The 121,896-nt window shown below is 44.2% G+C and overlaps 1 protein-coding gene across 1 annotated transcript; it reads right to left on the minus strand.

Annotated features, from left to right (window-relative positions):
- Positions 1-6,573: 6,573 nt before the first annotated feature.
- Positions 6,574-121,665, minus strand: WNK2 (WNK lysine deficient protein kinase 2; the record flags this gene model as incomplete). The annotated part of the gene is made up of 28 exons (XM_082487508.1): positions 120,943-121,665; positions 77,135-77,307; positions 75,901-76,121; positions 71,637-71,794; positions 60,991-61,079; positions 59,971-60,190; positions 56,885-57,173; positions 53,527-53,723; positions 50,656-50,808; positions 46,420-46,611; positions 44,762-45,301; positions 41,656-41,964; positions 38,754-38,803; positions 36,085-36,250; positions 35,888-36,004; positions 35,557-35,724; positions 35,277-35,322; positions 33,974-34,090; positions 31,951-32,987; positions 30,473-30,545; positions 28,867-28,922; positions 28,104-28,789; positions 26,676-26,890; positions 24,867-25,085; positions 23,811-23,909; positions 18,087-18,131; positions 16,278-16,531; positions 6,574-6,921 (listed from the first exon to the last, which is right to left on the minus strand). Exons 1-28 carry the CDS (start codon positions 121,627-121,629, stop codon positions 6,574-6,576), a joined length of 6,924 nt encoding a protein of 2,307 aa, XP_082343634.1. The 5' UTR covers positions 121,630-121,665.
- Between the last annotated feature and the right edge of the window lie 231 nt (positions 121,666-121,896).

Raw genomic sequence — 121,896 nt, forward strand, 5'->3', positions numbered from 1 at the left:
CGGGAGGAGGGTGCTGAGAGCACAGCACGAGGCCGAAGCAGCAGCAGCACAGGATGCCACCACACATCCCCTGCATCCCATGGTACGTGCCCCACCGGTACCCATCGGCTCACAGTGACATGCACCAAAGCCCTTCGCTCTACGGCACAGAAACATGCATGCTGCTATTGGATCTGTAAGCATCTATGGGTTTTACGTAGCATACAGTTTCTGCTAGATGCTTTCAGGAAAAAAATAAAAGCAGTGAGTCTTTTAGAACAGCAGGGAGGGCAAGGGACATAGGGGAAAAGCGCACTGCGCAGACGTTGTCTGTGTTGGGCATAGCTCCTGGTGGGTCTCCACGTGGCAGGCTTTGCTTTTATTAAATGCCGTCCCAACTGTATTTCTTGCTCTGCCTGCTCCTAGGAAGAATCGCTTTCAAAGGATGTAAAATCATGTCTTGATCGCGATTCCTCCCTGAGCTTCTGATCAACGTCACTTCTGCAGATCCACCTGAATCCACCACTGTTCTCAACATCTGCTTGCTGTCGATAACCAGCATGTGACACAGGAGTTCATCCAGGAGAACAAAACAAGGCAAAATTAGTGATCTCCAGGTAGTAGGGAAAAGCCTCAAGACAGCAATGGGCCTGACCCCTGGTTACACCACCCATCAGCCAAAACCAGAGCAAGCTCTCCTGGTGCAAACCCTCGCAGATGCTTAGCCCACATCCCATGGACAACCTCTTGACTTCTTATTCTGAAGTCCATCTGAACTTTCAAAGACTGAAAGGGCAACAGCACTGAAGAGATCAGTGAACTCTGGTATACGCAAAATTCTCTCTGTGCTGGGGAGAACTATGGGAACAGGGCGGTGATTGCACACCTTGTAGCTGCTGACTAACAGCGAGAATGGTATTAGATACAGCCTATGTAGCCTGATAAACAAAAACTGAATGTGCAGGAAGTTTTTACCTTACTCGCAAAGTAATTAAGAAACCCAACAACACATGAGTAAATACTTATTTTTTTGAGTGTTTCATGTCACACCTAAAGAACACCCATTTGAGAAGGACTGGCAGCTAGTTATTTCTTTAAGCTTCCTAGGTTTTTACAAGGTGTCAAAGCCCTGAATATCCCAGAAAAACTACACCAGACACAAAAAAGTCCCCAGAAGAGTGGCTCGAGTGGCTCTCAGCATGCCTGTCCTGTCCCTTGAAGCTCCTCAAGAGCAACGGTGCTGTAGCCACACTCAGTGCTGCCCCAATAATGACAGGCAAAGTATGGGGATCCGCTCCTTTCCAAGGGAAAAAAAAAACACCCTAACTTTTCCTTCTGCCTTGTTAATGTGCAAATACAACTCCACACTAAATATACGCCGCGCATCCATCCAGTGGCACTACATCACAAGAAATTAATCCAAGCTTCCCTTGCTCACCAGAATTTGAAAACCCAAGAACTAGTCACAAGGATTTCAACTGTTAAAACAGATACTTTTATGAAAATAGTAGGTCGTCTTTCTAGGCATAGCTTCTCTGCGCTTACCAAGCAAAATCTAAAGCTTAATGAGGCTTTGCTTGAAAGGCTGAAAGCTTGGATTACACAGCCTCTAAACTTTTCAGATGAAAGTTATTTCAAGGGAGAAGCTTTACAGTCAAATATAGATCCAAGCGTATATAGCAACAACCCTGATAGTACACTACAAATATAACTCTGAAAAAAAAAAAAAAGCAGAAAGGACCAAATAATTTACAAAGGTTGCTGCCTCCCGCTATAAGCTTGACTTTCAGATGAATCAGTTACAAGTTATCTACCGACACGGCTGGCGTCAGCATCACAGTACATCCGAATCCCTCTGAGCAACAAATTCCTTCATAATGCAGAGTTTGTAACCTGACAGCTCCTAAAATCCATTTCATTATGTTGCACACTTCTGGAGCTTATTTGCATTGATAAAAGAGCCAGCGCGGTCAGGGCTGAAGCATCACCTTCCCGCTGCATCTGCAGGGACGGCTCCACAAACACACCTACCTGAGAAAGCAAATATCGCCTTAGTCAAAAGTCACCCACACGTGGAAGTCACCACACAATTCCCATCTGATCGACGGTTCATTTCAGGAGTATATAGACAGGAAAATAATTACATTTACCAGGTTACTTCAGAAGAAACAGCACAAGGCTCAGCACACCAGACAGCTCGCCCAAATACTCAACTGAAGGCTGCCCAAGCGCCAGCCAACCACAGCCCAACACCACAAATCAAAGCAATCCTCCTCAAGGATTCAATCAATAATAAACAACCAGAGCAAGAAACTCCACATGATTACGGTTTCGCTCTTTTATAAAGTCAATCCCGGAGCAAGACATTCATCCATCTGTGACAACAAAGAGCACCTGAACTCCCTGCTCGTATAGTCTGCCCACATTCAGCAACCATACTCCTCTCCAGCACTGCCATCCTTCTCCACAAACATCACCAGAAATAGGGGACTGAGAAGGGCAGAGGAGGAACCGGAGAAGGCAGGGAAACCTTACTAAGGTACTAAACACAGTCACGAACTATTCCATTCGTGACTTCTGTCTCCAAGCCAATGCCTTCAACAGCATCGATGGAAAACTCAAGTGGGGGCTAGTTGGCAGCAAGGCAGAAAACTAGGTAGGTTTTTGCCACGTTAGCTAACATCAGAGACGTTAATCTTACTCAAAAAGACTTGAGCCCTTTGCTTAATTGGGGGGGGGGGGTCACAGGGAAGGCAGTGCTGAGGGCAAATCATTTCAGAAGGGAGACTTCCGATTACAACTCTCCAAAGCCAACTTCCAAAGAATGTAGGAGGACGGATGGTTTTCCTACTCAAACATGCGCTAACTGAACGATACCGACACAGGCCCACCAAGCGCTAAGTCCACAGGGCTTGCTTGGAAAAATTATGTACCTTTTCGGAATTGAAAATAGTGCACTGGGATGACAAAAAAAAAAAAAAAGCTTGAAGGGAAAGAGCAACTATTGACAAAGCCAAGTTAACCCAATAACTGATTCAAAAGTATTAGTGGTTTCCTTCCACAAATACCAAATGGCAAAACCTGCAACTTGATTAAGAAGGTCATTTCAGAAATACTGCCGTTTAGCATGAGCGCGGCCTATACCCAAACACAAATATCTCTGGTAGGAGCAAAGAGATCGCCACATGTGGCCTATTCAATACTCAATACCAACGTCAAATATTTTAGAGAAAAGTAAAGAAGTTATACAGTAGACAGCAAAAGAGAAGCACTTTGGAGATCAGTGTAAAGTAATAGTTAAGTAATATTTCCTCTTTAAAGTTGTGGAATGAAGACCATAGTTATACAGGCAAAGAAACTGCAAGGGACAATTTTACATCATTCTTTTGGATTAAATCCGTGTCAAGGAAGGTTGAATCAGGATTTGCAGAAGACCCTTAAACTGTCCCAACGTTTCTCCCTGCCATCTCCAGCTCCCTGCTGTGCATCCCTGCGGCGCCGGTGGCAGCAGGTCTCCTCCCCGCCCAGCCCCGCTCCAAGCAAGCCAGGGATGCGGTGGGAAAATGGGATGTGCTTACAGATTTAGGTACTCCATCATGGTGTACGGCAATTGCAAAGCCAAATTAATGGCATATGGGCAAACTTAATTTGGCATTTCTGAACTACTGGGCGCATGACTTGGCAGTTTAAAACATTCTTTCAATATTTGTATTAAGCTTCTGTAACTTCCAAGAGATTGAAAACTGGGGGATCTGCGAACTCGCCGGTCAAAACCTCGTATTTTAAGCGGAGGATCCGTACTGAGTTCACACATGTCTTTGCAGAGCAGTGCTGGGAACGCTGGGAGATAGCAGAGAGAGGGGCCACGGCTGCTGGCCCCCAGCCGGCGAGGAATTCTGCCCAGCAGGGTTTGCCCCCTGTTCGCTGCACATCAAAGCGATATTCAGAGTCAGGAATAAAATCAGTTCAGTTCTGGGATTTGCAGAGGAATGCCTTTTTGGGTCCAGACCCCCACACCTCCGATGGTGCAGCCGCCGGACCGGGACCGGGGGGACGTCCCGGGGCACCGGCTTTCAAACGCAAGGCAGCACAGACAGCAAAGCCGCGGGGCTCAGAGGCGCAGGAACACAGCAGCAGAAGAATCCAACCTCTTCCTGCACCTCCTTCCCTAATTTCCCCTGCAGCCTACAGCAACGACAGCCACCCCCAAGAGGCTGCTTGCACTGGGGCCGAATTTCATATCTTCGCTTCCTCACATTCAAACGATGCCAGGAACAAGTTAAAAGGGCTTCCCTAGGAGAGGCAGAGTCCACGCGCCTCTTTCATCACTTCCCAAACTCTAGTGTCCTAGGGCGTGCCACCAGCAGCACCGCAGGTACCATCTGCTTACGGGAACCCACGTAACGTTCCAGCCCGCCCTGCGCTGCAGCAGCGTAACCCCAGAAATACCGCAGCCGGCAGGGGATTTCAAGCAACGTAAGCTGCGAGGTGACACCATGCCACTTCCGGAGCACCACCGCATCACTTCTACAGCTGCCCAGAGGTGGGCACGTGTCAGTTAATGGGCAGAACCTGAGAAGGAGCGGAGGCATCGCATCTGCTCCTTCTACCCGAGCCAAGGGGTAAGAGTCCGGAAAAAAAAAAAAAAAGTAGAGTTACCCGGAACAGCTGGGAATGGACACAACTCTACGTTTTAGGAAAACACCGGGTTTTTCACACAATTTTCAAGCACAAAATGTTTATTTTTCTTCTTTTTAATCTATACAATTTCTCGGGGGTTTTAGTGCCACTGACTTTGTCAGTATACAAGGGATGGACTATACAACAGGCAATAGCGACATAAACTGTAAGATTCAGTGCAAGCCGAAGGAAAACTGGTGTGAGAACATATTTTCCATGTTTGCTCATGAAGCATACAGACATGAATCTAAAAAACCCAAACAAATTAAAGATACATGTTACAGAGAACAGAAATCTCTTACTACAGTAAGTATTTTGCCCAGGCAGAAGACTCTGCATAATTGTCTATAAAATTCAATTCTAACTGAATTGATGGAATAATATATTCAAAGGGTACAAACAAAATAATTTAGACAGATATAATGCTCAAAGTACAATAGAACTATACAATTCACAGCTTGGCAGCACAAGACATCTCTGCCCTTCAGCAGACAGTATAAATTGTCATCGCAGTAGAGATACAGAGCAACGTGCCTTCAGGCGTGAGCGCGGGGTTCGGGACCTGAGCCTGCAACGCCCTCCCTTCCTCCCTTCGCGCTTTCGAGGGAAAGGAGACTTACCATCAGCAAATCAGTTTTAGCGGTTGTCTTGTGCCTTTAGACCGAGAGGTGGTGCAGGCGGAGACTCTACGCACAGTAAAATGGGCAAAAAAGCAACTTTCGCACAGGAGAGAGGTGCCCGTGCCACCTAGAGTGCAAACTTAATTACGGCTTAAAAAAAGAAAATCAAATAAAAATTCCAAACGAAAGGCGGTGAGGCTCCAAAACTGATGCGAAACAGATATGAAAAAGAATAGCTTCACGTTTTTATTCTGGTTTAGCGGGAATACTGCTAGCACATCAGTGGCAAAACACCATTCTTAACCTCGGTGGGCGGACCGAAGCCAGAACACGCGCAAGTGCTGTACTTACAGGTAACCCGGAGACGTGCTCTCCTACAATCGAGGTTTCAGTTAGATTTTTTTTTTTTTTTTTTGCTTATGAAACATGCATGAGTTTGTAATTTAACTAAATGAAAAAAGCCTAGCAGGGGAAAGAAAATGTTACCCAATTTTCTGCTGATCCTGAAGAAAACAGTATTTGCCTGCCTGTTAGAGAAATAAGTTGCCGTCTACAACAACTTTACCAAAGACTGGGGAAGAGAATGAATTGCACTGCCCGAAGCTATTACCTGTCTTTATATACAACTTACTTGGATCGCTCTGTAAATGCTCCTATTTTAAAATGTGCATTTCACTACTCCTTGTACAAAGACAAACAACTTTTTGATCGGCATCTCAAACAAACCTCACCTCACAATTATTATTATTATATTTTTTTAAAAAAAAGCTTCAGAAGCAAAAATTCAACCCATGAATTAAAATAAAAGCATTTACAGCAGAACGAAACCGATGAAGAACGCCAACTGTAAACCTTCAAGGTCTTCGCAAATAAAAAAGAACTTCAACTCACAAGCAGAATATAAATAAAATACACCTTTCAAATAATTTTACATCTCTTTCCAGCTGGAACTGAAAAGCTGAAATTCAAGGCACTGTACTCCTGCAGGGGTTAGTACAATTTTCTAGTCATCAATTCAAGTACAATCGACTTTAAGGATCGCCAAATGTAAAACATCGGAACACAACAGAATAAAGTGTCTGCAGCAATAAAATAGAAGCAAATATTGCCAGAACAAACGGACTTATCTTTTGTGAAACCCTTTCACAGTGATCGCTGGATGCAGTGTATGGCTGTGTACGCTGGCGGGGCTGGCCCGCGCCCCCACCTCCCCTCCAACACTGGTGGCATCTACAGACCAACCCCGCCACGCGCCGACGCCGAGCCCATCGGTACCCGCAGTAAAGCAGCCCAGCTACGTCATCCGCAGGCGGGGGCCCGGCGGCTCGGCAGCGGGGGGCTGCAGCGGCCCCGGGTACATCTGCAAGCAGGTTGTGCCCAGGGGTGAGAACCGTGCGACGCCGGGACCTCCTGCCATGCCGGGCTGCGCCGCCGGCCCCGACCACTGCACACCGTAAGCGGGCGTAGGGAGAACTCCGCCGTACTGACAAAGAGGCATCACATAAGGTGTCACCGTGCCAGAGCGGAGCCCTGGCATAGGCACTGGCAGGGATGGTGAGGCTCCAGGAGCTAACGCAGCGGGCATGGGGCAAGACGCTGGAAGAACGCACTTTTTCCCCAATCCCGTTCTTACCGAATTAACCTACAAAAAGAAAAATACAGAAAGCGTTGCTATTAAGCTCCTCTTTGCCCACCTGCCACGGGCAGCGCTGGTGTGCTGAGACACATGTGTCTGTGCCGGGACCGCGGCCGTGTCGCTCCCCCAGCCGTGTCCATGCCGATCCCCGTCACCGACAGCATCCCTGCCCCGCATCCGCCGCCGGGCGCTGCAAGCACAGGGATGGCAGGGCGTCCTTGGAAGCTTAAGGGGTGGGGTTTTCTTTTTTCTTTTCTTTTTTTTTTTTTTTTCCCCCTTTTTTGTTTTTTAAAGAAAAAAAAATATGGGAATTAATAGGAAAGGTTGGTACAGGGAGGAGGGGAAAACTGTCTGAATATAACTGTACTATTTAAGGAGGCAGGAAACATTGCTGAACAGGGGAGAGCTGAACGACAAACAAAAAGCCGTGAAAAACCTCAAAAGTCCAAAGTAACCCAAGTATCTTTTATGCTCGGTTTTATGCATAAAAGTAACTAAATTAAACTAAATGCAGAATTAAACCAAATCATTAAAAAAAACCCCAAATCTTCAAAAAAAACCAAAGAAACCCACCCCAAAACCCAACAACCAAATTTGCAGGAAAAAACCCCAAATCTTGCAGAAAACCCCAACCAAGTCCTGCAAAAAAAGCCCAAAACAAGTCCTGCAAAAAAAGCCCAAAACAAGTCCTGCAAAAAAAGCCCAAAACAAGTCCTGCAAAAAAAGCCCAAAACAAGTCCTGCAAAAAAAACCCCAAACCAAAACAAATCTTGCAAAAATAAAAACAAAACAAAACCCCAACCCCAATTCTTGCAAAACCCCCTGCCTGCCCCCCAAATCTTGCAAAAAGAAAAACAACCCCAAAACCAAAACCAAACCCCAAATCTTGAAGAAAAAACCCCAAATCTTGGGAAAAACCCAAATTGTTACAGTCCTCCCCAGAACAGGTTGTAAAAATTCTTGCATGTATTTCTGTAAAACTTTGTTTGCAGTGGGTCATTCGGCCTCTCTGAACTAAAGGTAGTGAAAAACGGAAAAAGATTTTCCTCGGCAGATAAAAACCCGGCATTGGTGGCATCAGGCGAGGTAAACCAGCAAGGACACAGCGGGAGCTGCTGGAACCAATTCTGGCTATTTTTCTAAAATTCTATTAACATCCACTTCAATTATTCAGGTTTTGCACGCGAGGGGTAGAGCTAGAGCTCTCCTTCCTAAACGCTGAGATGGCAGAGCTTCCCAAATTATATGCTCCATCACGCGCAGTGCCACGGAACCAATCGTTATCCAAAACGCTGCCCGCTCTCTCTGCGGATGGGGTCTGCAGCCTCTCCTTACATTTTTTCATTTCACAGAATTTACAACTCCCTGCTGTGATTCCCACCAAGCCAGCACCTATTCACGGCATATTATTTAAATCTGGGAATCTCCCGTTAATTTGATATTTCACATTAAATTGATAAAACTGGTATGAAGGTGAAATTTCAGTGGAAAAAAAATGAATATAAGAGCGTGTAGAATGCTTACTCTGTGTTTCTGATTTTACTCTCTCTTCTCTATTCAAAATAAAAATGGCAATGTCTCTCTGGGATTGACTGCTTTGGGACATTAACCTGTGCTCCAAAGCCAATTTTACAAAAATACAGAAATATCTGATATCCTTCTTCACTTCACTGTCTCCAGTTCTAATCTGAAACCTGAATCTGATGGTGAACACCAAACTAAGAAATAGCTGCTTTGGTATAATGAATTGAACAACATTAATGTATAAAAATCCGCCAAATTAACAGCAGAAACCAAAGAACAACGAGAGGAACTAAGGACGTATTTTTAAGACCTGAAGGCTTCTTTAACCCATTATTAGACCCATGTTTTAATATCCTTAAAACGATGGTTTCCACCAAACTCGACAACTGTGAGTGGATGAGCTAACCAAGATCCGTAATTTCTTCTACAAGCAGTAGATTATACAGTAGCATTGAAAACGTGAGGTGACGTATTTTAGCAAGTGGTCCGATTTAAAAATTCCAACTTGAGAAAGGTTATTTTTAGTTCTTTTAAAATGCCAAGAAACCTACCTCTACGTTATTCGTGCTTCTTGACTTTTTTGTTCCCAGCTAAATTACGCAGTAAAGCAGCAGCTGTATTCAGGGCTATGTATGTGCAACTGGGAATAATGATACATCATGCTCCAAACCCAAACGTTACACCTACTTATTAAAACCTGTTAATGCCATGACAAAAGCCCGTTTGTGATTTAAGGTTGCTTCCTCTACCTCCGCCGCACGCTTCAAGGGAGCAAAACACAGACTTGAAGGGACAACAAGACATCTAGGCTCTTGCGCCTTCTCCTGGATGGAAGTGTCTCAGTCAAAGCCATTTTTTAACCATCATCTTTTAACGAGCTGTAACAACCCAGCACCAATGGAGGCTGAAACAACCCATTTTGTGCCAGCTGAAACATCAAAACCAACCAGAACGGTCCTCAAAACAGCACAAGGAGCTATGGGTTTCCCAGCTCTAGGAAAGCCATGAGACTACAAGTCACTTTGTTCATAAAATTCAAAGGACACTCAGGCAGCGATGGACAAGGTGTACACCTACACTAGGGTCAAAGTCACAGCTGTAAACAGAACTAGCTCGGCATTTCAATCAATCAGGCTGGTATTTTAAGGGAGGTCCACCCAAGGAAGCCCCTGAGATGCACGGCATGGCCAGGAGCCTTGTCAACGGTAAGGGTATTTCAGCCCTGAGCCCAAGCCCTACACTTGGGGGTGTTGGGGGAGTGCTGAAGCTCCCAAGCAAATCTGTGAGCCGGTAAGCTCTCCCATCACTCACGAGCTGGCCAATTCGGTGCTGAAAGGACACATTTATTATCTGCAGGTCCCTGATTGCCCAGGTGACCTCTCCTCTTAGCTATAACCTTGTCATTTTTGCCAGTTTGTTTGAAAGGTGGCAGTTCTGGCACAAGCCCTCGATTCCAAAACGTGGATCAACTACAGTCCATCAGACCCTAGCGGTGACAAGGCTTCAGCTTCCAGGCCATCTTCTGGGCTTTGGTATTCTACCCACAGCTTGATGATATGGGCACAAATAGTTTCTTTTATACTGATGTTGTCTTAGGAATTGAAAACTAGTGGTACAACGTCAGACTCCTGTATCCAGCTGAAGCAACCAACGTTTAGAGATCACGGAAAAAAACCAAAAGATCTTTATAACCATAGTCTGCAGCCATGTAGGAGAAGTGTTTGGGGCTTACTTAAAATACTCTAATCCTGCTGCAGGAGCGTAAAGCAGAAGTGGTCTTTTCCCTTCCTAATCCAACTTTAGACGATGTAACACTAGCAACGAGGAATGAGATCGAGTAGATGACCTAGCCAACCACAGATGGCATGACTTCATTTTAATATTACAACATTAATTTACTTCTCTTTGTTCTGCTGCCTGTCTAGAGCCTAGTAAAGTCAGCTGCCCTGGCCTTAAGCTGGGTGATAAGGTAGACATCATCTCAAACTTAATGAATTTAACAAATGGACTGCAAAATTTACGTCTGTCATCACCATGTCTGTCTGCTAAGATATTTAGTAGGGTTTTATTATTATTTTTTTTTGGAAGCAAGACTGGGTTGACATCTGAAAATGTATCCTATATTATATGGGAAGGAAGTAAAATTCCCCCTTTCTCATTCCCCCTGCATCTCAATTGGCCTCCTCTATAGAAGCAGTGTACTTACTGAACAAACACCTATGGCCGCATCTTAGCATGCTGCCTTCGTACCTCCGCTCGCCAAACTCTCCCTGCCCTCATAAACCTCTGCCCCGAGGGCTTGTACAAGTCCCTGTGGGGTAAGAGCCACCTCTCGCTCTTGCTTCCCCAAATGCCTGCCTTTTGCTGCCAGTCTTTCCCGTTCCCCCAAATAATCACACACACTCGTTTAGAAAACAAGAATAAGAGATACACAATGAAGAACGTACACAAAAACATACGTAAAAATGAAACAAACCCCACTGGACCAAGGCTATGACAGTTCAGAAGAAAATAAATCTGTTCTTTGGACTTCTGTTTTTAATTCTCTGCCTTGCCATCATGCTTTACCAAGCAAGCTCTAAAGTGCCACATTAGCAATATTCATAGCTACAGTACCGTGAAAGTATATAGCTAATAGTTGTGTTTGACTTCTTATAGACATTATAAACACTTCTGTTTTTACATTAGAACAGATGAAACGGGGTAATTCTGCTGTGAAGGCTGACTGTAACTATCACAACCCGTTCTAAAAATTCAGGATTTAGATTATTTCTCTCCCAGCTACGTTTTGAAGGCTGCATTATCAGCATTCCTATTTTACTTCCTGTACGGTCCAACCACCACTGAAACAAAACCATCTAAATCACAAGACAGGGTTAGAGCTGGCTGCCAACACAAGCAGGTCAAAGATGGTAATACATCTTTTTTTATCACCCTTTTCCAGTTTGCTGAAAACCCAAAGTGATTAGGTACTACTGAAGATTTGTGCTTGGGCTCCTCCAGGTTCCTGGAAAGCTGTTCAGACCGAGAAGGTGGTTTTGAATAGCTTCGAGCACAGATCCATCCTAGTTTTTATTATTCTTCCAATCCAACGGAGACGGAAGACAGTAAAAGGTGTCAATAGTCCTTCCGCTCCATTTTCGCGTCTGTGGCTATCTCCAGAAAGCCCGCTTCCCAGGCAGCCAGCTCATTAAAATCAAGATGTACCAAATGCAAACAGATGTGCGGCTATTACTGACGGCGTCCAAGCCCCAGCACACATCACCGACTGACACAGACCTGCACGCTTCACAGAAACAACCGTATTATGGACTTGGAACATGTCCGTGGACTTGGAACTTGTTTACAGCTTTTTGGGGGCAACAGTTTGGTTTTTTTTCTTTAAAACCCACAGAGCTAGGTAAGAGTACGAATAACAGAAAACATATTTTTGGCAAGCCCTTTTATTCCCAGGCATCTTCAAATAATACCTTTAACTACACAATAGTCAGTACTCTTTACACACAAGTCAGCTCGTGTTCCTAGGCTTATTCCTTGACTGGTGGTAACCACAATCACCTGTGAAAAAGGATTATTTCATCACACCTTCAACACGGATGAGCACGAGACAAATAACGATTATCAGGCAGTTTGACTTCAGTTCTTCCTAGCATATCCTATTACACCTGTATTTCCACGTTTAAATAAAACATTTGAAAAGGAACATTTCAGTGCTCTTGTGACACAACTGGATGCCTGAAGGTTCCTCCCCAAACTTCTGATATGCACCAACCAGGAGCTGCAGCCAAACCACCAGGTAACTTCCACAGAAACAAAGCAGAATTTAGTCTTCCTTTGCGTCCCAATTATTTTACTGCTTTCTACACGTCTGATGATGAAGAGGAAGAAAATAAAATGACTAACTCTTATTAAACACACCACCAGTTTCTCTTCTGGGTTGATTTCCAACCTTAAAGAGTAGCCTTCACTTAGTTTAAAAAAAAAAAAAAAAAAAAAAAAAGGGTACCAATAATATATTGTATTCACACAGCAAACAGTTTGCTGACAGTGGTAGAAACACATCAAGAAAAAAAGGTGACTCAGAAAGCTAGTCCTCTGTTTCCAGGGTGAAAGAGAAGACTTTCGGCCCTACAACTACCCTGCGTATTAATAACAGTGGGTGGACAGTAAGAGAAAATAATACATTAAATAAATAAAATAACTCTGCCCCTAACCAATAAGGATTTGTTGCAATTTTCCTTTGGTCTAAAATACTGAAAAACAATGAATACAGAGTAGAGTGGGTCCATTTGGTTTGACGCCTTCTTTGTCACACCTGGTAGAGCAGAAGCCCCAGAGTTTCACCCCAGGAGGATGCTCATCGCCTACCTGGCCCTCTGTGTCACCTACAAGAGCTCTGTGTGGTGCCAATTCCAGGGGACCTATAACCAGCAGAGCATCATGGGACAACTCGTATCACTCCCACTCCCGTTTAAAAACTCTTCAAGGAGACATCTTTCTGCCCAGTAATCTCCAGAGAAAATTTAGAAGTGAAGGTACCAAAACTGCCTCGCTCCTTTCCGACCATTGCACAGGACCAGCACTAGCTGCTCCTAGAACAAAACACCCAGTATGAAAACATGAGACAACCTGCCCTAACAGTTTCCTGCTAGTTTGTTCCAGGAAAAAAAAAAAAAAAAAAAAGGGATAAGAATCACCACATTTCCAATTTATCTAGCCTTTATTTCCAACATAAAACCTTATTATAACTTTCTCTGATGGGCTGGAAATCTGTTGAGCGCTCCTTACTCATTTTTTGCAAAGGCATTTTTGTATTTGATCAAAGATATGATGAAAAGATGGTGTTAACAGATGGACTGAAGTACAGCCTGAGCTTTATATGCTCCCTGTTATTATGCTATTTTTTCCATTCTTTATGTGATTTCCCGAGTTCTTTTTGCCTTTTCAATACCATTTTAAAAGGTGGGCTCAATGGTGATTCGGTGCAGGTACAGCATCTCCCCACGTAACTCATGGCTCCAAGAACTGATGTTATGGGTCCTTTCACACAATTTCCTTCCTCCTCCTTTGGCTATTTTCCTCCCAACATCACGAAGCCCTCTCCTCCCTTAACTTCAATTTCCCCTTTAGGGTGAATTTCAAAAAGGTACGATCAGCAGAACGATGCTCAACTCCCAAAACAGCCCTTGTGCTGTTGTAAGAGTCTTAAGTCATATCCACTGCCCTGTTTTCTGTCACCTCTGGCACGCAGTGCCATCTTTGTGGCAAAAATACCCCAACAACCACCATGCTAGGAAGATTTACCATCTACCTTTGCATCTCTTCTGCAGCCCACACTACAAGGACTTGACAAGCAATGTGCCCTTGTGGCCAAGAGGGCCAATGGCCTCCTGGGGTGCATTAAAAAGAGTGTGGCCAGCGGGTCGTGGGAGGTCACCCTCCCCCTCTGCTCCGCCCTGGTGAGGCCACATCTGGAGCACTGCGTCCAGCTGTGGGCTCCCCAGTTCAAGAAGGACAGGGAACTGCTGGAGAGAGTCCAGCAGAGGCTACGAGGATGGTCAGGGGACTGGAGCATCTCTCTGCTGAGGAAAGGCTGAGAGCCCTGGGGCTGTGCAGGCTGGAGAAGAGAAGGCTGAGAGGGCATCTCCTCAGTGCTTAATCAATATCTAAAGGGTGGATGGCAAGAGGATGGGGTCAGACTCTTTCCACTGGTGCCCAGTGATGGGATAAGGGGCAATGGGCACAAACTGGAACACAGGAAACTCTGCCTCAACATAAGGGAAATCTTCTTTCCTGTGAGGGTGGCAGAACACTGGCACAGGCTGCCCAGAGAGGCTGTGGAGTCTCCTTCTCTGGAGATCTTCAAAATCCACCTGGACACCGTCCTGTCCAACCTGCTCTGGGTGACCCTGCTCTGGCAGGCGGATTGAACTAGATGATCTCCAGAGGTCTCTTCTAACCCCTACCAGTCTGTGACTCTGTGACTTTATGGACAAAACCACCCAGGGCGAGCTGTCACGGGGCTCGCAAGGTCTCCAACTGACTGCCGCTCTTCCAAGCAACAAGGAATGATGTGAAGAGCAATGAATCCCAACTTCTCTGGTAAATTTTCTTTAAAATACTTCAAACAGCCTTGTTAATTCCCTGGAACAACTGCCATGTTCTAGAAAGATATTAACGCTCTAAAAATCAGTGTATTAAGACAGGGACATTCCTGTTCCTCTCACAGGGATATTCTGTAGTCTCCGCAGGCTTTGAAACAGAGACACCAAGAACGCAGAAAGTAAAATTAACCCTAAATTGATGCTAATGAGTGATTTAAATAAGCAAATTAACCCTCTCTTTTCTAGAGTTAGAAGTGGGCATAACACCCCCATTGAGTATTTCAATCTGCTGCAGGAGTCTCAGGGAAAAGACATCAAGCTGCAAAAAGCACATCAAAAGAGTAAGAAATGACTTAACAGAACAAAATCTGTGTCCTCACCATCAGCTTTCTCGAAGTCTTCCATTTGTGATTACTAGTACCTCCTTTGACTTATTTTGGGAGAACTAATAGGGTCTTAAGTAGATGTCGCTGTTACTCCACAACAGGTTTATACTGGTTAAGCCATCACCAACGCAGAAGGATTATTTACTCTCTGGTTTTTGATCATTTACTGCAACCAAGAATTGACGTAAAATTGTTTAAGAAATTTGCACAACTGCTTTTCCCTGTGAAGTCAGTGACCCTACTAACTCCAAAACCAGCAGGTACCAAAGCAGACGTGTTAGCACCGTTCCTGCTTTGGCACGTCTCACCTCATGAACAACTACAGAGCTACCACTGCTGCATACAAATTTCTTTTCTCCTTCAATGTGCCAAAAAGACAATGGTTTACTACCCAGATCCAGTTATCTTGTTAAGAGATTACAAAGCAGTCTCTCACTGGTTTTGTTTTCACTAATTCTTTGCTTTTAAAATTAATTTGTTTTCCTCTACTTCTGCTCAATTTCCAGTCCTCCCCCCAAAAAATGAATCCAGCAAAAATTATTAGTCAAAGAACCCTCAAATCATGAGAAGTAGGAAGAGGTCTGGAAACCCAGACCAGGGTGGGACAGAATGGTGAACTGGGATCGTGGATACATCTTCATTCATTTTTGTGCCTCCCTCCACATCGTCACTCAGCCATGAAAACGAGCACTGAACACAGACACAAAAGCACATCACAATGTTGGTTTTTTTTTTTTCCCCTGCTACTGAAAATAAGAGGGGATGAATGGGGACGCTTCTAATTTCCACTTTGTTGTAGTTTACTCTCACAGCCTTTCTGAAGGTGGTATTTTCATGAGGCAGAGAGCCTCAAGGACGCCCAGTACAAGAACAAGGGGCAGAAACACATCCAACTGTCCCCTATCTCAGCGCAGTACTCGCTCCGGTTCCACTAAAACAATGGCTCGCTACCACCAAGCCACCAGCCCAGCCTCTGTTCTGCCTAAGGAAGATTAATATTAAGCATCAAAAAGAAGAAAACTTTAGGAATAGTTAAAACTTAATTTGAGCATAACCTATGGTTAGCGGTATGAGTATTGCTGTATATTGCTGTTAATAAGCAGTTTGCAATTTAAAAATATATTTTTTTATAGATCTATTGCAGCCCATATACCCCTCAAGATTATTCCAAAAGGCAATTTAAAAAAAAAAAACAAACAAACTGGTTTAGTACTTAATGAAAAGAATGGACATTTATAGGAAGCATCTATCTGAAGTAATTTTAGTCTATGTCCTCCTCCAAATCTGAGTTCTGCAAAGGCTTTCAGACACATAGCAAAAGGTACTTTCTTCAAGGAGTGCCACTTACTCCACATGTCTCATTCTGCGTTTGCATGGGATTAGCCTTTGGCTCCATGTCTTGCCTTTTTTGGTTCTGCTTCAGTTGGTTTAAAGAAGGTTTTGTCTGTGCAGCTCCAACAGTTTTGCTTGTCCACTGGTCAACCAGCTTGTGAAGATCGTCTGTGAACGTCCCTTTCTTGTTGTTACTGTTGTTGGCCTGAACCTGCAGGGTTGATTGCGGGAGGGGCTCAGGACACGTTACGAGACTGTTTGTCGAGGATCCTGGAAAATCACACACAAAGAAAGTTGACGATGGCATCTCTGCTTCACCACTTCGCCACTCAAACAGTTCCTCATCTACTGCAATTCAAACGGTGGCTTTTTGCACTTCTAACCCTCCCCCTCCTTTCTACAGAACACCTTTGCTTAAAGAAATGGTCCAAGAGCGTTCATATTTTCTATCACATTATGTTACCTCAGCCACTAGCTGCTGCACCCACAACTTCTCTCTAGGGAAAATTAATGACTCGGAGAGAAGAAATGAACGCAGCCCCAGTAACACTGATGTCCTAAGGCTGACAAAGCCTCTTCTACGAGAGAGTGGGAGGCAGGATGTATTACTTGCTAAAACTGCGTGCATTTAAAAAACGAATTTACCATTTATTTTACCGGTATAAGTTTACAGTCCTCCTGGAAAAACATAATTGTCATTAGGTTACAAGTAGGGTTGTGGCTACTATGCCTTAAAGGCTCCAGGAACCCACAATCTCTCTCAGTGATGTTAGGACCATTTACTCTGCCATCTGAGTATTTTCTGGGGGAAAAAAAGCCCATCAGGACCATGAATGTACAGAAGAAAGAGGAGAGAGGAGGACATAGGGGCGGTGTGAGTTTTTGAGACAAAGATAAAGATGCAGAACTTTTAGTATAGATAAAAGCAGACAGGAAGGATATTGACAGAGATTTAATTTTATACGTTCACTTTTTTCTAGAAGAGCTAGGGAAAAAAAAAAAAAGCATGATCTGTCCTTTTTATGTGTTGGTAACTACAAGTCTGACACAGCAAGATCAGCAGGAACAGCAACTGAAGGCGCCTGAATTTGACCTAAGCAGAAAATAGAAAGTGACTTTTCAGCTAACACATTTGATATAGCTCAAGATTTGAAATAAAGACCATCTCTCCAAGCAAAAAGTTCATAGAACTGTAGTAAAATTATGATATAAGCAAACATGAACATTCAGTCTTCTTTTTTCTGTTAATCAGTTACCAGCCAATGAAACCGAGTAAACTAATTAGTCCTACGGTTATATAAAATACGTTAATAACCTTTAAATGATCATGCATTCAACCTGCAACATAACTCCTAAGTGAATACTGCTCATTTCCTTTTCCTTTGCTTGGGGGAAAGGGACCAGTGAGAAAAATAAGTATTTTGACAGGAAAGCTCTTCAATTAGTGTTTAATATTTCATGCAGCCCAACAGGAGCGAGATCGTTTTAAGCTATAAATTCCTCCAGCAGAGAACTGCAGTCATATAAAGGTGTGTATTTCAGAAAGACAAACACTGAATCCAGTTTTCTCGCCGCATGCGTGCACAGTCTCACACACAAAGAATACCACAACTGTCTTGCAGCATGCGTGGTTCCCAAGACATCACAGCACATGCATTATTATGAAAGTACCACAATTTATACAGTCTAATTTCATATCAGTGCATCAGCTCTATTTATTAAACAACTAGCTTTTAGTAAAAATCAATAATTAAAAAAAAACAAAAAAGCAAAAAACATCCCATGCCATGAAGGAAATACTGAGAAACAAAAATGGGATAGTTACTACTACTGTGATCTTTGCCTAGACATAGTCGTTTCAAGGTGGACCCTACAAGGTAAAACAATACAAGACATACAGAATTAGGTAAGACTAAACACAACAAATCTGACGGACAAGCTTCTGTACTTTTAAGCAATCAGAAAGTAGTTATTATGCAAGAAAGGACAGACAAAGTCAGCAGTTCAGGTGAGTAAAGGAAGTCTAAATAACTGGACAGCTCAAACCTTTCTTAATGTGCAGCCATTCAGAAGCTTTGGAAAGTACAATAGCATGCCAAAAGCAAGGTTTCATGACTTAAAGGTGCATTTGTTTGGGTTTTTTGGTTTGGGTTTGTTTTTTTTTGTGGGTTTTTTTTTTTTGTGGTTTTTTTTTTTTTCCCCCTCCAAATTGCCTTGGCTTCCTAGTAGGACGTTTTGATTCCTACTCTATTTATGCAGGAAATGATGTCAATTCAGTTTGTGATAGGAGGCCAAAAATGCTTTCAGGAACAAGTCAAGCTAGTCTGGCTGCAAAGACAAACTGTAAAACAACCCCAAAAGTCCTGTTTTACAAGTCCAAAAAGATACATTGTTCTGCAGGTCTGAGGCCAATTGTTTCCAAATACTTTATTAGTAGGATTTGTGTCTAAACGTGAGATTCTGAACTTCAATTGAAAGTAATCGTGAATGAGTTTCCCTTATGCCTTGTCCAAGTGCAGAAAAGTAATCCAGCAGAGTAGCTGAGTTTTCATTTAACCAAACTGCGTGGTTTTTTTTCTTTATCATCTTGTTACATCCTTCATCGTGATTTTACATATTCTGTTGGCTAGTCAGAGTGCCAGAAGCGTACCGGGAACTTGACTGTCAGATCTTGCCAGACATAAGCACCGTTTCTATTTGAGTGCCGAATTTCCTGAAAGGTATTTTGGACTTTGGTAAGAAGAATATCGTCATGGTATGGGAGGAGATGAGCATCTGACATGGGGCATGGCAAGTTTATTGTGAAGAAGCACTTGAAAACATGAGCAAAATCAGAGAGTGGGGCAAAAAGCAAGATACAGGATGGATGGACTTTTTCTCTACAGCAAACTGGTGTTGAGTTTTTATGTTACTGTGCTGGAAATACAGCTTTAAACTCAGAGATTGCCGGTCCGGGCTGACACAGGCTCTGAATGAGTCTTCAAAGGAGAAAGGAGTGACGTCAGTCAGAGACTGAGGAAGAGAAAGTAAAGAAAAGGAGGAAAAAGAGGGAGAAGAAATGTTTGTGTTTTGATGTGGGTGGCATGAGGAGGAACAGAAGGATCGCTTTGAAAAATTTTCTTATTTCATATAGTTTAACGAGGTTTCTATTCCAGGAAACTCAGAAGGACACGACTACAGCAATGCCTTACGCAAGCATGACCGAGTGTAGTTTCTCATCTCAAAGCCTAGATAACGAAATACAGGTCACATTCACAACTCAACAATCTGCGTTGTAGTTTTAAATTTTTTTTCCCCTCTCTTTTCCCTCTGATACGCCTTACCTTGCCTATTTCTTAAAGTTCGCTAGCAACTCCCATCACAGAAACATCAGTGGCAGTGATACTAGAATGCCGTTTTCTTCACTACCCTGCATGTAGCAATAGGTAATATTTGGCACAATATGTATGCAAATGGAAAGCAACTGCCTGCGAAAAATAAAAGCAGGCAGCTGACTACAGTACGTGCTCAAACGCGTGTTAAAAAAGTTTAATCACCAACCCCTCCGCTTCCTGAAAAGCCACAAGTTTCTAGGCACCTCGGGTGCCAAATCAAACCCGGGGCCCCCCACACGTAGGGGGAAGCGCCAGAGACCAGCGATGCTCGACAGATTCACAACACACCCGTGTGAGCGGAGCCAACGTTAAGGAAAATACTACAGGAGAGTCGGTCACCAAAAAGAGAGGTATTTCTTCCAAGCTCTATGGCTCCAGCGTGTTGCTTGGGAGATGAGAAACATTTAGATAATGTTAGCGGTGATATTGCCTGAAGCAGGGACTGACAATTGTCAGCTACAATTGGTTTTAAATTCAAATTCAATTAAAAAAAAAATGTACTTGCTAAACCTAATTCACTGGATTAATTGTATTACTTCTAAAATCAAGGTGTTTAATAGCTGTAAAGTTAAGGAGATGAATCATAATTAAGATTTAATCTAAGCCTGCAAAAGTTCAGCAGAGTGTTTTACCCCCGATTCGAGATTTCTTATCTGAGAAATTAAGTAGCTATTTTATCATACAAGACAGAAAAAATCCACTGTCCCATATTTGCACTCTAACAGCTGCCAAAAAGCTTGAGAGCTAAAATAAAATTGAAATGGCAATAAATTTTTAGACCATTTCCATAATCACATATGCACATACAATATATTAATTACTGGAGACCTGACAGAAATTGCTTTACACAAGATTACAAGTCTAAACCAAATGGAGCTTTTGAAAACTCCACTCGCAATCAGCACAAACTCTTCCCTAAGACGCCCTGGTAATTTAACCCAGGGAAGGAGCTCAGGCTAAAATTATGCTGAAGCCCATCAAAAATATTTTATTCCATGAAAAGGGCAAAGGAAAAGTCCCCATTGGACACAGGGAACAGATCAAAAAGCTGTTCTGGCAGAACACTGTGAAAGTGTTCAAGTTTGGTGGATCTTGTAACCGGGCAAGATATTTGGTAAAACTATCTTTAATGTTATCTGAACATTTCTTCTTAAAAGCGTGCTGCTAATTTTTCTGCTACTACAGCCCGGGCCTCACACTGGAGTATCCGACCTCCCCAAAGGGCTGTTTTTCCTTAATCAAATGTATAGATTCAGGGCATTTCTGAAAATCATAGAATCACAGAATGGTTTAGGTTGGAAGGGACCCTGAAGATCACCCAGTTCCAACCCCCCTGCCAGGGGCAGGGACACCTCCCACCAGCCCAGGTTGCTCCAAGCCCCGTCCAACCTGGCCTTGAACACCTCCAGGGATGGGGCAGCCACAGCTCCTCTGGGCAACCTGCGCCAGGGGCTCACCACCCTCAGAGGGAAAAATTTCTTCCTGATAACTAATCTAAATCTCCCCTCTTCCAGTTCGAAAGCGTTCCCCCTCATCCTATGTCTCCTGTCCCTGATCAAGAGTCCCTCCTCAGCTTTCCTGGAGCCCCCTTTCAGGACTGGAAGGGGCTCTAAGGTCTCCCCGGAGCCTTCTCTTCTCCAGGCTGAACACCCCCATGCTGAACCCCCCCCAACTCTCCCAGCCTGTCCTCATAGGAGAGGGGCTCTCAGCCCTCTGAAGGCAAATCCCTGCAAATCCAGCACAACTTTTCCCAACAGCTCTGAAACAAACAAAAAATCCCTGGGACACCTCATCTTGGGGAACATCCCCGGGACCCCGACCTGCCGGCCACACCGCCGAGCTGCCTGCGCCGGACACCCCCATCCCAGCCCCGGCACTCGCCTCCATGCTGGGTCAACCTACATCCCTTCCAGAGGGGAAGGAGCATGAGCTAGCTGGCATTCCCATCACCATCTAGTGCTATTTTTCCCAAGGCGCGTGGTCACGGCTGCTCAAGGCTTGATGGAGCCACCGGCCGTACGTCCTTCCAGCAGCAGTCCCAGCCCCAGCGGCATCTGGGGAACAATGCGATGGGGCCGCATGCAGCCCCATCTTCACCCCTTCACATACACACTACCAACCTGTTGGACTCACTGGAGAAATAAGCTAAAACAAGCTCCAATCCCAGCAAAACCTACCGGTAATTCAGCTGTGGAAAACTGCCCAGTAACACAAGCGACAGAGTATTCGAAACTAAGCTGTACCCTCTGAGCAGCGGTGTTTTTGGATGGATGTGTCAGGGTTAAGTGCCCAAAACGCAGTCCATCTCCTCGTATGACTCAGAAACGGGGGAGTGCAAACCTCCTCCCCGAATGCTGCGCCCAGAAGAACCCGAGAAGAGAGCATATGGGCTGAGAACAGAAAGCAATTAGTCGTGCTGAGTTATTTAAGCATCGGGAAACTTCACGATTTGAAGGATTTACGTATTTCCCTTGGTTTCATTCACAATATCCATGCACCCAAATGTTTTTAATATGCTGGTTTTTAATTGCCATCTCCCAGTCTTTTTTGCATCCTACTGAATAGTAATTCCGTGAAAGATTAATGAAACGACTTCTGGGAATTACACGTGCAGAGGAAGAAACTACTATGTCTGTTACAACACCGAATGGGAAAATTTGTGAACTGAGAATTCCCCTCAGGTTCTCAGAAAAAAATATCTCCGAATGCAAAACTGTCTTGTGACTTCAATAGTTGTTAAAAACTTGCATGATAATAAATCCAGTATGCCGAGCAGTACACACCAGTTTTTCAAGAACCTGACTGCTTGGACTTTTAGGGAGCTCAAACAAAAAAAAATTTTAAAGAAATCAAGATTATTTAAAAAAATAGTTTATTCATAAAATCGGGAGGAGTGTGTTTGAGTGGTCTCGTGCCTTTGATCTGTACCACTTGGATAACGATCAGCAATGTAGAACTCCAATGGGAGATCTGATATTGATGCAAATGAACAGTTCGTTAACCAAACATTTTCTCAAGAACATCATTAGCCTTTCTAACGTTATATGTAAGTGGCCTATAGTACCTGTTCAGCACAACATATCTTTATTGCACAAGCAAAATCTGTTTGCCTAAAAAGCAGCATGTATGATTGGGAAAAAGGTCTTAATTTTTTAATTAAGTAGCTTGATATCATTTGGTTGAATTGCCAATTACTTTAGAAGTCATACAAATGGGGTACAAATAGCAGGTGCACAATTATTCGAAGCAAAAAATACTGGATCCTACCAATCCATTTCATAGTATCATCTGAAAATCTGATATCGCTTTTTACTTATTTATGCTTTGATGAACTGCTAATTGACTTCATCTCTGAGGTCACATAAGGTCATAAGAAAATAAACTGAGTAAAGTGCTTCAGCCAGATCAGCTTACACAAAAAAAGTTGACAGTACTCCCCCTTGGAGTAACCAGATCTTCCTGCTGCTTAGGAGTACATCAAAAATCGCTCGCTTAAAGTAATTAAAGGGAACGCATGGGGAAGAGCCCACCGCGAAAACAGATTTTGAAAGAACTAGCTGGAGCACTATTGTCTCAGCATTTCCACATGCAAAGAGCGGGGAAAAAAAATTAAAGAAAACAGAGTGGATATAAACAGTACTGTATATCGTGTTAATACAGCCCTTGTATGGAAGTTATACCCTTCAGTGACCTTCTAGTATTGTATCAGCTTGCTACATGCATGTCTTCATAGTCCAAACATGTGTGAAAGAGACCATTCGTCTACAGAAGGATGGATTTCTTTTTGTTGTCGCTGGAACCGGGACAGCAGACATGTATATTTGCCACATTGCAAATAAAATTACTTCAACATAAATCACATAAAGTACAAAAGCTTTGATAAGTCCAGGATAAAATTTACCATAAGGCTCTATAATAAATGATGAGATCTTCCACACATGCTTTTGGTGCCCAGGCACGAGCCAAAAGCAGTGCAAAAAAAGCTTTCATATGAAAAATTAATATAAATAAGGCGTGTTCATGATGATTACTTAAAAGAAAGATTAAAAGAAAGAAAAGATGGTTCAGAAAAAGGGGCATCCTGCCAAACATATTAGAGATATCAAATATGGAATTGGAAAAAGGGGGTAAAAGAAAGATGGACTGTGATAAAATACAAAAGAACAAATACAAACAGATGGACAAAGACACAGGTCCACTGAGGAATCTGGTACGAGGTTTGCTACTAGATTTATAGGTCACTCTCTCAGACGTTTGGTGGAAAACCGTCCAGCCTGCAAATGAATATAAAGGGAAGAAAACAAAGACACTTATAAAGTACAAGTAGCTGTGATCAGATGTCCTATACCATCAGTCAAATCAGCTTTGTTAGTTAAACATCCACATCTCCATTTTAACTTTGCCAAAGAGGAGTAAGTTAATTGACCATACACAAGGGATGCAATAACAGCAGAAGAGAACAGATAGATATTTTGTAGATTAGTTTGGCAGGATGTGCAATGAGAGGAAGGTATTTTAATCATCATTATAACTTCCAATATGCATGGCAACAAGATCAGTCAAAGCCTACGGAGGTGTGCAATACACAGAAGTATCAGAGGTCGGGACGGGGGAACACAGCCAATCGACAGTCATTTAGCTGGGACTCCAAAATCATGCACAAAGTTAACCCCTTAGGTAAAGGAAACGTAACTTGGTTCTCTGGGTTTGGTTTTTCTTTTTTTTCCCCCCCCCTTTTCTTCCCCCACCCCCGCCGCCCTCACACTCAAGACGGTTAAGTAATTTAAAATGAGGAACTCTGGGTCTACCAGTATCAAGGGGCTAAAAAAAAAAAAAAAAAGCCCCAAATGAACCAAAGGAAACAATCTCCTATCCTTCTGTATCTTTTTTGTTTGCCTTTCTTTTTACTCAGAAATCTGTAAGGCAGACTCCAGAAAAGGTGTCAGTATAAAGCCACCGCTGGCAGAAAGAAAAGGTATTTCCTTCCTAAAAATTAGCACGCCTTCTCGAGTGTTTACTCTCAATGCTTGGTAAGATACTTTACTTTTGCTCTTCTGACAATACTGCAACAATCTTTTTAAAGGTAAGCCAGTAATTTGGATTGCCAAAGGTTCCTGTTCCTATATGACTAGAAGGGAAATCCACTCCTAAAAAGTTCAAGCATAAGGGAAGGGAACTAATTTTAGCATGTGCTGGAAGACATGCCCAACAGCCAGGAGGAAAAAAATCACCTTGGCCAGAGCTTGCGTTCGCGTCTCCTCCTTCGGGGCCTAAGCCGGAGCAGATGTCAGAAGACAAAGAGGCTTTGACAGAGCACGGCTGCTGCGTCTGAACAGCCTTCCCGAAGGTGGCCGAGGCAGGGGAGGTGGCTGCTGCTGCTGCTTCAGGAGATCCAGGCTGAGGTTTAGTTGCTTCTTTGTGGGGTGAGTCTTTAGAGTCTGAAAGATTACCTGAAAGAGCAAACAAACAAAACACATGCAACAGCAAATCCACGTTCTCCATGAAGCTTATGGAGTAGGTTTGATTTTTAGTTTCTTTTCTGCTTTTTCCAGAAAGGCCGGAGCCAGGAGCTCACACGGAGCACTGCTGAAATGAAGCGAGAGATGCGGAAGAGCCTCAGCAGGGGGATGAACGTGCGGAACGACTGCGTAGAACATAGAATCATAAAATCATTATGGCTGGAAAAGACCTTTAAGATCAAGTCCAACTGCTATCTAACTCTATCAGGCCCACTTCTAAACCATGTCCCTGAGCACCATAACTAGACGGCTTTTAAATACATCCAAGGATGGCGATTCAAACACTTTCCTGGGCAGCCTGTGCCAGTCTTCAATAACCCTTTCAGTGTAGAAGTTTTAGAAGGGGGAAAAAAAAAAAAAAAAAAAAAAAAAAAAAAGGAGAATTGGAGCATTTATGCAGAAATAAGCCTTAATTCCTTGGAACTGATATGAGCCAAGATCCACCAGTGGAGACAGATGTGAGTTTTGTGAATAGACAGAGGGGAAAATGGCAAGAGAGAACCTAAGAACAAAGTGGAAAATGAAAGGACCGAGGATAACGGACATTCAGAGCATCTTCTCACAAGGAAAGGGAGTAAAACCTACATGTGTCAGCCGAGCAGCAGCTACAGAGGTATAAAGCACTGAACTTTGCTCCAGTTCCCATAGGCAAGAACACTGAGATTCAAGATGGATCACAGAACATCCTGCCTCTGAGTATCTTTGCTTGTCCTATCTCACTTGAAATCCTTAATTAAAAGCAAAAACCTCCAAAACACTCTCTCTATAATTAAGATTGATGTAAAAAATTTAAAGTGGACCTATGGTGCCGTGAATTTGAAAACAAGAGCTACTGGGTTTGAAATACAGGGTTAATACTGGAAGTGCTGCTGCTCCTCTAAACAACAGCATGAACTAAAAGCTGAAGAAAAAATATTCATATTCTATACTATGTTTCCCGAAGGAATAGTTACTGGGGTATATCAACATTTCCCAGTTGAATTATATCTTTTTACTTTCCAAAGAGAGAATGACTCAAGACTGTACTACTGTTCGAAAAATCTCAAACTACTTCAGATGGTCAAAGTATCCATCACAATTTTTACCTCCCATCCTTTGGGGGAGCAAATGCAATCCAATCTTATTTATATGGCATCTTGTAGGAAAAAAATAACAACAACAAGACACAGCGCATAATCAATAGAGGATAACAGCACCTAAGAAGTGAATACAAACATCAATAAATTGCATTTGGAGAAAGGATGAGAAAATGTAGCCAGGCTGTATTCCAAATTAAAGTGGAATGTTGTTTCTCTGCCAAGCAGTGTAACTGATGCAGAGAAGGTGTGCATGGTTCAGCAGCTGCAATGAGCCTGTCCCAAAGGAAGCCCCGCTTCAAACCCAGTCCGCAGTACGCAAACTTGAGTCACAGTATTAAAAACAATACAAATTCAGCGCCTCTCCTGCAGTCCATGCAATTACACAGCAGAACCACAACTGACACAAACAACAGGCATATGGAAAGCAACCTAGTGTACCTACTTGTGCCTGATGTTCCACTCCTGAGCTGCTGGACCAGAGGGTTTAATAGTTTTCCACCTTTCAATTTATTTTTGCTGGTTCTTCGGCGACGGCCGCTTGGTGGGGCGGAGTGAAGGAACCCCAGGTTGGGAGGAAGGGGCTTCCCTAACCGAATATACAGTGCCTCTATCTCATTCTTCTGCTGAGTCTGAAGTTCAGCAATTTCTTTCATATGCCTAAACATAAAAAAAGTAAATAAAGAACTCTGCTAGCGACATATTTGATAAAGCACCACATCTTGACAGCATAATTAGTTATAAAAAAAGAAACAAAACAGTCTTTGGTTATAAAACAATCAACTGTTCATCCAAAAGTATGTGAAGTTATAACAATTTACAGGGCAAATGTGATGACTACCTTCTCAAATATTCATTTGTAAGACAGAATTCAACATCCTCAGTAAACGCAACCGATTCTGACACGAGATCTGACAGGAACTCCAACCTGTTCCAGAATTTCTCTCCTCAAACCAGTGGCTTCAAAAAAGCTAAGTCTCAAGGCATGTACATCAGTTTGGAGGATTTCAACACGAAGGCGGCCAAAAGTGCTTCCCATAAAAATGCCATTAGCACATGAGCCATTACCTTATTTATAATGCAGATTTCATGATGCCATAAAGTCAGTTTAAAGGTTTTGTATTACCATTTTAAAAAGATGCATCATCTGTATCCAGTAAAACCATTATACCTTAAGGTAAAGTTGAACAGTTTGGTTATACTGGCATCTAATGCTAGTTTTTACCTGTCACCTGCCAGAAAAGAAAGGAAATGTTCACATTTAAAGAAGCTAGCTCTCAGGACTGGCAGCACCACAGAGTCCTGCCAGGCTCACCCAGCCTCCCACCGAGACTGGATCGACGACTTGAGATCCGACGGGCGGCAGAGCGAGGGTCTTATGTACCTAACAGATACTCGGTTATCTACTGTAAAAGCGAGTCTGGGAATAGCAATGGGTCTGTAGACCCGACAGTCTCAATCACCCCTGCAGAGAAGGGCACGAAGAGCACTCTACGGCAGCTGTCTACACAAGCATCCAGATTATTTTTATGCCGCCTTAAGTTGGGTCCACACGGGAACCTCCTATCAGGTACGTCACGAGTGCTCTTGTTTGCTACCATACCAACATAGCTTTTCAGTAAGGAAACTGGACATCGCAGCAGAAGTGTTTTGGCGTTTAAAAAAAGTTATTATTGAATTATTCCTCTAAAGGGAATTGACAAATAGAGTGATGCATAAAAGGATGCAGTATGACATTTGGGGGAAGGTCCTAGGGATTTGCCCAGAACCAGTTTCCTCATTACAGCTACGAAAACCACACATTGGCTCCTCAATATGCAGAGACACTGCCTTAACACAAGCTTCCCTAGCATTGTTTGCAAACCCGACATACTTCTCTCTCAGGTTCTGCAATTCCTTCTTCATATCTGCGTCTTCAAATTCCGAGTCGTTGTCGCTGCTCATGTACGATGACTGCGAGTGGAAAGAAGTTATGTTGATGGTAGGAATTTTTGTTCCTTGCCCGTTGGGTGAATCGAGGCCTGGCGAGCTAGCTTTGCCAGATCTTTGCAGAAAAGCAGCTGCTTTTTTAATTAAGTCAGTGGCTGCACTACTGCTCGGGGGGGAGAGTTGGGCAGCGGCAGCCGGCTGCCGATGGAAAGGCTCGTCGGCAGAATCACTCGAACCCTGGTCGCAGAGGACATCGACAGAAGAGGCTGTCTGCACCCGTCGGACAGCTGTCTTCAGGTCAGGGCTGGAAGGTAGCTCATCCAAATAGACGTCTGGGGGTGCTGAGAACCTTAAGCAGTGCGGCGCTGTTAAAGTTAATTCATCCTGCGTGCTGATTACTGAAAACCTGCCAATAGTTTTGGCTGGTGTACCGCTATCATGAGTTTCAGCCTGTTTTCCATAGGAACCAGAGTCTAGAGAGTCATCCCTTTGAAGGTTATTTATCACCCCATCTGCTGTAGATATCTGCGTTACATTATCTGTGTGTGCAGACGAAGTCATAGGCTTTGCCTTCTCGCTCCTTTTAGAGGTTTCCATCTGTTTAGCTATGCCTGATGATGTAGGTGCAGCCTGGAGAAAATAACGGAGATTAATTTTGAAAGTAACTGTAACGATCAAGTATAAAACTGCTCCTAGTTTCTGGTTACCTGAAGGAGGCCTTTTGTTGCAGCAGCAGGAGCTGAAGTGATGCTTGCAGCCGAACCTGTTTTACAAGTCGGAAAAAAAAAAAATTAAAATCTTCATTTCTGGAATGCTTTAGTATAATAAAAGCCAACCTGTTTACTGCGATAAAATGAAGGTTGATAAACTGTAGCACTGAAGAATATTTTAAGTATCCAATCTTTAATACAGGATCTATAATGCAGGAGGCAATATCAATGACAATATAAAATATCTTGCAGGTAGGCACTCTCTTTAATCTAGTGATTTGGGGAATTCAAATAATAGGAGTGTGGAATTTCATTAGTCAGTTGAAAAATTTTTAAGGAGAAAACCAGAAGAGTGAAATCTGAAGAGCGCATTGGGCCTCCAGTACTAGGGTGTTCTTGATGTCTCGAAAAAGTAATTGTCTCGCCCACTCGTGCATATGAAATGCTGCAGTTGACCACAGATAGACTGGTATTTCACATCTTTCATTTGACAGATACTGACACCAACAATTAAAAGTGCCTGAAATGAAGTTAAACACACATTGCTGAAAATTGGGAATTATCAGCTCAAAAGATGGCTGCTCAACCACAGAAGCAAGCGAGAAGCAAAATATTAGTGGCAGTAATCAAGACGTGATTATTTCACAACCTGGATGCTGGTTTTGAAGTTAAACCAATAAATGCAAGCTTTTCGGAAAGCTGCTTTCTTATGGCACATTGCACGGAGCGAACATAAGGCAAAAATCTGTCACTTCAGAGTTCTGAAATGGTGAAATCCATCACTGCTTGATGGCATCTAAGACATTAATTTCAGTACACAGTGCTACATTCCACTTGCATACCCTCTTCTTTGTCTGGGCGAGACAGATGAATGCGGGCTACCCAACCCTTTCCCCTCTCACACTGACCTAAAAAGCAGTGGACAATCTACATCCACCAGGTCAAGAACGCTCTACGCTGTCGCACAAACCTGGTAGCCGGCTTTGCCACGACAATCTCAAAAACAATGTATATAAGCCCTCCCCAACCCCACCCAGGACAGCAGGAGCAGTTTTGGGTTCCTCAGCCCTTAAAACTGCCCATGACTGGCAAGACAGGTATAATGGAGCTTGATAAATACCCAGTTTCTTACTGTGGCTCCTACTGTGTTATGATACAAAGTGGTGATGTATCTGAAAAGAAAAGAAGTACTCTACACTAGTTCCCCTCACCAAGGAGCTACCCTCAACCATGTTATTTTTGTCAACACGTGTTTTCTGAAACCCAGGAAATCTGAGGGACTTTCTGTTTGGACTTTTTAAAGGGCACTGGAAACGTATTACTGGGAACGTAGTCTTCCATGTGAACACCCTACACCTACACCACAGACATGTATTACGTATTAAGGGTTTCAAATAAACACGCCCGTGAGGTGGTTTCTTTCTAGGAAGCTTGACAGAAGTGAGATGTTTAATATTAATATTACAAATAGGATCAGAAATGGCCTGTGCTGGGCAGTGCCCTGCAGTTAGCCAGCAGGGTGAGCAGCAAGGGGATACCGGAGCAGAGGACCACGCACTAAGACGGCTGCATCAATACTGGTCATCACCGAAAGGAGCATTACCTTTTCTGCTTGCTGACCCACCTCTTGCTTCTGAGGAATGAGCACCGATGCCGGTGATCTCCGACTTTTCAAGCTTTCAGTAAAAAGAAAAAAGAAAAACAATTTCAGTCTCGCGCACAGAGCAGAAAGGCAATGTGTTCTCCTTCCGTCTGTGCCCTCACACTATTGTCACACATTAGAACTATTTTATAGCGTCTGTGGAGGTGGCCTTCTAGCTTTTCCTTCAACTCCTGCATTTTTTTCCTCCTTTGGAATTAAAAAAGCAGTGGCAGTGTCACAGGGTGTACCTCTGTGCAGCCTAAGTTACTAAACAGCAGGCACTGCATCGTATATACCAGTTTGGTTTTTTTTTTTCTGGTTTGCTTTTCCAGCCAGACTGTACATTCTTCACCTGTATGTCTGTCTCCAGAAACTCTATGTCTCCCTTTTCTTATTGGCAAAGATTTTAACAGGACAAATTCAAATTACTGGAGAGACATAACACCTTTCATAGAGTGAGAATTTCATCTGCTGCAGAAAGTCATTTATCATTTTAAACATATGCTCTAAAGAGTTAGTCAGGTGCAGCTGTCTCTCCTGTAACATACAGCATCTTTCAAGCAGTTGACACAGTTCACCCAGCTGACACTACACGGAACAGCCTCATCCTTGCTAGCGGTGATGTAATCCCCTTCGGAAATGATACTTTTCAAGACATACACTGATCTTCTAGCAGAAAGTGCTGAAATCTGTTGGATTTTGTAAACTCATGACTTTATCTGAAAGAATGCAGCACAGGTGCACAACTGAGCCACTGAGTAAATAATGACCCAGACCACCTCCTCCAGCTTTCCTTAGATGCTTCCCAGCGAAGTCTTGCTCTGCCAAGTTGAGGGGAAGACAAAAGAAATCATTACTGAAAGCAGAGCAAGCTTCTACCTGTGGAGCGTCTTCCTTCAGCTGCAGCACTTGAACAAAGCAAAGGCTCCTGAAGTGTTTATTTCATTCAGACTGACTTGGAAGGCAGGCATTATAATCACTGCCATTAATTTATATATAAAAGAAAAAAATTCCTATAGAAGCATGATCACCTTCCTCAGAACTGGAATGACTATACCACTCGTGTTTTACATTCTTGAACTACAAAAAAAATTATCACATTTCTGCTTGCTTTAGAAACAGGACGCAAGAGGAATTAAGATATTAGTCCTCTTGGAAACCCAAAGGAAAAATTTGGCTTTTGCTAACAAGCGTTTAGGTAAAATGAGTCAGAACACATGTGACAAAGTAAAAAATTTAAGACAACTTCACACTGGAAAGTAGTCAACAGACAAAAGGTGATATACCCAGGAGCAGAAACATAAAATATCTGGAGAAGCAACAAATCTATACACGTCTACAATCTATACCACAGGCTCGTTGGTTCTGAGCTCTGCTCTGGTGCTGCCGTCAACAGCCCGGTCTGGGGGTGTAAAGGGCAGAGTCGTTGCCGGACTCACCCGCGTTGGGTAGGGGCAGATCTCGGATGGTACCGGTGGCACTGACGGGGCCTCAGCAGCAGCTTTCGCCTCCAGGCCAGTATCTGCAGCGTTATGGCCAGGTTCTCTCAAATCCGACGCCAGCGTGGGAACTTGATCTTCGGGAAAAGGCGGCAAGTTAAATTCACTGTCGCCTGGCCCGCCGGAGGTGTCCGGCGTCCCTGCTGATGCCGAAGAAGTAGGAACGTACTCCTGGTAAAGCAAATTGCGCAGTTTCTCGTCAAGGCTTTTTATCGTGTTGTCAACGAAGTCCACCCGGGGGGGTCCCTCTCCGTCGGACTCGGCGGTGCCAGGCTGCTGCTGCTGCAGCAGGCTCATCCCCACGCCGGCGCAGGCAGCGGGCTGTGCCTGGGGCAGCACGGCCTGCGGCTGGGACACGGCCACGGCCGCCTGCGTCGGGCTCTGGAGCTGAGAGCCCGCCAGACCCAGAGCGTCGGCCGCAGGGAAGGCTTGGCTGACGAAGGAGAGCTGTGCCCCGCCAGCCTGGCCGGCCTCCGGCAGGAGGGGGACCTGCGCCGCAGGCTGCCGTTCCAAAACCACGGCCTCCGGCAGCACAGGGAGCGAGCACAGATCTGCCGGGACGGACTTGTGCGGCCCCACACTGCAACAGGCTATCTCCACGTCAGGGACACAGGTGCCCTCCTCGGCCTGCGGCTGGAGGTGCGGGGGAGCCGGGGCGGCATCGGAAGGCTCCTCCAGCAAGGTGGTGCGGGGGGCAGGAGCAGGCATGGCTGCCTTCCGCGGGGAATACGGACCCCCGTTAGCAGCCACCGGCTCCAGGACATTTGGGGCAGATGTGGGGAGCACCGGAGCTGGAAACTCGGCCTGGCTCGGTAAGGTGGCGGAAGATGCAGTGGCAGACACTTGTGCCAAAGAGGGAGAGGCTGTGATGGGGCTGTCACACACCCCTGCTTGTAGGGGAGGCTGCTGGCTGGCTAAGAGACCAGGCGGATCCGTCACCCCAGAGCCCACCTGCTGATCATCCGACTGCTCCAGGTCTAGAAAGAACACAAACATCATGTTCACTTTCTAATGAGCCACCCAGAATGAAAGTCACATTGAAACCTCCCAGCTAGCTGCAGTGGTAACCACACCTAGCCATAACGCATTAGTGCTTCCTCTCAGGAAACAACTGTTACATGAGTCAAATTAGAACTTAACATTGCAGGCTATGCAAAAAAATTTCACTGAAAAGACACTGCTTATTAGAACAGTGGAGTTCTGTGGAGCACTGTGTCCAATTGTGGGCTCCCCAGTTCAAGAAGGACAGGGAACTGCTGGAGAGAGTCCAGCAGAGGCTACGAGGATGGTCAGGGGACTGGACCGTCTCTCTGCTGAGGAAAGGCTGAGAGCCCTGGGGCTGTTCAGCCTGGAGAGGAGAAGGCTGAGAGTGCATCTCCTCAGTGCTTAATCAATATCTAAAGGGCGGGTGGCAAGAGGATGGGGTCAGACTCTTTCCACTGGTGCCCAGTGATGGGACAAGGGGCAACGGGCACAAACTGGAACACAGGAAACTCCATCTCAAAATGAGGAAAAACTTCTTCACTGTGGATACTGGAAGAGGCTGCCCAGCGAGGCTGTGGATTCTCCTTCTCTAAAGATTTTCAAAACCCACCTGGACGTGATCCTGTCCAACCTGCTGTAGGTGACCCTGCTCTGGCAGGGGGTTGGACTGGATGATCTCCAGAGGTCCCTTCCAACCCCTACCAGCCTGTGATGCTGTAACAGCAGTGACCAGAACTTCAACTACATGACAACATAAGGCAGAGTTAAAATACTGAGACTTCCCTGAAACTCAAATAAACATTCCTCATTTGGTTCAACACCAGGAACACACTGAAAATGCATGACTGACTTAAAGTTCATCATTTTCTTCCTCTGACTAAACAAAGTGAAACAATCATAACTAAGTCAGGTGAGACTAAAAGAGAGATGACACAGCAGCTACAGAGCAGAAGACATTTTCTATAAAGTTTGTAAATACCTGGCCCTTCAGACTGCTGCGTACTCTGAGGTACTGGCGGAGAAAACTCTGGTGCATCAGTAGTGGGGTTTTCCACAACAGGACAAATAATAAACCACCTTTTTCCAGTATGCAAAACTAGAGATGACAAGAAAATAAAAAGTAAGCACAATAAGTTTCCATTCATTCCAGATCACCTGTCAAAACCTCGTCTTAATTTCCATGTTTAGAAAGGAAATCCGAATTTTTACGGTATTATCCAAGATTAAATCACTGTCTCCTAGTTTGATTCTCATCCCTTCTGGAAGGGAGACGGCAATGCCTCCCAATTCTGCCACGGATTTCAAGTTATTTGAAAATTTATTTTCAAGCGTTCGTACATTTAGAAGGGTAATAGTTATGTACGTGAAAGTTTTATTAACGGTACTGAGGACAGTTTGCTCACAATGAAAAATTTCTTAATTTTGTAAAATTAAGGCTTAACTTTTTCCATGTGGGAAGTTTTCTAGCTAATACATCCTTCCACATCTTATCTCAAAGCCTGGCATATGTAAATGGCAAACCAGAACTATACATGCTTGGTAACTTTCATTAGTAGAAATATAAATGTTATGTTAAAAAAGGTGTACTGAGAAAATTACATGACATTTACAGGCAAAAAAGAAACCAGATCTTTTGAGCAGCAAGTCCAGTTTGGAGGATTCCCAGTTTCTGCACTTGTCAACTAAGTTCTAAATGATCCTCCTTCCCCTGTGAGCATGGAGCGGATACACAAACGGTAACAAGAATTTTGGAAATGATGCTTCCTTCAGCAGAGGTTTCATTTTTTCCCCACCAGCGTGCACTTAGAGAATCAAGGGCCGTTTCCCTTCCCATTCCATTTGCCTGTAAAACCCGTAAGAACCGATTGTGTTCAGAGGGCCAGGATCCCCCCTGTAACACCAAAGTAGCTGCAAACTTCTGGGTTAGAAATTTCAATTAAATCACCAACGCAAACGCAATCTTTTAGCTTTCTCTTGCAAACGTAGTAGTTGATGTGAAACGATTAGGCTTGCCCATACCTTCTTGACGTTTCCACCGCCAATTATCAGCGTGTGTAATTCAGGGCTTCCCTAAACGTCCCCAGATGTTAGACATGATCATCCAGGTTCGCCCTGCCACCTTCCAGGCTGCTGACAGCAGGGACCACTCTTATACCCATATTTCTAGATAGATCTCCAACCACCAGTAACTAGTGGATCTCTTCCTCAATCTAGAAACTTCTGCATAAACTCATCACTGCCTTAAAGCTGGAGATTAAGTTTGTATTCAAAGGCACATTTACCATTTTGTTGATACACGGGTGTCTTCATCTGAGACTGCCGCTTCTCCTGTGGGAAAAAAACCAAAACAATTGAAGAACTAGCTGTCTCCTATCAATGCAAGAGCAGCATCATTCCAAGGAGCGCACATATTGTAAGCCTTAATGAAGTAAAAGCATTATTTCTCTAGCTAAGAAACTGGTTGGTTTTTTTTTTTTTAACACGGGATGTAAAACTGATTTACGGCAGCTGGCTGTTAAGAAAAGGGAATCAAACCAGAAATCTTTATTTAACATTTCTTACCTCATTCATTTCCAGTCTATCAGTATCTTGTTGGGGACTCGTCCCCTGATCAGAACTTCGTTCTCCCTCTGTATCTTCACTGAGCATATCTTCTGCTTTATCGATAATATCTTTCATTTGTTCGATAAACGTCTCTTTTTCACTCTGCAGTATGAATTCATTCTCCACCTATAAGGCCACATCAAAATGAAGAGGAAAATAGTAACATTTCGATTAATACCCCATTCCACGGCTACCAGAAAGCTGGGTCAACAAGCACACCTGAGAATAAGTTGGCCAAAGCAACTTGGAGCATTCAGAGGCTGCGGGCAGCCGCATCACCCAGCCTTACCATGTAAGTAGCAATTTCCTCTGGCGCGTCCCCGTCCAAATCAAACTTAAAAGTCACCATTTTGTGGTTGTGTGTTTCAAGCTGGCATTCCACCATCTTATCCCCCGTGTTACAAACCTGCAGGCAAAGGTTGACACGAGTCATTTCTGGCAAAGCCAAAGGAATCCTACAGTTACCCTCAAAGAGGTTGTACTTGCATTTAATATGGTCAGTTTTGGTCTGCTGGACTTCTCCTGGCGTGAACGGGCGCGGGTAGATTTCTTATGTTTCTTTGCAGACTTTCCTTCTTGTTTTCCACTTCCTATTGCTCCTTCAAAGCTGTCACTCATCTCCTTACCCGAAGCAACATCTGGACTCATGTAGCTTTGTCAGCGAAAGGAAGAAAAACCCCAAAATAAAACCACTGTCACATATACATAGGTAAGATACACAACAGAGACTGCAAAAAAACCCAATAATAAAACTACACATCTGCACTCTTTTGGCCCAAACTGAGCTAGCTACTGAAAGATGCTCAGTGAGGGAAGGGAACTACTCCAGGCCAGGCTTGTACCGGGGCTACCACACCTACTAAGAAATGATCTAGTAACATTTCTGCCAATAGCATAGGGCTATTGGCAGAATAAGTCCCATCACTTAATACATCACTCAATCCCCCCCTAATCCCTTCAGTTCAGGGAGGGGTGGTAAGGGTCCGATTTTTCACCACTAGTTCCGATTTTTCTAAGGTCCAGTTTCCTCAATTCCTGCCTGTCTGTGCTCACAGCAGGAGGTCTAAACAGGGTCAGTTGATGTTTGTTGAAGGGGAAGGAAAAGAGCGAGAAGTTGGTACAGCATCCCATAAGAGACTGCCTCTCCTCTCTCCGCAGTTCTCAAGGATCAGAAAGAAGTTTTTATGCCACAGTATCCCAGATGACCAGCTAGCAACAGTATATTATTTTTAGCAGCCAAAACAGTAGCTGCTAACAACCTTGTTGTAATATGCCATGTACAGAAAACGTCGACATGCAAGTAATTTGCAGGAAATTTCCAGAGGTTTGTAAAAACCATGTCAGGAAGGAACCATTGTAAGGCCATCTGGCCCATTTATTACCCCAAGGTATGATCAGCTCCGTCCTCGCAGAGGTTTGTGTAAACTAATCTTACGAAGCTCCTGTGAGATTTCATAGCCTTCCTGCACAATTTATTCCTGTGTTCATTGAGCCATACAACAATAAAAGAATTTAAGTCTGACCTATGGATTCCCTTTCTTAAATTTACTTCTTGTTCTGCCCTTGTAGCACAGAACAGCTTATTCCTCCTCCTTTTGCAGCTACCTCGTACGTGTAACTCCTACGTTAGCAAAGTGTTTTGCACATAGGACATACTCCAGACCGCATCTTTGCTGCAATAGCCAACCATTTGCTTCACGGGCTGTTGCCTTCCACTCTACCAACGCCCAACCCAGCTCCAGCGCCGAGTTGCCCATGCACCTGCTAACGAGAGATCTGCCTCTACGGCTAGGAGATCGCGTGCTGACGCAGACTCTCCGTGCTGCTGCAGTCACGACAGCCAGCTTTCCACACATAATTCTGGAACAGGCAAATTACAAGTCAAAAGACGACTAAAAATTCGATGCGCCTTTCTGCAACAGACTAGGTAGATAAAATGAGTTCATTTTGTCTAACTTAGCGCCAGAACTAACCTACAGTCAGGAAAAATTAGATTTCACTTTCCACCCGAAATTTAAAAGTGGCAAATTCTTGGGAAAAAAGGTTCCATTTTAAAGGCTGTGGGGTTGCGTTGGCATGTGCCAGGCTAACTTTTTTGGTGGGGTAGAATGAAAACAGTCAGAGAGAAGTGTCTTCAGAGTTCAAAAACTTATCTCATTTGGGAAAAGAAAAGAGTCACTAAAATCCTAACCCCAAAGACTATAATCAATAATCAGAAGCTGGTGCTGGCCCCTGCGATAGGCACGGCTTACGAACACACACTGCTGGTGTCTACCTTCTCCGTACCAGAGGCTGAAAAACCCGGGTTGCCGCTGGTGCCGCAGCAGGAGCAGCCGATGCCTGGGGGAGGGGACTGCTGCCCCCAAAGCCACAGCCACTGCCCCCAGCCAGCCCCTCTGCAGCCCAGCAGTGAGCCTTCCTCTCCAGGGCTCTTCCTCACTCCTTCCCCTTCTGCTTTTGAGTACAGGAACAGGCAGGCGAGGGCTGGCAGGAATTGAAATTTGCTTTTGTTTCTGAGGAGTGCTGAGCTGGCTCGGGGTGCGGGGGTGGGGGGTTATTCATCGTTCCTTCTGTCATTAGCATTACTGGGCTTGAGTGCGGCTTCATGTGCAGCAAACCCGCAGAAGGGGTTTGGGGCCACCTGTTCCAGCTCTTGGAATGATACCTTTGGGTGCCCCAAGACACCACTCCCACCAATACACCATTCCCCGTAACACAGCTAAGCAAAGATCGTTACGGAAGGTGACACAGGCGTACCCGTTCATTCCCAAAGAGGGAATACATCATATTCCCAACTATACTAGCGTAGCATGTTTCTATACAGATTCGACAGCATCACAACCAGAGGCTGTACTGCTTCAGTTATCTTAAAAAGAGAAGTTACACGCTAAAAATGAAAGCTGTCGTACGTACATCAAGGCAGCACCCAAACTACAGAATTTTAAGAGTTGGAGGGGCCCAAAATAGGCAGGTTGCACACAGAACATGTGTGGCTTTCTCCCTAGATGTGCTCCTTTCCATCTTCTCCCCATCAGCTCCTACTACTCTTCTCAGCCCAGCCAAAGGGCAGGCATTTGGCCCAGCCTTGTAAAGAGAAAGGAAAAACAGCCTCCAGAAAGAAAACATTTCTTATGCCAAAGAGATTATAATAATACCTTTCACAGCTCTGTGACAGAGTTTGAAGTTTGTCCTGTACTGCCTGCTCCTAAAAATGTAAGAAAAAGTCATTTAAGTAAATGCATTGTATTGGCAGATGAAAAACACCTTTAAGAAAGGTTTTGCTGTTGAGACACCAGTAATCCTAAACCACTCTGTTTAACCAATTCTTGGCACTCGGAATTAAAATAAATGTCCCATTTTACCCTCCCAACACTACTTCTGTCCAAAGCACCAGTATGTGTGCACAAGCACTTTTTAAGACAGAGCCGCTGATCTGCTAGTTCCCTTCTGCTGCTTCTAAAGCAGAAGAGGTGGTGAAAGAAACCAGTTCTCACCACAATGGATAAACTCAATTGCAGGACAAATCCACATCAGCACCTACCTACTTTTTTTTTTTTTTAATGGATATAACATATAAGCTAATTTGCTTCATTGCTTTGTATAGTTTCCTGAAATACGTTAAGTATATTCACGGCATTTGGCATATTGTGAACATTTCTGAGGAACTTGCAAATAAAAGATGAAAATCCATCAATTAAAAACACCGCCCTCACATTGTGTCCTCTTGCTCTCTACACAGCAGAAATTTTCCCCCCAAAAACTTCCCTTTTCACCGGTTGCAATGCTAGGACAGACATCGATAGCGTGACTTTCGCATCAGGTGGACCCCGTTTTCACAGAATTTGTGATGGCGATGCCGTTGGCCCTGCTGTAACAAACTTACCACATACGTACACAGACACACACACCTCTGCGTGTATATAACTGTGCGCGTATATACACGCTAACCGAATATATTCATAAATATATATAATTTTATATATATTTATATATATATTTACAAACTTATGTCTATAACATCCTTCTATAGACACACAGATAGAAATAAGCCCCTCGGCTGTCATCGCTACATCTTAAGCTCACAGCAGTTGGCAGACTGGAGGTAAAAGCTTAGCGGTTAACCAGTCCACCCCACTCATTGCCACACAAACGCCATGCCAAGCTTGGCTGCAGTTTCAGTAAAACCGCCAAATTAATGAACAGTGAGAACACAGACATAATGTATCTGAATTTTAGTAACGCACTCGATCAAGTGCCTTACAAAATCTCATTTGCCTGACTGGTTTGGGTGTGGGCGCTGCCGCACACTGAAACAAAAGATAAGAGATAAAAATGGTATGGCAGAGTAGCAACAAAATGCAGCGTTTCGAATATATACAGATATGAAACTCCTCTTACACCCAAGAAAACCTTAGCAATATATGTCATAAAATCAGCGTGGGGAGCACGTTGATCAATTTGACAACACTGGATTGATTTCTTAAATGGAAAGAGAGAAGGGAGTTAACTCACAGATGAAATATGAGAACCAAGTTAGCAAAACAGGGGTTAAATGTTCTGAGGGATATGATAAGGTGACAGGACAGACATGTGCCTCAGCGGGCAGGGATTTCTCGGGTAATATAGGACAACTTGTATCCCCCATATCACACTGCACAATAACAATGGGGTTTATTCCTCTTTCCAGAATCCCTAACGGGACAGACCCTGCATTGAAGGCTGTAGCTCTGGCATCAGCACCGACCCTGACACAAGCTGTGCACACGGAAAAAAGGCAACTGGAGAAGAAATGCCTTCAGTAAGAGACGTGCTCGACACAACCAGGCTTTACTGGGGGATTCTGCTAGTGAAGCACTATAGATGGGTTCTACCGCTTCTGCTGCATCTAACCTACAGGATACAGAAATTCACCAGGAACCGTCCTACATCCCACCATGAGTATTCATTTGACAAGAATCAGAATGCCACTAGGACAGGCAAAATGAGGAACTAGACTCTAGTTTTAGCGTCAGGAGCATCCTTACTGAACATCTTCTGGAGGAGTTGTTAAGCTGTGCCTCTAACGAATCTCCCAGGCTGTACTGTGTAGTCCAGGCATGCGGCGAGTGCATGGAAGCATAAGTAAAACCAAAAGAGATTTAGTCTGAAAAGATGGAAACTGTTACTTTGGGAGGAAAGGTAGGTCAGAATAGAGGGCCTCAAGAGGAATAATTCTGAAAGCAGAGTTGCTGAGGGACATTTCCATTCAGGAGTGGAGAACAAATTAGACTTCTTTACTGAAATGCAGTACAAATGCCCAAACCTTCGTTTTGTTTTGCTTATGGATATCTGTTAAAGAGTTGAAGAGGAGGAAATGTTCTATGACATTCTGCCAAGACTGAAGGTTGAACAATTATGGGAGTGGAAAGAAAAGTCAAAATAGCAGACAGGAGGAGCTGACAGTTTTATAAAGAAAACCAATAAAACGTATCTTGCTTATGTGTCCACTGAGAATTGGGAATGCCCACGAATATCTGAAGAAACAAAAATCCCAGGGCTAGACTAGAATTCGGGCAATACAGGAGGATACAACGCTAAATGAAATGGGAATAAGGCTCAAGGTGAGGAGCATGAAGAGCTTTTACATAGCGAAGAATCTGATAATGAAGCAGTTTCTTAAGGCAAATGATGGTTTGTTGCACAAGTGCTTGAGACAGTGAAAACAAGACTGGACAAAACACAGATGAAACTCTACAGAACAGCTTCCTACTGACCCACAACACTTAAAGGAAGTAATTTCTAGCTCTGTGTTTGTGCTCAGCTACGGACAAAGAGGAACTTGGTCCTGCTGCCTCGTTACTTCAAGGAGACATTTCACAAGGTACTATGTGCAGTCTCCAGCTTCATTGGAAATAGCCAATTATTTGCTGACTCAGCATTGCTAGCATCTAGGACAAGCGGCTCTAAATGGTGAGGGGGAATAATCTCCCTTGTGAAATAAGCCCATTATTTCACAAGGGAGTCGGTAAGAAGGTTAAGCGTGCAGCTGGTGAGCTACTTCAGAGGAAACGGCTCTACCTCTTGAGATGTCTCCGTGCCTGCCTGGAGAGCCGAGCAGGGAGCTGGGAGCTGCTGACCCAGTGGCTGAGAAAGATCGGGCTGAAGCTGCAGCAGAGCAGAAGGCTGAAGAGGCAGACAGTGATCTATGGGGACAGGTGGACTAGCCGTGGCAAGGCTGCCATGAACCTGGGAAACGCCTTCTGGAGCGCCGCGGGGAGGCAACAGCTCAGGCTGCAACTGCAAAGGCGGTGACATGACTATCGAAGGTTGCACGGGCAGCACCTGGGCTCCAGTTTCCAAAGCGTACTGAGTGTGTCCAGTCATCTGCTGCAACACAACAGACAGCTATTAAAACAAACCTCTACTTAGGCCGCCGGTGACTTACACGACAAGGTACTAAAGCCACCAGAGTCCACGGAGAAAGGATTAAGACGTGGTGCTGAGGGACATGGGTTAGTGGTGGGTTTGGCAGCGTTAGGTTGATGGCTGGACTTGATCTTAAAGGTGCCTTCCAACCTAAACGATTCATGGAACAATAGAATGGTTTGGGTTGGAAGGGACCTTGAAGATCATCCAGTCCCACCCCCCTGCCCTGGGCAGGGACACCTCCCACCAGCCCAGGTTGCTCCAAGCCCCGTCCAACCTGGCCTTGAACACCTCCAGGGATGGGGCAGCCACAGCTTCCCTGGGCATTTTGTTCCAGATTCTATGATTATAACTCTGTGGTGAGACTGCATTTGTGTGGTCTCTGCTTGGAAAGGTAACTCCTTAAGGGTTTAAACTTCCTTTGAAATGACCAAATAAAAATCTAAGGATTCCTCCTATGTAATTATAACAATGCATGTATTGCTCAGGCGCTATTTAATTTGTAGAAACCAAGCCATATTTTGCTAAGAAATTAAAATTTTAGATTATGAATTCTTTGTCCTGACTAGTTTGCTCTGCTTTCAACGAGCCTACCACAACATCCATGCAAAGACCTATAATCTAAATTAGGATTTTTTTTGTATACCAGTAGCTGGTATAGACCACACAATCAACTCTTTTTTTACTGCGTATATACCAGTGTCTCACAGAACACGTTGTTTTCCATTTAGTTTAATCATTGAAGACATAACTCTTGCCAAGGCCCAATCCTGCAAGCGCTTCCTCGCGTTACGCACCCAGAGGAAGTTTCATTTATCTCAGTGGATTTCTTCAGCGCATTAAAATAACTGGTGTACGTAAGCGCTTTGTGGGAACTGGACTGATGTGATTATATGCCAACTACCTCAGAGACTATGCTGTTATCCTGCATAACAGTTCTTTCGAGTTGTACATTTAAGAACAGAACGTTCTCCTTTTAGGTACATCACATATTTTTCCAAGGGGACTGAGCTTGTGGGAAGAGGAAAAAGGAAAGAAAGGAAAATGTGGAAGAAAAAAAGGCTTTTTAGTACTAGGTAAAACTCTGCCTAATTTTTACTTATTTAAAGTATCAACACCTAGAGACTTAAGACTATTTGGAGAATACATTAAAAAAAAATAAATCAAAACTTGGATGAGAACTAGGCCATACAATTTCATTACAGCATGCTCTCTGCAGATTCTGGATACTCGCAGAAATTATTATTCCGTGTTTTAATGCGGATAAAAATAAAGATGCAGTATGCTTCACAACACGACAGTTGCACGACTGCCTAAGTAGAGGTTGTTAGAATAGCAACTGCTGTGTAAATTGCAGAAGAGCAGTGAATTTATTTATTTATTTTAAATCGCATATAACTTGAATGATTCACAAAATATTTCAACGTACAATTTACCTGGGCAAAACTAAACTCAGAGGTGCTAAACACCAACTGCCAAAACAGCACTGCATTAGAAAACCTTTCTTTACAGAAATACCTCTCTACTGAAAGTACTTGAAAACACAGAACAACGTATTTTTGAATATTCCTCTGCACTTGTCCATTTTGTTTGGAATTGCTATACTTTATCCTAAAAATATTACCTAAAAATATTACTATGCAATTCTTCCATAGGTATTTGATAGGTAACAACTGCATCTGGATGGTTTGGCAATACCGGTTCTCTAGTTTTTATTTGATAGGTAATTACTGCATCTGGATGGTTTGGCAATACTGGTTCTCTAGTTTTGGTGTTTGCCATGCTTGCTGTGCGTAACAGGCCCAATTCCTTCTAAAGCCATTGCAAACACTACGGATAATGAGCTCACAGTAACTGTCTCGGGCTCCGTGTTGCCTACATTTTCGCAAACAGTAATTCTCTAAAATATATGTCTGAAGAGAGAAATTTCAAAATGATGTACTACTTTGAAGATGCCATGATATGGCAGGTTGAAATGGGATGTTATGAATTTTAATCAATATGTTACGCCAAAGTGCTCTAGTAGAACACAGATTTTTCAAGAACGCTATTATTAACAGATTTAGTGCTCTCTCCTGCTTGGGTCAGACTGCATTTCACGTTGTCATATCACAGATGTGGCAATAGAAGTATTTACAGACTCTGTCAACAAGTCCTGAACAAGTTCTCTTGTAAACAGGGCTAATATTAGAAGCTCCATTTGATGCTTCATTTCTTTGATAAGGAAGAAAGGGTCTGCAGCTAGAATTTGTTCTTGTCTGATAGACCTCTTCCATGCAGTATTCTGGAGTCATTATCAAACGGCCTTTTCCCTTTACTGTTTTAAAGCAGTTCTACACCAAAACAAGTCTACCGCTTCAGGGGCATGCAACAGCCTGCAGTGAAGGCATCTTGCAAGGCTCTTGGCTGCGCTTCTCCCACCCCAAGAGAATGACAACTCACGTTTCTCTCATATTTGAGATGGGAGAAGGAAGAGGAAATTCCAAAAGTGCTCTTGGCTGCTCACTTTGCAGCCCCTACATCCTCGATATTCACTTCCCCCTGGACTGAAGACCTCCAGACCTCCCCTGCTCCACCTGCCTGCGCAGCTCTAGCAACCACCTCCAGGACCGAGGTGGAGAAGTTAACAAAGCATCTAAAAGAGCACGGAAAAAACCAAACAAACCAAAAACCTCCCCGCTGCCTGTTTACACTGGAGCGAGCCCCGGGAACGCCCTGAGTTCCAGGATGGACACAGCCCCCCCGCCCAGCGGATTACCTGGTGACCAGCCCCAGGCGCAGACAGAGCCTGTTCTGCCGGATGAATGACGCTTGGCTGAAGCGACTGAGGAGGTGGAGGTTGCGGCGGCTGGGACACTGCTTGCGTGCCCTGCGTGTGATGGGGAGAGGGCGCTTCGCTCTGAAGGAGCTGCTGGAAGGTGGTCTGGTACATCTGCTGCTGGGGCAGCGGGGGCACCCCGGGGTGCGGTGGCAGCGCTGGCACTCCCGGCGGAGCCACGGCAAGCAAGGGGATCGTAGCAGCCGACATATTTGGCACTATCGTTTGGCAGGGCAAGACCAAAGAAGCCACGGTGGTGTGAGGAAGATTGACTGCCTGCATGGGGAGGGCAGGGGAGTTGGGCGCCATGGGCAGAGCGGGGTTCATGGGGAGGCTGGGCAAAATCACGGCTGGAGCGAAATACTGCGAAGGAGCAGGGATGGGGGGCACGTTCGCAGCAGGTATATCAGAGAGGTTTGGAGGAAGGCTGTCAAGTCCTGCCAGAGGAGTAATTGCAGGAATGACAGGAAACTGAGGAATCTGAAAAAAAGTATAATACCACATAAATTGCAAGCGCTTTTCACTGATGGTACAAAGTAGTTTCATTTGCCATACAAGTATGCAAAAATCACCTGTGCCGCGATGATAATTATGTCTGTTTGTTAATCACTTCCATTCATTTCCTGAGGTTTGTAAACACAGTAGTAAAAACCAATTTATGCTTAAATCATTAGCAAAAGAGAAAAAAAAAATATCCATTTCGGGGGGACGTTTTAATACCTTAGAAGCTTAAAACTATTTCTAACGCTAGCTTGAAGCCTTCAAGCAACACACTAATTAAAAGTCGCTTTCGTTTTAATGGAAATGCAAAGAAATCGGACCAGACAAGATGCAAAACTCTTCCATGCAAAATTCAGTAAGACAATTTAAAACCCTTGTCTTTCACCAGGCTGGCTGCGACCCAGGCAGCACGGAAGATCCCATAAAAGGGTTTTTACGCTTAAAACCTCCCAGTGACGTAGCAGACCATAACTACCCTGTCATCGCGGGAGCAGCTTGCTTCTTCCCTTCAGTGCAAGCTGCTTCACCTCGCGGTGGCTGTCACTGGCAAACACGCTAAATAACACCACCAAAACCTTCCCGGCCAAGGAAAGGGTCCATCCCTGCGACTGGAAACAGAAAGAGGGCTGGGAGATGGGGAGGGGGGCACGGAGGTGGTGAGGAAAGTGGTGAAGCTGGGAGCTCAGAAACAGGGGAAAAAAAAAATAAATTAAAAAAATGGGCAACTTCTCATGCTCTGAAGCCTGGGATGGGGAAGAGAGTATGCCAGAGGGGAAGGTGCAAAAACAATGAAAAATTAAAAAAAAAAAAAAATTGCAGTTATTGCAATTTGGTAATGCCACTAACTGGATTCTCTAGGCATGACACAGGATTACTCACAAAGGAGGTTTTTGCTTCACCAAACAGAAACAAATAGTAAAGAAAAACACAGGAATTAGGAAAAAAGCTATATTCTTACGGACTAATTAAATTGGCATGCAGTCAAAATAGCCACACACAAAAAAAAAACCAAACCCAACCCTGCAAGTCATGTCAATTATTAGCTGGAAAGCTTTACTCAAACAGATGTATTCACACACAGTTTTCAGAGATGTTACCTGTGAAGGGGCCACCGGCGGCAGCTGCGGCACCGTTGATATCTGAAGGGGTTTTAGAGGTGTACTGCTGGCAGCCACCTGAGAGGTCTGGGGCTGGTACTGGGGCAATAGATGGGCCGCAGGCTGGATTGGGCAAACTGGCTGGCTGGCAAGCACCTGCTGCAGAGAGGCTTGCTGGGATATGGGTTGCTGCTGGGAGAGAAAAGAGGAATTAAAAAAAAAAACCAAAACAAAACCAAAAACAAAACTCCAGAAAACCAGGGTTATAGCCTGTATGTTAAGAAAGAAGCCGTTCACTGGACGCAGGCGCCCATTTCTCACTGCGCACCGCGAACAGGACTGTCGCTCGGAGCGGGGACAGTTTCTAGAAGAGAAGGGTGCTCCGAATTTAAACACTGTACAAGAGCCTATGTTTAAAACACATTTAAATGCAAGGTATGTTACCTGAAGAGACAAGTTCTAACCATCTTGGAAAAGGTTATCTGTAATGACTCAGACTCTTTAAATCCCAGAGATGGTTCTAGTTGGCCCTCTAAAATCCCCACCTACTAATTTCAAAGATTCCTACTATGCAGATTATACCCAGCTAATCTTGGCATTCAAAAGCTGACTACAGAACATAGCCGGCATTGAAATATACAACACTTATTATCTGAGACATGAATAAAACACAGTAATTATAGTAACAGCTGGATCCCGGTTATTTCTGAGGGGCTGTAGTAACAACGTGGCAGCCAAAAAAGCCATTTTCCCCTTCCAGGGAAAACAGTGCTCCACCGGCCTGCCAGATGTCATACAATAGAACAGAAATAAAAAGCAGCATTAAAGCTGAAAATAATCAGTATCAACCATAATATTTTGCTCAGTTGCTTTTTCAGTGGAAGGATTTTTCAACCAGTTGTTAGATATCAATACAATAAAACAGTAGAAGATGTCTCAAGGAAGCAAGATGCCGTTCACCTTGAAAGAGCTAAAATTCAAGCATGACTGGTAAGCTCCCAATATGGGGAACAAAAGAACATTTGGTCACTGGTATCGAGTGTCCGGGGATGAATGCACCGAATGCCACAAGCAGTGCAAGACATGCTGGAGACAGTACTGGATAACTGCACAGCATCAGCTCAGCTCCTGCAGTGTTTATTAGAATCATAGAATGGTTTGGGCTGGAAGGGACCTTGAAGATCACCTAGTTCCAACCTCCTGCCCTGGGCAGGGACACCTCCCACCAGCCCAGGTTGCTCCAAGCCCCGTCCAACCTGGCCTTGAACACCTCCAGGGATGGGGCAGCCACAGCTTCTTGGGGCAACCTGCACCAGGGGCTCACCACCCTCACAGGAGAGAATTTCTTCCTAATATCTAATATAAATCTCCCCTCTCCCAGTTTGAAGCCATTCCTCCTCGTCCTATCACTACATGCCCTTGTAAAAAGTCCCTCTCCAGCCTTCTTGTAGGCCCCCTTTAGATACCAGAAGGGGGTCTAGGGTCTCCCTGGGGCCTTCTCTTCTCCAGGCTGAACACCGTCAACTCTCCCAGCCTGCCCTCACAGCAGAGGTACTCCAGCACCTCTGGACCTCAGGACAGCCTTAGTCCTGCCTGAGTATTCATCTTGCCACATTAAAAAAAACACAAAACAGAACAACAACATGGCTCTGTACTGCAGTTTCTGCCGTTCCAGGTTTTGGGAAAGCAAGTGGATTTACCCAGTTAAAATCCCAGACTCAAGGGAATGGCAGCACCAGCGCTGGCCTGGCACTGGTGATGAGACAGAGCAAATTGGTGGAGATGGAGCCCAGCGCCAGCTCTGCAACATGGGTAACTCCTGCCGGACCCAACCTGGCCTCAGGACCAGGACGCTCACATGGTGCTGGGCTGGAGCTAATAAACCCAAAAAGCACCCAAAGCCAGCTCAGGCCTTTTGCCATCGCTGGCTGGGTTAATCCCCAGCTCAGACAGGCTCCCAGATAACTGGGGATTGAGCACGCCGATGAGGGTTGCTCAACCCACCTTCCACTCGAGAGGACACTGCCTTAAAAGCAGAAAAAATGCACTCCCGGAACTAGAGAAGCTTCCTAAAGCCTCCATTTCAAATCCAGCTTGTGTTTTACAACATGCTTGTGGATTGGGTGAGGCACAGGGAAGGGAAAACATCCAGATGAATGATGCTAACTTTGCCTCATTATAACCTTAACATTATAAATGCACAGATACCCAAATTGGGGGATGGGGGGGTGGGTGGGAATAAAATAATGAGGAGATGCAACATTGATTCTATGTGTCAGAGCCATCAGCGTATATTCTGGAAGGCTGGAGCATCTCTCCTGGGAGGACAGGCTGAGAGAGTTGGGGGCGTTCAGCCTGGAGAAGAGAAGGCCCCAGGGAGACCCTAGAGCCCCTTCCTGTATCTGAAGGGGCCTCCAAGAAAGCTGGAGAGGGACTTTTTACAAGGGCATGTAGTGATAGGATGAGGGGGAATGGCTTCAAACTGGAAGAGGGGAGATTTAGATTAGATATCAGGAAGAAATTCTCTCTTGTGAGGGTGGTGAGCCCCTGGCCCAGGCTGCCCAGAGAAACTGTGGCTGCCCCATCCCTGGAGGTGTTCAAGGCCGGGTTGGACAGGGCCTGGAACAACCTGGGCTGGTGGGAGGTGTCCCTGCCCGGGGCAGGAGGGTGGGACTGGATGATCTTCAAGGTCCCTTCCAACCCAAACCATTCCACGATTCTATGATTCTTACAAGATCAATACATTTAATTTTCTTCGGCAGATGAATTTTCTCACCGTGATTTCCCATTTTGTTGTTGACTTGCCCTACCACTCATCTACAAAAGACAGCAGAACTCCACTGCTCATGGCATCGTGCTGGTAGACTCCAGGAACAACAGACCTACTTCTGCCTCTGAGGCACAGAGGTGCTCTGGGAAGTTCTGGACAGAAACTTTATCATTTTACCTATTTCTGTAATGATAATAATACTGTAAAAAGTCAGTTTTTTATTGTGCTTCCTAGCAAGATTAGAAAACAAAGACAGACTAGTTATTAAATCCTTTTAACATCAGGGATAGAATTATTTTAAGAGACAGCAACACTATGAGGAAGAGGCTTGTGAAAGAAATGGAGGAAGTTGGGAAAATACGCTATTCCAACCCAGCGTTTACTCACTGGAGACAATAAACAAGACTTTGAACTGTCAGCATAAAGCTCCAGATGCCACTGGAGAGATCTGTGAGGTCCTAAATTTGCATAAGTGTAAAATTTTTGGCTGAGAGAACCATTAGAATATCCCTGCCCATTAGAAAAAAAAACATGACATATGACAAAACTTCACATAAGCATATGTTTTTCAAGGAGACCAAATTACATTGTTCCTACGCTGATGCTTTCAGAAGATTAGGGCATGTTAAAAAAAAAATAAAAAGCAACTTGTGAGATAAATGTTGGTAGCTAAAAAGGTTTGGAGAGGTGCAATACATGCCAGTCACAAAGTAGACAGACACTCCCAGACCTGTCAAAAGTTTCTACCGAGGGAAGCCGAGCTTTCGGTAGAATCACAAGAATGAGCCCCAAATTACCCCACTGCACAGGTCTGGGGCTCATTGCCCCCCAGCTGACAGCACCTCTGCACGAGGAGGCGACCTCAACTGCTCCAGAGGTGTTTTGTAAATACCCTTAAGGAACATGGGGTTTGGGGGGAATTCGTAATTCAAAATGCACAAAGAATTGCTATTTGGAGACAATTCAGAGATACAGACTCTTCTCCTGGAAGATAAAGCTACTGGCTGGATGCCTACACTGAACCGTACTTCACATGCGCGCACAACTCAAAACACAGCACCGCTGAGGATTCAAAGACAACCGACACCAGGCAACAGAGCCTCCTTCTAACCGTTTAGAAAGGAGGTGCCAAATAACAACAACACAAAATTAATAAAAACCTCTTTGATTTCTAAGGACCAAGACAGTACATTGAAATCAGTGCAAGGCTTCAAGCTAATGCTGACAAGACACAACATGAGACATCTTAACCTACATCAAGATGCTCTAAGGTACCACATGATTGTCACCAACCCGTTACTCTTCCATCCCTTAAACCCAACACCCTTTGCCCCATCCCGAAGTCTCCCAAGTGGCAGTTCCATAGTGTCAAACCCCTCAGACTTGCTGCAGGTAAGGGCTGGAGCAGAGCACGGGCAAGGAATAGGAGGAGAAAAAGCGTTTTTCGGCAGCAGCCGTGTTCTCACCTGCTGGCCAGCCAGCACCGGCTGCGGCTGCCCCAGCTGCAAGGAAGCGACGGTGGTGGGCTGGACAACGGGGAACGGCATCGCTGGCTCCTGGTAGTGCTGGGGCCGCTGGGCCACCACGGCGGGTGCAGCCTGCACGGTGGGGAGACCAGCCTGCAGGAGGGAGAGCACGGCTTTAGAGAAGAGCAACCCTCACCTCGAGAGCATCAGCAACGGCTCACCAAGAACGTAACTGCAAGGGAATAGTCTACCGGGCACTCGGTTCAACACAGGGCCGGGGGGGGGGATGAAAAATCATCTGCAAGGAAAGTCACTTAATCTAAACACATGGAAAAAAAGTCAGCAAATTAAAAATAAGACAACCAAACTGCATTGCATTTCTTTCTGAAAGCAAGTGTGCCAGCCAGTAAAACTGCTGAAAGCACACACACAGTGAGAATACACCAACAGCAACAACAAGCCGTTAACTGGGTAAGAAATTTATCTTCATGAAGATTCTATAATTTCACAAAGAATCTTTATCTTCCAAAAAAGCCGGGAATGCACTTGACATGGATGCCAACAAAGTGAACACAGGTATCAGAAAGAAATTAAAACCACAGTGGAAGTGGAAGAAAAAATAATTAAAAGAAATTCAGATAAGGTTTGTAAACAACAGCAGTTCTCTAAAACTTCAGCTCAAAGCAGATTACTTAAAAATAAACAGTATGGCAAACTGAGGCTCATAAGCCTAAAAAAACCCACCCTACTATAGCTCCAGTTATGTGCCTATTATTTTGGTGAATAATCTCCCAGATAAATACAATGATTTTTTTTTTTCCCTTGGAAAATGGAAGGTTTTGAGTCAGACTTGTTCCCTGTGTTTGTTGAGAATTTATTTCAAACCTTGAAACTTTTTACCTAAGTTATCACAGGAAGAAAAAAAATAAATACAGAAACCCCATCAGAAAATCAAAGGCTAGGAGAAATATTTTGCTCATGAATAAGATCTTGCCAAATCCTCAATCACAAAAAAAGCAAAATACATTGAGGGTAAAATTACTGGAACCTATCAATGGAAAGAACGAGTCTGCTCTAGAAGAGTATGCTGCACAGCTCAGTTTAATAAAAGATTTTCTGCTCAAGATGTGCCTGCTGAGGGTTATATTTGGAGATGTCAAGGCAGTGCTTCAGGTGAAGAAGAAACGAGGAAGGATGCATCCCAGGAGACGTGCGCACCTAGGAAAGGTGGTTTCCATAGCAGAAGGAGCTGGAGACAGATGCCAAGGATGGTTTGTTTTTTTGGTGTTTTGTTTTTTTTTTTTTGTTTTGTTTTGTTTTTTTTTTTTTTCCCCCCTTCAGGTGAATGGAGTCATGTTTCAATGCATTCACGAAGTTTGGAAAATATAAGGTTAAACCAGGGATAACGATGCACTTCCTAAGTACGTAGGGTAAATCTGGATCAAGCAGGAAAAAACCAAACATCGGTCCTGCATTTTTTTTGTTCTTCTCTTGATTCAAATAGGATGAAACACACAAAAAATAATTAACCTACCACCATCATGACTATCATTTTTAGTAGGCAGGTTGCTTCCACTGCTGGGGGTGGCTGCAGTCACCAGCTTGCTCTCCACCGGTGGTGTTTTGCCAGTGCGTGTTTTACAACAGGACTGGGACCAGGACCATCCAGGCACACTGGCTTGGCCACCATCATGGGGCAGAGGGCAGAACATTTCCTGCAACTCTTGCAGATCTCCCAGGAGAACTGGTCTTTTGGCTAATTACGTATTGTAAAGATTCACGTAACGGAGGCAGGTCTAAACTTCTGCCCCATGAGTCGACTACCTGGGGAGCGAGGACTTCCACCATGCCATCAAGACTTCTGACACGTTTTGATGTTGGCCAGACTGGAATAAACAGGCTAGGCATGGCTGAGGAGGCTGGTGAGGAACCATTAGCTCTGTAGGGTACGTAGAGGTCCCTAATGGCACCAGAGGTGATGCACCTGCTGCCTCTTCTCTAGTCTGCAGATATGTGTTTTCCTCTCCAGGTTCTTGGGGATGCGACACTGTTTGGAGTCAAAGCCACGATGGGGTCACTGTGGCGGTAAAAAGTAACATAAGCACTACTGGCGCTGCCTGCCGTGTGTAATGGGCAAAGGCTGGAAGTGGAACATAGTGCTGGCACAGCTTCTGAAGGACACGTGCTCATGTTGTGCCTCTCACTGGAAGCACCTGAAGATTTCCGATCACTCGCATGTGTTTATTCTTGCACCAGTAGCTCCATTAATTGCTTCTGGTCAAGGTCATAACAGCATGAAAACAGGAGCAAGCGTGAACGTCTGTCTGGGCTACCAGTGCCTGCTTCTGGACCCTCAGTAATGGACGAATGTCGCCAACTCTGTGCAAGGTTCAATCCAAACCCAGTGCCAGAAAGGCAGTGACTGGATGTGTGACCTTGGTCACAACAGGAAGAAACATCAGACCCAGAAGGCTCTTGAACAAATGAAGGAACAACACTGTGTGGCTACACTGACAGCGAACAAAACCAAACCAAACAGTTCTCAACTACGTGTACGAGGTTAAAACTAATAATTGCAAAGCTATTAATGTAGTTCAGTGACAACGGATTGAAAAGAAGCTTTTTTACTGAAAGCATGACAGCTGCCAGTGAAGCCGGCATTCTTCAGAACGGCAAATATAGCTAGCCAGACACCAAGCGCACATTTCGGATCGACTAGAAATGTATTACTAAGCAAGCCACCATCAACAGAGCTGAGTGCGGAACATGTGTAGCCAGCCCTGGAATCCACACCTACTGAAAGCAAGAGTATAAATGAGTCATTACGTACGATCTAGGACACAAAAGGACTTCGAAAAGCTTCAGACTTACTCCTGAGGGCTGCTGGTAGTGCCCCAGCTGCTGAAGACCATGGGGCACGGCCTGGCTCTCGCTCAGGGGTGGGCTGTACACCCGCTGGATAGCGGGAGGTATGGGATCAGGCAGGGACGAGTAGATGACACTTTGCTGGCTGCTTTGGGAGTCTGAATATACAGTGGACCCCTGGCCGCTGTCAAACGTGCTGTCGGCTGAAAGAACAACATTTTTTGATTAAAAGCCCAACGCCTCCAAACGTTTAAGTAATGATTTTAGAGCAAGGTCAACACTGGTTTACGTAATTAGCATTTTTACTACCCAGGACCTTTCCATTGTATAAATAAATTATACAACACAAATGTTATTTTCCACAAAAGGCACATACTGCTGCTCTTAAGCCAAAAGCCATCCCCATAGATTTCTGTGCATGATGATATTTTAAGCACATTGATATTTCCTTTAAAGGGCACAAGGTTGACATTAAGAATTGCAGACATTTATAGATTTTGTAGGATGAAAGGAAAGGAAACCCCAACTGTAATGTTCACAGCAGATCATGGAATTTTTTTAGAGTTGCATCTCCTGGGGATGCACTGACTTTAACACATTTTTTATTAGTAGCGCTGAAAATTACAAAATTCTTTTTTGTACGCTTTTAGTTCAGCAAACCATACCCTACGTGAGTACATAGCAATACCTCAAGATGAAAAACAGATAACAAAATAACCTGCAGGTTCGCAGCAATTTAGGAGCATCCTTCTCTGTCGGAGTTTCCCATGCAGAGTGTTTGTCCAGCTAAGCTGCAGAACTGCACAGCTACTGGGCAAGCACCGTGTCTGTTCTCAAACGGAAATAAATCTTATCTGTACCATTGAGTATTACCAATTTAAAAATGTCTTTTCACGTCTTTCGAAGCCTGTAGAGGTGCTTCCTGAGCACAAGCTATTGTTTTCTTCATTTGAGAAATAAAATTAGATAATCAAGACTGTAGCTGTAAGTATCCAAAAGACAAATAGCTTGTAACAGAGATTTAGAACTCAAAACTGTAAGAAAACTGTAACACAGGTATAAAAAAAATGGCTTAAATTACAGCTAAGTTTAAATGCTATTTCTTTCTCTGACATTTTCCATCTTCTCTTTTTTCCATATTCCAAATAAGGTTTTACTTATTTGGATTTTAGATAATAAAATTATTTTTTAATAGCACCAGAGATGACAATTCTCCTCAATATTCACAAACTATTCTCCCAACTGTTTTGTTCACGAAATTAAACTCCCCCCTATATTTATTCCACTCATTTCTAAAAAGAGTCAACATGGCCCTGCTCTAAGGCGGCAGGGATTTCTGCTGCATACACACTTCCATTTTATTACAAACAACTATTTAAGATCTCAAAGGAAAAAAAAATGATGGTAGAGTGCTAAAGTAAAAGCTGTGAGTCAGTCTGAAATTTTTATAGAGCAACATGCGTTACACACATTAAGTTATTAATTTACATTTTCGCATCTGACCTCAGATTATTCTATTAATCGGTAGAACAGTAATTTATAGAGGTCTTAGGCCTAATATAACTAAGAAAACATCCAGACATCTGATAGTGAATGGTCAAAGAATACCAAGTATTGGTTAGAATTTGAGAAGGAGTAGGAAATAAACTGGGGGGGGTTATATTTAGCATAAAATTCTGCCAACTCATGTCCAACAGAAGCACAGGAAGCACGAGTAGCCTCATTGTACCACTGGAAACAAAAAGAGCCATAATTACGGTGTTTCTCAAAGGAATTAGATGGCATGAATTAAGTATATGATCAAAAAAAAATAAATCAATTTAGCTTCAGCAAAAAAGCTTTGTAAATACTGCAATATTTTGAGATTTATGCAAATATGGCCATTTCTCATATCTTGTAAAGGTTTGTTTTCTTGCAGAGGCAAGCTTGGTTATTTTAGTATTCAAAGCAGACCTCTGTATAGCAATTTATACAATACCTGAATTAAAGCAGCAGCTGTCTCTTTGCTAAAGATAATGCATCTTTAATTTAAATGTGCTTACATAAAAGTCCAGAACAGTAAAACAGAAACATTATGATAATAGTTTAGTAGCAAAATACGTACATCAGATTTTATCAGAAAAAATGGCTAGAAAAAAAAAAAAAGAACTCTCATAAAATTTCAAATCTTCCAAGCTAAAGATATCTGGCAACATTTCCTTCAAGATGTTTAAAAGTATAAATAGATTAAGATTTCAATACCAGAGCTTCACTTGTTAACAAAGGCTGATTTTAGCAGAGATGGGGACAAGTTACTTTAGGGAAATAAAAACACTAGTTCTTCATGCCTTGCTGCTCGCTGGCGATGAGTCTGGTGCTCAGAAATAAAATGAAGGGAGGACAAGCTCTGCAAGCAAAGCCGGGGAGTTTCTTATTCAGAGATAGACCAAAATCAGTGCTGGTAATTAAAACAGGAGATGTAAATCCATCTGTCTTGAAATAGCCCAGTGATGAGACTTGAATCGGCCCCAGCTGAATGTGAAGAGTTGGCAGATCATCAGCTTCTAGCTACCAGGGCCTGGATGAGAGAGAGCAACCACCTACTCTGACCTGCCCTAAAGAAGATCAAACCACCTCTGTGCCTCCAGGCCAGGAGCTCAGGACAAATTAGAGAGCCTGGAGGATCAGGGAGCGCACCTGCGTCATGACCTAAGGACCCCAATAATAATTACAGCATCAGCCCACAAGGTCTGGTGCTTCCAACATGCATGACCACACCACAGTTGCTATTTTCCCACAAAACAGAGAAATCTTGAATTATATCACATAACATTCAGAGATGGATTTTATTTTTTTTTTTTCTGCTGTAGACCTTTGCACAGCTTCACAAAAAACTTCATACAAGCCATCAAGAGTAACTCGCAAAACACAAGAAACAGCAGCGCTTTGGTGTCAGCAAGGTCTGCTTTCAAATAAACCTCTCTCCACATTGCCAACATAATTTTAAAAAGCCACCAGTTGCTTTGACCAGTCTGGTGCCAATTCAACTTCTGCAGGCTCCAAAATTGTGTTTCACACAAACTTAGTGTTGACCCCACCATCTGGCATGGAAAACATGTATTTTTTTTGTGTCTAGCAGCAGGTCTCCTTGCTTTTCTATTTACAAATATATTATGTTTTTTGCACTTACTGCTACTGAAGGAGGAGCTATCTCTATATAATATAGTTTTTCTTGAAGCTTCATTTCTTTCAAAAACAACACACCTGTCCGAGACGCTTGTGTTCTTTGAGCTACTGTGCAAAAACCTGCAGAGCTCACCGTCGAGCTTGGATTATCATTGACTTTTACCCTTGGACTTTCACACGAAACCAAAACGAGACTTACACGCAACAGATGTGACGCTGGTGGGCAGGTTTTGTTGAAAGGGATGCTGGTCCGCCTCAGGCTCCTCCGACTCCGACAGGACATGGTGACCAGTGTGGGACAGGTAGGTGACCTGGACCTGCTGTGCATGTGGCGTCTTCAACTTCTCCAGACACTCAGAGTCCCGACGTTCCTCTGACTGCATCCTAGGCCAAATTCTCTCTCTTCTCCATAGTATTAATGCTACTCTGTCACGTATTGACTTCGCAACTATCTTGAGATCATTTTCATGAAAAAATCCAGAGTCAATCTACGGAGGAGGCACAAACTTAGCAAGATCATGTGCGCGCAGATGGGCACACACACGTGTGCACACCCACGTGTTACTCAAATCTCTTTGCTGACAGAGAAATAATGTGAATTACATATTTATTCCTCACAAAAACAAGAACTCAAGAGCTTGATGGGTTTTTTTGAATAAACATTCTATCCCTAGTGTACTTTAAAACAACAATATGAGTGTACTTTAAAACAACAATATGAGTGTACTTTAAAACAACAATATGTCATTTCTAAGACCTGAATATATATTGGGTCAATTTATTCACCAGTTAACATCCATTGAGAAGAAAGTTTAGCTGCAGATGGGTTCCTTTTTTTTTTTTTTTTTGAAGGGCTAACAGAACACTCAAAAGAGGAAAGAAACATCTTTGAAAAATGCTCTTTGAACAATGCAACAGGAATAAAATATACTACCCCTAAATCAGAATTTATCGCCTTAACCTTTCCAGTATACGCAGTTTCCCAAATTGCTGTGGTTGATACCAGAGCAAGTCATGAAGGGAAAAGATGTTAACAGAATTTCATCTCAAATTAACTTCTCTTAAATGGTGAAGTCAGTACTGATTGACTTTTATAAAGAAAAAGCCTATCATTGAGTCAAACCCACTGTTCACATTTGACTGCAAAAGGGGACCGGGCCTGCTCAGAATTCGACTGCCCACCAGATAAAACGGAAATTCATCTTTGCGCTGCTTGTTTGCTGGCATGGTCTCCTACAGCTCAGGGTAGGAATTTTAGTATAATGATGACCTACCAGAGATTTGGCTGCTCTCCTTACATTCTTAACATGCACATTCCACAGATTTGTAGAGGCAATCTAGAGGTTTCCCTTCTTTGCTCTTACCCAAACATGAGACAGTTTTACAGCTTAGATTTTCGTTGTTTAAAATTAAATAGGTGCAAAGCAGCTTAAAATGCAGCTACAGATGGGTATTTTCCACTGCCTGTGCCCTCAGACTTTACTGACGTTCCTGAAGCGATGATCCAGCAAATGCTAACGAGAGAAGAACTTGAGAGAACCACCACACAGGTCCTGAGAACCTTGTAGGGTATTAACTAACATGCCCAGTAGATTCTTCCTGACGAAGCTTAATGAGAAGGCACTGAAAAGCTGCCACATTAACAATTTTTTTTCTAAAAACTCTTCTTATTGCCTCATCTCTATATAAAAACAGTTAAAGTTTAATGAAGACACACTATTTTACAGTACCCACTGGTTGTGAAACGTAACTTAGGTGGCAAACCCACCAGAACGTTTCAAGTTCCTTGTGCCCACATTGTTTGGAGGGGCTGGAACACCTGACTACTGAAAACCCATCAATAATGATAAATAATTCGCCATACTCCCAAGGTCTCTTCCACACTAACTGATGAAAGCACATGGCTTTGGTGTTCCACAATCCATAAAGGCTAGAAAAAGGCATTTAGGAATGAATGTCCCCCTTTCGCTCCCACCCCACCCCCCAGCAGCCTCAAGTGTGAAAGCATTTCATATGTAGTCACTAGGGTAACTGTTACTGTAAAACACAGGTTTTAAAATAATTTGGGCAAGGGAACAGTATCACAGTAGTTTGGGATTGATCTTTTTAAGTATACTTTTTATGAGAATTATTTCCTCTTCAAAACAACATATCACAACTATAGGCCAAGTAACCGACAGAACTTCAAAGCTTCAAATATTGCCATAGATATTTAAGTGCAAAACATAACAAAAAGTTGCTCTGGTGGAGTTACTTGCTAATGAGCTGAGTTCCATAACAATACATTGCTCAAAAAATATTGGACCTACTGCAAACTAACGGCAAGAAGACAGAGGAGCCTGAATTTCTCCCACTAAATTTGGAGTATGTGGTGATGAGTCCAAGCTTAGTAAGGCATCATTGCCAAAATGTTCTCCCAAGCAGAACAGGAGTGGTGATGACAACATCATTAAATGGGATCCCTTGGGATTCAGGATATAATAGGAACATTTCTGCAAGCACGAGAAAATTCAAACCCTTGACTAAGTGCTTACTGATTCTATGTTTCCATGACCTCAGAAAACCTAAACAACTGCAGTAGAGGCATCATTAAAACATGAGTTCAAGGACTATAGTGTTCCAGTTTCACTATATAAAGTTTTTCTAACAAAACCCCACAAGTTATGAAGATACAAAAATCCACCAAGTTAAATTTATCTGTCAAAAAATCCAAAGCTTATTCCTAACTCTGCGCAGTGGGTTTGAATCTAGATTCCTATTTCTGTTTGGTGATAGAGTGGCTGACCACAGACTTTCCTCATCTACGTCCCTCCTAAGTAACGCTGATTAAAAAAAAAAAAGATGGAAAGAAGTGTTTTGAAGAATTCAGTGCAGAATATTTTGTGATTGAACTTTAGAACTCTTCTAATTTATTTCAAGCTGCTGGCTGAAGCTAAAGAGATTCCAAACAAATTTAAAGACATTCAACAGCTAACAGAAATTGGCGAAAGATTTTTCAAGATATAAAAGTAGAAGAGATGCTGCCCTCTGTGGTCCCCCAAGCGATGTAAAATACCATCTGTTTTCATACTTGGCAAAGAATATTTTTCAGTTATTAGTTCTTCCCCATTTACCCCTTTCTTGTAGCATCCATTCTAAAAAAAATCTATGCAAACTGCGTAAATTAGACACCTGGAACGGTTTAAATGGCAGTTACTTTACCAGACTGGTTCCTGCTCTCCTTTGAGATTTATGCACTACTTTATACATATATATATACGCGTTATTGTCAGAAGTTTATTTTACCATTTCTTGTGCAACATCATCAGGAGTTTCCTTCTCCAGATCAAAAGTAAACTCAATGGCTCCATTATCTTTGGGTTTTCCTTTCAGTTTCTTAGGATCTTCTACCCAGAGTCTTAAGGCAATAGAGGATTTCCTACCATGGTCTTCTTCTGCAAGTTCCACTCTTACCCCAGTATCTTCAGCAAAAAAGGCATGGCTTAATAAATCTTTAATTTCATATCTGCAATGGATATAAAGGATATTCAAATACTGCAAGTCTCAAGCATTTTCAAATTAGTTTGTGACAAAAAAACTGCTTTTAAAGGTGAAAATATTTACAGTGTTTGGTGTTCATAACAAATTTGTGTTCTTAGCAAAAAGGCATAGCATTTCCAGTGTTACTGAGGACTGCTGAAAAAAGGACGTTTCCTAAAAGCTTCAGCAATATTCATACACCCTAAGTACGTACAGAAAGGCAGATTAGAGCTTTGCTCAACTTTTCTTGAGTGTCTGAGCTAAACAAGTACTAAAAAAAGGTTCCCTCCGGGTAGCCAGTTGAGGTCCCTAAAAAACTGTATTTGTGAAAGTTATGAAATACAGAACAGTAGACACACTCATCTTGGAGAGCCCAGTATAAGATTGGGTTTTAAAAACAAAGCTGGAAACAAGGCACAATTTGTCTCCGTATCCTGAGGCTAACGAGCCAGTGGAATCTGTTCTAACAGCTTGCGGTGAATCTACCATGTCGCAGTCGTGGTCGACCCTCACCACGCTCGATGCTCAAGGCAGAACCTCCTGAGCGAGATTTTAAGGACAGCTATGCCAGAATGTGCTAGAATACGCTAGCTCACATGTCCCCAACAATGCTTTCAGGCCTTATTCTTTGAAGCTGAGAGGTTGACCGACACGACGACGGCATTTATTCAATTATCCTGACATCATATGGCAGATAAATCCAGAGGCCAGAACAAAACATACCGACAGCTTTGCAATCCCTGCATGCTCATTATTGAACACAAAACTTGATTATTTGAAACAAACCTTTCTTCTTTATTTTTGCAAATGCACTCTCCAATTATCTCCTTAATTTCAGGATCAGTAACTTTCTCAAAGCTTGCTGGCTTTATACCCTGAAAGGATAAATAAAAAACAATTTAGTTTGGAAAAGAATTGCATTATATCTCTTAATTAAGGACATTTTGCCTACATTTTACAGTCAATTAAACCCTTGGAGTAAATAATACTTTAAAGTTGTTAGTCTTAATGCAAAATTGAATTGAAGATTTAGGGCTACCATATTTCTAAGTACCATTGGCACTTGAAAATAAGCGCACTAGTTTGTACGTGAACTCAGCCGTGCACAGAGCAAACGTCCCCTTTTCTTTACTAACCTCTGCAAACCTTACCTTTATACCCTGTGGACTCTGCAGTCGAAACTCAAGAAACAGCCAACTTTAAATTTTCAAAATAACTCTTCTCTGAAATAATTTCTTTTACGTTTTTTGCCTTAACTCAAAACACTAAAGGAATAAAGACAAATAATGTTTTTCTGCAGTTTCAAGAATGAGTCAAAAATACCTTGGAATAGTCCATATTCCCGTTTCCTACCCATCTTTTGCTTTTCTATGTCTCCAACACTCTCCAAAACCCTCGTTCCCTCAAAAAAAAAACCCAAAACACAACCCCAAAACTAAGCAGGGGAGCAGGAGAATATGCCCAACAGCTCCATGTTGCTCTTGCATTTCCCCAGCGCATTGTTAGAACATCATCAGGAACAAACGGCAGAGCAGGTGTAACCTATAAATCAAGTTAAATTTCTGTCAAATGTTAACATTCGGACTGGGAATAGCGTTCAGTTCTAGATTTGGAAGAGCTATACCTACGAGCATGGCCCTTCAAGGAGAAAACCCGACTGATTCATTGCAGAAGAAAACTCAAGAGAAGCAGAACACGCTTCTCCACATAGGGAGCTCCGGATCGACATGGGTGCAATTGGAAGAGTTTGCATTTCTTTCAGGTTAAGTGGGGTTGTTTTAAAAAGATGGAGAGGATTTAGAAGAAACACACATGCGCTCTTCTCCGGCAGTCATAGATCACCCCTCCCTACTTTCTAAAATTTCAGGACCAAGATCTTAACTCAGCATGACCAACAGAAAGAGACTGTAGGAGAAGTAGTACACAAGTTCTCAGGCTAAACAACAGTTTCTATATGTCATCTTTCTGTACACATAGTCAAAATATACCATGAAAATCATTACTGGGAACACCGGGGCAGGTCACACACACGTGGCATGGTGCATTTTCCAAGCCCAGGCTGACAATTTCTTCCGCAGACAGGAAAAAAGGGATGTCCCATTAGGCAGTCATTTCCAGCAAGGCCACCCTACCGCTCTCCTTGCCAAACGATGTAAGAGCAACTAACAGACACCCAACATCTGCAACACGGGTAACTCATTCCATTCACTTTGACAGAAGATTTCCTGCCCATACTTTTCATGTATATACTCAGCTACGGACGACAAGAGTGGTAACGCAAGAAATTATCCTTTTCATTTGTGATGTTCAGCTTAAACAACAAATTGATTCCTTTTTAAAAAGAACACATAACAACTCTACCTACTAAAATAAGATACGGATGAAAATTTGACAAAATTAATTAGGGAAGAGATTCTGCAGTTAAACCCTGTTACTTGAGGACCAAAGTATTTCCAATGAAGCCAATAAGCAGAATGAAAAGGAAACATGATTTCCTTTATCTAAAAAACCCAGAATCTGATTAAGAACATAACTGAATGGGGTTTGGACATTTAACTCCATTGAAATCCTTTTAAAGTTTCACCCAGAAAGAACAGTAACTAATGGATCATGCAGCAGCAGATAAGGAGGCCTGAAGTCCTGAAGAGCGGACTTTTGGCTCACCTGATGCTTCCTTGGATTAAAAAAAAAAAAAGAAAACAACAGGTATTTCAGAAAGTGTCTGCAAATACTTCACTGAATTTAATGTTGAATAAAGTTTATGGATGATCTTCAGTGAGGACTGGCACCTATCTGAGAATTTCTGAACATTCCAGCATCAGACTGTACTTTTGTCTTTTTATTAACATTCCGTTGCCATTCAAGCCTCAGCTTTGACTTTAAACTGGGATTTATTTATTTATTTCAGGTCAACCACTCCCCTTTTTGTTTTAAATCTCGAAAGTGAAATATGTAATTCATAAATTTTGAAAAAAATAATAGTAATTTAAAAAAGACAGAACAGTCATACAAAGACTCAGCTTCCCAGTTTTGCCTAGGCAGAGAGCTGCTGCGATCCAAACCCACCAGTCTTGCGGGAACGAAACAAAATAATCCGCACACGTGGCTGGCTGGCTGTGACCCACTAAAAAGAATTATTTGCTTAAGCAAACCTAAATCTTACTTATGAGATGAGGGTTCAAATTTTGTGTATTAGAAAAATGTGTCAAAACGATGGGGAGCGTCCAGCCGACTAAAGCCCAGGCTTGCTCACAACAAGCGAAAGCACACCATAGCGTGTCAAGAGCATTTAAGAGAGCTCCAATACCTGAATTAGAAAGCAAAGAAAACGAAGTACCAAAAGACATTTTCAGCATGAATCCTATGTTCTCTAATAAACCCTAAAGCTACAGGAGCCTGCCACGTTCTCAGATGGATGGGGAGGAGTTTGAAGAAATCTTTAGTAATTCACAATGGAACTCAATAGAACAAATCTCTCTGTTTTTGGACACTCCGGTTTGCTATAGGAAACCACTGATTTCCCTCTTAGTGCCGCTTATTAGGATGAACGGGTAATAAGGACGATCCTCTCTAACGTTTACTGAAAAATATCCCACAAACGTGCATCGGTATCAATTTAACTGGGGGGATAAAAAAAAAAAAGCAACCCACAAACCCACCCCCCAAAAACACCAAAAAAACCCCAAACAAAGCAACAGAGGCAACGTTTACCATACTACCCGAAGAGCTTTCAGCTACCCAGAGGATATATCTACGCACTCAAGGGAACCTGCCAATTGTTTTGCATAATTGCAGAGCGCTTCACGGGCATCTTAACACAAACCGAACATACGAGAGACACAAACAGCACAAGGCACATCACGATATCTCTCGATTTAATTTTCTGTTCCAGAATTCACAAACAATCTTCATTTACCTGGTTCGACTGGAATTCTGACCTGATTGGGATGGAGCAGGGCAGGACATGTTGGGCATCTAGGAATTAGGTTTGCCTGTGAGTGTTTTTTTTTGACAGATCCCCGATGACCGACCCCTATATTTGACTATACAAATTGCTTCCACAAAAAAACAAAAAAAATTTTTAAAAATATAGAAATATAACAGCTCCTCCAAACACCATTTTCCTTTCGACATCTTTTGAAGGAACACTGACTCCTCTCTGAATATCTATTGTATTAATCTACTGAACAGCTAAGCTACGAATAGATGACCAAACCAAACAAGGACAAAATATGCACAGTGAAGTACTGAACAAAACTGCTTTATCGAAGTGTTTTCTCAATGCCCATATGCTTCTGCTCCTTACTCTTCATTAAAACCTCCAAAATCTCATTGTAACGCTGCAAAGCCCCCCTACAGCACTCTCCCTGCTGCCTACGAGCCTCCTGACAACGGAGGGGGGGTTTATGCAAAACGCAGGTTTCTATTTGCAATCAAAGGACTCATCTCATTCATTTATACAAAAGCCATCTGTTTTTCCTGAGCACTCCCTAGGAAACACGGCACCAAAATTCAAAGTATATTAGCTAAGGAATTATCCGTGGCAGTTTGAAAACTGTACAGCCATCTCGTAAACAAAAGTAAATTGAACGCCACTGCGCCTGAAACGTGGGGATAACTGGTTGATACAAGGTGCATAGGGATATTTTCACGGAAATTCTTTAAATACGGATATATCCATACATAAAAAATACAGGGAAGCAAAATGAGAAAATTTTTAAAAAAATTCTCTGCCTTGAACAGGATGATTTACTTTGAATCCCTCACCACCACTTAGTCTGCTCACCCTCTTTCTGAAGCGATTAGATTTGAAATACATTGCACTCGAGCGCGTGATGGTTGAGTCTAGAGTCCGGCACAGGTAGGATATTAAAATTTTAACCTTTACGTTGGGGGGGGGGGGGGGGGGGGGGAGGTGAAGCTTGTTTTTCAGTGGTGTAAAAGTCGCCGCTTGTCCTTCTTCCATCAGCAGAGCACACTTTTGAAAGAGTGACACGTGATGCTTTCTAAGATGCACGGCATAGAGCAGACAAGTCAACATTAAGTCTGACCCATGTCAGCCAGGACTTTTTCTGAAGGCCTTCCTTTCACCGAGGAGGTGCTCCCCTTAGTCTAGATACACTCTACTTTGGCCTCAAACTCCACCCTGAAGGTAGTCTCTAGACTTGTACAGTTCTTAGGAAAGGAAAAGGCCTTCTTCCGAAAAAGCTGGAACCACGTTCCAACAGAAATTCCGCCCTACACCACGCTCGCCGAAGTCAATAAAGTGGAGGGGAAGTTCTCAGCTTTGTCAGGATTTTGTTCCATGACATTCAGCAGTGAGATCGCTGTACGCAATTATAAACTCCTCTCTATTTCACTCCAAAATAGTACTTAATCCTAATGCTAATCTAAGAAGATTATCTGTGGATCTAAGAAGATATCTGAAACACACAAAAAGTCAATGCAATGACATTCATCACATTATTGGTCTGTTGTTGCTGTGCTACAGCTACAGAATTTATTCCATCTGTATGGGCAATATAGAATATGGCCTGCGAATGCCAAGAAAACATTCAATAGATTTTATATAAAAGAAACAGTATGAAAACTTAAAACACAAACCCGAACACTATAAACATGTGGGTTGTTTTAAAGCACAGGTTTGTTCTGCTCAACCCAAGGAGGTCCCCATAAAGCCCCGGCAGATACAGCTGGCCTGCTCTGCAGTCTGCAGTGCATCAGTCAGAAAACATTGGACTGGAGCTGCATGGGAAGGTCACGGACTCCGATGTTTCATCACTAAATATGCCTATTGTCTACATCAACATCACTTGGCAGTGATTAAACACACACACACAAAAAAAAAAAAAAAAACCAACTAAGAAAAGCCATCAAGTTAGGCATGAAAAATGAGATTATGGCATCAGAGCGAAGGTCACTGCAAATATGCTGACCAGGAAATCACTTCAAAGTTAACTGCAGTAAATGCGGCTTGGACCTGTCACTGGAAAAATATGTATTTTCAATTTATGTTACATATCCACTTTTTTTATGTTTACACTCCGTAATTCAGGCTGAAAGGGGAGAGAGAGGTGACAAGTCATAACAAGCATGTCTCATCTGGCAAAGAAATGAGCCCCTCTGTACATTTGGGAAACAACTGCCATTTTATCCCGGACTATTCTATGCATACAGTTACACATAAGTAAAAACAAGAGTGGAAAACTAAAGAAGCAATTAAGCCACGAGAGTAATGTCAGGCAGAATTAAAGGTCAGAGAAATAAATAAGTATAATAATCACGCATAATGATTCAGACATGCATAAAGTGTAATATCTTAAAACAAAATCATGATGTCTCGGAAAGATAATGTTTCTATTTTCAATACCAATAAGGACTACCGATGCACGTGATGAACAGCTAAGATTTATTAGCACCTCTGCCAGTTGCCACCACGACACTGAGCCCAAGGCAGGAAAAGTGAATTATTTTATATTTTAAAAATAAAAGCACTGGGAAACTAGATGCAGCCATCCCATTTTTACATTACATTGACCCTCAACTTAAAACACTAAAAATAGTGTTTACATTTCTGGTGCAATAAAAGAGTTTCACCAAAAATTAAGTAAATTTCTCCCCGACACACTGAAGTAGGTGACAGCATTCAGGAGCGGTGCACCATTGAGAAGGTCAGGGCCACCTTCTGCTCCAGGGAGAACCCCAAACCTCATCTAACGCTGGGGAGGAACCAGTGTGATTCAGCCTCTTGGGTTTAGTCTACGCCCCGTTTCTATATTCTATTTCAGTCTAGTACAACCCAACGCTAGCAATAGCTGCTACACGGCCAACCCTAACTGGTCGCAAAAAGTGACTTTGAAGTTTTTTTTTGTCGGTGAGTCGTCACCGCCCCAGTTGCCGGGGCAGACCCCGCCGTTAGGGGATGGCTCAGGACCAGGCGGAGGGACCCCCCACCCTCAATGCCCCTAACACCTCCACAGCAGCGTCCTCCCTCAGCCGGGTGCTGGCTGGGCGACTCACGCGGGTCAAAGCGGGGTCCCTTGCTGTCGTCAGCTCTTCCGCGGATGCAGCTCCTCTAGAGAAGCTGTTGTGCCCATGAGAGAGGTTCCTTCTGGGATCCCCCCCCCAGGGCACCCGCTGCTCCTCTGGCACCCTCACCAAGAGGTCCACCCCCTGCTCCTCCTCCTGTCTGACAGTTCATGCAGCTCATGGCATGCGACAGGGCTTTTTCCCCTCTCCACCAGGAGCTGGTTAACCCTTTCCTTGGAACAACAGTAAGGCCAATTTTTCCATCTAAGGAATCCCGACTCCTTTGCTCCCACCGCTACTGCCCAGAGTCCAGCAGAAAATAGCAGTAAACATACCTTCTGTGTCTGGACCTGATGCTTTCTGGGACAGCTTTTCCTGCTAGACAGCTCTGTTTCAAAAATATCCCTTACGAGTAATTACTGCTTCTCTGCTATTGTTCTTCATGAGGAGAGGGACTTGGGGCTGTTGGTGGATGAGAAGCTCAACATGAACCAGCACTGTGCACTCACAGCCCAGAAAGCCACCCACATCCTGGGCTGCATCCCCAGCAGCATGGCCAGCAGGGCGAGGGGGGGGATTCTGCCCCTCTCCTCTGCTCTGGAGAGACCCCACCTGGAATATTACGTCCAGCTCTGGAGCCCTCAACAGAAGATGGACATGAACCTGTTGGAGCAGGTCCAGACAAGGGCCATGAAAATGATCCAAGGGCTGGAGCCCCTCTGCTGTAAGGACAGGCTGAGGGAGTTGGGGGTGTTCAGCCTGGAGAAGAGAAGGCTCCGGGGAGACCTTAGAGCCCCTTCCAGTATCTGAAGGGGGCCTACAAGAAAGCTGGAGAAGGACTTTTTACAGGGGCATTCAGTGATAGGACGAGGGGGAATGGTTTCAAACTGGAATAGGGGGAAGTGGTGAGCCCCTGTCCCAGGCTGCCCCAAGAAGCTGTGGCTGCTCCATCCCTGGAGGTGTTCAAGGCCAGGTTGGACGGGGCTTGGAGCAACCTGGACTGGTGGGAGGTGTCCCAGCCCAGGGCAGGGGGGTTGGAATGAGATGATCTTCAAGGTCCCTTCCAACCTAAACCATTCAATGATTCTATGATCCTATAAGCATATGTATCTAAAGTTGCCAGTGTAAGAACAGTTTTACAAAGTTATAATAGTTTACCATATAGTCCTCAACTATGTAAAGGTTATTGCCACAGAAAATTAGTTGGCCCAGGCTTTCATCAGTGTTTAAAAAAATAACTACTTAAGTCTGTAAATTGAAATATAACATCTAATTAGGAATCCTTCGATTAATCATTATTCTTTGCCATCTTGGATATTGCTTTCACAAACGAGGCTTAGGAGTCTTACAAAGTCTTAATTGCCAATGTTCCAGATGGCTAAGAGCTGTACACAGAGTTTCTCTGGGTGTGTGGAGCAATGGAAGACTTCTATACTATTTATGGCTTGAACTGCCCAGGTCGACGCAACATCAGCTAGCCGTGATGGCAGCTCCACAGACAAATGAGGCACGCTGCTCACGCAATGCTTGTCCAAGACAGCGGGTAAGACACCCCACACTACTCATGAAAGCCATTCAGTAGTGAGGGTTACAAGACCTGCATCACGTTCAGGAGACAAGGCCTCAGAGCCTAAAATTAGGAGACTCCTCTTGTCACCATACAAAGCTTTAGAGCCCAAGGAGATGCCTCCTAAGCTACCTACAAAGACGGCTTTTAGAGCACATCCGAAGGACTATATAGCTGAATGAAGCCAACGAGCCATTGTGCCAAAGAAATGAACTTTTCCTTGCAGGGGAGGAGTGAGTGGAATAACAATGTGATAAAGCACCGTGGAATAATGATGTGGAACAAGCGGCCACCCTCATAAGGATTCAGGCCAGCAGCTCCACTGAGCCATCAAACCAATTTTGCTCCTTCGAGAAGCCGTAGCACACGTTCCAGCCAGCCCCTGGCGCAGAGAGTGTCAGCCAGCAGCACGTCAACCAGCAGAGCCATCTCTGCACACATTCCCTGCCCTATGGCGCCACGGGGAGCTGCTCCAGCCATTGGGATGAAACTAACTGTGCTGCCGAGCAGCTGCTGATGCCCTTTTATTTTACTTATTTCTGAGCAGCTATGGGTTGAAAGCAACACTCTAAGAAGAGTTACACTACCAGTAATCAGGGTTGCAGTCCCTTGGGAAAGATTCAGCTTTACCAAGCTACAAATGTCAGCTCACAACAGTTTACGCAAAACTGTTAAAAATGTAAAAATGGGATAAAGCTGCTTTGCCTCTCCAGACGTGTCCTCCTGCTTTCAGAAAGTCATGGCATCGCTCTCATTTCCAGCAGGGACATCCTCCTGTGTCTGGTGACACTGTCTTCAACTTTTAAACACGGACTCCCGAATCATTTGCACCCTCCCTCTTCCCCCAAGTTAGCATCAGCATGGCAGGTACCATAGCAATCTACAACAAGAGCACCGACTCCCTGGCATCCCGATCTTCAGTGGTGGGAAGAGGGCTGGAGCCCTTCTCCTATGAGGACAGGCTGAAAGAGTTGGGGGTGTTCAGTCTGGAGAAGGCTCCGGGGAGACCTTAGAGCCCCTTCCAGTCCCTAAAGGGGCTCCAGGAAAGCTGGGGAGGGACTCCTGATCAGGGTGGGGAGCCATAGGATGAGGGCGAACGGTTTTAAACTGAAAGAGGGGAGATTTAGACTAGATACAAGGAAAACATTTTTTACTGTGAGGGTGGTGAGCCCCTGGCACAGGTTGCCCAGAGAAGCTGTGGCTGCCCCATCCCTGGAGGTGTTCAAGGCCGGGTTGGACAGGGCTTGGAGCAACCTGGGCTGGTGGGAGGTGTCCCTGCCCAGGGCAGGGGGTTGGAATGAGATGGTCTTTAAGGTCCCTTCCAACCCAAACCATTCTATTAGTTGATGATTGAACAATACAAACTGTACTTATAAAAATTAAATTGCACAGAAACCCATCATACCTGGCACATGCGTGCGTTTGGGTGCCTGCTGAAACCATCTCTACATCCAGTGTGAGAGAGTAGCATACAGCAAATCAGAAAATGCAATTTTGACCTCGCGCAAGTGTTTGCTGACTGCAGGATTTCCCAGAACCAGATTCGTACTTGCCTGATTTACTAAACCTCTTGCAGAAGTCAAGTAGTCTCAAGTACCTTTGAAAATCAACCAAAGTTATTCCTAAGTTCCATTTGGGAAGATTTTTGCTCATAACAAGCAATTGGATAAGAGGAATACAAACTAATTTTGGGACCACACTTTTGGAGACCAAGAGGTGGATCCACTCAGTATGTCGACTGTGTAAGCCTAACTACTCTTTCTACCTTAAAGGCCAAAGAAATAAAAGCAACTTTATCCATAGCTAATCTCTGCAAGCTTTATTGCCGCTTCCTGCTGAGGATGACCCTCTTCACATCCCGAGCGTGCAGACCACATCTTTTGGTGACACACAAGGGCCAAACCACCCAGCTCACTACCGCCTTTTTTAGCAACCAGATGGGAAGAAGCATCTTTGACGAACCTGTCTGTTTAACATAATCTATTCTGGAAAAAAAAAAACCAAACCAACCCTCCTGTAACTCTTGATTTCACTTAACCAGGTAGAAACAGAGCATAATCACAGCTGCCAAAGCCTTTGGCAAGTCTCGTTTCTCTGCAGTCAGTGATTTGCAATCTGCTAGCATCTTACAGACTCCGGAGTTTTTTCAGGCATTTGCAGTCCAGCTCATGCACACAAATACATTGGGTATTTTATTCAGTATAGAGATTTTAAGATTGGCTTCTCCTCCAGCCGAAACTCACCTGAAAATGCAGCAAACCCATTTCCACGGTTCCTGGCTGGGGATTACCAGATCCTCCAAGAGTTCCAAAATGCAGCTCATCTGGCCGACTCCAAAACTAAACATTGCTATCTCTTCCCTTTTATGTCTTCAGATAATTTGTTACACATACAGAGAGAATCTGTGCTGGAAATCTGAATCAAACACCCTCCACCATACAAATAAGCCTTTAGGCTGCAACCTAAAAGTTAGTCCTTTTAGGTTTGTGGGAAACCTGATCGAGTCTGAGTGGTCCCCATTTAGGAGGCAAGACTAGAGTGATGATTTTTCCCTGCTCATTCTTCCCAAGTTTTATGTATTTTTGGCTGACGGAGACACAACTAGCAACAAAGATTACCGAAAATATTTTATGCAGCTGCAGTACAGTCAACCACAATGCAACCGCAGAACTACAAGCTTACAAACCAACCTGCAAGAGGTTTGCTCAACCCAGAGCTCAGATACCTCAACTTCTACACCACACTACACAGTTGACAGGGCTGATGCCTCATCGAAATATGTTTTTAAACATTCAAATCTCAAAATCCCAATACAAATGAAGGAGGTTTTACTCACACAGGTTACTTTCCGGTAAATTTGAGCAGCATTCTGGCATTCTGAGTAAGGGTATTCTGAGGTAGCCATTTCCAACATGCACATTCCAAAAGCATAGACATCCACAGATTCATCGTAGTGTTCCTCATACATTTCTGGGGCCATAAATTCTGGTGTACCTATACAGACACGCACAAAAAGAATGTACATTATTTATAAAATCTAAATAGCTTTAACCACTACCTTTTTCACCTATAAGAAGCGTGCGCATTATAGCATGCAAGCGTCTTTCAAAAGTAACTAGAATAAGCTCAAGCATCCTCCAGGGAAGAAACCCAAAGGCAACACACACACATACCCATGGCTCACTGGTAATAGTACAAGGGGCAAGAGGGAGAAAGAAAAAAAAAGCTAAAATTTCAAAAATTAACAAGAGCATGAGCAAGGGCACGTTGCCTGGCCACACTGGAAGTCATGAAATGGTTTATTTTTCTGGGTGGAGAGAGGGATGTGTACAGGCTTGTGGAGGCGAAAACGAGAGAAGAAACGAGAACCTTCACTCTTGTTTTTATCAATGCAAATTTGCATTATTTTTCTCCTCCAGGGACACATAGCAACCAGCAGACAGACAGCACTTTGAAAGCACGTAGTATCTCAAATCACCTACAAAGTCACGCAGAAAACATTAAACATAATTCTGTCACTGGTTTAGTGGGACAAATCAATGAGGCTACTCACAGAAGAAGGTCCTACTCAACAGGGATCAGGGTGTCAGAGATCCGATGCAACGGGGTAAATATTAAGTGAAGCACTGTACTTACTGCTGCATAATGGGAAATTACAGCTTTATAACAAGCGGCGACTTACAACGCCTGCAACATTTGCACAGCAAACTGCTCTGAAAAACGTGGTCTTACAAAGCAAAAGGAAAAAAAAAACCAACACTTTGGTAATTTATTCCAGGAACTGTACCTCGTAACGTCATTTATGCTTAGGAGTTAAGATTAATTTATTTCCTTTTTACACTTAGAAAAGATGGAGGAAGAGAGATCAATGCAGTCGAGTGTTGCAGGAGAGGACCACTGAGCAGCGGGATGCCAAAAGGAGGGCGAGAGGTCTTGGCCCACGTGAAGGACCTGGGCAAACTCTGCCCGTCCAGCCCAGCGGCATCGCCCGCGGCACCCAAACTGCCCCCAGAGCCTTGTGGCAGCCTGGTGGGTCCCTTCGTTTTTTGTTATGACCTCTCTACATCAGCAGCAGAGACACAACTGTAATTCAAGGGTGACGATTCTGCCCCTCTGCTCCGCTCTGGGGAGACCCCACTTGGAATATTGCGTCCAGCTCTGGAGCCCTCAACATAAGATGGACATGGACCTGTTGGAGCGGGTCCAGAGGAGGGCCATGAAGATGCTCCGAGAGCTGGAGCCCTTCTGCTGTGAGGACAGGCTGAGAGAGTTGGGGGTGTTCAGTCTGGAGAAGAGAAGGCTCTGCAGAGAGCTTAGAGCTCTTTTTTACTGTGAGGGTGGTGAGACAGTGGCCCAGGTTGCCCAGGGAAGCTGTGGGCTGCCCCATCTCTGGAAGCATTCAAGGTCAGGTTGGATGAGGCTTTGAGCAACCTGATCTAGTTGAAGATGTCCCTGCTCATGGCAGGGGGTTGGACTAGATGGCCTTTAAAGGTGCCTGCCAACCCAAACTATACTATCATTCTATGATTCTAAAGTAACATATACCAGGAAAAAGCAGTTCTCGTGTACGTTTGGGGATTTGATGTAAGATTTTGTTTTTTTAATGGCAACATAAACCACACCTCCCAAAATTAGGGTCTGTCAGTAAAAACTCTGCTTCTGCATGTTTTCTGAAGTAGATTGGCCCTACCTCACAAAACAACCTCAGCACAACCATTTCTGTAAAACTCATCTTGCAAAACATTCATGCTCGATTTCTCCCCTTCTTTATGTTCCTTCCATCTCAAAGACGCTCCTTCCTTCAGCCTCTGTAAATCAGCTGGACCCGTGTCATGACACCTTAACTTAGCGCCTGCTCTTAGGGTCCTTTCCCCGGCTGTCCCACGGGCGGTGGCTGCAGCTCCGAAACAGTTAACCACTGCCACAGAGGACATTTTTTGGAGCTGCTACCTTGTTTGAGAAGGAACAAGACTCAGAGGCAGGAGGGAATCTCATGAATTATGGAGCATTTAAAGCAAATCCAAAAAAGTGATGGCGACAGTCTAAGAAGCAAATTAAATTCTTGTCATTTTCCTGCTATTATGGAATGGTGTCATTTTCCCCCATCTGTTGGGGGAGGGAGGGAATACATACAACACAACCAAAGCGGACCACCAAAACGTAAATCCGCTCGGCACCTATCCAACTCCTCTTGGCAGCAGGAGTTTTGCCCTGCCTCGGCTCCCTGCAGAGATACACCGCAAGGTCAGACGAGCATCAGCGACGGCACAAACGCAGCAAGGGAAAAACTGGACCTCTGCCACACTGACTTCATTCCGTTCAAGCCAATGTAAAATTGCAGCTACTAATAATTCCTTTAAAGCTACTACATCTACGGAGGGGGTAGAATTACTCATCTCACCAGTGTTCCCAAGTTCCTCCTAATGCTTTCCTTGGAGCAGAACTACTCACGAAAAAGAGAAGTTCAGTTATATTGCCAAAATGAATGCAGACACCTTGCCAGCGACCTGCAGCCTTTCTCAGTATTGAATTTCTTTTAGACACAAGTTTGCTTTGACTGTGTTGTGGTAACAACTGATTTTAGAAAAACTTGTGCCAGTATGACTGATATTATTCCATTATGTTGCATGGACAATTATTATACTGCAAAAAAAAAAAAAAATTATGTGAAGAAATACTGACCCTCAACAGAAAAAAAACACCAATTATTTGAAAGTGAAAACTAGAGACACTTAAGAGATATAAAGCAACATGATTTCACTAAAACCAGCAAGGTTAAGCAGACTCACAGTAGCCAAGCACATATCCAAAATTTCTATCATTTTGACTTCAATGATACCGGGCTCCCTAAGCATTAAGGTCAATACTTTTGTACAAATAATTGTAAAGAATTATCATCTCTGGAAATCTGAGATGCTAAAATAATTACTTAAGCAACTACTGCTTGAAAGATAGGATGCTGTTTTCCTATATAGTAAGGGTACAGTGGTTGTCACTATCAGTTTGCTAACTCTAATTACCTAGAATCTAATTTCCATTTATATTGTAAGCTGAAATATGACTACATGCGTGACAACTTCCCCCACTTTCAGCATCATTTCTCAGGAATCTGCAGCTTCCCAGAACCATCATCTACAGATCTGAACAAGGGAGGTTTGCTAGGGAAGCTTGGGTAAAAGCACAAAACGTTTGAGAATTCAGGAAAACATTACATTTACACAGAAAACATTAGATGTGACTTTCTCAAGAAAACTATGACCTTCGACAGTCATTCAGAAAACATCCCCCCACAGTTCAAGCAAACCCAAGTTCTAACACCCCTCGTGCGGGCACCACCTAAGGGCATCAGCTATTGCGTATCCTAGTGGAAATTTCTCTTAATTTGGTACCTCCTGATTATTAATAAATTGCAGATGTCGTTTCAGCAGAACTCGAGGCAGGGACGAGCTCTGCAGTTGCCTGCAGAAGCAGCCTGTTCTGCTGATGCCCCAGTAAACGGGGATAAGGTGGTTCCAGCCCTGCCACCGCTCTGCCAAGGAGAGAAGCCCGGCTCCGCAGGGCACTACAGCCTCTCCCTTCAGCAAAAGTAACTGCCCCTTATCCCAGCATCACTGCAAGCAGGAGCCTTCCCGGCAGCTTTCCCAGGCTTTTGCAGCACACCCTTGTCAGGGAGAGAGCAGGGCATCTTTTCCCTGCCCTCTCCTCCCTCTTTCTCCACCCTCCCCCCCCCACCAGCAGGCACTGAGCCTGTTCTCAGCTGCTGAGAACCCTTGCTGCTCCTTTCAAAGGAGAGAGGAGAAGGATTTGTGGCTACCACATCATATTTCAATTAAAAAAACAAAAACAAAAAAACAACAACCCAACAAAAAGAGCATTTTACCATTGTGATACAGAAAGAAGGAGAAGAGGCAGTCATGATACCTTTTCCTAGCAATTGAGATTTTTACAGTGGTATAAAGGGAACAGTCACAAAACCACTTCAATCGCTACTACCAACCTACGAGTGAAAAAACCACAAATGCAAAAATGTGAAAGAGAAATATTAAAAAAAGACCACCACCATACCAACAGAAAGAAGCCAAGGAGAACAGGAGGATTACCTATTACACTTTTGGCAAATGAAGCTCTCTTGAGGGTTGCCAGACCCAAGTCTCCTATTTTCACAGATCCAGTTGGTCCAGTAATAAAAATATTGTCACATTTTAAGTCTCTGTGAATGATGGGTGGAGTTCTTGTGTGCAAGAAAAGAAGACCCTTCAGGATTTGCCGGCACCAACTACGCAGGACTTTTGGTTTCATCACTTTAAATCTCTTCAGATACCTAGAGCACAAACATACACAAGAAGTGGGTATAAAGAAAACGAAGTGTTATTAGAGATTCTAGGGGCTTTAACAGCTGAAACTCCATTCTGGATAAAAGCCCCTTATTAGATGCCATAATAGCAGCTCAGAAATATCACAAAATTGAAAGAAATAGATCTTTTCAAAGGAGGAATTAGAGCATTCATTTTTAGGGAGGAAGATAATAAGCATTTTTGGTGCAAATACAACCAAATATTTGCAAGTCTAATAGTACAGCAATTCTCTTCATGCAGAGAACAGCTTTAGAATGTGTTTCATATATTCAAATCGGAAGAATACTGAAGTTTAATTTTAACCGCAAGACTTTGACCTCCATACCATGCATCTGCATTTTTTCCATTTACCTAAAACACTGATTGGGAGGGTACATTTTTGGAAAAAAAAAAAAAAAAAAAAAAGAGTAAAAACTGCTAATGCATTGGCAGAGTAGCACACTGGATATATGCAGTGATGAGTACTGCTCCCATTGGGGCTGAAAATCTGTTCCAGAATTCATGCCAACTGTTTTATATCAACCTTAACAAGATTGTCAGTACCAAAAGCTATTAATTATTATTGTTTAGCAGATAACCTAGAGCACCTTCTGCTTCAAAAAGACATTCTACCATTCAAGTGTTACTCTATCTGAATTTCCTAACAAAACATGCAAACACGAGCACAAAAACAATCGCAAAAACACATCCTGAGAAATGAAAACGTCACAGGCAGAAGATGAAACACACCAGAGAGCCGCTTCTAGTTGCATAACTGAAACAGGAGAGCAGGGAAAGAGAGATGGAGGCCAAAATTCTTCCTGTCAAATCAATGCAGTTCAAATGCAGGGACAAATGACAGACACCAGAGAACAGCTCCATTTTTTTTTTTTTTTCTTTCTTTTATCCGGAGGTGCCTTTTTTCAGCATAGGAAAGTAGGATTTTTCTAAAAATTTCCATCGCTATTCTTAGCCTCCTCACCAGGAGCGCAGTACTTACGTCTTTAGCGTTCCAGAGGTCATCAATTCGGTAACCAGCACAATGCATCTTTTGCCTTTTACACAGGATTCCCAGAAGTCATAAAATCTCACAATGTTTGGATGCTGTAGACCTTTCAACATTTCTGCTTCCTCTTTAAATCTCTGCCTCTCTACTTTTGTGAGCTTTCTGTCCTATAAGCCAAAAGAAGACATTATTAATAGCGACAAAAGTCAAATAAAGGCGCTGCATTGCTAAAGGTATTCAGAGTTTTAGATTTGTTTGCTTGTATCAAGAGCAATTATAAAATCTTTTATGTAAGAGATGAGCAGCGTGTATGAACTAGGGCACTCGCCTTGAATCCAGTGTCAAGAAGACAAAGACTCGCCTCCGAACAAAGAGATGTCTGTGCTACGCTCTGCTACACGACAGCGTTAATATTTCAGGCAACATAAACACACCCGTGGCTTGATGGATCACCACACAGCTATTTACTTCTTGGTTTGGTTTCGCGAGGCTTGTTATCCGAGAGATTAACACCCACAGGATTTCACCTCCCAGTACGATGCTCATCACCTCTAAGGTCCTGCTGCCTTTCGAGCTGTGACCGCTCACCACCTCCCACAGCAGCTCCTGCGAAGTTATGGTGGTGACCACCAGGTGAGGAACCCCACTGGGCTGGACCGCCCTTCCCGTTTCTCCAGGGACAAATTAAAACAATACCACCTCAAAACACCAAACACATTAATTTTCCTATTTGTTTGCTGTTCTGCCGAATTCCACAGACCTTTCTTTACAGTTGACAACGGAAGGATTTAAAGCTGTCCTTTGGCCTTTTCTGTAGGCCGCACATTGGCCACGTGGCAGTAGTTATTCTTTTAGATTAGAAACGTGAGGAACGTCATGTTCTACTACTCTGGTTTTCCTAGGGAAATTTAGGATCGTTTATCATAACCCCCAGGCTGTGAAGGGACCCTGTGAGGAAGATGCAGAGCCCGTCTTCTCCTCCTCCCCACCGGCCAGCAGAAGCCTATTGGGCTGCCTGGACCTCGTTAGCAACATGGAGACCCCATCAACGAGCAGCTCAGACGCACACTCTGGCCTCTTTAGACAACGTAAAAGAGCAAAATGGGAGTTTCACCGAGGACCACACCATCGCTGCTTGGTTTGCCTCTCCTGGACGGCTGGTGGGGCTGGGAGCACTTCCCTCCGCTGCCCTAGAAACGAAGCTTTTTCCTTCTTTAGAAGGCACAATTGTGTAACTGTTCTTACTTACAGAAGCAAAGGCTCGCAAAGCACCGAGATTAATTAGTTCATATTTTAACCTCAGACATTTTCCTTTTCTCGGTTCACTGCAGCGTGTTTATAAGAGCATATACGTAGTGAATTAAATTGGCACCCAGCTGATTTGTAACCAAGGTGCAGAGGGATGAGGCCCCCGCCGCTTTGACAGCCTGCCCTCATCCGCGATCACAAAGGACTCGATACGGGAATGGGAATTTCCGCAGCTGCAAACAAGTCAGCTTTACACAGAGGCTTCACAAGAGGAAAACCCGGGCTGAAACGATGACGCTTCGGCTTTTCTTGGGAGACAGAAAACCTGCTTTCCCCAGCAGCGTGCGCATGCGGCGCATTTCCATTTTACACTGCTGCTACTGAGGAGGTTCTCGGTTTTCTTTCCGTTTTATGGAGCAGCATCAGAGCGAACGTTGCCCCCAGCAACAGCAGCCATCTGGGCTGGCAGAGCGGGGTGCCCGGGGGGACCCATGCCCACGTCCCCGGGTGCAGCCAGGAGCACCCCGCGCCCATGGGCATGCTCAAGGCCAACAGCCGAGAGCAAGGCGGCATTTCTGCTGCTATGAAGCCACTGCATTTCTTGTCAAAAAAAAAAAAAAAAAAAAAAAAAAAAAGTAGGCTGTCTAATAAGCCAGGACACAAGAGCCTGAGAATTGCTTTCAAATCCATCACTTCTTCCCCTACTGCTGAGTTACCTCTTAATTTAAACCCTGTAGAATAAATCAGACACACTGCTATTACAGAGGAAAAGGAGCAAGTCCTTGTGTGAGACAGGAAAAGCAGAGTGTGGGCTAGCAGAGAAAGGAAAAGGCAGCGACACAGATCCAGCAGTTTTTTAAAAACCTTCTAATTAAAAAAAAAAAAAAAAAAGTAATACCATACCACTTGACTCTCATTTCCAAATTTCTGAGCACTGTGAGAAATTTTCCACTGCTACTTCAAGGGTAACTTTTAAAAATATCCTTCAGGCATTGCAGACGATCATATTCTGTATATTATGAGCTCTGGATCATTTGGGCTGCTGTCTGGATTCAAAGTACTAAGACGGCAAGCTGGGCAACTGCAACAAAGTGATTCTGGAAGACAAATACGTGTTTTATCTATAACCAGAGCAGAAAGAACCTGGGCTTGTGTTTTTGTTTTGTTTTGTTTTTCCATCTCTAATGATAGCTGAGCATCTTTCTCAGGAGCAAGCCTGGCTCCAGCACTAGCGTTGGAGAGGTGGCGAGGGCAGGGAAGGCAGAGCGGTGCCACGCTCCCTGCCACAGGATGGGTCTCCAGCACTGTAAGGGCTCAAACAACCTTTCCCAAATTCCTCCAGGCTGAACCTGACACGAGTCATTGGCCAAAGCATAAGCTGTTTCTGAAAGGGCTTAACAGTTGGACTATTTTCTGCTCTGAAGCAGCAAAACCACCCATTTGACTGCAGGACTCTGGGATTAATCCAAACCCAAAGCACCTTCACTGGGGTCACAGACACTTATTCCCCATCGTATAATCCGCGCAAGGCGAAATGTCCTTATGCTGAAGGTAAGGGTGTATGCCTGAAACAACCTTGGGACACCAAGTTTTAAGATAGAGAACAGGATTATTTGAAAAGGTCATGCCAAAGAAAGGTAATCCACTTCACTGGATTTAAGACCTCACTTTGCATGACCTAAATGCATCAAAATTTGGGGGAATGAAGCGAGTTTCCAGATTCACCCAAGGAGTCTTCAACCACCCTGCTGCCATCTGCAGCGGCAGATGTTTCCAGCATCCTACAGCTGAAAAAGGAGGCTCGGGGATGCCGAGCATCATGCCCAGTTGACAAACAAGCTCGTTGCTCAGTCCACTCCACCGCATTTATGGCATTACCGCTAGTCTGAGCGTCCTCAAGACACGAGACTTCCAACTTGGAAAATGTTCTTATCCAGGAGATATCAGTATTAGTTTGCAGATATCTGCTTGCTTCCTCTCCTTTTAAGGTATTCGCACTTCTTGGCTCTATCCCTCCTCACTGGGACACAAAGTCTTGGCTCAGGAGGCGACATCGTAATTCCATGTCAAATAATTGAAAGCTTCTCAAGCCTACCACTTAGCACCAAGGTTTCTAAAATAAACTTCAACCTTCAAAAGTCCACAGCAATCGCACTGAGCGGGTTCAACTTTTCCAGGCAAGCTGAAGTTAAACAGAACCAAGCCAGAAGTGAGACAGCTGCTAGCTCTGTGTTACTGCTAAGAAAGAATCTGTAAATTTAACTTGTTTCCCCGTTTTAAGAAACTGGGAGCAACAGTCAGCTCAAAAGGCTTGGGCGCACTTTGTCGGCAGCACAGCTGGAACTGGAGCACACAGTAACGATGAGCCCTCTCACCCTCAGAGCTTTAAAGACAGATCAGCTTTGCAAATACACACACAACACCAACACACCAATTGCCTGTTATTTTGCTGCGATGCCATAAGCTAGAATTACGCCCAGCAGCAACGAAAGCACCAAGTCATACGGAACTCAAGGGCAGCCAGGGGATGGCATCCCCTACCACGCAAAGCGGGCGGTCCCCAGCACCGCCACACCAACCCATGGTCGGCTGCCTTAACCCGGCATGGAGAATTTGATGTTTTATTATTAGAGCTGCTCTGGGTTCCCACGGTTAAGTGCTTCTGCAGGGATCTCAGTGCATCACAGGCACAGCATCGCCCGTCACACACGCAGCGCCTGGCTCCGTGATTTCACCTCTCCGGGAGATAAATAAGCATTAATTGGGTTGGGATTATACCATGGATTCTTCATTACAAAGGGCACTCTAACAGAGATATTAAACAAGTGGTAAGAGGAGGTTATATATCGTAAAGTACCTTTTCTTCATCGGTTTTCCTAGCTTTACTCTTGTGGATTTGATTATAAGTCCATGGTCAGTTTTAAGCATGTAACCACTGAAAGCTATTAGCTTCTTTTTGGAAGGAAGAAATAATTCCCAATTAGTACTTTATAGCCTTGCTCTGGGTAAGCGACACACCCATTCAAGGAGACTGGAGGAAAGTGATGTTTGCAGTAGGAAGCTGGAATTAAAGTGAATTTCCTATCCATAAATCATATTTCTGCTAATCTAACACATGCATGCTCCCTGCTTGTCACAGGCAGGGCAAACAAATACTTCTCTTTGGTAATATAAAATTTACCCCTTCATTAAATTCCTTCGTGGGGAACAACAGCAAAGACTGGAATTAGTAACTAAGTGTGTTAACAAAAGGAAAGGGAAAGCTTACAAATTAAATTTCTGGAATAACACCCAAATTAACAGCAGGAACATGTTCTGTTAGTCATCCCCAAGCATCATTTCCTCCAGGTTGTAACATATGGGCTCTGACTAAGACTTTGAAAGTTATACAAGCAAGAGAGTGGCCTTCACCGGAGCAGTTAGAAGCGTTCTAAGAAAGATCAACAACTAAAGTTGAGTTTCTTGCCTATTTACTTGTGATGGGCTAACAGATTTGGGAAGGCACTGGCCCAAGTTGCCCCGAGAAGCTGTGGCTGCCCTATCCCTGGAGGTGTTCAAGGCCAGGTTGGATGGGGCTTGGAGCAACCTGGGCTGGGGGGAGTTGTCCCTGCCCGGGGGGGGTGGGACTGGATGATCTTTAAGGTCCCTTCCAACCCAAACCATTCTACGATTCTATGAATAAACTACATCCTCATCCCACAAGGAAAGAGGATCAAATGAGAGAAATAAGACCAAATAAAAAAAATTGTTTTTTTACATAGCAATGCCTATAACCATGTAAGAGCAGGGTTTGAAGCACAGCTGTCCCTAAACTAGAAAGTTGGGCTCCTTTGTGGTTTCACTGTTGTTAAGTTCCTCCTTTTAAGGTGTTGAATTTTCAGTAAAAAAAAAAAAAATAAAATTAAACTACTTTAAACACTTTTGCAGTGGCAACAAGAATAAGCTCACACTTGCTCGCGTGCGAGCCTGGGCCACAGCACTGCTGCTTTCAGATAACCAACCGAATTTCTCCTCTCTCACTCTGACAAGACCCTCGGCTCTTTCGCCAGAGCCCACCCCAGCCCTGAGAGGTTCTAGATGTCCGCGTGGTGTGTCGCAGCCTTGCCAAGGACACCTGAAAGCCCTCTCCTCTCCTGTAAGAGCATGTCTCCTTCCTTGGCGCACAACTGGACTATCTCACCCAGACATCTTGGCCTAAAGACTTCTACTTCTGTGTCCAGCTAGCCTATAGATATTGTTGGTTGGGTGGTTTGGTTTTTGTTTGGGTTGGGTTTTTTTTTTTTTTATGCTTAAGGTCACATAGCTGTATTTACTGATGGTTGTTTAATTTTGCCTCATTTTGGAACAGATTAAGGTCTGTCTGGTAAAGCAAACAGGAGCAGTAGGCCAGCAAAGGAGGGAAGGGCTCACCTCTGTCACGCAGGAGCTGTAACATCTCTTACCCATACCAATGATGAAGAAAAGGAACGTGAAGAGGCACTTCTGACACAGCAGCAGAAAGCAAATAATTTATTCAGCAGAATGAACATCTGTTCATAGCATTACATTTTCGCATCTGCATGCCAAATCTGCACATTCGCTCACGTACCGCAACTACTCTTCTAATCAGAGATCGCCTCGAGATACGAAATCAGCAGTGGGATCCATCGACAGCTTTCTCCCACGTAGCTGTCTGTTGGTTTATTGTGGATTTATGAACAGAAGTGTAGTTCTGGTCTGCCCTACAGTCACAAGGTCGATGGCGAGATACTCAGCGTGGTGGGAACAGACAGCAGCCTGCCCAGACACCCTGCAGCGTACGCCAAGAAATTGCATTGCTCCTACAGTGGTCTCGGGACAAGTTAACCGATACCTGCATATGACTATTCATTCATTAAATCCTGTATTGTTATTATTGCTTCTTGAGGGAAACGTCACAATTTTGGGTAAGTTTTCAAATTTTAAAAATACAAAGGCCTTTAGGAATAAAGGTGAACGAGAACACATTTCAGAAGAAAAAATTAAGAACAGTTTTTGTATTTAAAATTAAAACTTCACTCATTTAGGGCAATGCCCTTTTGCATTTCACATGAAGACTTGTCTAATCCACTGTCGGAAGCATCTAGGATTTCTCCCAAAGGTGTAACTGGAAGGAAACACGGGCTTGGACACGCAGCAGTTTGGACTGTGAAGAGCTGAAGTAGCTGCTCTCGTGTACCAGCTCTAGGCCTTTATCATTACAATGCCTACGCTATAAATTTGTAATAGCATTCAAGACCTCTTATTCCCACACCCTGTACATTCAATTATAAGCACATATCATTTCAAGCTATCCTAAAGGAGAAAAACCCCTTTCTGCGAACACACAGCAGATGCCATTAGACAACTTGCAAATCAGGAAAGAAAAAAGTATTTTAAAGCTTCATTACATATCAGCATTCAGCCAACATTCTTCTTCACTAAGTCACCCTCGGTGAAGTTACGGCCCTGCTATTTCTTAGCCGTATTAGTGAAGCACAATGAGGGTTCCCAGCGGTAACTCATTTTCCAGACACATAAAAAGCAGCCCTTGCGCCCAAAGATCCACACAATTCAATGGACACAAGCTACAGAACAGGCCGAGAGAGATTTACTTATTTGCCCGAGCCGTTGCTAGAAACCTACAGAAAATTAGGAGCTGAATTCAGATCTTGGTGGCTAAAATCTGGCACCGTAGAAAAGGCTGAGCTTGCTTTTTTGCTGGATGCAAGTGCAGCTTGCAACTTTTTAAGTTACGGCTGAGGAAGGATGAGATTCACGTCTTCTACCAAACATCAGCACTCAAAAAACTCGTCCTGCAAGGTGCAGGAGGAAGAGGAATCAACACCTCAAATCACAAATGTCAATGCAAGAGCTGTGAAAACACCAAAGAAACCCAACATGATGGGCAGGGACCGTGTTTAATGGATGAAAACCTCCCAACACAACTGCACTACGGTAACCTATGGTTAAACAAAAAAGTTCATGTCACAAGCAATTGAATTAATTGCAGGTAGCACCGCATTTACTCTCTTAATTACCAGTGCTTCACAGGTTCCACACAAGCTTGTAATTTTAGATGAAATACCAGAAACGGTTCAGGCTTGCCTCACAAAATGACTTTTTCAAAGGAAACTGTGAAATAAGCTGGACAAACCCCATGACACCAGATCACCTCTGCTCACATGGAAAGAAAAAAAAAAAACACCAAAAAACCATTTTAGACATGGCATGAGAATTTGGTATTTTGGTATTTTCTGGGATTCACTCCCGAACCTAGCGCTCATTAAAGTTTATGCAACAGCTTGTTCTGTTTTTAAAAAGCATTTTGCTTCATGTACTTCATGTCATCCACAAACACAGTATTTGGGCATGTGAGATGTCTAACACTAAGAGACATAATGCCTCAAAGAGAGGAAGCCAAATGCTGATGCGCCCCTGATCTTCATCCCATCTCCCACCTCTGTCCTCATTCCTAAGAGGTTTGGAAGAGCACAAGTTGCAGGTCAGAAGACTCAGAAAGAAGGTACAAATACCTCCGAGCACAACAGCTGATGCCTTTGCAATTTTAATCACTGTGGTTATGAATTATCCCTGTGTGGGTGTTGGACTCATCTACACCACGCAGCTGGAGAGAGGAGGTGGCTCCAGCCATCCCTTGGAGACTCGCTCCTTCTGGCCCGGGCCACAGCAGGGGTGGAAAAGGGACATGTCAGTGGTGCTGGGACACCAGCGCGGCACTGCCCACCACCTCCCTCCATGAGCTGCAAACATCGCTATTTACCCCACGCTACCTTTCGGTGTGTAAATGCTAACCCTCATTTGGCCAATAAGCTTCGCCGGCCAAAATTAACGCAGCACGAAGAATCAGCAGAACAAGGCAAGTTTTAGTTTGCCCTGGCAAATTTAATCTGAGCGCGTCTCGCGTAGCATTCAATTCTGCCTATCTGCCAGGCAAATTTCATTTTCATCCCATTATTGCTACCATTTCCCATCCTGCTATAACCGAGCCATTCCGTGCTTCAGTTTGTAAACCACACTTACAGTGAAATCTTCTTACCAGTGAACTAATTATAATCCACCAGTAACCCAGAGCAGAGAATAGGATGCTCAGTTACAGTCACAAACACTCAGCAAAAATAAAAGTTTCACCGTAACCCGAGCGCAGCCGCATAACATGTACCTTCCAGCATTGCAGGTGTTATGAATGGAAAAATCTGTCAAAATGGCATATCTGCTAAGACCCAACAGAAACGTTTGCACGGCTTTACAGTTTCAGTAAAATACTTTGTAAACAGTTAAAATTTTCTTTGCAGCAGCAGCAAAGCTGAGCGCTACCTAAACCAGAGTCATTTCTATCTGCTGACACCTTATAAATGGAAGAACATAAACCTGAACGTTTAATGATATTTAAGTGTTTTCACTTCATATTATTTTTTATCATTGGTGAAATACACTGATTTAGAAAAGCGGCTTAAAACAAACCATTCCCTTTGGAACTTCTATTTAAGCAGAAATGCAGTAACAGGAAATACATTATCACGTTTGTAATAGAGATCACTCAAGTCAGAACATGTATTTTCTGCCTCCAAAATTAAGCCCTTGAACTGTGTTGGATTCGCCAGTCAACCACAGGTTAGGCAGCTTTACCAATCGTAGAAAATACCCCCTGAATGGGCCTTCAGGTCAGTCTCTAATTGCAGACTAAGTACGTTTATTTTAGGAAACTATCTCAAAAATTTTCAAATTAGTGGAAAAAAAAAAAAAAAAAAACAAAAAACCAAAAACACACACCCCAAGACTCCCGACCAAACCAGACAGCTGGACTAACAACCTGTAGCAGGCTGTAGAAAGATATTCTCAGAGTTCCTCAACTCATGATTCTTACACAGCTTATACACCTTTCATTCGATCGCTCTTCTCACAAAAACCACCTCGTGTCACGTAAAAGCAGAGTTAAAAGCCATTTCTCACTTGCTCCTGTCCATCCAATGCTGTGGAATACTTTAAGACCTTAAAACACATCAGCAAAGGAGAGCTGAGCCCAGGAGAGCACCAAGAACGTCAGGAGGTCCCCTCGTTCTCGTTGGCCAGGGATGCAGCAGCCACCCCAAGCTCCCCGTGCAGGACAACTTGCACCTTCTATCTCCTTCATCGCCCCAATGACTGCAGCCTTTACTTAACTGGACGTATTTTATTTTTATCACAGAGAAGAGCTGTCTTGGAACACAAGCCAGGCAAGCAAGGAAAACTTGCTCGCTCCGCCTTCAATGCAAGTTCGGCATCTCCTGACTTTTCACATCTTTGTTTTCACAAAACAAGGAAAACTGAACAAGTGCATGTGTGCCTATGCACACACATTCTGAACTTAATTATATTGAGGAAAAGGAATACAAAATAGCTAGACAACAGAGAAGTGATGGGTCTTTGCACAGACCTGAACTGAAACTCTAATAGTGGCTTAATGGATCCCAGCGAGAAACTTCTTCAGTTCTTCCCTCACATTGTGGCCTGCTGAGCCACCTACACCTAGTCGATTAATTCTTCCATAGCCACGTTTTGCATCACTAGGACACAAAAAAGCAGTAAGGAGTTCCTTGATACACCCTGGAAATCTATGGATAAGCAGCACCATAGCCAGCAGTATGGTGAACCCTTCCTCCTCCCATCTTGCTCCTGGTTTTTCGCTAGAGACCTTTTGGGGGAGCTCATTGGAAGAGAATACAGAAAAATAGTCCTTTAACGTGACTTGCTCTAGCTGCTTAAAAAAAAAAATAAAATAAAAAAAAATCCTTGCAGAGGACCATAGTATTGCAAATAGCCAACTTAAACCCCTGTCCAGAGTCTCAGAGCGGCCCCGGGAACGCTCTGCTCAGCCCCGTTTCACAGCGCACAGCACCCCGGTGAGGACCAATTGCTTGCTGCTGCTGGAAATCAGATTCAAAAGCCAAGGTATGCGGCAAGGACATAGCACAAAGACAAAGGGAAAAGCCAGGAGGCCACCTTCTCTGCTGTAACAACTCAAGAGACTGGAAACAAGCATTCCCTGTTGCGTGCTTGCAGGACTCTTGGAAAGTAGGGACAGGGACCTTTCACCGCCACAAAGACGCTTTGTAGATCGGGGTATCCCAGCTCCTGAATGCTTCTGCAGTAATTTATCTGGAGTTTGGAAATGTCTTACTTGGGAACCTTTATAAATGCTGAAAAGAGCCGCCACTTTTCGTGCATTCCTAACACCACTTGACAACCCGTTAGAAAACACCGAAAGGCAAACACTGCACTCCTAGCCAGGACACATTAATCAAAGTCCCCCGTAACAGTTAAGAACTAAGCTGAAAGCATCACATTTCTAACAAAATAGTTCTTTTTTCTTTCTTTTCCCTCCTGCAAATCTTGACGTTCTATAGCCCTGCCCAAAAGAATAACACTAGCTTGTCAGCTAAAACATACTACCAGCTGAAAATTTAACTTCCCATCCCTTGAACAGCAAAGCATGAAAGGGTAACATCAACACGGCTTTATGAGAAACAGATCTTGGCCACTTTCCAATGAGATTATATGTTTGGGTTGATACAAGATAATAGCATTGACACAATAACCTCAAATTCTGCAATTCGTTTGCTTCACGTTAAGAAAGAATAAGAATGAAACAGAAAAGACCCATTGACATAAATTGATTAAAAATTGAGTAAGTGATCAGTCACAAGACCTAAGTTACACATATAAAAATACACGTCCTTGATGATTTTCAAGAGGTTCTGCAGGGCTTGAGTTTTGTTCTAATGAAGTGGCTTATATTTTTATAAAGAACTGTCAAAAAAGCCCATACTTTGCAAAGAACAAGCATGTTCACATGTTGAAGCATAACAATGACAGGTCCCAAAGGGAGATGGAGATGCTCGTGTAAGCTGGGCGCAAACTGCCCGACAAGGCACGGCTGGCAGGGGGCTGTGTAAGACGGAGCAGCCAGCGCAGGGTAGAGAGCCATCCTGGCTGAGCCGGGTCCTGAACCAGACCTCAGGAGGCCGATGCAACCAGGCATGGCCAAGGGACCACAGTTTATCTGAGAGGACAAGGGATTCCCTGAATCACAGACTGGTAGGGGTTGGAATGGACCTCTGGAGATCTAGTCCAACCCGCTGCCAGAGCAGGGTCACCTACAGCAGGTTGGACAGGAACACATCCAGGTGGGTTTTTAATGTCTCCAGAGAAGGAGACTGCACAGCCTCTCTGGGCAGCCTGTGCCAGGGCTCTGCCACCCTCACAGGAAAGAAGTTTTTCCTCATGTTCAGATGGAATTTCCCATGTTCCAGTTTGTGCCTGTTGCCCCTTGTCCTGTTACTGGGCACCACTGGAAAGAGCCTGGACCTGTCCTCTTGCCACCCGCCCTTTTGATATTGATAAGCATTGCTGAGATCCCCTCTCAGCCTTCTCTTCTCCAGGCTGAAGAGCCCCAGGGCTCTCAGCCTTTCCTGCTAAGAGAGGTGCTCCAGTCCTCCGATTGTCTTTCTAGCCTCCACTGGACTCTCTCCAGCAGATCCCTGTCCTTCTTGAACCGGGGAGCCCAGAATTGGACACAGGACTCCAGATATGGCCTCACCAGGGCAGAGCAGAGGGTGAGGATGACCTCCCTCAACCTGCTGGCCACATTCTTTTTAATGTGCCCCAGGAGACCATTGGCCCTCTTGGCCACAAGGGCACATTGTTGGCTTGTGGGCAACTTGTTGTCCACCAGGACTCCCAGGTCCCTCTCTGCAGAGCTTCTCTCCAGCAGGTCAGCCCCTAACCTGTACCAGTGCATGGGGTTATTCCTCCCGAGGTGCAAAACCCTATACTTGTCCTTGTTGAACTTCATTGGGTTCCTCTCTGCCCACCACTCTGTCCAGTTCTCGCTGGATAGTGGCACAGCCTTCTGGTGTCCCACCCACTCCTCCCAGTTTTGTGTCATCAGCAAACTTGCTAGGGGTATACTCTATCCCTTCATCCAAGTCATTGATGAATATGCTGAACAAGACTGGACCCAGTACTGACCCCTGGGGAACACCGCTAGCTACAGGCCTCCAGCTAGACTCTGCACCGCTGATCACAACCCTCATCCAATAAACTCTTCGGAACCAAAGTACTTAGGAGATTTGATTAGATGATCACAGTGGTACTGTCTGACTTGAAGTCTGTGCCATAGTTACATTACAGTCATAGTTATGTTATAAGACACATGCCCATGGCTGAGGTCCCGGAACACTAATTCAAATGCTAATTATCAAATGCAAACAAGATAGTTCAAATCTTGGCTAGACAGGACCTATGAAAACATGAAGTCAGCAGCACCAAATCTAAACAAATGTGAGCAATGCCTAGTGATAGGAGTTCCTGCAGCTTGTCATGACAGGGTTTTGAAAGTTAGATAAGCAAAAAAAAAAAACCCAACCAAAACAAAAACTGGATCTTGCGCTGGCAGACTCACAATTGGAGGGCATAGATATATTTCTTAGGAGTCCGTGTGTTCACACTCCTTGATCACAACTGTTTAATAACCTGAAATCTCTAGCCTACAGAAGTATGGATTTTATAGTATGATGCAAGGAACGTCCCATATACTGTATTTAACAAACAGCATCAGACATTCAGAGAGCCTATGGAAAGCAATATTCATCAGAAAAACTGAGAGAACAAAGCACTATATACAATTTGATGAAAGTTTTCAAGTACAGAATCACAGAATGGTTTAGGTTGGAGGAGACCTTTAAAGGCCATCTAGTCCAACCCCCCTGCCCTGGGCAGGGACACCTCCCACCAGCCCAGGTTGCTTCAAGCCCCATCCAACCTGGCCTTGAACACCTCCAGGGATGGGGCAGCCACAGCTTCTCTGGACAACCTGCGCCAGGGGCTCTCCACCCTCACAAGGAAGAATTTCATCCTTATATCTAGTCTGAATCTACCATTTCAGTTTAAATCCATTTCCCCTTGATCAGGAAGGGGAGCCAAAGGACAAGAGTCCTTCCCCAGCTTTCCTGAAGCCCCTTTAGATACTGGAAGGGGCTCTAAGGTCTCCCCGGAACCTTCTCTTCTCCAGACTGAACACCCCCAACTCTCTCAGCCTGTCCTCCCAGCAGAGGGGCTCCAGCCTTCGCAGTATCTTCATGGCCTCTTCTGGACCTTCTCCTAACAGGTCCATATCCTTCTTTCGTTGGAGGCTCCAGAGCTGGACACAGTATTCCAGGTGTGGTCTCCCCAGAGCAGAGCAGAGGGGCAGAATCCCCTCCCTCGCCCTGGTGGCCACGCTGCTGGGGATGCAGCCCAGGACGCGGGTGGCTTAAGACTACTTAAAAGAATTTCATATGGGAAAATTAGGTTATGGAAAAGAATGTCTGGGTAATTTGGGTTCCACACTCAGATTTCATTGAGTAGTACAAGGAGAAGATACTGTCTACAGAAACGTTTCACAGAATCACAGAATTATCAGAGTTGGAAGGGACCTCTAGAGATCATCTAGTCCAACTCCCCTGCTAAAGCAGGATTGCCTAGAGCACATTACTCAGGACTGCATCCAGGCGGGGCTTGAAAATCTCCAGGGAAGGGGACTCCATAACCTCCCTGGGCAGCCTGTGCCAGTGCTCTGTCACCCTCACTGTAAAGAAGTGTTTCCGTGTATTTGAACGGAACTTCCTGTGTTCTAACTTGTGACCATTGCCCCTCGTCCTGTTACTTGGAACCATTGAAAAGAGCCTGGCTCCATCCTCCTTCAACCCACCCTTTAGATAATTGTACGCCATAATAAGGTCTCCCCTCAGCCTTCTCTTCTCCAAGCTAAAGGGTCCCAGCTCTCTCAGCCTTTCCTCATAAGGCAGATGCTCCAATCCCTTAATTATCTTAGTTGCCCTTCGCTGGACTCGCTCCAACAGTTCCCTGTCCACCTTGAACCGGGGAGCCCAAAACTGGACACAGTATTCCAGTTGCAGCCTCACCAGTGCAGAGTAGAGGGGGAGAACGACCTCCCTCGACCTACTGGCCACACTCTTCCCTATGCAGCCCAGGATTCCATTGGCCTTTTTGGCGACAAGGGCACATTGCTGGGCCATGGATAATTTACTGTCTACCACAACCCCCAGATCCTTCTTCTCAGAGCTACTTCCCAGCAGGTCCGCCCCTAACCTGTACTGGTGCCTAGCATTCTTCCTCCCCGGGTGCAGGACCTTGCACTTGCTTTTGTTGAACCTCATTAGGTTCTTCTCTGCCCAGCTCTCCAGCCTGTCCAGGTCACGCTGGATGGCAGCACGGCCCTCTGGGGTGTCAGCCACCCCACCCAGTTTGGTATCATCAGCAAACTTGCTGAGGATACACTGTGTCCCCTCATCCAGGTCATTAATGAATATATTGAACAAAATAGGACCGAGTATTGACCCCTGGGGGACACCACTGATTACAGGCCTCCAACTAGACTCTGTGCCACTGATCACAACCCTCTGAGTTCTGTCCCGCAGCCAACTCTCAATCCACCTCACTGTCACCTCATCTAGCCCATACTTCCTCAGCTTCCTAATGAGGATGTCATGGGAGACAGTGTCAAAAGCCTTGCTAAAGTCAAGGTTTGCCAAAAAAGGCTTGTTGTTTGTTTAATTGCATATTATTTCCCACATTCGTAAAACCCAATACTAGTTAGAAAAACATACAGAAACCTTCCTCTCTCTGTTCTCTCTCCCTCCCCCAAAATGCTCCGTAAACAGGAAAAAAATGCAAAAGTCGGTTCTACTCTACAAACTCCCTTAAGAAGGGGGTATATAAAGATGACGCTGTTCTTGGCTGTCTTGTATGCTCTGTAATGATGTGTACCTATGCAAAGCAAATAAAAACTCTTTTCAATTTGGCTAGTGTTTGACTTCAAGACACTACAGAACTGTACAACTCACCCACAGAGAAGTAACCCAACAGAAGCGTTGGCCCTCCTCTATTAATTTCAGTAGATAAATAGACTACAATCTCCTCAAATGAAACACCTAAAGAAAAGAACAACAGTGCATACAAATATATTAATTTCAGTGACACCACCTGGTTTGATGTCTTGGGGTCTTTTTTTAAAAGACAAATCACATTGCCTGCCAATTTAGGATTGAAGATCCATTTGGTTCAATGCATATTAAACAAAATGGTGCTGTATTCAATAGATGAATGATACTACTGCTAAATGCTTTCATTAAGGAGTTGTAAAGAATAAATATGGCTGGTTTTTTTTTTCCAAAGATGGCTCTCTTTGCTCACTAAAAGTTGATCGCCTATACAACACAAAACACAGCATAGTGAAAAACTTGACTAGAAGTTAAGAAAAATGACCTGGGAACTCTGCCTAGTTTTCACGTGATTTTAAAACGCTTTGTAGTTATACTTCAAACTTTCCAAAATTCAGGTATTTTATCTCTCCTTAGAGATTTTCCTATTGTTAAAGACCAATAAATACGCCATTTTAAGATCACAAATACTGGTCTCTCTGAAGCCCCTCTGGCTTGCATGGCACAAAAACTTTTTTCTAGTATGAAACAGCAGCTTAATTACTAGTGAAGAAGCAGCAGCAATTTGAGTAAGGCATTTTTTAAATCACCAGCAGCAATGGATGCGCACTGTAAAGAATGTAAATCCTGGAACGTTTTTTTCCCCCCACAGTCCTCAGGATAAGTGACAGGTGAGTACACAGAAGGGCTCCATCAGTCAACAAGTTATTGTGCAGTCGTGGGGAAAATGGTGTTCATACAGAAAAATGAAAGCACAGATGTCTGAGTAGACTGAAAAAAAAAAATAATAAAAGAATGCAGTATTTAACCACGTACCACAGGACACTACTGGTAACCGCCCTACCGTGGGGCAAATGTTGTAGGATATATCCTTGCAGGAAAACGTTCAAGCCCCCTGCTGAAACTAAAAGCCAAACAGATTCTCAAATGATTATATTCACCTCTTTCTCAACATAATAATTGTTTCTGTATAGCACCGTTCCCGGAACACCCGCTCCGCTCTGCCTTCCCCCAGCGCTCAGCCGGCACCAGGCAGCCTCACCACCCACGGGCACGGCACCGCACCTCGGCCCCACGGAGCCGCCGCGCTCACCTGGGAGAGCGGGTCACGAACGGCTAGCCATGCCAGCAAACACGGCACCCTCTGAGGATGACAAACCGTCACCAAGAAAGATTTCAAAAGTTTCCCGGGGAAATCAAAGCAAGCGGCGAGGTACGTGGTTTTGCATAAAATGCTTTTGTTCAGGATTTCTGAAGGGTTACACTCTCTCCTCTGTGAAACAGCACTAAGAAGAGATTTCAGAGTCTCTGCACGTGCATTCAACTTTAATATTTTCATCCCTTTAAATGAAGTATTGAAAATCCTGCTTTATGTTTGAATTAATTCTTTCATAGTTTATTTCTTTACACTTTTCCTACAGAGATTTCAGCAGAACCTGGATTAATGCAAGGTACAGCGGATTAAGAGAGGATGATCTACGAGTCTACTTCAACTCATCAGCAGACTGATCAGAAATGTCTTGTCATCAGTTCTTGCCCAGTAACTCGCTCGATTCCTCCCAAACCCTCCCAAAGTATCCTTTGTGTATAATTGCATAGGAAATTCAGGTAAGATACCGTGATAAACAGCACAAATAAGGCATGAAAATACCTTAAAAGCTTACATAAGGGGGCACGGCTGTCTTTAAAACTCATTGGCACGTTAAAATCCAAGGCCATGCACTCATTAACAATTGATGGTACACAAGTTCAAAGCATATGCCGCCGTTTCAGTCCACGCAAATGAAGTCCAAATCAGCGGTTTGCGCTTTTATTTTCAATTCACCCTGACGTGTATGCTAGGGTGAGAGGTACAAAAAGAGTTCGGAAAACACATAAAAAAAATATAAAAGTCACCATGCAATTTGGCAGCTGTTTATCTCCATGTGCACATGCAGCTCTCTATCAACGGGCTCCACTCTCATGAAAGCTGTGAGGGATTTCTGCGTCTTCACGCTGGTTTCCAGATGAAAGCTTTATTATAAATACCGTGCAGTGCATTAGTGTTGGTTTCTCAGCCACGCAAGGACCACAAAGTGTTTTCTAGATGCTAATTTTGCCAAATCACAACTGTGCAGGACGAGATAGATCCAGGGAGGAATCCCAGCCAGCCTGAACTCATGTGGGCTGAGCTTTTCCGCAAGATTTCCATACAGGACTATCCCCATACCTGCGGCACAGCTGGCCAGAACCCATCCTTGCAAACCTGGTCATCCAGAATATGTTGGATTTATCACCCATCTACAGCCTGACTAACACCCACCCACTCGAGACCTAGTCTGAACACAGGCTGGCCACTTGCCTCACATCCCTGGGCATCGTGCGGTCGAGTCCTCCCTTTCCCAGACAAAAATTTATAGGGTCAGAAAAGGGAGATAGCCAAGGAAACTCGGGCACTACTCGTCTCGCAGGAAAGCGTAGAGGAGCTCTGTTTTCTTCCTTCTGGTGGTAACCAGACCCCCAAGCTCTCAGTCCTATAAATCATCACCCGGTTAGCATGCCAGGCAGCACCAGATTGGACATATGACGCTTATCTGACTTGTTTAATGCCATCTGCCTTCGCGGGCGAAAGAACAGCTCAAGTCACATAGACCCTGTGTTACTCTCTAGAAGAGCGCTAGCAGAAGTGATTCATGCCATTATTAAATAATACTGTTCGCGTTCTGTTAACAGAAGCACAAGGACCCATTTTTGGTTAAGAAAACACTGTCAAGGTCCGTTGGTTTAATTTCATCCTGAAACAGCAGCATATGGAAAATCATCCCATAGGGATCGATGGTATTCTCCTAAACAGATGTTCTTGCCACAGGAAGCGTTAGAAGGAAAGCAGGTGTGATTGATGAGATGGCTCACAACCATAAACCTCTGCCATAACAGGAACACCATTTCCACTCAATTCTTGCACCATCTGAAGGCTTTAGAAGGAAGAAAAGCAATCGTATACCTTTGACAGAAAGACGGGAAGGGAGAAGGACAAACGGACACTCATTTTGCATCCTTATAGAAACAATAACTGTGTGTTAAAATGACACCTAGTTAAAAACAGCAATAATCTTTCCAATAAAGTGTTATTATTTCACAAAAAAAAAAAAACTTTCTAGATACTACAGTAACCAATTCAGAGCTGATTTACCACTAAAACAAATCAGATTTAGTTTCTCTTTTGTTATTACTACTGTCTCTCTTTACCAACCTTAAGTTAATAACCAATGATTTCTTCTAGTCCATTTACTTGGTTGCTTCACTAAATAGACGCCCAGCCAGCAACAGCAGACCTGGTCTCAAGGGATGCGGCTTTGTGGAAAACCAAGCTTTAACCTCAGTGTTTTAGCCGCAGCCAAAAATTACACATTAACGCTTCACTGCTTTTGAGATTTAAACACTGCCTTTTCCCTCTACTATGACCAAAACCTATCGCGTACGTTCTTATGGTAGAGTCACCAGATCTAGACTTCCAGATTACATCGAGCAGAATCTAGCAAGGCGCTCGATACACCACCCTCAGCAAGATTGTGTCCTACGAACAGTGACCTCGGCGAATGCTCACAAACGCAGCGTTTCCAGAGAGTACCAAGAAAAGGCACCTTCACTCTGCGGGCTTCCCGTACGACATGCACTTACCCTTTCAATTAAGTCATAGAAACACCGACTGAAAACTTTTTTCCAACTTGGGTTACTTTTCTGACTCTGAGACTCCAGCCGTTGCCAATAAATCCAACAAAAGTCAAACTTATAAACAAAAGTGTAAATACTTAACCTGAGAGGCACCATGGCTCATGAACTGAGAGCCTTTCTTCCTTTTTTTTTTTTTTGTTGTTGTTTTGGGTTGGGTTTTTTTGGTTTTGTTTTGTTTTTGTTTTTTGGTTTTTTGTCTTTTTTTTTTTTTTTTTTTTTTAAATAAGAAGCACTATCTGGAAAACTTTATTTTTACAGGTATGTTCAAACAGCAATGATTCATGCAGTTGCTAACCTGACCTACCTTCAGGATACAACAGACCTTTAAAAAAAAAAAAAAAGACAGCAATTCAGAAGCAATATGAGCACTTAAAAAAAGAGATTTCCAAATTAGAGGTTTCTTTTTTTTTTTTTTTTTTTTTAAAATGTTCCTCTTGCTGAAGCTTCCACTTTGCGCTAGTATGTTGCGGGTGTTGGATGAAACCTGAGAAATTTGACAATAGAGCTCCTGACTTTTGGACAAAAAGACAAGCAATAGCTCAAGCTCTTAGCGGGAAGAGTTTCTTCTTCTGGAAGCCGCCTACGTAAGAACTTCTGAGGTCAACTGCAGCACATGCCCAATAAACTCATTCATACATTCAGCAACCTTCATCTTAAAACAATTAGAATTCTTGTCATGCCATTCCTAAAGCAAAGATGTGCTAAAACCTTATTACTCCTCTTCGTTTAGTTTACTCAAGGCCAGTTGAGACACACTGCTTCTCCAGCCAACTTCACCCCTTAGCCTTCATGGCTCCCTTCCTTCTGGTGAGCTTTCCCTCCCGTTGCCTTTCTACAGAGCTATTCCATCCCCTCTGGGTTTGCCAGGCTAACTGAGCTACAGTCTAGCCTCGCTTTATAAGCGAGGTTCCTCACTCCCTTGTCACTCCAGTGGCCCTATATGACATGTTCTCCCTTCTTGAGGGCAGTAACCACAAGTGTAAGGGTGGTCTCTGCACCTAGACAAGTCACTGCTTCTCTTCCGTGCTTGAGTCCTCCGTATGGGAAATGGGGATGATTTTTGTTGGCTGGGCTATTATTTGAAGTTGCACCATAACCCTTGCACTATCTGAAACCAGTTCAAGGCACTCTTAATGAAATAAATGCAAATACAATTTGCCAACAGCTCAACTTAAAGATGACTTATGACCGTTCAGTTTAGTTTGGCACCCTACCAAACTAAACAAAACTTACATAAACCATGTGCTGATTGAAATAACAGTGCTCCTAGGATTCAGCAAATCAATACAAATGTAAGTCTTGTAACCTTGAATAAGCGACCAATGCCATAGCATAGAATAAGAGAATTGCAGCAACTGAGTCTGGAAGTCCCAGGAAATCTCACTAGTCTGCTCCCTCACCCCAAGACAGGAGCAATGATGTGTAAATTATTCCTGACAGACCTGTACACCACCTCCAGTGAGCCTCCCTAGGGAATATTTGTCAATACTTCATTGCTCTTAGTTGGAAAGTTCTCCCTTTTGTCCAACCTACATCTCCCCAGCTTCAATTTAAGCCCATTATTTGCCTCTACATAGCAGGTGTGAAGAATCATTTATTCAATCCCTCCTTTACATAGGCTTTTGGTTTGGTTTTGGTTTAGTTCGTTTGTTTTTGGTTTTTTTTTTCCAGATACTATTCTTCAAAGATCTAATATCTTTATCTCAGTCAACTCATCCCCAGACTGGACAAACCATCTCTTACAACCAACCATGTAGTCGAGATCTCTGCCTACTGTTGTGACCAGATGCTGGATTCTCACTCTGGGGGTGGTGAGCCCCCGGCGCAGGTTGCCCAGAGAAGCTGTGGCTGCCCCATCCCTGGAGGTGTTCAAGGCCAGGTTGGACAGGGCTTGGAGCAACCTGGGCTGGTGGGAGGTGTCCACCAGGGCAGGAGGGGTTGGAACAAGATGATCTTTAAGGTCCCTTCCAACCTAAACCATTCTATGATGCTAGGATTTTGACTGACTAGCCCCCGTCTTTCTGGAAGTGAGATGCATGAAGTGGTCGGCACCGCACAGCACACTGTTAGTTAAGGACAAGCGAATTGTCCAACACTTTTTATATTAGGATTGGGAGATCGGGGAATATAACCCCACTTTTGGGAAGAGCAGAGACTCAATAAGTGTTTCACAGATTCTTAATTCATTTTAAATCTGAAAAGCACTTCCATGGTCAGCAGCCAGCTGAGGTTAATGCAACTGTTCAAACCTGGAGCTGTTGATTTAGTTTACCTGTGGGATCCGGAACACAATACTGCTTTAATCCATTTTCTGGAAAACCTCTCAGGTATGTCGGTGCACTCGCTCTGCCTTACAACCATGGAACAAGGCACCCTAATTAGAGGAAAAATCCGGGAAGGCCTGTAGACACTGCAGTACTTGGGATATTAATCTTTAAACAGAAACAGCTTTTCAGGAAGGTTTGAAGAGGATCATACATCCCAATTAGACACCCTCCTAAACCAACACCTCAGAGGGGACCGTGCTGCTCGTTCTCATCAGGGCATCCTCCCTTCCCAGTGCCTGCGCTCACAGCCATACGGTCTGGGCAAGCTCAAGCTCCCGCATTTGCATTTCCCCCCCAGCGCCACTGCTTTGCGCATGGGATGCCTGCTTCCAGCGCCCGCCACCACCAGGCAGGAGGAGTCTGAGAGAAGAGGTGCCGCTCAGAAAAAGAGCTGAAGAGTGGCACAGATCCCGTACCACACCATAAAGGCACAGAAGAGGGCTCAGAGCTTTTCCATGAATAAAACTGCAATTGACAAGAAAGAATAATTCAGCTGGAGGGATGAAATCCCCCATGACCTGCTGAGTCTCCAAGCCACCCCTCTTGCAAGCCTCCATTCACACTGTTTATCTTGCCGAGGAAGACCCTTGGTGCACCTTCTCAGTCTTCTGCTGCACCAACATTCTGTTATTCCCTCATTAACTCCTGGGAAAAACCAACACCAAAAACCAGATCGGTGCAACATGATTTTCAACAGCAGCCAAATTCACCCTGACAGCAGCTGGAGGTGTATCAGGTTGAAGGTCTGGCCCATGAGGGTGACCCACCACCCATGGGCAAGCCAGCAGGGCAGAAAGCCCTTGCTGTGCCCGCAGCAGTGCCACTGGCACGGCTCGCTCATCTACAGACCTTAATTAACTCCTTCCTGAATTGCATTTTCCCTCTGCTACGCCTAAAGAGCAAGTCCTGAATATTACGCCAACATTTGGGGATCAATCAAACAAAGAAAGGCTGGAATAAACACATTGCCCTCGCTTTGCGTGCTGGTGTTAAATGTCGAGCCTGTCTTTCCGACCCGGGCACATTTTAGCCCATCCCTCTCCATTTGCAACAACTGGGAAATATTGCTCATCTTTTACCATAGAAGAATCTACTCAGGTTTTTTTTGTGGTTTTGGGGGGTTTGGGGGGGGGGGGGGGGGGGGGTCTGCATATTTTTAACTCCATAAAGAAGATTTTTTCATTAACAGTAGAACATTATACCACACAGCCAAGTATTATGTGCTTTGCTTTCTTTGTAGCAAAGGTTTTATTTGAGACATGATAATTTCTTTGAATTATTATTTGAGACATAATAATTCATTTGAATTATGTACACTGAGGAAAGGATTCCCTCACCCAATTAAATTTGCATGCTTTTGAGAAAGAAATTTGGGAACATTTCAATCTAAAAAAGATGTGAAAAGCAGAGATTGCATGTATTCTCTGCATCTTTAAAAAAAAAAAAAAAAGAAAAATGTGTACACTTCGCTCTAGAACAAAACACACCTCTTAATTAAAATAACTCAGAGTTTAACTAGCTTGAAATAAGACTTGGAAGAAATTATAGGAATAGGTCTTTTCAGAAATCAGGTAATATAATGTAAACGTTTCCTGCGACATTACTAAATTGGGATCCCTTTACAACAGGGATACCCATCTGGAAGAATAACTAGCTGGAAATAAACTGATGAAGCACAGCTAGTTATCCTGGGTAAGCCAGGACAGCCTCTCATTATTTACTAGAAACCTAAAAGAACAGCAAAAAAAGTGCCACATTTCAAGGAAGCCACCACAGGCGCGTAGGTATTAGTTTAGGGGACGTTCAGTTAGACTGAGAAGAGGATGTAACTAATAATTTTCTTATTACGGCTTTTATATGTTGGCTGCTGTTCCAAGAAAAGATGGATTAAATACCACATCTGTTTGGTTGGACTTCAAATTAAAAGCTCTCTGATGACCTTTCATTCCCAATAGGGTGTTTCGGGTTTGGTTGTTGGTTTGTGTTTTATTTTTTTTTTTTTTAAGTCTACATTAGATCCACCAGAACATTACCCTGAATAAAAACAGTTTCAAATGGAAGAGACAAAAATAGGACAGGAAATAAATACGTCACCAGAGGTTTGGCCAACAGATTCAATTTGTGCATCTCCCAGCTTTCCTTCCACCCTACAGATGACCAAGGGCAGCCACCCGTCCTGCCGCGACAGACCCGAAGCCCTCCGTGAGCTTTCGGCACCAGCAGGGAAGACGCCAAGCAGACAAAAAGAAATAAGCACTGAAGTCCACGCATCAGAATATTAAGGCATTTGGCATGGAGGTAAGATTTATCCACTGGAACGCACATAACCAAACTTTTTCAAAAAGCCTGGCAGGCTCAGCCTGGAATCGGGTTTAATATTCCCCACTTTTGCCTATGGAGGCTGCCGTGGGAAAAGACTAGCCCTTATCTGCGGTTTCCGAAAGGAACAAGGAAATACAGGTGTAGGAAATAAAACATCCTTACCCACTGAACTATAAAAGGAAAAAGAAAAAACACCAAACCCGCAACTCTAGGGTACTTTCTCAACTGGGTTTAAATCCACACAGCCTTTTCTAGAGTGGGAGAAACTCAAGTCTGGGAATTTTCTCCCTGCAAACAGAGAGGAGGCTGGCTAAAGAAATTTTTCTCATCACCCCCCTTTCTCCAAAGACATTTTTCCATGGGGAAAATGCCATTAATTCCCCCTCTAATAATACACATGTAAAGTGTATGTTATTAGAAGAGCGTTTCAGGCGTGAGCATCCCAGCACGCGTTACAGGCTGCCGAGGCACAACACGCGTTTCCTACTGGGAAGAGCGGCACAGCACCTGCCAGATCAGCCCTTCCTGTTCTTTCTCCCAACTATGACATTAAATCCAGAAAATTGCTCCTTACCCCTTCCCGCTCTTTCAATTAGCCTGATTACAGAAGCAACCTGTGGCATTTCTCTGCCACAGCGCAAAGAAATAGAGCGGTGGGCAGCCTCCCTGAGAATTAATTACTATCAGCACACTATATTGAGCCTTTCATCTTGACAAAAGCTTGGTTTTCGTCACGCTCTAGAGGAGAAAGTTTTCAAAGACTGCTCATTTTACATTAACACTCAATTTTTTTTTTTTATTTACTGCAAATATTCTTTTTCTACAAGATGTATTTTTAGTCTAAATCTTAGTCTGAAAAGACTTAATTTTTAGTCTAAAAGACTAAATAAAGACTAAAAATGCACAAGTTGGAGCTCCAAGAGGTTCCATGTAGCCACAGTTAAATTCTAGTTACTTCAAGGAAGGTTGCTCAGAAGTATTCAGCAAAGGACCTCTTGCAGAAGGCAGCTGGGTTAGTCCTGCCAGCAGATTCACCCAATTTCCCGAGAAATCAATGGTTTGAATATCATAAATAAAAGTAATAATAATAAAACATCAAAATCTAGATAGGGATTATCATCCCATACAAAACCACCAGAGCGTTTTTAGGATCAAAGAAAAACTTCTGAGTCAAAGTGATCTACTTAAAATACTCTAAAGCTTGGTTTTCTGAAGTTTTCAAAATTAGAAATTCTAAGAACTAATTTATGGGCTGCAATGAAACAAAAGTTTAAGCACAGTCTTCCTTGGAGTTGCAATTCCATTTTCAAGATGAAATTTCTCAACTTTCTAGCATCTCATCCTCTGGTAGGCCATGATCAGCACCATCTTATACACTGTATTCAAGAGAAAGTTGATTATCAGTTGCAGTGTAAAGAAACAGTTAAAATAATTGTAAAAGCCAGGCCTAGGTAGAACTGTATCCACCTAAACCACTCCAGGTACTTTTTAAAGACAGCACTTGAGAATTCATAAACTAAAGAAGATTTTTTTTATTATTATTGTTTTTATTTTATTTTTTAAACTGTTCAGGCATGCTTTGCCTACCAGAAGTACATGATATATTCTGCACCACTACAATTAAGAGTGCCACATACTGCAATTAATTTTAAAAGCCCGCATGCTTTGAAGAGTCTTCCAACAAAGAAAAATACTCATTGCAATGATCTTATTTAATAGTTGCTAAATTTAGGGGGACCAAAGATTTTAGATTTTTGTATTTATCTCACCTATACAAACATTTTATCCTCCTTATTACTATTGCTATTGTATGTTGGTGTGTTTGGTTTTTTTTTTTAACGTAACTCTCGCACCCATCTTACAGATATGCAATAAGACCAAGCACACAGTAAATGTTTGCCATGAATATCAAAGTAAACCACTGCCAACTAAACAGGTGAGAGCAAAGGAATCTAAATCAAATCACACCACCGCCATTACTTAATGAGTTCCCCACTCCACTTGCAGTATCATTACCAGCTATATCACATGTCAACTATTTAATAAGGCTTAACACTACCAAATGAACCCACAGAGCAGGTATAATGTTCCTTAAAAGGATTTCTTAAAGAAAGGGAGAATTACTGGATTTTTCTCCGAAAAGCAAGGGAAGCATTTGAGCATGTATTTTCACCTCCACATCTAGGGTTAAGGAGACGGCAATCAACCGAACCATTGGCTCTCCAGCTATGTTGTAAAAACAAATATATTCACAATGCAATCAGCATATTTGTATTTTCCTCCGTGGAAATTACAGGTCTGGTACAGACTTACATATTGCCACTGCCAAATACCTTGTATAGTTGCTTTTTGTTCTCTCTCTTCAATTAAAAAAAAAAAAAATGTTTGTTCACTTTAATCTTGCACGAGAAATAACACTCTCGAGCCCTGCTATCATCACACTGCTACCAGTGCAAGGAATTATTATAAACCAGGTAAATTTGCATGGCAATTTTGAGCAGACCCGAGAATAAAAGTTGCTGCTCTGGGAATGTTATTACACTTCAAAATATATAGCATGCTCAAAGCACAGACTGAATGTAATGCTTATACAAAAAAAAAAAAAAAAGCATAAACGCTGGCTCAGGAATTTTAAGACTTTGGTACATGAGCACCTGAGAGGAAGTATGCAGCTTTTTTCTTTCCCCCCTTTTTTTTTTTTTAACTGAGCTCATTAGAACAGGTGAATAGGCTTTCATGAGCAATTCATCTCACTGTCTTAGACCTATAAGAGTAATTAACGTTTCAGTATGTTTAAGATCTTCTAGTTAAACCAGTCCTTCCATTTTCCCATTCACACAATTAAACACTCGGCTTTGTCACAGACTATAGTTCATTCGGACCCTTAAATATGTATCTTCTGAAAAAAATACATGCACAACTGTAGTAGGTTCATGGAAAAACTGAATAAATGTTGTTCAGAATTGATGCAACAATGATAAACAAGGAGTAGTTTTTACTTAATTACTTTAAAACAAACTTGAAGCACAGCATTCTCCATATAGATTGCATAATCACCCACCCGTTATTACACAAATGCGTTCTTGGTAGTACAGAATGATAGAATGGTTTGGGTTGGAAGGGACCTTAAAGATCATCCAGTTCCAACCCCCCTGCCCTGGGCAGGGACACCTCCCACCAGCCCAGGTTGCTCCAAGCCCCGTCCAACCTGGCCTTGAACACCTCCAGGGATGGGGCAGCCACAGCTTCTCTGGGCAACCTGCGCCAGGGGCTCACCACCCTCAGAGGGAAGAATTTCTTCCAGATATCTCATCTAAATCTCCCCTCTTCCAGTTTAAAATTGTTCCCCCTCATCTTATCACTACATGCCCTTGTAAAAAGTTCCTCTCCAGCTTTCTTGTAGGCCCCCTTCAGATACCAGAAGGGGCTCCTAGATCTCCCTGGGGCCTTCTCTTCTCCAGGTTGAACACCCCCCACTCTCCCAGCCTGCCCTCACAGCAGAGGGGCTCCAGCCCTCGCAACATCTCCGGGGCCTCTTGTGGCCTTACTCCAACAGGCCCATGTCCTCCTTCTGCTGTGGGGACCCCCCGAGCTGGAGGCAGCACTGCAGGGGCGTCTCCCCAGAGCAGAGCGCAGCAGAGGGGCACATTCCCCTCCCTCGCCCTGCTGGCCACGCTGCTGGGGATGCCAGGGGCTTTCTTGGGCTGCCAGCACACATTGCCAGCTCATGTTGAGCTTCCCATCAACCAACACCCCCAAGTCCCTCTCCTCAGGGCTGCTCTCCAGCCATTCTCCGCCCAGCCTGGATTTGTGCTTGGAATTGCCCTGACCCACATGCAGGACCTCACACTTGGCCTTGTTGAATTTCACGAGGTTCACATGGGTCCACCTCTCCCGCCTGTCCCGTAGCACTCCATCAGCCCTATAAATAATGCAGCTCGCTCTATTTTGGCAGGCTGTCAGTGGGATGCAAGGCAGCGCTGCCCCTCTAGAGCACCGCTCCACCGGCACCGGGACCTACTGGGACCTGGGGCTTCCCCAGCACACATCTGGTCCAGCAACCCTCCTCCAGCTCCATGGGACCACTGCAGAGGAGCAGAGCAACATCTCTGCAGGACGCATTCCATCAGCACAGGCTGCAGCTCTCCCTACAGCGCTCGTCCCCAGTTACTGTGAGTTTGGCATCTTTCACGGACTTAATAAACTTATGAAGAGCAAAACAAGACTAAGAAAACTCATCCCATCTAGTTATTTCTAGTGGTTGTCAGAAAAATATTCAGAGGGTGTTTTTCAGCCCTCATTTCTTCAGGAAATTATAGACTCATAAGACAGTTTGGGTGGGAAGGGACCTCTAAAGGCCATCTAGTCCAACCCCCTGCGATGAGCAGGGACATCTTCAGCTAGACCAGGTTGCTGCCCTGACGCTGCGTGTGCACATCTACCCAGCCGTCCACCACACAGTTCACGAGTAAATTGGGGTAGAGATTCACGGAAACAAAGCAACTTTGAATTTCCAGGAAAACTGATATGAAAGTGAAATTCTCTTATTCTCCCAACTGAAGGGAAAAGTGTGGAGAAAGCACAAGCCGAGTAGCTGTAAAATCCACAGCGAAGCACAATCAAAAATAAGCAAACTGGGAGAAGCAGCTTCACAGGGGGGGTCACATCTTATTAGGTACCGAGGACTCCAACTACAATATGATTTCATTAGTTACCCTGCTGACAGAAATCCATTTGGAAATATATGCTATATATCTTTTAAGGTGCAGAGGTCACAGCTCATTAGAAATTACAGGGTTCTCTCTTTCTGCACACAAAAATTACCTCAGTGGAAACGTTTTAAAGACTTTTTTCCTTTCTCTAACGGAGAACTCATAAATTATGATTTTAGCTCTAAAAAAATCAGAAGTAACGCAACTAGAAAAGCGGTTAATTCAGCATGCGTAAAGTACCAAATATATAAATATTAAAGTTGTTGGTGTTTTTTTTTTTTTTAAAAAAAGCATTTACAGCATGAGTGCTGTTAAACTATTAACCGCAACATCAAAATGAGGGTAGTTAAGCATCAACAAGGCAGTCAGAAAGACTACAAGTATCAGCCATTGCTCAGAATCAGAAACTAACAATGATTGCACAAGAGGCTACAAAATGCCTTTCCATCTCTTCTCGCTAGATGCTACCTCATTTTCCTTTGATTTCTCCGCAAGTTCAGATTGCTTTTCATCTCAGGTTCCTCAAGATTTTCAAAAGCATCAGAAGATACCCTAGCTGTCAGCGACAAACAGTCCCACCACTGCGCAAAGCAGTTGCCCAGGAAAACACCTCAAACAGCTGGAAGGCTGTTAGGCGAAATAGTATCTTATGAGATTAATCAAAGAAGATAATTTAATGAGATTGTGAAGATGACCCTTTAAAAAAAAAAGAAAAAACACAAACAAAGGGGACATAAAAAGGAAGGAGTGTATTTGTACACACCATGGGGTGGTACAAAAGGTGTTAAAGAGCAAGACCCTGTCCTTGTAACTTTTGGGGTGGTGGGAGAGGACAGGGAAAAGGAGGAACGAGAAAAAAAAAAATACATTAAACTGCTTTTTAAAAGCCTATTGGAAAGTTTTTATGAAGCAGCATCCATTTTTAATAAAGCCTCCCTAACAATGTGCAAAGGAATGCGGGAACGGGTTCCCTGTAATCCTTCCCTAATCTGCAACAAAACCAGAGCAGCAGCAGTCACAGCCCTCATGCTGCAAATTTGGGATTCACCAGTGACACCGACGACATTTTTAGGTCCTAGGTTAGTAAGCTGTGTATTTTCTGCTACACCCTGTTCAAGCAAAGCTAACTCCCCCCATCGCAGCCCCTCCAGTTTCAGTCATTCTCTGTCACCACCTTCATGAAAAGACGTTCCCTCCCAACGCAGGCCACACTCCCCAGCAAGGCTTGTTATAAATTGAGCTGTTGTTCAGCAACATCACAAAAAAGGAAGAAAAACATGGATAGTCATTAGCGTGGCAAAGTCAATAAACATCCACAGTCCGTTTTTTTTGCAAGAGTTGCTTCTGAATACAGACTCCATCTCAAGTGTCTCATTTCACACAAAAGCCCATTTTTTTTCCCCTCCTATTTAGAGGAAAAGTTTTCTTTGAAGCTCACATGTGAGTGAGTACCAGCCTGTCCTCCCCCTCCCTCAAACCACCCAAGAGATAATTCTAAAAAAGTATACATGCACTTTAGTAAACGAAGCTTTGCATTTAAGGCTTTGATGTTACTTAGAGGAAGAACTGCCCTAATAGTTTTGTAGCTTCAGTGGTTAAAAACGTGTAACGCTGGCTTCATCTAAGTAAACAGATACACGTCTCAGATCGCACACCTTTTAAGTTATTAACTCTTTCTTCATGGTATGGGATGTCAGAATCATCCCTGGAAGCAGTGAGTGCAGCTGCTTTTCTCCTCTTGCATACCTAAGCCCCCCTTATTAGCAGCCCAGGCATCAACATAGTGTATTTTGGGGCAGGGGTACGGGCTTCGGCTTGGGAGTTGAGGGGTGGAGAGGGAACAGGAATTCAAGTGTCAAGCCACAAAAAAAGAACCCTATAAAATATCTATTATTTACTCCAGAGAGTTAAAAAGAGGTTTCATTTCATTTCACTCTTCCAACCACAGATATTTGCTACAAGTTTATTTCTTCTATACTTTGAAAAGAAGGCTTAATCCTCTTCCACATACAAGGATTCAGAGGGTTGTCTACAGCCTAGAGGAAACCACAGGGTGCCTTTGTAGGAGTATCTCGTATCATGTGGGAATCTATCCAGTTGGCTTAATTTAACATGAGACTATAAAAATAAGGCATAAAATTGACCCAGGTCCAAATGCACTCTTCTGAGAGCACTTGCGGCTCCAATGCCCAGTCCTCCAGCTGCCAGTGTACTGAAGGCACCATGCCTTGTCTTAAGATGAGGTGTCTGCAGAAGCTCAAGTCTCTTTGAATACAACCCATATGGCCTCAGTCCTAACTTAGGTCAGTGCCCCCCTTGTACATAAACATAGCTGGAACCCAGAAATGAACTGTTCATCCATTCCTCAAGTAGTTGAAGCCAAGAGACATTTGCGGAGCACACCTACCACACTGTGAAAGAGCTGGTTGATGGCACCTACTTTCCTCTTACATGACACCTAGAACAGGTATTGCCCACCTACCCTCCCATGACAGCAATACCAAAGGGCTTCATGAACAGGGGAGTTGCATTCCAAATTCCCACCCCCACCTAGTCATATGATCATACAATTGTCTACGTTGAAAGGGACCTTTAAGATCGAGTCCAACCATTAACCTAACACTGCCCAAACCCACCACTAAACCATGTCCCTCAGCACCATGTCTACCCATCTTTTAAATCCCTCCAGGGATGGCGACTCCACCACTTCTCCAGGCAGCCTGTTCCTATGCTTGACAACCCTTTCGGTGAAGAAATTTTTCCTAATATCCAATCTAAACCTCCCCTGGCACAACTTGAGGCCATTTCCTCTTGGCCTATTGCTTGTTCCTTGGGAGAAGACACCAAACCTCCCCCTCGCTACACCCTCCTTTCAGGGAGCTGTAGAGAGCAATAAGGTCTTCCCTCAGCCTCCTTTTCTCCAGGCTGAACACCCCCAGGTCCCTCAGCTGCTCCTTACAAGACTTGTGCTCCAGACCCCTCACCACCTTCGTTGCCCTTCTCTGGACATGCTCCAGCACCTCAATGTCTTGTCATGAGGGGCCCAAAACTGAACATAGCACTCGAGGTGAGGCCTCACCAGTGCCAAGTACAGAGCATCACTGCCTCAGTCCTGCTGGCCACACTAGTCCTGATACAGGCCAGGATGCCATTGGCCTTCTTGCCCACCTGGGCACGCTGCTGGCTTATGTTCTGCCGGTTGTCCACCAACACCCCACGGGCCTTTTCCACCAAGCAGCTTTCCAGCCACTCTGCCCCAAGCCTGTAGCGCTGCATGGGGTTGGTGTGACCCAAGGGCAGGACCCGGCACTTGGCCTTGTTGAGCCTCACACCATTGGCCTCAGCCCATCCAGCCAGCCTGTCCAGATCCCTCTGTAGAGCCATCCTACCCTCAATCGGATTGACACTCCCACCTAACTTAGTGTCATCTGCGAACTTACTGAGGGTGCATTCGATCCCCTCGTCCAGATCATCAACAAAGATATTAAACAGAACTGGCTCCAATACCGAGCCCTGGGGAACACCACTTGTGACCAGCCGCCAACTGGATTGAACTCGATTCACCACCACTCTTCTGGCCCAGCCTTCCAGCCATTTTTTTTTTTTTTACCCAGAGAAGAGCACACCCATCCAAGCCATGAGCAGCCAGTTTCTCCAGGAGTCAAAGAAGCCTTTACCGAAGCCTCCAAACTACTAAACTCGCAGCTAAGGGATGGGTGAGGAGCACACATGCGACTTCACATCTCCAAGACTGGAGATTCTTCCATTTTCAGATAAGTGGATCCCAGGAGGAAACATTGGAGCCTGCTGGATAGGACACCCCTCCAGCAGAGTGGTTAGCCACCGGTCCACCACCCTCACAAGACAGTTCGTGTGTCTGAAGATGGTGTGACCAGCTGTTGGATGGAGCCTTCCCCCATCAGCACGCTGCTTTTTTGGGTCCTTGCTCTGAGCCAATGCAGCTCACTACCCACACTGCCGGCAGCACACCAAGCAGGTTATGGGTTGCACTTCCCATCTTTATAGGAACCAGCCCCAGATGTCAGTTTACCACCCGCTGTGGGTCTGAAACCGGCTTAAGCAGACAGTCCTTAAGGTCTGAAATGAAGATGAATTTTCTATTTAAAGACCAAGTGATCACAGCTACTTGACACCAACAGTGCTCAGAAGCTCTCAGCAGCCTAAAAGAATTTATAGCTCAAACTTGCTTCAGATAACTTGAGTCCAGTCCAAGAGCCTGCTATGCATCTGAGGACCAGCAGAAGCTTTCTTTTTTTTTTTAAGAGGGAAGTTACAAAAAAATCCCCATGTTTCCTGGAACAGTGCCTACAAGAGCTTCAAATTAACAAGGCCCTTACAATACAAATAACTCCCAAATATCACATGGCATTCTCCCCCCTCACTCACCCCCACCTGCCTCTGCTGGAAGTTCCTGTAGCTCACAGGCTTTGAACTGCCACAACGACTTTTTAAATTCATTAAGGTCAACAAAATACGTTACACAGGTTACTACAACTTGTGCAAGAATAAAATTAGAAGCCTGGAGGGCAGCAGGGACTGATGCAACTTCCCCAGAAGCACATGCAAAAAAACACCACACAAGCAAGAACATAACCTGAAGAGCCAGCATCACAGATGGGCTCCAAGCAACCATTCTAGGTCATTCTTACCATTTCATTTTACCCTATATCCTACGGCTTAATACAAGCGGCTGGATCTCGTCTCTGCCTCTACAATTATTTTTTACATATGCACCAACAACATTAAGTACATGCAAAACCACCCATGGTCGTCACGATTGCACTGTTTGCCAAAGGACAAGATATTCTCAACCTCCATTAGTAATCGAAGGCAATATAAGTCTTATTGGAACTGAGAGAAAAGTCAGTCCATTTTATTAGTGCAACACTTGCTTTATTATCTCCAACAACCTCCAAAACAAACACGGATACGACAGAGAAACAAAACAAGTTCAAAGGCACACAGCCATGGCAGTTTTCCTTAATTAATCAGTAAAGCCAAGAACAAAACAAACCCATTTGGAATGAGGTTTACACAAGATGCTAGATTTTATCAAATGTTTCAGCAGGGAGCTGCAGCAATGAGATACATCCGCTGGATATTCTGCGATTGCCCCCCCTCCTTCTACACTGTTCTATTTTAACAGACAAAATTGATTCTGCTCAGTCAACCACCACAGCTGTATTAGCTCCAGCGAGTACAATGGGTCACCCGAAATGTTGCTCTAGCTGAAAAAATCCAGACAGCATCAGGAAAAGCAATGTTAAAAAGCTGCTTATTGTACAAAAATCTGGAATAAACACCATAATTTTAATCCTTCGAGCACACGCCAGCGAGAGAAAGGAACATCCATTTCAGAAGCAGACGTAGACAACCCCTGGTTTATACTGCTTTGGCAAAATAAATACTCAGTTCTCCATATATGAAGTGACCAACTGTCATGTGTTCTTTTTAATAAAGCCTTATTTTATAGAATATAAACAGGTTTTGATTATTTAGCTAAAGAAAAAAAAAAAAAGCCTTCCTCCATCTGTTCAGTCTTACTGGGTTTTAGACAGTTTTAAGCACTTGAAACACTGACAATGGCATTCAGACAAGCCCTGATCATAGAAGAACACAACACTACTGTGCTCGGTACGGTGCCACAGTTTATTAAGGCCCATACTTTGCTAAATAGTTAAAGGAAAAGGTAAGATAGTTCCCCAAAAGGATATAGCTAGGGAAAAAAAAAAAAAAAAAAAATTAGCCGTCATCCATACAGATTTACCTCCAAATACTCTGGGTTAAGATGAGGCAAAAAGTCTTTGAAGCAGTTTTTGGGAGAGCTAGACTACAACAGGACTTCTAGAATTTGAGAAGGGTGAGTTAGTAGCTTTAGTAATAGTAGCCAAAGTACAGCTTTCCCCCCCCCAAAAAAAGCATTGCAAAAAAACAACTTGTAACAAAAATGCCCATTTCCTTTTGGGTTTTCATTTTCTTAGAAAAAGCTAGGTATCAAAGCCGTTTTAAGTTTACTTACAAAAAATTACATTACAATTCAAATTCACTTTGGTAAAGCGCTGCAGAGATTCATAACAGGATCAAATACTACTTAAAGTGTGTTTAATTTTCCTTTAAGAAGTCAGGAATGAAGATCAGATTGAATTCACAAAAAAAAAAAAAGCCAAATAAGAAAAAAAAAACCTGCAAGTGTTATTTGAGCCTGCATTCTCCTATCTGTTTGCCTCAGAGTTCATGAATAAGTGTTTTGTATCCCTCTGCAGCAAACAAGTGAAGAACAGATGGTATTAGGTCTTAAGTTACTCCTTCCTTGATAGTTTAAGCAACATGTATATTCCCATAATACAGCATTTCATTTTACCCATTACTCCCACTGCATATTTAACCACCATATTACACAGCCATTATGCTGCATTAACACAATACAGAAAAATTATTTTCCAGTAAATCACTTACAAAATCTGATTGTGTACACTGACACCTGATACGAATTAAAATGCACATGCGCTTATATGGAAGATTCTGGAGAAGGAAGGAAGAAATCCCAGCAGCTCTGAAAATGCGCTTATTTGGAATAACGCTGTAGCCACAATGGGGTTAGACAGGCAACAGTGTGTTTAATAGGGGTAATAATTATTTTTTTTTAAAAGAAAAAACATTGTTGGCATGACGGTGAACTGAAAACCCAGGTATGTAAGATCATTCAAGCCTGAAATGGGACATCTTCCAAAAATAAAAATCAAAGATGAGTACAATTAGATGAGTTTACTTATTTTTTTTTTCTTTCAGGGACTGTGTAGAAGGTACATATGATGTCATTTCACCGTATGCATTTGGAGTAAGCCAAGGCACTGCTAACAGCACAACTGTCACTCGAGAAAGTTTCTGGTATACATTTATTGCCAGCTGATGTAGAACTTTGAGTTCATCAATCACTACGGACAACTGGTGGCAACTAAGACGCTTCCTAAGGCTGAGAGGTGTTCAGCAAGAGCCTGTGTCCACAGCACAGGTGATGGCAGGAGACACAGGACTTGTGACCCTCTCCTTGCACCAAATTCTCAGTGTCTTTTACATGGGAATGATAATCTGCAAGGAGAAAGTCAGAAGGACAGCTCAGAAGCTAATTCATCACAGACAAAATTCCCAATGAGCAAGCTGCTTTGGATACCAAGCTGTGTGGAACAGTCGACACGCTGGAAGGGAGGGATGCCCTCCAGAGGGACCTGGGCAGGCATAAGAGGTTGACCCATGCGAACCTCATTGAATTCAACAAGGCACGTGCACATCCTGCACGTGGGTCGGGGTAACCCCAAGCACAGCTCCAGGCTGGGCGGAGAATGGCTGCAGAGCAGCCCTGAGGAGAGGGACTTGGGGCTGTTGGTGGATGAGAAGCTCAACATGACCGGCAATGTGCGCTCACAGCCCAGAAGGCCAACCATATCCTGGGCTGCATCCCCCGCAGCGTGGCCACCAGGGCAAGGGAGGGGGTTCTGCCCCTCTGCTGCGCTCTGCTCTGGGGAGACCTCCCCTGCAGTGCTGCCTCCAGCTCAGGGGGTCCCAGCAGAAGGAGGACATGGACCCATTGGAGTAAGGCCAAAAGAGGCCACAAAGACGCTGCGAGGACTGGAGCCCCTCTGCTGTGAGGACAGGCTGGGAGAGTTGGGGGTGTTCAGCCTGCAGAAGAGAAGGCCCCAGGGAGATCCTAGAGCCCCTTCCGGTATCTGAAGGGGGCCTACAAGATGGCTGGAGAGGGACTTTTTACAAGGGTATGTAGTGATAGGACAAGGGGGAATGATTTTAAACTGGAAGAGGGGAGGTTTAGATTAGATATCAGGAAGAAATTCTTTACCATGACTGTGGTGAGCCCCTGGCACAGGTTGCCCCGAGAAGCTGTGGCTGCCCCATCCCTGGAGGTGTTCAAGGCCAGATTGGATGGGGCTTGGAGCAACCTGGGCTGGTGGGAGGTGTCCCTGCCCAGGGCAGGGGGGTTGGAACTGGATGATCTTTAAGGTTCCTTCCAACCCAAACCATTCTATGATAAACATTATGCCACAAGGAAGCATGGACTTGATTTCTTTGAAGGACAGTGAGATTTTCATCAGGGATATGGGAAGCTGCTTGCGATTTGAAGATTGGTCCCTTGCTCTGGAATCTATTAATCTAATACATAGAACAGGCTCTACTTTGCGTTTGATGTGGAAACCAGATTTAGAAAGATCTACAAGTACTCTTTGGGAAGAAGAGAGGTGTGGAGAATGAGGGTGCACACCTTGCTTTTTACATACCAAACAGATCACACCTTCACCAACTATCAAAGCCTTTTTCTTATTTGCTCCGTAGAAGTGAAATGGGGGCAAAGAGGAGCTAAGACTCCTTTCTCTCTAAATATAAAGAAAAATCATCATAGATTTGAAAGTATCTATCATCTTGTGGTTTTAAGACCTGGTCCAGATGCCACCACAGAAGAGACTGCAGCCATACATTAAGATGTTGCAGCAAATATAATGGTAAAACTAACACATAATTGTAAAACCTGCATAAAGGCAGGTTTCTCATCTTGGAGCAGGTAGGAGAGCAGTAGGAAAGTAGTGAGTTGGTTCCTCCATTTCAGAATAGCAAGACACTAGATGAAAGTTGACTTCTAGCTGACTAGCTGACTTCTCAAGTCCATGGAAAAACAACCCCAACTTTCCCCTTCCTTGCCCAGCAGGGTTTCAGGCACTGGGAATCAGCATTGGGGTAGCAGCCATGTTTTCTAATAGGCCCGTATCGCTTCAGGGAAATAATGCGTTTCCTGATGTGACTTCAATTTCACATGTACAAACTTAACCAAGAGGAAAACCAGTCCTCCTTCTGCACGATCATTTCAGATCTTCTCCAAACACTATTTGCATAAACCCCTCCTACTTCACAGCAGTGAAGATCTCTTCCACCAGGGGTGCCGAGCGTCCTAAATCTCACATGACATGCCTTTGGCTGCCCTTTTCTTATGCCTTCAGGCTGCCTGGGTATCACGCATCAGCGCTTACTTTATATTTATGTTTTCTGGCCAGTCAGACCTAGCACCCCGCCTACAGAAGATGCAGGTAAGCACCCTGCTGCTGGCAATCAACAGCTATCTCGTGGCAAGTCTAAAAACCTGGTCCTTACAAGAGAGCCTCTATCCCCCCACAGACCACCCTTCCCAACCTCTGCAGCACCTCCGATGTCTCCCAGCGTGCAGGCATCCCAATAACTCCAGGAACTAACAGCCAAATTGTTATTGCTGCCTTTCTTTTAGCGCGTCATTACCAACGCCACCAAGCTTTCTTCAGCCCTCCGTTACGCCCTGCGCACAAACCCAGGCAGCAACGAGACCATAAACGTAAGCATGTCACACACCCAAGTCGGACAGCATATCAAGCACAAACATTACTAAGATGACAACTCACAACATCAACTTTTTTTTCCCCCATCAGCTGTGGACAAGAGATGACCAAAGGGACCAGAAATATCCTTCGCACCCAGTTCTGCTTTTATTTTAAGTCACTTCCTCATACTGCAACTGGACCCTACACATTTAGCCTCAGCAGTTTAACCAGGATTAAAAGAGCGTGCAACCAACTTTTTGACAAAACGTACTCAAAAGCAAAAGGAAGGCGTCTTGTTCGATTCAAAGGCAGAATGTGAAGTCTGACCCAGCTCTATTTCATTTACTGAATTTGAGAAGCAGTCTATTAATAGTTCACTACCGTATGCCTATCCTGCTTCTCCATGTCAGGGAACAGCTATATGAACACACACCAGTGCTACGGGCACGTGTTTTCCTACTGACACTCTAAAGCAGAGCTAAACCAATTGTTTAAATTTAAACAGAAGTCACTATCTCAAAAATTAACTCGAAACAGGCAAAATTAGTCTCAGAGTTAATTTAATATGAGCACACAGCAGTACCAGATTCAAGCTTTCAGATACAGTCTCTCCCCTTTCTTCTCCCAGATATTCTAAATTATTCTGTTCGTTTACACTACAAAGCTTACCCATCCAATAAATCAACAGCGTCAATAGTAGTCGGCTACTATTTCGACATCAGACGATTGCTGTCAGCCAACAAAAGCCAAAGTACCTCACCAGTGAAAATCCTGAAGATGTTACCTTTTTCAGAAAGAAATCCCCTGGATCCTTGGTAGAGGCTTAGGACATCCTCCTCCTTCCACATAATTTAACTTCACGCAATTTAACTTTGCCCGAAGTGACTTGCCAGCTAGCGTAAAGTGAACTTGCCCTAACACTGTGCGTTTTACGGGCTCCCCCTTTTAACCATACAAATGTCTCCACTTACACAAAAACACATACCATGGACCTTTGATATCACTTTGAACAGCTATTGCAGATCCCCTAAGTGGACACAGAATGGAAAATCACACTTAAAAATTTAAGAAAATATTTACATAGACATCATAGCCTTCTCTCAATACATAAGGTAACACGCTTAGAAATAATCCGGATGCTTTTCCTCCCTTCATCCAGTCGCCAAACTAGAAATTTTGCTTCAAGGAGAGTTTATCAGCCTTCAAAACAAAAATTAGCAAGTTCACATAGGTCTAGCATTAATGATTTTTAAATGCCCTTTTTATTCACCTTACATTAAAACAAAGTCTAATCCTCATCTTGTTCTTCCAGAATATTCATGCCCTACTAAAACCAGCCAGCTATCAGCCAATCTGGACGAGCTTCTCATTTAAGGAATAAAAACTGAGATCAAGAAAATACATTATCTGTTCCCATATTAATACTGCATATGAATCAAATGAAAGATACGTTCAGAAATGCATCCACATTTAGAACTTCATTTCCAGTTAAGACCTGTGCCCTCCAAAAATTTGAAGCTCCTGAATATCTGAGCGACTGAAGACATACAATGTACTTTCACCTTCTTTCTTCGGTTCGGGCAGTTCAAAAAGACTGGTAATGACATAAAAAGGAAGGAGTGCTATAGAACTATGAGGTAAAACACTTATCTTGTACAGATAATTAAGTTTTTCCCAACACAACTACACCATCAGAAGCTTCACAAAAAAAGCCACAGGTGTGGGGAGTAAGAAATTGCCACCTTGGAGCAGCACAGCTGTTTTTCGGCTGTTTTAGCATCCCAGCCCCCTTGCTTTGGTGGCCCTCTGGAAAATGCAGTCAGAGCTATTCTAATACCCCCAATTTCTAATTTCAGCTATACGGGCGGGGAAGGAGAACTGACCTCTGCCCATCCTCCACTCTTACATAGCTCCCCAAATACCTCTAATACCCAATACCTGAACTGAGCTCCGTCCCAGGGAGCATCAAAGACTCCCACACATTCTCATGTGCAGGACCTGGAGGCCAAGTGTCCTAAAGAAACCAGCATCCACCACCTGTACGGTACGCAGGGTGGAGAACAAGAAGTCTCAGGCAACTGGTGGAAAAAGCCTGGCTTTCCTGCAGTGTTCACCAACAGGCATCTCCCACCTCCCCACCACAGGTACAGCAGCAGCAGGGTGAGACAATCCATACTGACAGGCTGAGAGAGTTGGGGGTGTTCAGCCTGCAGAAGAGAAGGCTCCGGGGAGACCTTATAGCAGCTTCCCAGTATCTGAAGGGGGCCTACAAGAAAGCTGGAGAGGAACTTTTTACAAGGGCATGTAGTGATAAGATGAGGGGGAACAATTTTAAACTGGAAGAGGGGAGATTTAGATGAGATATCAGGAAGAAATTCTTCCCTCTGAGGGTGGTGAGCCCCTGGCGCAGGTTGCCCAGAGAAGCTGTGGCTGCCCCATCCCTGGAGGTGTTCAAGGCCAGGTTGGACGGGGCTTGGAGCAACCTGATATAGAGAAAGGCGTCCCTGCCCCTGGCAGGGGGTTGGAACTAGCTTAAGATCTTTAAGGTCCCTTCCAACCTAAACCATTTTATGATTCTTTATCTTCAACAAAGAAAAATAAAATTAAGTACAGTCAAACAGAAGCTCAGTATTCAGAGTCCAAGCAAGAACTATAACATACAATGAGGTCTTTGCACTTGAGATAGTACTGGGTTTGACTCATCTGCCGTTTCCCTACATGCTCCCAAAGGGAAATAGGATGGGGATTTTTAAACCATTCATCTAACAAAAAAGATTTGGCTCGCCAGCAGTAGTCTGGCAAAAGCCTATATTCCTTATTCATGACCTAACATTTTACTTAAGAGCGCAACACTGAAATACTGTTACACTGAAGCCTCACCACACACCAATTGTATGCCACCAATTAAAATTAATTATAGCTGTTGAAAACCTTAGAATGCAAACCCTTCCAAACTGCGAGGGCAAGCTAATCCTGCTCCAATACTTCAGCTTCAGGAAGGAACAATACACTTAATTTCTAGTATTTTACTATCGCTTTCACATCTTCCCAGATGGGACTCAAACCCACATCTAGTTTGGTTAGCACTGGGATCCTACCCTAATCCAAGCCGTGATTTCGGTTCTGAACCCTAAAGCCATCTTTTGAATGACATAAAACCACTGAACAAGAATGGCTCGCGAGGTCTTTGTACAGACAGACAAAAAAAAAAAAAAAAAAAAAGAGACAGACACACAGGCAACAGTACAACCAGGGTGAAAAAAGTGCTGAGCAAGGATGGAGGATTAATGCCTGCGCGGAACCTCAACACTGCTAGTTTTTAACTCTCAGGCTCTAAAAGTAACAAGCACAAGTGCATCTCCAGGAGCCAGACAAAATACAATTTTGTTGCAATTTTTTTTTGGGGGGGGGGGGGGGGGGGGGGGGGTTGCACAAAAAAAAATGGGATGGGTCGTGATGGTGTGAGACTGCAGAGGAAGTCATTTTCTCCCCAATGGCATGGCGATGACAGCTTCCGCTCAGTCTTCTGCTATGTATATCTGAACTTAAAATTTCTACAGAGAAAGAGACAAACGGGGGCATATCTAACCGGCACAGCTTACGTCAAAATGTGCAAAACGCTGTGAATAAAGTGATTACCTGTTAAGCCTCCTCTGAATGTTTTCCCACTAAAACTCCCTAGCTGAAGAGCACGCTGTCCCAGTCAAAAAGCCCAAGCCATCTCACACCTCCTCCCCATTGCCTCCTTCGTGCAGACTCACCCCAAAAGCACAATCCCACGGTGATTAAAGCCTTTTTGTCATTCAGACTTTCTCAACCCACCCCAAAGCACCGGCTTTCAAAATTCACATACCATCTCCTGCTACCAGGCCTCCAGCATCACCTCCGCGGCAGCAGTGTTTAAGGAGGACCACCAGCCCTCGCTCCTACAGGTTCACCCCAACTTCTCTACAGCAGTCAAAAAAAAAAAAAAAAAAAAAAAGAGGTTTCTTTCTACCATTAGAGGCCTGAAACAAATTCTGTATTAAATTGGAAATATCTAGTAGTAAGATCCGACTTAAGCTGAAGCACATATAATGGCAACTAGGGAGAATTTGGGAATTATTACGGATGGTTTCTTCACATGCAGTTCGTTCAAGAATTCCTAAGCAAGTGCAACTAGGAATAAGAAAACCAACCACCAAGTAAGTTTCATACTGCAATTTTGCCTTCCCAGTCTCTTCCTTAGGTGTAAATGACCCAAACACTGGAATTTCAGTACACTCTGTTCTCCAATCCATTCGGCAGTCTTTTGCTGTTAGAGAAAATATGTCAAAAATACATCTATTTCCATTGCCCTGCTAGAGCAGGGCGAGAAGATTTGGCAACCCGATGGATTCCTGACTGGTGCGCTGGCTCTGCGGCGACCGAGCTGGCCTGCACTGCCCAGACGGACAGCGGGACAGCATCGGCCCCTTCCTACGGACCGACCTTCCCCCCCGCCAGCACCCCACTTCTCATCCGAAACCAACATCAGGCCACCAAAGGAAAAACCTCCCGTGCCCAGCTCCGAGCCCAAGGCAGACAAAGCCCAGGCTCTCCTCCACAATCCCCCAGCACCCCCCCAGGACTCCCTCCAGGCGGGGGGAGAGGGGTTAAACCCCTCACCGCCCACCCTTCGGCTCCTGCGCTCTGGGCCTTACCTTGCCCAACTGCTGCAGCTCTGTATTTCGCCTTTCTGGCTAATAAAAGCCAGGGAACACACGATGACGAAGACTGAGAAGCGCTGCTCCTTAAGGAAGTAGTACTGCAGTGAATTATGATTATATCGTGTAACAAAATCGTTAGGGAACACAGATGTGGCTGCACATCCATCCCCAAGATGCCAGGAGGGATTTACAAACAGGTCGGGCCAACGTTAAAAAATAACCCATCGGGAGCTCAGGCTCATCACATCACGTTATTTCCACGCCGTTCACCCAGGCCATAAGGCTCCGTCAGCCACTGGGAGTTTAAGGCCCCCAAATTCGAACTAAGAGTTAAATAGTCTCCTTCCCACCATAATTACAGAGCCACTCAGGCTAAGTAATAGCTCAAGAAAAAGAAATTAAAATCTGTCTTTGTTTTGGTTTTTTTTTTTTTTTCTTAGCTAGGTGTCACTCAAATGGATGTTAACAAAAATGAGGTAACAGATACTAAAAGCTTCACAAAGAAAAAAATTAAGCATATACTACTGTCCTTTTTACAGAAGGAAGAATATAAAAATCACTAAGAAAGGGTAACAGCTACATCCGCAACCAGCAAAAGACAGTATCTAAACCCTCGCTCTCTTTAGATATTACAGGATGACTTCACTCTGAAGATTTAGAACTCAAAACAGGCCTTTTATTTAAAAATCTTCCTTTTAAACCGCACTTCGATGGACAGCTCTTTGACCTAACTGAAGCCCTAGCTGACAATGCCTAAAAAAAAAAAAAAAAAAGGCAAGCGCTCGGGTGCTTTCGGAGGTTTGATTCACGAGAAGCTGGTGACAGCCACAATTTCTGAGCTGGGGAAAGGGCGAGCGAGGAGGCAGCAGATCTCCAATTTTTTTATTTTTTTTTTTTTTAAGAGCATAAATGCGTTTATATTCGCAGCGGAAGGCAAGTTCCCCCCTGCAGACACACTCCCACTTCATTTACGTTGGGCATCTTTTTTAATAGGGACCTGCTGCTCCACTCGGGCTAAATCAAGGCGCTGCTTTCCGAAGCGGATGGGGTAGGGGGAACAAGAGGAGCTCCATCCAAGCTCTCGCCGGCCCGCTTTGCGCATTTGGCGAGCGCGACTCGTGACCTTTTTTATGCAATATGACAGCTCCTGTGGCACCCTCGGCAGCGCGGGCAGCCAGACGGCAGAGCCGAGAGGGTTAAGCCGGGGAGGAGTGTACATAAGGTGGTAGATGCAGAGCCAATGAGGATATTGCGCTATAGTTAGACACTGGATACTAAGCGAGGGTGACTATAAAGGCTGCTCGAAGCTGAGCGTCTGGAGATGACACCGGCGTGTCACCCTTAGCTCCCAGGCTTACAAAGCAGAAAAAATAAAATAAATAAAATTAAACGCCACGGGAGGATCAGCTCGGCTTACCTGAAGTTCACACCACGCAACTTCCACCCACGTCTCGGTGTCCAGCCCCTTGTAGACCGTTTTGAAGGATCCCCGGCCGAGTTCGATATCAAACTTTAGGAACCTGCCATCCAGCGAGGTGGCAACCGCTTTCATATCCGCCTCCTCCTCGGGCTCCTCTTTCTTAGCCTTGCTCTGATCCTTGGAAGCCTCCGAGGCCTCTTTCCTCTCCGCATCTCTGCCCCCTTCCTTCTGCTCCTCGGCCCCCGCCGCTCCGCCCGGGGCCGCCGGGGGGGGTCCGGGGGGCTCCGCCTGCGGGCGGCCCTCCTCGGCGGCCCCGCGCCCCGCCGCCGCCCGCTCCGCGATTATCCTCCTGGTTTTCGGCAGCAGGATGATTTTCCTTTGGTGTTGCGACTCGGGCAGGTCGAAGGCGGGTTCCTCCTGGTCCGAGTCCACCACGCTGCGCCGCAGGAACCGCTGGTGGACCATTTTGGGATGCCCGGAGCAGGGTGCGCGCAGCGGCGGGGCAGGGGCTGCCGGGGCTGCCGGCACTGCGGCGGCCGCCGGGCCATCAATATTCATGCTCCTCTCCGCAGCCGGCGGAGCGCCGGGCTCGGCTGCCGCTGGAGCCCCGCCACCGCCTCCTCCTCCTCCTCTTCCTCCTCCTCCCCGCCGAGGTGCCGATCTGGCATCGCCCCCAGTTTCCATGAGGTCTGAGGTTTCCGCGCCCGCCGCCGCCGCCGGGCTGGGGGAGTCACGGCGCTCCGTGCCCGCTGCGAGCCGCCCCACCGCCACCTGCCAGGGGGCAAAGGCAGAGAGCAGCGCCCTGAGCCACCGGCCCGCACCCCCCCCCCACCACACACACACGCACACGCCCCCTCCGCGACAACGGGGCTGCGGCGACACGGCGTGTGTCCCCCTCCCCCCCGCAACCTCCCCCGCTCCTCCGCGGGCTCCGGTGCGCGGCGGGGCCGC

The sequence above is a fragment of the Vanellus vanellus genome, assembly GCF_965231255.1.
Source record: "Vanellus vanellus genome assembly, chromosome: 9".
Lineage (NCBI taxonomy): Eukaryota > Metazoa > Chordata > Aves > Charadriiformes > Charadriidae > Vanellus > Vanellus vanellus.